Source organism: Sceloporus undulatus, chromosome 3 (assembly GCF_019175285.1).
Source record: "Sceloporus undulatus isolate JIND9_A2432 ecotype Alabama chromosome 3, SceUnd_v1.1, whole genome shotgun sequence".
Taxonomy (NCBI): Eukaryota; Metazoa; Chordata; class Lepidosauria; order Squamata; family Phrynosomatidae; genus Sceloporus; species Sceloporus undulatus.
This window is the reverse complement of record NC_056524.1, coordinates 173129426-173254891: the sequence shown is the minus strand read 5'-3', so window position 1 is coordinate 173254891 and position 125466 is coordinate 173129426. Positions and strand designations below refer to the sequence as shown.

General features: G+C 41.8%; 2 protein-coding genes and 3 long non-coding RNA genes across 12 annotated transcripts in view; 2 read left to right on the top strand and 3 right to left on the bottom strand.

The window, feature by feature from the left end:
* Positions 1-5355: 5355 nt before the first annotated feature.
* On the top strand, positions 5356-66557 carry LOC121924754. Of its 3 annotated transcripts, none has more exons than XR_006102709.1 (3): positions 5356-5413; positions 64974-65129; positions 65749-66557. It is a non-coding gene; the product is annotated as an uncharacterized LOC121924754 (long non-coding RNA). The 3 variants fall into 3 exon arrangements; XR_006102707.1 differs by lacking the exon at positions 5356-5413 and adding an exon at positions 60850-60958; XR_006102708.1 differs by lacking the exon at positions 5356-5413 and adding an exon at positions 61051-61109.
* On the top strand, positions 45086-53750 carry LOC121924755. The gene is made up of 4 exons (XR_006102710.1): positions 45086-45132; positions 50269-50362; positions 51849-51905; positions 53312-53750. It is a non-coding gene; the product is annotated as an uncharacterized LOC121924755 (long non-coding RNA).
* Positions 66558-71258: 4701 nt separating the features above from the next.
* On the bottom strand, positions 71259-74977 carry DDIT4 (DNA damage inducible transcript 4). Its single transcript, XM_042459561.1, has 3 exons — positions 74795-74977; positions 73822-74086; positions 71259-72735 (listed from the first exon to the last, which is right to left on the bottom strand). The coding sequence occupies exons 2-3, from the start codon at positions 74000-74002 to the stop codon at positions 72242-72244; spliced, it is 675 nt and encodes a 224-aa protein (XP_042315495.1). The 5' UTR covers positions 74003-74086; positions 74795-74977; the 3' UTR covers positions 71259-72241.
* Positions 74978-99291: 24314 nt separating this feature from the next.
* On the bottom strand, positions 99292-109674 carry LOC121924820. Of its 2 annotated transcripts, none has more exons than XR_006102728.1 (2): positions 109483-109674; positions 99292-99557 (listed from the first exon to the last, which is right to left on the bottom strand). It is a non-coding gene; the product is annotated as an uncharacterized LOC121924820 (long non-coding RNA). The 2 variants fall into 2 exon arrangements; XR_006102729.1 differs by having other exon boundaries at positions 109491-109674.
* Positions 109675-112136: 2462 nt separating this feature from the next.
* The window catches only part of ANAPC16 (anaphase promoting complex subunit 16), a 22422-nt gene continuing 9092 nt past the window's right edge, over positions 112137-125466 (bottom strand). For 3 of the 5 annotated variants that reach the window (XM_042457467.1, XM_042457466.1, XM_042457463.1), the window contains exons 2-4: positions 124780-124889; positions 113958-114032; positions 112137-112884 (exon numbers count right to left, since the gene is read on the bottom strand). In XM_042457467.1, the coding sequence (XP_042313401.1) occupies positions 112769-112884; positions 113958-114032; positions 124780-124873 (285 nt within the window). In that variant the 5' untranslated portion in view covers positions 124874-124889 and the 3' untranslated portion in view covers positions 112137-112768. Of the gene's footprint in view, positions 112885-113957; positions 114033-124731; positions 124890-125466 lie in introns of all 5 variants that reach the window. The other 2 variants (XM_042457465.1, XM_042457464.1) reach the window with 1 other exon arrangement.

The window sequence follows — 125466 nt, the reverse complement described above, 5'->3', positions numbered from 1 at the left end:
GTTGTTGATGACCGCTAGTCTAATGCCAGCCACTTACTGCCTTTCTCAATGATGTTTATCACACTATGCTCTTAAAGAGCTACTATTCCAGTGTGACTCCTCTAGCTGCCTCCTATTGCATGCTGGGATTGGCAGTTTTAAGGAGCTGAACTTCTCTGCCTGAGAATTCTAAATACCCCTCTTTAAAACTGCCAATCCCAGCATGCAACAGGAGGCAGCTAGAGGAGTCACACTGGAATAGTACCTCTTTAAGAGCATAGTGTGATAAACATCAGAGACAGGAGTTCTTGGCTTCACTTCTGCATCTCTATTCCCAGTTCTCTACACAGGAAGGTGAGGAGACAATGCTCCACTTTCAGACATGTGTAAACTTCTACATTGAAAGCACTTGTCCCTTGGAAAGACATGCAGATCACCTAGTGAGACAAATACACACACATATTTTGCTCCTAGCTTTCAGAGGTAGCTGGCTGATAGTCAAAGCGATGGTGAATCTATTCTGGAGCTTAATCTGAACTTTACTCTGAGACTATTACCGTAGGTTGATAGAGTTCAGCATCTTGGATGGCTCATTCCAGGGTTATATTTCCAGCTTGGTCATTTAATCCTACTGGGTGACGTTGGGTAAGTCACACTCTTTCAGCATCAAAGTAAGGCAAGGGCAAACTTCCTCTGAACACATTCTGCCAAGGAAACCCAGCTTCCATAAACTTAGGCCGCGTCCCCACTAGAATTTAAAGCAAACTGCTGATCGGGTTATATGGCCATCGTTCCCATTTGAAATAGGTTCCTGCTCTACTGTGATCAGTTTCAATCGCAATGAAGCGAGGCAAATACAATAAACCCGTTCTTTCCTGACACTAGTTCTTTGACGGTTCTCTTGAAAAGAATCTATTCTGAAGCATGTTCAACAAGTGGAAACGATGGATCTGAATCGCATCATTCTGGAGGAAAGGGACTAATGACAGAGGGGTGTTTACCCTCCTTCCTCAGATTTTTGGTAGATCCAACATCCCCCCTGCCAGCGCTGCCTTTGTGCTTATAGTGTGACCTATGGGTGCATTTTTAAAAAAAAAAAATTGATAGAAGATTAGATTAACTGGTTTTGCAACTACTTGCAATTACCCAGGCAATGCGACGGCAGCTCATAGTGAGGCAAGTAGTTGTAAAACCAATGAATCAAATCTTCTATCAATTTATATTATATTGCTCCCAAGCCAGGCTGCCTGAGCTGCTGCTTATGTCACTAATGACACACAGATGATTGACATGCATTTTGAAGTGGCACAACGGAGTGGGGACGACAATTGTGCCAAAAAATAAGCGATTACAGGGGGATAATGAAAAGATCCACTTTCATAGTGGGAATGACAGACCTTAAGCAGGAATGACCCCATGGGGTTTGCATACATCAGAAACAACTTGAAAGCACACAACAACAATATAAAATCTGGGGTAGAGTCATGATTCCATTGACCACGAAACATGCTAGATTTTAATCTTAACAATAATTTTTGGTTTGATGTGGCCTTGAGGTTCAAAATGCATTCTCATATGGCACTCATGTTAAGTGGATTCCTTATTCAGAAGATTTATATGTCCAAAATGGCTAAAAATAATAGAAAAACAAAACAATAACAATAGATGAAAACTGTGTAAGAAATAATTAAAGTATCAAAACTCAAATTTAGGGGGAGGGGAATCTGGCCAAATGATATTGTGCATGGCTACTTATTTCAGTTTGCCAGACTGCAAACCAAGAAACTCTCTTCTGGTTCCTTTAAATTAGTCATTTTCTACATTTTTGGACTTCAACTCCCAGCATGGATGACTGACAGGGATTCTGGGAGTTGTAGTCCAACAGCAGCTGAGGACCAAAATTAGGGAACGATTACCTTGCCAGATTCAGCCTGATAGACTACATGTTGGTTATTTTTAATATTAACCACTGGATGTGTGTGTGAGGGGGGAGGTATTCAAGGGCAGGAATTCTTTGGTTTTATGGTTTTGTGATTTGAAATAGAATGCATGGCATGGTGGGTTGAGCGACTATGACTCTGTATATCAGGATTTGATTTCCCAGCTCAGCCATGAAACTCACTGGGTGATCTTGGGCAAGTCACACTCTCTCAACCTCAAGGGATGGCATGGCATTCCTCCTCTGAACATATCATGGCAATAAAACCCTGTTACAGAGTCACCATAAGTCAGAAATTACTTGAAGGTACACAACAGCAACAACAACAATAAACTTTTAGGAAACTGTCTTTGTTTGAAGCTGCATAAGCTTAGAAACTGTTGAAGAGAATGCATGGGCATATTTTTATAGCAAGGCATTGTGCCTTCAAGTTTTTCTGACTTATGGCGACCCTAAAATGGGCCTATCATGGGTTTTTCTTGGCAAGATTTGTTCAGAGGGGGCTTGCCATTGCCTTCCTCTGAGGCTGAGAGAGTGTGACTTGCCTAAGGTCAGCCACTGGCTTTCTGTGGCAGAAAAGGGATTGGAACTCTGATCTCCATAGTCATAGTCCAATGCTCAAACCTGAACACTGTGCTGGATCACAATGCATATTACATATATGAAAACAGATGGTTGCTGGAGGTAACAATGGAAATCTTCCTGACAGGAACTCTTCACAGACTGAAGGATTTGCTGCCAAGGAAGATAAACAAACCATGGAAGTATGCCAGAATATTTTAGTTTAACATACCCTGATGCTATTCCATGGTTTATGCCAACATTAAAAGAGCTCTCTTAAAAGATGGATTTAATTCATTCCAGACTGTTACTCATGCTTTGGTCCCATTGAAATCAATGGCTAAGCTTCTGTTTCATTCAACATAATTACAACAATGGAGTTCCATCATCATAGCTATGGTTAGGATGTCAACTCCACAAACCACCCTCCTTTGGAGCCACAGAGTGACCCAACCAAAGGAGTTCAAAGGCACTGGGAAATAACATCAACAGTGATCTCCTAGTTGTGGGGCACATTGAGAATAGCAAGTTGGAGAGCAACCTCAGGATCCTGACACAACCGATTCTCTCAATATGCCCTATGACCAGAAAGCACTGCAGATAATATTTCCCTGCACCCTAATCTGCCTCAGAAACCCTTCAGTTGGGATGCTGCTTGGCTGAAAAGGTAAGTTTTGGGCGGGTTATATTTAGTTGTTAGCAAACATAGACATAAATGCCAAAAGTTAGGAGATGAAGCCTGGCTTACAGTCTTATAGCTACTGGCACTAAGTAGTTATGAAACTGAGACCCATCAGCCAAGATCCTACACACTGGTGTATCATGGCATAAATAACTGCCAGAGGGGCTACATTCTGCTTCCATTAGGCAGTCCCTACATCGGACACCACCGTGACACAACATATTTGGATCACTGCAAAATGGGCAATGGCTCTTAGCACAACTGCAATATGCAATGTGATGTACATGGGTCCATGTTCCACATTGGGCCTCGCCTCAAACCCACTGTGGCTCATGTACAGCTTATCTGATGCGTCTCAGTATGTGTTCCACATGTAGGCCTCTACTTCCGTCCCATTTCACAGGATTGAGCAATGTCCAGTAAAAAAAAGTACTCTCCCTATGTAATGCAACTTATACCTGTATATGCCTCTAACAGCTTCTTATTAGATGTAACTTTCTGAAAGCACCAAACTTGGAGGGACTCTCCTCTATGTCCCATCAGTAGGGGGATTATATTATGGAAGGACATGGGAGATGGCCTTCTCTCTAGTGGCACTCCAGTTGTGGAATTCCCTCCCTGTGCAAACCCAGTTGGTGCAAATGTTGGGATGATTTTGGCACCATGTCAAAACTTGGCTTCTTTTATTAAAGACTTGGAGCCTGATTGATTTTATTGAGGCTGCACATGTTTTATGGTTATATTAGTCCAAATTGTTTTAACCGATTTGGTCTGTTTTTGATAAATTATTTAATATACATATTAAAATTATTTTAGACTATTGCAATTATTTATTGTTTTAAACTTATTTTATTGTACACTGCCCTGAGCACTTTGGATATAAGGCAGGATATAAATGTTTTTCTGCTTTGGTTAGACCTCACTTGGAATGCTGTGTCCAGTTCTGGGCTCTGCAATTAAAGAAGGATGTGGACAAGCTGGAGTGTGTCCAGAGGAGGACAGCCACAATGGTGAAAGGTCTGGAAACCATAAAGCCATATGAGGAGCGGCTTAGGGAGCTGGATGTGTTTAACCTAGGGAGGAGAAGGTTAAGAGGGGACATGATAGCCATTTGAAAGGATGTCGTATGGAAGAAGGAGCAAGCTTGTTTTCTGCTGCACTAGACTGTGTACATTTGCTAGACTAACAGGATTGTGGCACCTTATGAACCTGGTATGATATAGTCCTGACCAGAAAGAATGAGAAACAGATGAGAAACTTACTGCACATGAATCAGTAGTGAAATAGCAGAGTAACTGGGGGATGGTGTGGTGGGATTGACACCAATGAAAAGGAGCACTCCAGCAATGGGTGGACTACTGACCAGCTACTAGACAGACACGACAATGTGTGATAAGTTGTTGTTAGTGTTGTTGTTATCCCTGCCTCTATCCAAGGCTCGAGGCAGGAAAAGTCCTCAGTCTATCAGCATCTCTGACTGTTCACCACTATGGCATGCATCTTTAGTGTACTCTACTGTGAGTGGACTTTTTGGCTGAAAGACCAGCCTCTAACTGACTCTGATTTTACACCAACCCTCCTATAGATTTACCCCAGTGTACTATTCAGGTGTTGCCCTATCTCCACTGGAGACTCCTTGTGCTTTAGCTCCCTACAGCCTAACCCTGGCACAAAGAAATCATGCCAGTCCTATCTGTTGCAAACATCCCCAGCACAGCCTGCACTGGAGATTTATTCTGTGTTAAGGAAATGGGCCTATAAAAGAAGAGCTTGTGTTTGCAGCATCCAAAACTAAAAGGAAGGAAATAGACAGTTAAACCCATGCTGTCCTTTTTAATAGGCATTTTCACATGTGTATTCAATAAGACACGCTGTCTTAAAAAAGCATAATTAATAATAGCTTTGTGACACACTGATGAAATAGCGTGGGAATTCAGGAAACCCACCACTTCTACCTTTATGGTGCATTTATGACCTTTTCCCTGCTAGTTTGGTGGATGCCATCCAGCAGTTGAGTCACTGGCTGGTTACACATCCCTGATGTAAATGCTTTTGGCTGGGACAGCAACCTGATTTAGATGGACATTTATCTGTCATTGCTCTGGCTGTAAAGCAAGGGTGGTCAAAGTACAGCCCTAAATATATGGTTGGTCTGCAAGTCCCATCAGTCTTAGCCAGTGAGCTGCAATCTAATAACATTAGCCTTGTTTACCACTGATGGAAAAGCTACCTGACAGGCTGAAGTCGAACAGGTGAGCTGTTCCACCTGAGATACCCTTGACTACACATAGTAATTAAAAGTAAAAGAGTAAAATTAAATTTTAATTTAAATTAAATTTTAATTTTAATTTTAATTAAATTAAATTTAAATTTAAAAGGGAGCAAAATGGTAAAGGTGATATCTCTATCTGATTACAGATCCTTAACTCCAGTTTTGTACCTTTTCAAATCTACAGCCAATAAACGGTAGCAGTTGTGTTGAAAGACAGCAATCTGGCTTTTAATTTCAGAGTGAGTAAAACAATCCCAGGTATTCCTGAGACTGTCTGCCATGCACAACCTTAAATTAAGCTAGCTGTCACCATCCCTTCCCTTGTTACCAGAGATATTGCAGCTATACACTAATTTGGAAAACCTGTTCTGCAGCTACCTGCTTCCATCTCACTGACCGCTTAACACAACTAGCACAACCAAACAATAGCTTAGAGCTATTCCTAGTTCCTGGACATTTAAAACAAGGTCCACCCTTGACTGATCAAGTGTGTTGCACAGTTAGACACCCAACTGGTTGTTTTTCTGCACTACCACCAAGGATGTGAGTAATGTCAGAGTGTGATGGGGGAAGTGTGTGGTGAAGAGAGATGAGCAACAGCAGCGGTTCAGTGACATGGGCTGCATCGCACGCAGAACTGAGCAATTTACACTACTTAACGGCCATGGTCGTGCTGTGGAATTTTGCCTTTGTGTTTTGTGGATCTTTAGCCTTCTCTGTCAGAGAGATCTGGTGCCAAACCAACTAGGCCTGTTACAGACCGCCAAAATTAAAGCGTTCAGGTCTCTTTGGAGGTATTGTTAACTGCTGCCTGCATCCTAAATCGGAAGCTGCCAACGCCTGCACTCCCGTGTCTTCTGAATGGAGTGTGGCTTTGGCGCGACTCCTCGGACTCTTGGACTCCTGCATCATTTAAATGATGCCTCCAAAGATGAGTAGCTTATTTTGCCGTCTGTAACGGCCATAAAGTACACTGTGTATCTTAGCTAATCACACTCCCCTTCAGAGCAGGCAATGGCAAACTGTTTTAACATAAGCTGGAAAACAATTGAAGTGGATAACGCAGACAGACGATGGACAGATTGGATGGCTGTAATTTGTGATTGCTGCAACAGTGGTGTGTGTAGCTGATGGGGAAAAACCCTGCCCCCTTTAGTCAGTTAGCTGAGCCAAAGGGAATCTCCGGCTGTAGCTTGCCCTAGAACTGCTGAATTTCCTGTTCCTGCAAGTATTTTAGGTCTAGGCCCCATTCTTTTTTACCTCAACACCTCTCAGGACTTTTTTCAATGGAGGAATGTATCACATCCAAAAGAAGAAGAAACCGGGGTTCGTCTGAAAATGCAAGAAATTACGTTTATTCCCATGCACAGACGAACCCAGCATCCATCGAACGAATAGCGTTGAATGTGAAGAAATCTTCACATGATTACTTACCCTCGGCTTCTTCGTTTGCATTAGCCTGTTTGCACCATGCACAGGAGGACGTAATCCCAAGCCCATACTAATGCAAGCAAATGACTGCAAATTTGCAGGGAAAAGCATTTCTAAATTGATATTTTCCAATTAGCTTTTTTGGATGTCTCATGATTGTGTTTGTATTGCCTTCCATTGCATGGACGTGTTTGAACATCTTTTGTGAATTATGTGAACTATTTTGATGACCCTGGACTTAACTTTGGTTAGCATTCATTTTCCCCTTGATTTAAAGTCCCAAGTGGCCACAACCAAAAGGTGGGAAGCCTAGTTGCAGCAACCTCTATCCCTTACAATGTGCCTTAGTTCCAATCATTTTTCTTTATTCCGCCTTATCTTTCCAAGTGTGGACTCAAGGTGGCTCGAAACAAAAGCGTATAAAAAGATAAAAGTTACACAACCATTGAGATTCAATCTATTAAACTGTCTGTATAGAATAAAAAAATACAGCTGGCTTTTGTGGTTTTTTGGGCTTTGGCCATTTCTAGAAGAGTTTCTTCCTGACGTTCAACAGCATCTGTGGCTGGCTATCAAGATGCCCGCCACAGCGCTGGTTGACACATCAGGAAGACACTCTTTTCACTGGCTGCATCGCCTGAAAAACCCACAACAAATACCTGTGGATGTCGGCCATGCAAGCATTCGTACTCCAGCTTAAAATCTTGTTGTTTTGCTGCGAGATGCCCAATCCAGATTTTTGACTTCCGCATTTGTAATAATCCCATGTTGGCTAAAGGACCTATGCTGGTTTTTCAGTGCATCCTCTTCGCTTTTCCTCTGACGTTACGCATTAACAAATTGACATATGCTGGCTAAAAGAGCTTTAAGTGGACACTTGTTTGAAAATATCCTCAGCGTACCATTACGTCCGCACATTCTAAAGCCTGGGGGCTATATTTTTGAAGAGCCCACAAAGTGGTCTCACTTGAAGTTCTTCGGTAGGCTGAAACAGTGGCGGTACTGAAGGTAGTGAGTGTGCTTTTTAGTCTAAGGGAAAATGTTATTATGCAACCTTCCTGGAACTAAGGCAGACATGAAATGTGTGTTGACTGCCACAAAGCCTCTGCAGCTTCTGGGTAAGATGCCAAAGCAGCATCCCTAACCAGACGTGACTACAACCACCTCAGTTAAGCAAGCATCATGCTTGGATGATAGGAGTTGTCGTCAAACAATGGTGGACCTGAGGTTTGTGACAGATTCACCATTAAGGAACGAATCTCCTCACTTTGACAGACATGATTAAACAGAGGGTGGTGGGGAAAGCTGTCTGGTTCAGTCCCTTAAAATGCCTTTTGCGGAGTGCTGTCATGTAAACAAACAAACAAGCTTCATTTATACAACTTCATACTGCTAACAGGTCTAGCGGTTTACACTGTAAGTAATTTGCCCCAACATTTGGGTACTCATTTTAGCGACCTCAGACACGATGCAAGCTGGTCAAGCTAGTGGTCTTGAACTCGCAACTTTGTGGTTTTGAGTAGTGGGCAGCACAGGCATTTAACCACTGCGCCACCAGTGGTCTCTCCTTGTTGTTTGTCACAGCACCCTAATACATCTGAATTATATGCTCTAATCTGACGGTTCCTTTAGAAGTCCTGATATCAGACTTACTGAGATGTAAATAACAGAGGCATTCCTCTAGGGACAGCGGATAATGGATCGGCAACAAACAAAGCTTTCGCTGATATCCAGGGGTAGCCATGTTCACATTATAGCAAATCAGTAAACATCAAAAAATCCACCAACACATGATACTTTATTGGGACAACCAAAATGCAACAAATACCTGTTGCAAGCTTTCAAAGTTCCACTGGGCTTCTTCATCAGGCAAAGTGTTAAAAAACCTACAGGAGGGGGGGGTGAAGTGTATTCATAATCCTACTTTTCCCCCTCTTCTTCTGGCCATTGGCTATTGGTGGAGATTCTCAAAGTTCAGTATTTAACATCCATTTGCAAAACAAAAATATGTCTCCATCCTTCATGAACTGGGGGGAATGGGTGATCTCTTTGATCTCTAAGAGTAGCAAGATCAGCAGAAGACAGCAAACTGTGGTGTTTGTCAAACAGCGAAACAGGAAAGAGCAGAGTAAATGGCAGGTTTGAGTTTGGAGGCTTCTACAAAATGAAGTTGAACCCAAGTTCCCTGTTCTCATAGCATCATGTCAGTTTTTAAAAATGGAACAACCTAACGTTTCAGAGCAGCCTTCTCACAGGTCTTCACAATCGCCCAACTAAAGCTGCTGCCACCATCTCACTCTTTTCTTGACTCCCCCTTAACCCCACTTCCCTGCATATCCCCAGTAGCCTTTGGGTTTTAATTTTTAATTTTATTTTTTTTATTTTAACTTTTCACCCATTCTGAAGCTTGCTACTTTGAGTTAGTTTAAAAGAAAATAAAGCAATAGAAAAAAATAATTAAAGGGAATAACCTGCTTGGGGTAGTGGAGACAGAGGAAGAAGGAGACACTGACACCAACATGACTGCCAAAATTAGTGCTACTGGGGGTCATTGATGGGGTTTCCCCATTAATTAAAGGATGCCCTAACTGCATTTCCGGGACACAGCAGCTACAAGTTAGAGTTGGCGACGTGCAATATAGTCTTCTTGATTTCTTCCCTTTCCACTCTCAATCTGGCCAAAGTCAGTCCCCCCCCCCGCATCTATTGCAGTTTTTTAAAGCCAGTGTAGTATCCTTAGTGTCATAGAGTGGCCAGAGGAGAAGCAGCAAGACACTCCCTCTTCTCCTATTTGTGGCTTTGATATTTGCACGTATTGATTATCCCAGATTTTATATATGTTCTCTAGGAATAGCTAAATTCTCCAGTGTCAACTCTATGGTGAACTTTAATTCAAAGTTGCACTGAAAGTCTAGAGATTCTAGAGAGAATACTCTACTAGGCATTTGTAGCTCCTCAGTGCAGTTCTGTGGTCAGTGTCTGCTGGATGTTGGCCTGGCGTTCACTGGGGAGGATCTAGAGATTCTAGAGTTGTCATCTCAGGTAAAACATGATGTTTTTGTAATTGTGGTTTTTTCCATATTCACAGGGGTCTTGTGCCCCTAACCCTAGCGATATGAGGGAACAAGGTAATACCGTACTTGGGTCCCTTCCCACTACAGAGTTACAGTGCTATGATTTCTTTTTAACTGCCTATTGCAATCCTGGGGTTTGCATTTTACAGAGGGATATTTCAAATTATCAGCTAGAGAATTCTGCTGTATCTCCAGAACAAATAAAAGAAAGAAAGAAGTTAGAGATGGCCTATTTGCCAGTTTCAGTGGAGGAAAAAACAAGGTGTTTCACTGCCTGCTCATCAGTTACTCAGCATCAGCAATTACTCACAGAAACCAGTGGGTTACTGAACAGTTTTCTTGCTTATGAGTTCATAATAGGAGTATCATGCAATTGTAGCCAATACACCATTCAGAAGTGGACCTTTGATTTGGGCTGTCCATTACAGCCTGGAAATGTGTGCTGCTTTTTTCTTCTTCTTTTTTTAAGTCATCCATCATACGTTATTTCAAGAAATTTAGACAGAGTTAATAAAATGTGCATCATTACACATTTTTTAAGATGGGACAAACACCAACTATTAAGATGAATGGGCTTTTTTATAATTATTACTATCCAGTATCCAAATGTAAGTTTTAAAAAAAGTATTAATATTGAAATTCGGGTGGAGCGGAAAACAAGACCTTTCTGGATTTGGATCCAATTATGTAAGTTCTTATCTGGAAAGGGAAAAAATCAAGATTTAGCATTAGACCACTTTACTAAACAATATTATGGGGGCTGAGGGTTGATCCTTTCCAAATGTAGAAAAATATTATCAAGCAACCATGTTACATCTCCAGTTTATTCAGAGCAATAAAACCTTACCAGAAAATTTCAAAGACCCTTTGTTGTTGTAATAAAGCAGATTTACAACTAATTAAGAAGAATCCCTGTGATAATCAATCTTTATTCTTACAGGCAGTGACCAGCATTCCACATAAAAGGCTCTAAAATGGGATAGCACAATACAGCATGCCAGGTAATAAAATGAGTTATAATATTAAAATCATTTTTATAAGGTTGTCAAATAGCTAGAATTAATTCTTGGCATATGTGATGTGCTGCAGCACAACATTTAGCAACATTGAAAGAAGCAGCTACAATCTGGTCTGAAAGAAGTCAAGACATAAAATGCATCCAAACAACCAGGCAATTTCAATAAAAGAAGATTCAATAATATTACATATCTGTGTGTGTGTGTGTGTGTGTTTAGAAATCTTCAAAGTCACAAGGACACCTTATACCAATTCAGAATTCTGATCCTTCAAACTCATCTATGCCAGATTGTTCAGCAGCAGGAGATCTCTAGACATTGTTGGACTTCAATGTCCAGAAGCCCCAGAGAACGTGTTGAGGGACTATGAGGAGTGGAAATGCATCAAAATCTGAATAAATGTTTCCTAAACTTTAGTCTTCCAGGTGTTTTGGATTTTATTTTCAGAAGCTACAGGCAGCTTGGCCAACAGTCAGGAATTCTGGGAGTTGAAGTGCAAATCATCTGGAGAACCAAAGTTTGGGAACCACTGATCTGGAGCATCTCTGAGAAACACTGGTACATGGATTGGCAGTATTTTTCTAGGGCTCCAGAACAGGCCTGCTTGATGTTGCTGGGGTACATATTGTGCCAAGGACCTCCTCCTGCATCTTTGTAGCATTTGACCTGATCAGTGTGGCGCTGCACTTGTTCTTGTGCTAAATGTTGCTTTAGTTTCTAGAAAAGCACCTATTTCGTCTAGTGCTAAATTACTATCCCCATTAGTGAATGGCCCAACAAAATTGTGACTGTCAATGGTGGTTAGAGCCTTACCAGTGACCCACAGTTGCACCTATATAGTTTACTCTCAACTCCATTGAAAGGTGAAGATTTAGGGGAGAATGGGGAAATTGTTTACATTTTATTCACTTCTAGGGTAGCCAAGAGCCACTATGGTGTAGTGGTTTGAGTGTTGAACCAAAACCTTGGAGATTAGGGTTTGAATTACTGCTTATCCAGGGAAACTGGCTGGGTGACCTTGGGCAAGTCACACTCTCTCAGATTCAGAGGATGACCATGGCAAACACATCTTGCTACAAAAATTCTGTGATAGGTTTGCCTTAGAGTTGCCATAAATTGGAAACAACTTGAAGGCACCACAAAAACAACAAAGATTAGCCAAATTATCAGAGAAAGATTGTCAGCCTTGCACTTGTGTGGACTACAGAAGTCAGCAGATGACATGTTTCACCACGGCATAGACATGCACTCCAAATCCCATACTAAAGTCCACAGATCAACCTAGTGTTACTTGGACCACTACAAGGTCCCACTCTTATTCAATCCCACATCTTTACTAAATGTGTTTTAACAATTTCTAAGATGTTTAGAGTGTCAGTGTGGTGTAGTTGTTTCAGTGCTGGGCCAGGACTCTGGAAGACTAGAGTCTGAATTCTTGCTTGGCCATGGAAATTAAGTTGATGAAGTAACCCTCTCTCAACCTAAGAGGGCAATCGCAAACACCTTGTGAAAGCATCTTGCTAAGAAAATACTGTGATAGGATAGCCATAATATGGAATTTACTTGAAGTGGTATCATAACAAAAGATATTTAAGAGCAAATCTAAAAGCAACCTCCAAATCCAACATTATTTAAATGTTTATGCAGCTGCAGGTCTGCGCTTGAACAATTGTGTTGAAGCTTGGAAAATGTGAGGAAAACAAAGGAAGGTGGATATTAGAAACAACCAGATGTAGGCAGGGCTTGGCAGAGTCATATTGTTCCAAAATACCTTGTTGTAGGCTGGCTTCTCTGGGAATGCAGAAAAGTAACTCTGTATTGTTTGTAAATGATATAGCAATTACATATGGAGGCAGCTTGTTATTCCATCTAGTCTAGGATGGTCTATTTTAAAAGACAGCAGTTATCCAGGTCTTGGGACCAAAGTGCTGATGTTGATCTTTAAAGCCACAAGTCAGGGATTGGCAACACATGGTAAACAAGCTGCGCGCCAAAATGTTCTCCTGAAAACTGTCTTGCTGAACTTCACTGGTGAACCATGAAAAGCCATGGAAGCTAGCAGCAAATGCTTTTTTCAAATAGCTTTAATGTTTTGTTGCAAAAATGGGGAAGAGGGGTAGACACTAAAACAAGTATTTCCTGCTTGTTTTAACACTGGTTGGGAGATTCTGGGAACTATAGTCCAAAAAAGAAACTTTTCCATGCTTATCACAGAACAAACCAAAACTTTTCACTTTAGAGAAACAGATATGTAACATATCTCTGTATAAGGAGCAACTACTAGTTTGAGAAAGTTGTTCTTGCTCTGGGGTGCTTTCAGATCATTTCTGACTTATGACGACCCTAAGGCAAACCAATCATAGGGTTTTCTTGGCAAGTTTCTTCAGAGGAAGTTTGCCATTACCATCCTCTAAGGCAGAGACAGTGTGACTTGCCAAAGGTCACCCAGTGGGTTTCCATGGCTGAGCTGGAAATCAAACCCTGGTCTGCCAGTGTCCAAGTCCAATGCCAAAACCATTACATTATGTTGACCCATGCTTGAGGAAAGGCACTGTTTAAACTGGGGAAACAGCACAGGAAAGACAGCTGACTGGAGACACAATCACAGATCTCTGTAGCTTTTCCTAACCTCACCAGATCTGGGATCCATTAATTCAGCCTCTCCAATTCTTGGGTTCAATATATTCGACTCCCACCATGACTCACCATTAGCCATGCTGACTAAGGATGATGGGAATTATAGTCCAACAGCAACTGGAAGTCTCATAGTTGGAAAAAGTTGTTGTTGATGATTGAAATGCAGGCCTTATGCCTTCAAGGCATGTACTCCACTGCCTCCTCTTCCATGGATTACACAAACGAACAAACAACAGCACAAAACAACCAGAAGACAAAGGTCTGTGTAATGACTCCAGGTCTTGGTGTGTGTTGTTCTGCTGTCATGGCCAGGATTGTGCCCTGACTGGTATCACAAACACCCTTCCTGGGAGAGTTGCAAGGGAAGGGCTCACGTGAATGGATGCATTCATTCCTCACCTGTTGAGACGTTCCAAGTGACTAATTTCCTCATAATGGTTTGTTTGCCCTCTCCTTAGGAGTGGCTCCCATCCCTCTTGACTCAAAATAGGCTGAGCTGATGGTGTGGTGCCTGGCCTGATTTACTTTTCATGTAATGCAAACACACCCCCACGGCTGGTTCTGTTCCCCCTCCACACACACACACACTTGGGTGTTTTTTTTCTTTTTCTTTTAAGATGCCAATGTTCTCAATGTTCTTCATTTAGTTAAAGATTTCAGGATAATGGCTGGAAGATTGGGAGTTGTTGTAAAAAATTTTTAAAAAACCTAACCCAGGAATTTAAGGCAACACTTGTAGGGAATTGTTCTAAGGAAGCCAGTCATTTTTAAATGTGCATATTTTGCAATTACAGTATTTGTGTTCTGCTTTTGGGCCTATAGCCAAGATCAGCTTAGATTGTGTAAAACGAGATAGCCGGTGGGTTCTGTGCCAAGAGGGCAGAAAATTTGCACTGAGATTTAGTCCAGACTTTAAAGGAGCTAATCAAGGTGCTGAAACTGTTTAGAGTTCTGCATCTCAAACAGTCCTTTTAAAGCACAAGTCAGAACTCACAACCATGGAAACCACTACGGTGATGTCTGCACAGAGAAAAAGAAATGTTCCCACACTGATCTGTGTAGATGACACACAGGGCTAAGATTGATGGGACATGGGCCCAATCTTTGCTCCAGGGCAAATTCTCTGAAGTAAAAAAGAGTCCCCTTTTACTCCAGAAACTGCACACTATGATGCAGGGAGAAGGGAGGAGCATCAGTAGGCGTGTGAACAACTGCTGATCTCTTCCCACCCGGAGCATCTAATTTGCAGGCATGCAAACTGACCACACAAGCATGCATTAGCACAACAATTTCATCAGTATAGAATACTGATGCAAATTCATCACACAAGTATACATTCGCACCTGTATGGACATTGCTGCCAGTGTTGGCCCATTGTGGGTGCTGAATGTGCAGACTGCGTGTCCTTCCTGGAGATCCGGAAACCCAATGGTAAGCTGGGTTTTCCTGTCAGTGTGGACACGGCCCAAGAGACCAAAAACAAAAAACTTCACTTTGGAGTTCAGAGTTCCAGCTAGCCAGTCAGCTATTTCTTCTTCTAAGACACTCAGTTCTATCACTCCAAGTTTTCTATACTTCTTTCATAAACAATAGTCAGAGACATGAGGCTAGGATTCTTTGTACCTTTTACTCCACTTTACATTTGCTTACCCTGGATTCTGGCTGGCATTTTAAAATAACTATCCCCCCAATTTGGAGAGATTTTTTTCTTCAGTTCTTCACTTTATTTTCATTTTTAAAAATCTTAGCCACCCTAAATAATTTGATGTTATCAGCAAACATGGTCACTTCATTGTTCACCCCTAATTTACAAGGGGGAATACTGATGTTAGTAAAGATTCTTGGAGCACCCCCGCTGTTTACATCCATCTATTGTGATAAATGCCAATTCCCCCCTGCTCTGTTTCCAGGCTTTAACCAGTTACTGACCCATGACATGACCTTACCTGTTAACCCATGACTGCTGTGTTTGCTCAGGAATCCTAATGAGAGAAATTTCCAAAAGCATTTTTAAGGTAATATGGTTATTAGGCCAATTTAGATTTCACAAAATAGTGTGCTTTCAGAATGACCTAGTAAAAGTCTTGCCCTCATACGGATTTTTTGATGTAGATCACTGTTCTTTATTAATGATTGCTGGATTTCTGATGGGGGCTCACATCTTTGTGGGAATTAGATACAGTTCCGTAATTTCTGTATCCAGTAATGTGCTGCTTTTACTTTACATTACTATGTAGGGAAGCCCACAAAGTGATTGCTCTTCATTGGGATCCCGCATTGGTCCCTTTGTGCATCAAGACACTGGCTAAGAAGTGCTGATGCACATCAGGATACTCTTGCCGGTGACCTGTTCCCTATCTTTGTAATTTGCTAGCAGGGTTTCTTAGAATTCAGAGATATAGTTGTGTTAATCTGGATGGAATACGTATCAGTATGCAAAGGGATTTTGTAACACCTTTGAGACTAACTGTTGTAGCATAAGCTTTTGTAGACTTGATCTACTTCCTCAGGTGCATGGAGCATGGTTTCCTGGTGCCTCTACTATGTAGCTAAGTGTGCATAAAAATACCTAACATACACCACAACAGAGGATTCTGGCCAATATTATTGTTATTATTGTTATTTGGCAAAAGCATTTTGAAAGTCCAACTACCACAGAGTAGGGAAACTGCTTCCCCAGATGTTGAAGGACTATGACAACTTCTGTCATCCCTGACTGCTGACCCTGCTGGCTGGGGCTAATGGGAGTTTGAGTCCCACACCACCTGAAAGGTCACAGTTTCCCCACTTTGGGTCTAGCCATTCATCAGAAACAAATGCAGAAAATAATATTAACCAATCAGTTTTAAAAGGATATAAAAGCCATTGAACTGAGCCTGGCAGAATTGCCTCCAGATAGTAGAGCAGTCTTAATGTCCCATTGTGAATACATGACAAATGTCACACAGGACAACCCTTCTATAGCTGAGTGCGTTTCCCACCTAGTTTTAAATTCTTACTACACTTTTTTTGCTTGAGTTGCTTCACAAGTGCCTGCCACTTACGAGCAAATTCACAGACTTCTGTGTGAGTCATCTCAGAGCTGACTAAGAAGTATTTAGAAAATCTTGACTCCTCATCATTCTTTTTAAACAATTGCTTCAGAAGCTCTTAGCTTAATGTCTAGTAAAAAAAACATACTGGTAACCAAATCCCAGGCAGTTCACAAAGACAGATGCCAGACCTTTTCTGTCAGGACGGAGACCCATTTCACACAGAGACATGCCTGCCTACTGCATACAGTGTTGAACCCTACTCTTATCTGTGTTGTTGTTATGTAGCTTCATGTTGGCTGCAACTTATGACAACCCTATCATAGGGTTTTCTCAACATGCTTCATTCAGAGTAGATTTGCCATTGCCTTCCTCTAAGGCTTTGAGGACTTACCCCAGGGCACCAAGCACACTGCCGCGAGCACAAGCCCCATTCTATTGAATGGGGCTTGTGCTTACGCGGAATTTGCCTTACGCGGGGTGGGTGGGTCCAGAACGGATCCCCCGTGTAAGAAGAGGCTCCATTGTATTTACTGGTGTTCTCCCATCCAAGTATTAACCAGTGTTGACCCTGCTTAACTGCCAAGATCAGATAGGATCTGGGATACATGAATTTAATTACTTGGAAAGTCACAGATACTTTGCATGCAGGCAAAATGCCGATTTCTGGCACACGTCACAATGTAAGTCTGGGGTTAGCCAACTAGGTCTTACAGGGCCCCACCAGATGGCTAATAAGCCCATCAAATATCAGGATATTCTGTTCCTATGCTGCATACCTCACAGTGGTTATTCCCACTCCCACATCCAGTCATCCTATAAGTATTTGGGAAGGGGTGTCCGGCTGAAGAGGTGGTGAATGGTGGTCTAGGTGAGATTTCCTTCCCTCCCCATCCTCCCCCATGCAATACATCAGCAGTGGGACACCCAAAGGTGCAAGAGGGACAAAGGCAATGGAACCAGACATGGAAAGATGTGTGTATGTTGTGTGCCTTCAAATCATTTCCGACTTATGATGACGTATCATGGGGTTTTCTTGGCAAGATTTGTTCAGAGGAGCATTGCCATTGCTTTCCCCTGAAGCTGGGAACATATGACTTGCTCAAGGTCACCCAGAAAGTTTCATGGCCAAGCTGAGAATTGAACCCTAGTCTCTAAAGTCATAGTCCAACATTCAAACCACTATGCCATGCTGGCTACCTACCAGTATTTGGATCTCCTGGGATTTTGTTAAAAACACTCTCTGCCCTATTGATCCTGGAACTTCATGGGAATACACACACACACACACACACACACACACACACAGACACACTGGGACAGGAACTATGTAAGTTTGGATGTTCAAAACCTCCTCCCCAACCTTTACAGGTACAGCTCCAGAGGCTTTTTGCCTGTAAGCCTCAGGAGAAGGCAATGGCAAACTGCCACTGAACAAATCTTACCAAGAAAACCCAATGATAGATTTGTGGTAGGATCACCATAAGTCGGAGACGACCTGAAGGTACGCAAGAATAGCAATTCACACATTACAGTTTATCAGTGGCAGAACACATGGAAAAGGGATCTCCAGGGCAAGAATGGAGAAGCAGCAGCCCCAGTCTGCCTCTAGCCATTATACAGCTGAAAAATATATATTTTCACACATACAGAGGAGTGAATCTGGCCTACCAGGGAAAGTGGGAAAGGGAGAATGCAACTGCCCAGCTTGGTCCAAAACATGGACAGATTTTCTGCTGGCCACACTGGCTGGGAAACGGTAGTCCAAAAAAGGTATTTTTTCCTAGGTAACAAGAAAAACTTCTATCAGAGGCCCACAAGAGCTACTGCCAGTGATATGATAGACTGGCAATAATCCAGCCCTTGTGCAAAGGAATTTCCTTGGTGCCACGTAACACAAATAATGCTGACTGAGTTATTGGCCTAACTTTTTTTTTAAAAACTAGAAAATTTTCAGTTGTGTAATCATACATGGATAGGATTTTATTTTATTTTATTTTAGTCTGATGTAGGGACAGATGCTTGAGGAAAGGGATATTTTTGCATTCTGGTATAAACTGATTTGATCTGCTCTTCCCAGCCAGATGGACAGATTGTAAACTAGTTCTCCCTTTAGCATTATACTTCCTGAATGTTGATGCAATCCTCTGCTCTAAATCTTTATAAAACTACATTTAAGTTTTGAGAGGAAATGTATTTGATAATATGTGTTTTGTGGGAAAATACAGTTTGTAAATATACATTTACATTGGATGGATCACTACTTTAACTGTCATGGTTCAATCTTATTAAATTCTGGGGTTTGTACTTTTGTGAGATATTTAGCCTTCTCAGTCAGAGAGCTCTGGTGCCAAAACAAACTACAAATCCCAGGATTCCATACGAAGGAGCCATGACTGTTAAAGTGATGTCAAACCGCTTTATTTTTGCAGTGTGGCAGCAAACTACAGTGGCAGACCTTGGGAAAATCACATGCTCTCGGCCTCAAGGGAAGGCAATAGCAAACTTCTTCTGAACAGATCTGGTAGAGATAACCCCATGACAGCTTTACCTTAAGGTTGCCATAAGTCGGAAATGACTTGAAGGTATACAACACACACAAACACATACCCACACACAAGATCTTTAGCCTTCTCTGCCAAAGAGGGTGGGGGCCTCACAAAACTACAAATTCCAGGATTCTGTAAGTTGGAGCCATGGCAGTTAAAGTGGTGTCAAACTGCATTATTTTTACAGCGTAGATGCACTGAGTCCCAGAGACCTTTTCCATCTGAGCCACAATACAGAAAGAGACAATATACAGGAAATGTGGAAGGTGATTGCTTCTGAAGTTTTGGGAGTCCAATTTATAGAGAAAGAGGTCATGATTATATTTCATTACCCCCATCTATGTGACTAGAGCAAGGCAGCCCAGATGAATCCTTGCCCTTCTGCCCTCACTGGCAGCACTGCCTGGTTTATCATCTTGGCATTGCTGAGATGCTAACCCTGCCTAATTATTCCCAAAGACAGTTGCGGGGGAAGGACTCTTCCAAGGGGGATCCCATTTCCTTAGCAGCCTCAGCATCCTGGAGAGAAAGAAACATGATCCATAGGCAGCTGGGCCTCCAGTTGGATGGTGAATCCCTTATTAGGGATGACACCCCCTCCCATCAGGTCACCTACTGCACTTATTTTAGGAAGCAGGGTGAGTCAGGCTTTTCATTTCTGAAAAGCAGATACTGTCAGAGCCCATGCTTACATGACATGCCTTTCTGATGCAATTCATGCAGAGAAAGAGGCAGCCTGTCTTGCATGGAATTACAGTGTCCTTGCACCACGCATGTCACATGATGTTGACGGTTGGTGAGTCGGCCTTTCCTGGATTGCATTATTGCTTGCTAGCAGTCCATCCTGTTTAGTTGGAGTTCCAACTAAGCTGATTATTGCCTTAAAATATCCTTCTTTGCAATCCTATGCTATCTCCTCCAACAGTTACTGGTTTGCTGCTGTGGTTTCGGACCTCCTTCCCACACCACGCTCAGGTCACCATAAGCGTTTGGATGCAGTGCATGTGTGGCATAATCATGGCAGCCCTTGTGTAGATGTGAGGCCGCCATGATGACGCCGCTGCCCCGTACTAGGGTTGCAGGGCATGCAGATGCTCCGCTCCTGAGCAACCCTAGTACATGATCAGGCCAGTGCATAGCGCCAGTTTGGATTGGGCCTATGATGCACTCAGCAATGTAAAGGTGAAAGGAAAACAGAATATCAAGGACAGTAGAGGTGCCCGCCTTTTCATATTGGGACTGGGGCAGGCTCCAATCTGGGCAGGCCTCCTGGGTATAGTATCAGACTGTACTTTGGAGAATTCCTGACAGAAGGGCTTAGTCTGTCCTATGGAGTCCCAGTTCTGACCCCAGGAAATATTAAGATTAAAATCTATTATCCTAGGGACCATAGAGTTGCAGCCTTGGCTTGAAAGTAATGCCATTTTTGATCTAGTAATATATTGTGCAGCTGTTTCTAAAGGAAACTCTTTTGTTCATGGACACAATAGAGATAAGGCAAGAAGAGAGCAAAGTTGAGCAGTGACCATGTTGGCTGGGGAATTCTGGAAGTTGTCATTCAGAAGAGTAACTTTTCTTAGCTCAGGTTTAGATACACTTTTTGATCAGCTCAGAATAACACTCCTACAAGGACAGCATAAGACTGCCTTTATGCACAGGTATGACTGTTAGTCTCTAATTATTTGCCATCATGTAATAAATCAGCCATATCAGGCCTTCTGAATAAACATCAATGACTGTTGCAGGACATTTTCCATCATCACCATGAGGAAAGTAAGACTGGTGTGACTTTCTTGTCTGTGAAAGTTTAGCAAAAATGTTCAGCACACATTTGTATGTGTGGTTCTGTTTTGGAAAATAAACAAAGCTAATGCTGCAGTTAGTTACTAATCCTGTCTGAAATGCTTCATCACTGACCTTGTCTGCATGGGCCAAAAGGCCTGTCCCCCACCCCAGCCACCATTCTGGCATATTCCGATTTGGACAATGCACACCTCAAAGCCCAATTCTGGTGCAAATGGTCCGGATTACATTCTGCATGTTCTGCACCAGAACCAGGGTTTAACAGCTTTAAAACATTTTTTTTAAAGTTATCTGTTAATCCAAACCTTCCAGGAAGAGAGCACTCTATTCTCACACCACAGATGCTGTCTGTTTGTGTGCCTTACTAAGCCATGCAGTGCATCCACTGCAGATCACTTATTCTAAAGTCAGAACAAGGTGCCCAACCATGTGATCATCCTTGGTTGCCTCATTCATACCTCAGAAACGAATGACCCATGGTGGCAGCAGACATGCTGAGCAGCTCAGTGGGATGCCTATGCAGACCACCACCACAGCACAGGAGCAGAGGGACAGGTAACGGGAGATCAGGGCAGCTGTGGGGCCACTGGGGCCAGGATACTCCATCTGCTCCTGGAGCATCCTGGCCAGTGCAGACTGTGGCTACAGACTAAGGAGTTTATTGCTCAGCATTTTAAACTGGCTCCAGTCTCCCAAGCTCGGCCTGGGACATGGGATGGAGGCAGGGATTATTGCACACTAAATCACTGCCAAACCACCGGCCACCATCAGCCTGGGTCCAAGCCGGGTCTGAGCCGCACTCCGCCAGAACCTTTTAGAAGCTGGAAAGCTTTCCAACTTTTAAAAAGTGCTGGCTGAGTGTGGCTTGGACCCAGACTGATGGCAGCAGATGATTCAGCGGTGATTTAATGTGTGATAATGCCCGCCTCCATCCCGCATCCTGTCTCCAATCCAGGAGGCTGGAGCCGGTTTAAAATGCTGAGTGATAAGCTCCATAGTTACAAATACGTATCTACATATCATCTCTTAACTTGACTCCGAAACCTAACTTAACAACTAACAGACTCAGTAAGCAACAGAGTTCTGTTTTGCTGGCAATCTGTGTGAAGCAGTATCAGCCACGTCAAGTGATGGGGGTCTGTTCTGCTGGTGACTGGAGTGCAACAGGACTTGGTTTCCAGCCCCTTCCTTCCAGCAATCTCTGGTGAGACACAGAGTTGTGATAGCAGCTCTACTTGTGATTATTGTATTGCAGCATGCTGGAGGAAGGGGGCTGGAAACCAAATCCTGTTGTGCTCCAGTTGCCAGCAGAACAGACCCCCATCACTTGGTGTGGCTGATATCTGTTAAGATAGTCTAGGGTCGCATTAACATGAACATCGAACAGTTATGAATGTGTAAGTCTAGCTTTCACATTTGTAACTGGTCAGCAGGATGCCAGCCACCATCTTTTGTTTGGTAGAAACATCAAGTGTCTCTTGCACTTTTGGACATGTGGACCAGTGTTGGAATCCTGGCTCTGCCATGAAAACCCATTAGGTGACCTTGGGCAAGTCACACTCTCTCAGTCTCAGAGGATGACAATGGCAAACTTCCTCTGAACAAACCTTGCCAAGAAAAACCCACGATAAGCAAATTCCTTAGAGTCGCCATAAGTCAGAAATGACTTGAAGACACACAACAACAACAACAACATCCTGCCCTCTATCACATTTCAGGGCAGTATACAATAAAACCAATCTGGGAAATGCAAAACCAATCTCAGAAATACAATAAAACCAGTCTGGGAAATGCAATCTGGGAAATGCAGCATACAATAAAACCAATCTGGGAAATATATAATAAAAATGATTCTAAAAGGGTAAAGTATATTAAAATATACATATATATATATTTGCAGATACAACACTTGCAAATACATACTTCACTGGTATTTGGATATTATGCAAATCATCATATGAGAATCTAGGGAACTAGAACATGACAGTCTTACTCAGAGCAGCAGCTTGCATTCTGTCAGGGTGTAGGAAAGGCACGGGTAATTGCTGAGCAGCTCCCTCATGTCACAGAGAGGGGGAAGGAGAATGGTTCTTGAGTGGTTTCATGGTGTTTATGGCTGTGATCCGACACATACAGAGATGGGACTAAGCCCTAGTGAATTCAGGGTTAGTTTTACCATCAGACACAGAGCTTTGAAGAGTTACCTTTTTTGCATTGTAACTCGCAGAATATGTTAGCCAGCATGGCAGATTCTAATAGTTTTTGTCCAGAAAGGCAACTCTATCAAGCTGTGATCAAACTGTATAAGAGAAGAAAATACTTAGCTGCTATGGATTAGTGTATGAGCCTAATTTGGCTCATTGGGGTTCTAAATCTGGTCCATGGAGATGTCTTGCCGGCTTCTCTCTCTTCAAAGCCTCGTGCCCTTCGAACAAAATTGGAGGTCTCAGTAGTCCAGGTTAGCTTCTCTCTCACCTTCCTTCAGTTGGGAAGGCAAGCTGGGAGGGAGGGAGGGAAGTGACTAGCTGAGTGTCACAGAGTTCTGTGCTGGGCCCAGTGCATTTCACCATCTTTATCGGTCACTTGGATGATGGAATAGAGGGTGTGCTCATCAAATCTGTAGATTACATCAAATTAGGAGGGTTAGTTAATACCCCAAAGGTCAGGTCAGGACAAGAATAATAAATGAATTTCAATAAGGAGAAATGCAAGGTACTAAACATAGGTATTAATGGCTCAGATATACGATGAGTGACACCTGGCTTGACAACAATACATGTGAAAGGGATCTGGAAGTCTTAGTAGACCACAAGATGAACATACTAAGTCAGCAGTGTGATACAACAGCTAAAAGGCCAGTATGATCCTAGGCTGCAATAATAGGAGTATAGTGTCTAGACTGAGGGAAGTAATAGTACCATTCTATTCTGTTTTGGTCAGAAACAGAAGACTGTTTCCTCACCTGGAATACAGTGTCCAGTCAATATTGAGGCACCACAATTCACATTTCACAAGTGACAAGCTGGAGCATGTCCAGAGGAGGGCAACCAAAATGGTGAATGATTTGGAAACCATGTCCTATGAGGAGCAGCTGTGAGAATTGGGTATGCTTAGCCTGGGGAAGAGAAGATTGGGATGACATGATAGCCATGTATAAATATTTGAAAGGATGTCATATTAAGGATGAAGCAAGCTTGTTTTCTATTGCTCCAGAGACTAGTACATAGAGCAATTGATTCAAAGTCGAAGGCTTTCATGGCCGGCATCCATAGTTTTTTGTGGGTTTTGTGAGCTATGTGTCCATGTTCTAGAAGAGTTTGTTTCTGATGTTTCACCAGCATCTGTGGCTGGCATTTTCAGAGAATGCTGGCATGGAAGTGAGTGGGGTATATCCCACTCACGTCCATGCCAGCATTCTCTGAAGATCAGCTTCAGATTAGCTGATAATGTCTACTCTACTCCTACTTGGGAGCAGTTTGTCACCTCTTGAAAAATTGACCCACGATGTATTGAGTCAATTACATCAACAGATCCTTGATGTTGTGCCAGTATATCTCCCACTCTCTTCAAATTCTCTTCCATATCTAGAACATAAGACTGCACCTTATTTGCATGATTTTTAAAAAGATTCAAACACTGTGTTGAATAAATTTGCAAGTGATTAAAATTAACAAGACCGAGCTCACCCAATGCACTGTGGATAGAGATAGGCAAATTAGAGGACACACTCAGCACTTGAGTTTGTTGTTGTTAACTGCCCTGGAGTCAGCCCCAATCATGGTGACCCTGTGGAAGAGACATCTCCAAAAACCCTTATCCTCTACCTCTCTGCTCAGGTCCTGTAGATTCAGGCCCGTGACCTCCCTGATTGAATCTATCCATCTGGCATGTGGTTCTCCTCTCTTTCTTCTTCCCTCTACCTTTCCTAGTATTATTGTCTTTTCTACATTTCTCATGATGTGGCCAAATTATGACAGCCTCAGTTTTGTCATCTTGTCTTTTAGAGAGAGTGCTGGTTTAATCTGTTCAAGCAGCCATTTGTTTGTCTTTTTGGCTGTCCATGGTATCTTTAGCAATCTTCTCCAGCACCACATCTCAAATGAATTGATTTTCCTTCTGTTGGTTTTCCTCTGTCCAGCTCTCACATCTGTACATGGTGATGACGAATATAACGGCTTGGACCGTTCTAACTTTAGTGTTCAATAGTATGTCTTCACATTTGTCTAGTTCTTCCATTGCTGCTCTTCCCATTCCTGGTCTTATTATCTCTTGACTGCAGTCTCTCTTTGGATCAATATTTGACCCAAAGTATGGGAAATCTTTAACTATTTTAATTTTCTTATTATCTAGTACTTCCATCAAAATCACAGCAAAGAAGACAAGAGAAAGAAAGTGGGCTTGCTTCATGGAAAGGAGGGGGGAACCAAAATTTATTTCACATTACACAGTTACAACAGTATGATTCCACATTAATTGCTATGGCTGCATCCTATGGATTCTTGCAATTTGTCACTTGGGGGGGAGGGGGCACTACAGCTCTCTGGCTGAAAATTCTAAATATCTCTTCTAAACTGCAAATCCCAGGATTCCATAGGATGTTGCTGAGGCAGTTAAAGTGGAATCATAGAACTATAATTGCGTAGTATGAAAGGGCTCCAGGAAAATTCACTTTTCATGAGGTATCTTTGCACATACCAAATCATGCATAGTTGTAGCCACCTTGAATCCCATTTGGGGGGAAAGGCAAGAAGTAAATCCAATAAATAAATAAACAAATAAATGATATTCCCATGCTAGCTGGAGATATTGCAAATTGGAAGTCCACACAAATGAACTTTCTCATCCTCTGTCTTACAATCCACTTGTGAAGTGTGGGGAGGGGTGTGTGTTTCTCTTGTGTATTCCTCAGTGTCACAATTTTCACTACTGTTTTAAACGACAGACTGATGCTCCAGCAAGGTAAGCCTTTAAGACAAACTTTGTATTCATGGGTTGGTGTAACAAATGGGATTCAGGATCTTACCGCACACTCTTTCAACGCCCTTTTTGTTTTTGCTGGCCTTCTTAAAGACTTTTTCATTTGGAAAAAAAAGTGAGAGGTGGGAAATGTGTTGCTTCTCAGAAAGATTTCATATGTTGCTGTGGACTAGTCTTTCAGAGGTCTCTAGAGAGGCTCAAAAAAGAAATAAATGCACAGAGAAATATGAACCTCCCCCTTGCTCTGTTCAACCACATCTGATGACTGTTAACTATTTCAACGTAAAGAACATACTTAACTATTTCTTAGCTGGCCAGCAGAGCAGAAACAACACCAGCTTCCTGCTCTCTCTCAAGTTTGTCTGACATGTTGTCCACATTCTTGATTTGTAGGGAAAGCATCTGTTGTGTGTCTTTTTGTGCTATATATACATATACAGTGCGTGTGCATGTATGTATCTGTGTGTGTATTACTTACACACACACACACACACTTGCTGTTATTGAGTGACTCCAAGACATTTTTGATTTATGGTAACTCTAAAGGGAACCTATCATAGGGTTTTCTTGATAGGTTTCTTCATAGAGGGTTTGCCATTGCTATCCTCTGAGGCTGAGAGAGTGTGACTTGCCCAAGGTCATCCATTAGGTTTTTGTGCTCATGCAGGGAATGAAACCCTGGTTGGAGATCACAGTCCAATGCTAAAACCAATACACCATGGTGCTTCTACATATTCCTGAAACAAGGTATCATGGTATGGTTTTTTTAAAAAACAACAACAACAATCAAGCAAAGAGATAAAAAAACATAAACTTTGAACATTAGTAGATTTGAAGTCAAGGTTACTACTTCACATCTAAGAGAAATTGGGACATTTTAAAAGCCTCTGAAAAAAGTGGGATGACACCTCTCTTAATCCTAACTACCTTTGTCAAATCAGGACAGCTGGAGAGTATGTGTCAAGAATAGGTGAAATGTCGCCAGTAGGTCACATATGGCTCTCAACTCATTTTTGCAGACCTCTCCTTATAAAAAAAAGAAGCTGCCTCTAAGAAGAGTGTTCAGATGTGCAACAATCCCTCGCTCACTTGCAGTCCATCTATCTTCTCATTCTCTTTTTTGAGTAGATCCTGTAGTCAGTTTTTAATCGATAGAGCACTAACTTTTTAAGTTGTCACGTGTGCCTTTGGTGTGCCAAGGAAATGTTTTGCTGCTCCGAGCAAATTATTAAAGGATATTTGCATACATACCCTGGCTTCTAAGATTCAAGTTGGAAAAATGTGTGCGTGTGCGTTTTCTTTTTGGCAGGGATTGCAATAAGAATGGAAAACAAAAGGGTGGGACCAGGGTTAATCTGCCAGTGGGGTCAAGGAGTCAGAGAGTAAATTGCACAAAATGCAGGGTGGGAGAGTGGGGAAATGAATTTTAGTAGGGCAGGATAAAAAAAATCTTAGGAAGAGAAGACTGAACAAAAGCATAATATGTAAAGAACATTTGCTGCGGTTACTTTTTCAAATACCTCAGTTGTAGCATGCACCCTTCTATCTTTCCTTTAAGCAAAGGAAAATATACCCCTGACATGTATCAACGCTTGGAAAAGCTACTTCTTTGGTCTACCAAAATTTCCAACCAGCATGGTTGTCTGCTCCACTGAAACAAAACCCATACCTAGAGGGTACCGGGTTATGGAAAGGCTGACCAATAGGTTTTCAATTTTTTCTTAAGAACAGATGATTTGAAATGAAATGAAAAGTACATTCTTTTGAAAGACACCCGTACTGGGACTTGGGAAAAGAGATTTGGTTAGGTTTGGTTTGGTTTGGTTCTGTTTTGGGGGAGAATTTGAAAAGATTACCTTCTGGTTGACAAACAAACCTTCCAACATTTTATAGATGAAAATAGTACACTATGTGACCAAGCAAAATCACTTTGTCGCAGTTGAATTAAGTTTGCAGCAATTGAAATAAGCTGAAGACAAATGATGCTATCACACAGAGGAGGCAAGTGTCATGAAAACATGATTAAAATGTGGTAATAGCACGATTGGGTGTTATCACATCCCATGCGCTTCTCCCGTTCGTGTCCCGTGTTTTACCTGTAATGGATGCATCTTTGGGTAATAACGGGAGTTTCCATTATTACCCAAAGATGCATCAATTACATTTTATGCACAGGACATGAATGAGAGAAGTGCACAGGGTGTGATAATCTTCCCATCAATTGCGCTCTTATCACGTTTTAATCACGTTTTCATGACGCTAGCCTCCCGTGTGTTACAGTCCAAAGATGAAGTGGAGGAGAAGAGAGAAACAGGAATTTTTAAAAAGGAGCTGAAAAGAGGGATAGCAAAGGATTGATCTAAACTGTCCCTGTCAAATTAGGAAAGTTGTATGGAATGGACAAGTTTTCTGTGAATTTTGGCAGTTGCAGCCAAAAAAACTAGCTTTAGTGGTATCTAAAATTCACAGCAATCTAATCAATTGATTTGTTCAAAAGAGCAAAGGTAGATAATTGATAAGCTAAGCATTCTTTAATCGGCTGACAGCTCAGTGTGTAAATGTTTATGGAAACAAATCTCACCAACCACAAATAAACAGATGGTGTGGCAGTGTGAATGATTTATTTACTGTTGTTTTGTTCTTGGTAATCCTGATAATCTGAGAGCTGCCATTGCTGTCTTGTAATGGAAACATCTATCCTTGGGCCTGTGTTGTGTTATGTGACAATCCCAAAGTGTGCATACAGATATATTTTCAAAAAGTTTTGTCAGTCCAGGTCAGGTTGACCTGTTCTCAGCTGCTTCCTAACATGATGAGTGTGAGAAAGCCATTCATAAGGTTTTGTCCAAGTATAAAGCTATAATACTGTATTCTGCCTGGCCACAGCCAATCCCAGAATATTTTTTGAGTCAGTCCCAAATCGGCAGAATTTGAATCATCTTGTTGTTCCACTGTGAGCATTTAATTTTGGGAGAGCTCCTAAAGTATGCACATCACAATAATTGTGAAACACCTATATATTTTGAGTATTATCCACAGGCTGTTAGTTATTTACTTTTTTATTATTATATCTTTATTGTCAGCAATGAGGAGAGACACTTGTGGGGTTCCCCCAGCCTGTACCAAAATAACGTGCCTGTCTTTGGGTGCTATGCACCTTGACTTCTATAAGTGGGAGAAGGGGCATTATCTGCTCCTGTGACTCCAGCCACAAGATGTCTTTGGTCAACCCTAGATGTTGCATCATATTGTGGGTTTGTGTATTGAGGAAAGAAGTAATCACTACTCGGTGTGAAAATGAGGCCAGTCAGATAAAAGGAAGGGCACTATAGAAAGTAGAGAGCCAGCCGATACCATTAGGGAGTTTCTCTGGCTTGCGTCAGAAAAGACAGTGCAAAGTCAGAAGTTGTGGGCTTTGTATTTAATTTAGCTTAAGGAATTAAGTGGCAACACCCACAAACCTTCCTCTCAAAAGGCAGCTTTCAAAAGGACTTACTCTGAAAAATGGGGGATATGCCCAGGGCCTGTTCAGGATATTTTGCTTCCTGACCTGAAGAATAAAATGATCCTACCACCCTTTTCTACATACAAAGCATGACTAGTCTGTCAGTTGTATCTTGCTTTAACACTGGCATTGGACACATATTGTCCGCTATCCCTGACAGCAGCCTAACACTAGCTTATGTTGTGTGCCTTCAAATCATTTCCAACTTATGGAAAACCTAAGGCAAACCTATCATGGTATTTTCTTGGCACGTTTCTTCAGAGGGGGCTTGTCATTGCTATCCTCTGAGGCTGAGAGTGTGTGACTTCCCCAAGGTCACCCAGTGGGTTTACATGGCCAAGCTGGGATTCAAACCCTGTTCTCCAGAGTCCTGGTCCAATGCTCAAACCACTACACCATGCAGGTCATGAGACACACACACAGAGACAGCACTCTGCTCTCCTCAGGCTCTGCTACTTGAGGCTACTGCCTCACTCTGCTTAATGGGCTGGCCCTAGGAGAGTCACAGAGTTGTGGTTGCTGTGTATTTTCAAGTAGTTTCTGGCTTATGGCAACCCTATCACAGGGTTTTCTCAGCAAGATCTTTTCAGAGGGGGTTTGCTTTGCCCTCCTCTGAGGATGAGAGAATGTGACCTGGCTAAGATGGCTGAGCGGGGATTTGAATCCTGGTCACTGTGGTGTAGTAATTTGCGTGTTGGACTAGTACTCCCGGAGACCAGGGTTTGAATCTCAGCTAGGTGAAAATCCACTAGGTGCAGAAGTCTCACTCTCTCACCCTCAGAGGATGGCAATGGCAAACTCCCTCTGGAAAAAAAAATTACCAAGCAACTCCTGTGATAGGTTTGCTTTAGGGTCACCATAAGCCAGAACTGCCTTGAACGCACATAACAACAACAACTGCAGAGTTGTAGTCCAACACTCAAACCACTACACTACGCTGGCTCTCACTAACATGATAAAATACTTCTCAAAATTCAAAAAGAAAAAGAGAAAGACTCTTTTGGTTATTGAAAACTCAAGGTAACTTGGCCTTTCCCTTCTGCTGGTTATGGTGCTACTTCCAGCTCCTTAACCTCTGAAATGTTGCAGTCCCTAAGCTTTACCACATCCTCTTTGGTTTGTTTGAAGTTGCTTTATACAGTATAGTAGCTAAGGCTGCAGTGCTATATTCACCTATCTTGGAGTAAGCCCCAGGCAGCACTGTGCACTTTGACAGATATGGATGAGGACAAATTTGTTTTAAGGTGTCTTCATGGGCCAGAGGCTAATGCTCTGTTTTTTGCATCAGTTCTAGTTTCTGTCATCCAGACAGGGAGTGTGTGATACCCCTTCTAGCTGCACCTACTCCAGCAAACCTCAAAATCTCTGCCAGAAGGTGGAGGATCTTATGAAACAGTTTTTGCAGCAAGAGGCCAGGGAGTTATGATGGAGGGGGGTCTTTGCTGCATCAGCCATACCAGATTTTGGCTTAAAAATACAATCTCTCCTCTCCCCCATTATTAGAAAGAAATGAGTTAGGATTCATACAAAGAAGCAACCAAGATACTTTCTCAGAGGGTGGGGCTAATCTTTCACATCAGGTGTAGCTGAATAATAGATTCACAAATCGATGGGGGGAAACAGTAGCAATCATCCAGCCATGAAAGAGGATTAGAAGGCTAAAATAGCCAAACAATTAAGAGATACAAATACCGTCCAAGTGTTGGGAATTTTGAGCTCCTAGCAACCTTTGAGTACACAGTTTAGGATTCAACACATTAAAGTGTGCAGGGCATGCCATGCTCTGTCCCTACTTAATCCTCTGTCATCCCACTTTTTCAGTGGCATTCACAATGTCCCAGGAGATTATCAGACAGGGGACGAAATGCCCTTGTTCCGTCCTTTTCCCATTCTCATAGCACAATGGCGAGAAAAATTTCATTCGATGTCACGCTTATCCGGACATTATCTCATCTGGAAAGCACGATTGACCACAATTGTGTGGAAGGCTTTCAAACGATGCCACACAGATCCAATCATTGTCCCGTCACTGAAGCCGCATTGCCCAGCATTTTGCATTAATGAGAGTTCGCGTTAATGCAATGCTGCTTCAATGATAGGACAATAGTGCTGTGGTCTAAAAGCCTTTCACAGGATCGCAGTCAACGACAAGATAAAGATGGGGGAGCAATCCCATCCTTATCTCTTCCTCATATGATAATCTCCCCAGTTTTTCGCTCTCCTCCTCCCTTTCCCCCTCTTTGTTCTCAGCTTACATCAGTTGGTGCAAACTGAGTCCAAAGAACAAACATAGTTTACAATAAGTTAATTCAGTGAAAGGGGGACAGGATGGGGGCAGGCAAAATCTCATCCTTCCCAGTAGATCAAGCAAAAGCACCCTGCTGCACCCTGCTTTAACTTATGCATCCTTCCCCATTAATAACCTTTGCCATCTTGATGTTGCTTGGCCACACATGTCTCAGTTTTATTCTGTGAAATGTTGGATGGTATGTTTTTGCAGGCAGTCCAAAGCAGGGGAAATGTCAGTTCCTCAAAAGCAGAGTTTAGAGAGGCCTTCATTCCTTCCCTGCAAAGAGCCTGTTAGTTTCAGAATTGTTCCAGCCATTTGTTCATGAACAGCCCTTAGGTATCTACTCTCCAAACCACAAGGAACTGGAGGCCAAACAAACAAAGCCCTTTCTCGAAATACTTAACCAGAGTTCAAGATCTTGGCTTTTGAATTCTTCAAATGGCTCCAAAAAAATGCCAGTCTCTATGATCGCTGCTTGCTGCTTTTTCTTGACCCTCCTCTGTTGCAACTCTAGCCAGGGTCAGGTCTCATGTTTCAGGGGTTGAAGTAGTAAACAAATTTGGCTCTGTGTGCAGCCCTTCACTGGAGGAGGCGAGCCAAGCCAAGGAGATCTTGGCATCTCTCTCTCATGTTGGGTGCTCTGCCAGAATCTGAACTCAATGTTGCCAAGTGCCTGTTCTTCCCACCAAGCCAATCAGATGCCTTCGTTCCGCTCTCCCAGCATCACGAAAACAACCTTGTGGAGAGCTGGCATCTTTCCAGTTGCTGAGCTGGCTAAATTAAACTTGGTCAATATGAAGGATCTGCTGGAGGCTGCTAGGGGAAAGCCATGGGAACATCCTTTCTGGGAACAGAGCTGTTGCTTTCCCCAAGAAATCTACCCAGTGGCTTTTATTCAGTTCAATAATTTTCAGCTCAATATTATTATCCCCATGGCAGCCAGCATGGCATAGTGGTGTGAATGTTGACTATGACTCTGAAGACCAGGATTTCATTCCTGGCTGGGCCATAATACATACGGGGTGACCTTGGGCAAGTCACACTCTCTCAGCCTCGGGGGAAGGCAATGGCAAACCTCCTCTGAACATATCTTGCCAAGAAAACCCAGTGATAGGTTATAGCAACGCCTTAGGGTTGCTATAAATCAGAAATTACTTGAAGGCACACAACAACAAGTACAACAATTATTGTCTCCAGAATATGGGCCAAGGCATACCACCTTCATTCTCACAAAGACAACATGCTGTCTTCCATTTTCTGATGTTTCAGAGGCAGACTCCTTCAAATCAGCAGCCTCCAATCAGTTATGATTGGTGGCTACTAGTCATCTGGTGATGGTTATATGCTGCCTCTTGGATCAATATGGGTGCTGCTGCCACACTGCAGAACTGGTGCAGTTTGACACTGCTTTAACTGTCATGCCTCCATGAGATTTATAGTTTGTTGTGGCACCAGAGCTCTCTGCTAGAGAAGGCTAAACTACAAATCCCAGAATTCCATAGCACTGAGACATGAGAGTTAAAGTGGTGCATTAGTTCTGCAGCATAGATGCAGCCTGTTTCAGAATACTAGTCACTGGTGAGCAAAGGTGGGAACATAACCTGATAGGGGGCTCCCCAGAGGCGCCTCATTTCCTACTGAAGGAATCAGAGCTTGGGAAAGTTACTTTTAAGGGGTCACAACCCCCCTAAATCCTTCGCACAGAATGGCCATCCTCCACCAGCATAGAAAGACACTCAGTGTATTCTCAGTGGCATCTAAGGCTGGACATGGGTCTGGCAGGCAAACTTCTAGTGTTTCTCTGTTTAGGCAAGAGGCACTGGTGTGAGGGAAAGCACAAGAAGAATGGAGAAGTTTAGTTTGGAAACAACATTTAAATTTATGCATCATTGTACTTATTGTTGTGTGCCTTCAAGTTCTTTCCAGCTAATAACAATCCTAAGGCAATCCTATCAAGGGGTATCCTTGACAAGATTTGTTCAGAGCTTGGTTTGCCTTTGCCTTCCTCTGAGGCTGAGAGAGTGTGATTTGTCCAAGGTGACCGGGGATTCGAACCCTAGTCTCCAGAGTCCAACACTCAAACAACACAATGCTGGCATTTTATCTAGATGAAACCAAGGAGCTGTTTAGTACAGCCCAAAGCGTGAAAATTTTACTTTTTTGGACTGCTGCTCTCAGAAACTCCCAACCAGCAGGGCTTTCAGTGTACTATACTATTATAATCTTCAAAGCCCTGACACAGAAAGCAAATTCTAGGACTAACCCCAACTGTATCATTGAAAATGACCTTGCTGCTTTTAGCACCAACCATCTCCAAGGCCCACACTGAGTTCTGTCACAGTGTACAGCTTAGAAAAATGACTTTGGGGGCTACAGGATCTGATGGGGATTCTGGCAGAAGTTGTAAAAAAAATTAACTTTCCAGCTTTTTCCGAGCTCTGGAAATTTTAATCCAAAATGGACAGAAACCACATGCTATGTATCACACACACGGGATACAGAGAAGACATTAAAATGTATCTAGTACAGTATCATGTAATATTTTTGGCCATTAGAGTTCCCCCCTTAATGGATTTAATGGCCTAAATCCAATTGTTAGACCAACCTAGCATAGATCCATTTAATCAAATGAAACTTGGTAAATCAACTTATATTTAGGTTTCACTAACTGAGTCGGTCTGCTCTAGTTGAGACTAATAATCAGATTTAGACCCGGGCTGGCAATTGTGTGGCTCTCCAGATATTGCTGAAGTGCAACTCTCAGCAGGCCTGGCAAGCATAGCCAGTGGTGAAGTATGCTAGGAATTGCATTCCTCACTGAGTCCAACATGTTTTCATATGTTTATTATAGGGCACCCTTGAACACGTCAAGCTGGAAAAGTGACTTAGGGTGCATCTACACTGTCGAAATAATGCAGTTTGACATCACTTTAAGTGCTGTAGCTCCATCCTTTGGAATCCTGTAATTTGTTGTTTGAAAGGTCTTTAACCTTCTCTGTCCAAGAGCGCTGATGCCTCACAAAACAATGAATCCCAGGATTCTGTAGGATGGAGCCATGGCAGTTAAAGTGGAGTTAAACTGCATTATTTCTCCAGTGTGGATGCACCCTACAACACACTCTTTAAACAGACAGACTAATTTCATTGAGCTCCATTACTTCACAGAACTTATTTCCAGAGAATATGTCAACATATTCAAGCAAGCAAGCACTTTATTTATATCCTGCCTCCCCCACAACTCAAAAAATGGGACTCAAGGCAGCTATTTATTCCAGAGCATGCAAAAATAATAAATTTGAACCTCAACTCCTTAGGGACTCTCAAAGCTGTAGTGTAAAATATGTCACATCCCCAAACTTATGGTCAAGCACACACAGAACAGAGAACTAATAATTCAAGGGCAACCAGATTTATGTCATATTTTAGCTTTAACTGCGATGTAGTCATCTCTTTCCCTTCACCGATTTATTTTTGGCTCTGACCCAGGTGGTGGAAGAGTACTTTGTGAGTTGCTTCTGCAACAGTTGTATGCTTCTCTCCTATCCACCACCCTCCTGTATGCTGCTGATGGCAGGTTTGAGCTTGTGAGTCGAACCTGAATTCCATGTGGCCTCAGCTATATTGAAAATAAATAGGAAAGGGGAAGGTGGCAGAAAGTTTTTGCTAAACTGCCACAAGACATCAGTTGGATTCAAAGGGAACAGGGAAATACAGCTTCCTTATTGGTGTCTGAGGGCCTTGGATCAGTAGTGGCATACATGTGTCATCTACATTAAGCCCTGGGTCCAACCCCCTGCGTTTCCACATATGTCTGGAAAGTCTTCTGCTTGAAATCCAGGAAATTTGCCACAGGTGAGTGCATAGATCACCCTTCCTCAAACAGGTGCCCTCCAGGCATTTGGGACTACCACACATATAATTCCCTGACAACATGATTTCTTGTCTAAAACAGCTGGAAAATACTTGGTTGTAAAAGCAGTTATAGACAATACTGAGTTAGATGGACTATTGATCTGGATTGTTAGAAACTAAGTTCCTATGTCTGATTGTAATTCCCACCAGGAGTAATGGCCTCAGTATATAGATTTATTTACGTATATCTGGAGGCTGGGGTTGTCCTGGTTGATCTGCAACTGTATTCTCAATGTGGGAATAAGATTTTCAGCACAGCAGGACTGACTGGGTCTGACTTCCTCTGGCTAGAGGAGGTATGGTTGAAAAAATAATGATTATTATGGGAAATAGTGGCTCAGGAAAGGTATTACATCAGCAGTGGGGAATATGTGGCCTTCCAGGTGGTCTTTGCCTGATCAGGCTTGGCCAAGACAGGCTGTGCAGAGGGGAAATGGGAGCTGCAGTCCAACAACATAGCATAGTGGTATGAGCATTGGACTACAACTCTGGAGACTAGGATTTGAATCTCCACTCAGTCATGGAAACCCACTAGGTGACCTTAGTCCATTCACACACTTTCAGCCTCAGAGGAAGGCAAAGGCAACTTTCAACCCGAATAAATCTTGTCAAGAAAACCCTAAGATACGGTTGTCTTAGGGTCACTGTAAGTCAGAAATGACTTGAAGGCACACAACCATAACAACAACAACAATGCACATTCCACTTATGTATTCGACCCATAGGCATTGGTTCCCAAACTTCTTCTGCATTGAGTTATGGTGGCTGAAAACAGCTGATCCTCTAAGCCTCAAACATTGCTCTTCAAGCAATCAACATTTATTTTGCTGACTTAATATTTAGTTGTGCTAAGAACTCTTATGCTTTGCTTCAACAATCTCTGAAGTCCTTGGCTTGTGTCAACCCCCAGAAAGTTGGTAATCCTTTCTTCTCTCTGCCTCATAAAAAAAAGCAATATTTGGTGATGAGACCGTATTTAAAAAAAAAAAAAAAGGATGGGGGATTGCTAAAACTAACATTCTGCAATAAATGAAATGTGCTATTAACATTAGCCATAAATTTTATAAATAATTCCATCCATTGGGTTACAGCCAAATTCAGCATAATTCCATCCATTGGATTATAGCCAAACTCAGACAATATTCACAGCAGACCCATTGAAATCCGTGCAATTCAAGCTATGAATAATATATGTCTCTGTGATTTCAGATCTGCTGTGAATATGGCTAAACTTGAATTCAAGTCATTGATTTTAACAGAGTTCTGTGAAAACCAGCAGAGCCTGGTAACAGAATCCTGTAAAATCTAGTAGTAGCTATCATCTATAAAATGCCTTTGCAGAGGGTCAATTTTAGATGTATCTTTTTAGGTGAAGCCCATTCTGCATTCACATTGGCCTGTTACAGACTGCAAAAATAAAGCTGCTTCGGGTCTCTTTGGAAGTATGCTGTTTAAATGATGCATGCATCCTAAGAATCCGGAAGCTGCACCAAAGCTGCACTCCAGTGCTTAGGAATGGAGTGTGGCTTTGGCGCGACCTCCGGACTCTTAGGACCCATGCATCATTTAAACAGCATACCTCCAAAGAGACCCGAAGCAGCTTTATTTTGGCAGTCTGTAACAGGCCATAGTAACCAAAGAGTTATCCTTGGGTTTAATCAAAATGTTTGATTGTGCAAAACACTGTCAGATATCTTAGCATCTGAGCCCTCATTTAAATGGAAATAAACTTACTGTGCATCATGGAATATATATATATGTCCACAGTATCTGTGTGTGTGTGTGTGTGTGTGTGTGTGTGTCCATCGTATGGAGAACATGCAAGGGCTGTGCCTTACAATTTCTTTATTCAAGAATAACAACAAGCTCACTGAGACAATTCTGTCTTTCCTTTGAAGTCAGTCTGAAGTTTCCTGCAAAAGCTCTTTCCATTCATAATCATGGTGACAGGGCCTGTCAACAAGATTCTCAAGCCCTAATTTCCGTTTCCTGGGTCAAGCCCAAGGTTTCAGACTTACATAAATGTCTGTTGTTTTGTTCTCAAGGCCTTCAAAAAATTAGCCATCCCATAGGAATTGTGATGTTCTTCCCTTTCCGATCTGATTAAGGATTGTCAGCATCTTGATTCACCACCTTTGTCAGAATGGAAACTCCACTGCTCAGTGGCCTCCACTAAATTCATACCTTTTTGGCACAATGGTTTTGTGACCTTTAAATATTCAGACTTATTTAAACATCTAGAGATGTTACTGAGAATATATTTAAAGTTTCTTTTGGCACTCTTGATCATATCTCTGTCTCTGCATATATTTTGTTTTAGTCCAGCAATATTTTGTTTGGCTCTTTGCTGTTCAGTGCTTCTGGTTGCCACCAACAGGGTTAGGAAGATGTTCTTTACAATTCAGTGTCATCAGTGGGGCAGCAGTAGACAATGAAATGGAGACACACTCATGAGCAGTCCTCACGTCCAAAACTGCAGTAAGCTGGGTTGATACATATCAACAAACTATGGTAGGTCTAGCAGTTCTCATCTCCACCAAGAGCAGGTAATGGGATTTAATCACCCTTTCAAAACCAAGCCACTTTGTATTACAAGAGAGATTGTTCAAAACAAAGATGCTTGTACTGGGAAATTGTACTTTCCAGCCAGCTACTGTGCAGATTGTAGTTAAACTCCAAGGGAAAGGGGGATCTTGAGGAGCTGGCAGGTGGGCAGAAAATAGGCAGTTCAGCCCTGTGGTCCTTGTTTCCATTCCACCAAGGAATATGATACAAAGAACAAGTTAAAAATGGGAAAGAAGTATGTAAACAGCAGCAACAACAAAAGCATCATCTGCATATAACTTTATTCCCATCTGACTTTGTATGAAGAGAGGAGCTGAAGGTGCCTGATAACTGGACTTAGAAGCTAGAATACATTTTGGCTATCCATAAGTATGGCATTGGTTGTAAATGTCAGATTGTCACGCCAAAGAATGATAAGCATGTGGGATCATTCAGAAGAGCCTGTGGACTATCTACAGAAAAGAATGTTGTAGCACCATTTAGACTAACTGTGTGAAAGAAGTTGTAGCATAAGATTTCATAGACTTGGTTTACTTCCTCAGATCTGCCGAAGTTGTCCAGTTCTACGAAAGCTTATGTTACAACTTCTTTCTCACAGCCTCAAAGGTACTACAAGATCCCTTTGCATACTGATATTCCAGACTAACACAGCTATGGAGTCTATCACATGGAGGAAGCAAACGTCATTAAAACATGGTAATAGCATGATCAGGGGGAAGATTATCACACAGCCGTTCGCTTCTCCCATTTGTGTCCCATGCATAAACTGTAATGGACGCATCATTGCATAATAACGGGAGTTTCCGTTATTACCCAATGACGCATACATTACATTGTACTCATGGGATATGAATGGGGAAAGTGTGCGAGGGTGTGATAATCTTCCCCTGATTACGCTATTACCACGTTTTAATCACATTTTAATGACGCTTGCCTCCCATGTGATAGACTAGAGTCTTATGTCTCTGGAGTCTGTGGACTGTTCTACTTGCATACACACACAAAATGAGTTTTGCCATGGATACTGGCGGTAATGAGGCTTCCTGCTGAGGAGAGTAATTTCTATTGAAATCAAGAAGACCTCTTTTGTTTGGAATAATAAGAAAAAGTGTTTGGGGAAAAAAAGACTAGGCTAGCAGTTTTTCAAGGAGATGAGTGAGAGAAATTCAAAGTGCTTGTGTGTCTGTTTTTCTCCTTCTCCTGAAGCAAGGAATCTCTAAAACCTGTTTGAAGTGCCAAATGGATAGATTATTTTAGAAACTAACCCATCTTTTTTTAAAAAAAGTTTAATGTTTGCAGATTTACCTGGCTAGCTTGGAACATGGAAGCAGAGGATTGTGCTGTAAATTTTGCTGGACAATGGAGGGTTCTACTGACTCATTTGTTAGGATTGTAACAGATAGTTTTCCTACCATTTCTTTCCAGAATGTGAAAGACAAATTTTCAGTTGTCAAGAAGAGATGGTCTACAGCCAAACAAATATTAGACATGCCTAATGCTGCGCTGTTTCCAAGCATGTGTTCAGCATGTGCTTTGTTCTGCTGCTGAAACCAGTAAGACCTAAGGGCAAGCACCCTCTTTCCCAGCAACCATTGACTTCCAAACAGAGCTGCTGCTTCTGCAGTGCTGTTAGGAAGACAAGGAGCAGTATCTTGCTTCTGCAGTGCTGGGAGAGTGGGATTTGTCAGGGGGGCATATATCAAGTACTGGATATTGTTCTTGCTTTTTCATGCCATGGCCAAGAACCTGTTAGCCAGAATAACTAGGTAGCAGTGGCTGCAAGAATTACATGGCTACAACAAGCAAGGCACTAATGAAAATGGGGAAGGAACAGAAATCTCTCTGGAGACAAAGCAGCGCTGCTGGCTGCTCAAACTGCTTGGGAAACCATAGGGCATTTTTCTCCCCAATGCTGATGCCTTTCCATTCTCCCACTACTCCGATGCCGCTTTGCTCCCCTGCCAAAAGGATACTACTATGCTAGAGTAATTGAGTATTATGCTGGTGTAAATCACCAACAGGATTCTAGCCTCTGAAACTCACATTAAGCAATCCCAAAGCTATTTGCTGACAATACTCCCTTTTCAGCTAAAGTCATTGTGCTTGGTTTACAGAAATTTTAACAAGAGGGGGAAAAACCTGATTCTGACTGGAAGACAAACATGCCAATCATCTTATTTTCTGCAATTTTAGGGTTATTTTCTTCTTCTTCCTTGGAGCCAATTTAGTGGCGGTTCTCACATGTTCTCATTTGATTTCTCACAGCAACAACCCCATGTTCTGCAAATGTGTGAACAGACTCCACTTTGTTTCTTTGTCTTTGAATTGAACTGAGCTGAGCTGAAAATTCTACCTGTGTATGTATTTCAATGTTTCTGATAAAATGGCCAGTGATACATCACTGAATAGGCCAATGCTGATCTCATACAGCCAGTGGAGCAAGTGCTTCTCATTGGACTTGGTTCACACATACAACTGCAAGTCATGAAACCAATGAAAAATAGCAAAGTATTTGCACGAACAAATGATCGTTCTGGTGTAAGACAGAGATAGACACTGTCATTCCTGAACTGTGATGCCACTACATTCTATAAACTCCAAAAGGAACTGGGTCCCAAACATTACCAGTAACTTCTCCCAGGGCTAATCTGGAGTATTTATGAACTGGTGCTATCACTGGGGGAACACAGGGTGATTTAAATCTGGAATAACTTGGGACTGCAAGCCATATGCCTCATAATTCAGGAGTAAATTCACTTCAGTGGGATGTGCCACCATATTCACATGAGATCTTGGCTTATGTTAACACAGGATATGTCAGGCAAGAAACAGCATTTGTTAGTTCAGCTCCACACATGTGCATATGAGCAACCTCTCCTCCATCTGGTTCATGCCTCAGATGACACATCTCTTTTTCCTTCAACAGATCCAAGTCTAAACTGGATGAAAAGAGACCGGGGGTGGTGAGGAAGGCCAGGAGTAAATAGAGATATTTTTAAAGGGCTAACTTTAGTCCATAGTATACCATAGTTTTTAAAGTGGCGCTGCTTCAGGAAGGTGCAAATATTATGTGCCTTGTGAGGTTTAAAGGCAGGTCTTTTTTCTGCTGTGTGTAGACTCAGAATGGATTGGGAAGCTGATGTATGCAGTCCCTATATGCTCCTGGCAAAACACCTCCATGCTGAGTATTATTGTTCTGTGCCTTCCAGTCAACTCTGACTTCTGGCAATGCTCTTCTTGGGTTTTCCTGGCGAGATTTGTTTAATCGAGTCTTGCCGTTGCCTTTTTCTGAATATAGCCTTCAGCATACGCGTCACCTGTCCCAATTTGGTAGGGTAAAGCTCAATTCATCTTCTATCAGCCCATTTTTCAGCTGTTTTTTTAATGTTGCAGTTTCTCTCTCCTCCCACTGCTGCAAACTGAGTTCAGCGTGCAAAAGCAGTTTGCACTCAACTCAGCAGGGCAGAGTGCACTTCCCAGTAGGCTTTGGAAAAAGCCAATTGCTGCAGCCTCTCCTATCTTGTATTTTCTTCCTCATTAATAATCTATTGGTAGAATTCAAAGATATAGAATATAGAATCAGTACATAGAAATTGGCAGCATGAGCTTTCGTAGCTATGAAAGCTCATGCTGCCAATTTCTTTTAGTTAGTCTCAAAGGTGCTACAAGATCTTGCTACGTACTAATAATCTAATGATTATACTCTTATATTTGGCCATACATTTCCCAATTCTCATATGAAAAGTGTTGATGGGTATACTACCACCCCTGTTATTCCCTGGTGGTCTGTCTTCCAGATACTGGGTCTGGTCCTTTTTAGCTTCCAAGATCAGACAGGAGATGCTACCTATATTAACCGAATACAAAGCCTTAAGAGCAGTGCTTATTTTAACTTTTACCCTGTCATTTCAGAGGCAGGAATGTACCAGTTTTTCTCCTAGATATGAGTTATCTTCACACATCAAGTGAGAAGTCATGTCCGAAGTGGCCTTCTGACCTGGCCATTTTGTTACTTTTGGACCAAGATTTGATCTTTGTTCCTCAGCCTTATCTCTGCTTTCATTTTAACACAGAACATTAGAAAAAGATGTCAGCACCATTTTAAGATCTCAGCATCTAAGGGGAGGGAGGGAGGTTAAGGGGGGAAGCTGAGGGGGTCCAGATTCTTATCAAGAATGAGAGAGAAGAACTTTTATCTGTCTGTGGAGAGAACTGTTGACAGAAGGCAAGCTGGGTAAGCAACACTATTGATATGGTATCAAGGCTCAGCAGCAATCTCTCTTCAAACAATTAAAGGCCATAAAACTATACAGTTTTCAGAACCCCCAAGTGACATGCTCTGATGCAGGGATGGAGAAACAAGCTGTGGGACCCGAGGTAGGGCAATTCACCTGCTCCCTCCACTGCCAAAATGAAGCTTTTAAAAGACCTGCATTGACACCGATGAGGCTTTTTAAAAATCACTACAGGCATGTCTTAACCACTGACAAAGCAGCTCCTTTTTACAATGTTTTTTTACACCTGCCCAAACTCCCTTTCCCACCATCCTCTGTCTAGCTGAAAGTTTTTTAGCTGCACAAGCATAGGTAAGACAGTGAAGAAACATCGAAGTTTAGGTGTCAGGTTGGAGTAGCATATCTGCAGTAACGGATCCTACTGTAATTATATCTGCCTGCCTACAACAGGCAGGATAAATAGCAGCTACCTCCAGAATGTATTACTGAACATGTATGAACAGTAAAACAGAGAGAAAAGGGTGAAGGAGCTAAACCAACTACCCCAATCATGTTAAAAAAATAAAATCTATATGTTTGGCCACCAAAATGGGAATAATTTAAAAAGTGGAGGCTGGCAAAAGAGAAAAAAAACCCACTCCTGGATTCATTTTGCAAGAAACTTTCAAGTGATGTCTAGGATATTCAAAATGTTTCTGTTTCCTTGTGCAAGGAATCTGACCTTGTTATTTCATTTCCCATGGGCATATTGTTAGTTTTGGTTAAAACATTTGCTAAAAAAACATTGAACTGCTCTTCTTGTTTGTGGTGTAGGAAACTGTCCCTATTCTTTTCATGTTATTTCTGCATCAGGTATGGAATTCTCTGCTAAAGACATTATACCAGGATTGGAACGCATTGACTTCATTAACTGAGGTACACCTGCATTGCAATGCAGAATAATTGCTGGGGAAGGAAGGTGTAACACTCCCCTCTTGAATGTCAGCATGATATAGTCATCTGAGTGTTGCACAAGGACTCTCGAAGACCAGGGTTCGAATCCCTGCATGGTCATGAAAACCCACTGGATTTGGGCAAGTCACACTCTCTCAACCTCATAGGAAGGCAATGGCAACCCCACACTGAAGAACTCTTGTGATATAGAGTCACCATAAGTCAGAAATGACTTGAAGGCATACCACAATGACCAAATGTTCTGCTAAAGCAATAATCCCCAGAAGCACACTGACTTCATGAACTGATGATTACCTGTATTGCAATGCAGTACCAAATGCTCCATTGGCACTATTGCCAGGCCATTGGTACTATTGCCAGTCTTACCCATTTCTGGCATGCCAGCATGGGGAATGGTTGGAGCAGTTTTGCATTTTCTTGGTTGACACTTTGGTTTTTGTCAAGGGCAGAAAGCATACAATATTGGAATGTTGTTTGCTAATCTGGCAAGTTTATCAGGAGAACAGATGTGAAACCAAAGGATAACCTAGGCTATCAATTGATAATGTTCATTATAATAATAATTTTCTTGAGTGAATGCACACATCACCTTTTGACTGTTTAAACAAATCATATTGGTTTGTTTTAAAACTGCCTAGGTTTACATTTCAGCAATAAATGACTTAACTGCCAACCAGCTGTCTTCTGCTAGTTAGCTAATATCTTTTTTCCAGCAAAGTCGTCTCTGTCTTCAACCCACTTGAGTGGAATCTGCAGAAAGGATCCAGAGTAACCACTGTATGAGGGAAGGTACCTAGCCAATACACACCACAATATTTGTGCATATTTACCTACCATTAATATAGAATGAGTCAATATTTAACTATTTTGTTTAGACAGGATACTGTAGTTAAAAGTACTTCTACTATGTTTCTCGCTAATCCTTCTAGTAAGTATGTAAGAGAGGCTATTTTTATATTTCCATGATACAGATGGTGGGCTGAGTTAATTCATGACTGGAGTGAAAGGGTTTTAATTTGGGACTTTTTTTCTTGACAGATCAGTGTTATGATCACAGCACATTTTGAGAATCTAAAGTGTGTTTACATTCCCTCCTGACCTGATTTGGCAGGGACAGTCCTGACCTGTTGTCCTATATTTTCAGCTGCTTCTAAAATGTCTCAGTTTTTTATCTCTTCCTTCCACTCCCCCAACTTTGTCTTCAGCTTACTTCAATTACTGCAAACTGAGTTTAGAGTCCAAAAGTATCATAGAATCATAGAGCTGGAAGAAACCTCAAGGGCCATCCAGTCCAACCCCCCTGCCATGCAGGAACACACAATCAAAGCACCCCTGACAGATGGCCATCCAACCTCTGTTTAAAAACCTGCAAAGAAGGAGACTCCACCAGACTCCGAGGGAGTGTGTTTCACTGTTGAACAGCTCTTACTATCAGGAAGTCCTTCCTAATGTTGAGGTGGAATCTCTTTTCCTTTAGCTTGATTCCATTGTTATGGGTCCTATTCTCTGGAGCAGCAGAAAACAAGCTTGCTCCATCCTCAATATGACACCCCTTCAAATACTTAAACAGGGCTATCATATCACCTCATAACCATCTCTTTTTCAGGCTGAACATACCCAGCTGCCTATGTCTCTTTTGGTTGCCCTCCTCTGGACACACTCCAGCTTGTTAACATCCTTTTTGAATTGTGGTGCCCAGAACTGGACACAGTATTCCAGGTGAGGCCTGACTAAAGCAGTGACACTATTATTTCCCTTGATCTAGACACTGTACTTCTATTGATGCAGCCTAGAATCTCATTGGCCTTTTTAGCTGCCACATCACACTATTGACTCATATTCAACTTGTGGTCTACTAGGATTCCTAGATCCCTTTTTGTTTTGTTAAGCCAGGTGTTTCCCATCCTATATCTGTGCATTTCATTTTTTCTGCCTAAGTGTATACCTTACATTTCTCCATGTTGAAAATAATTTTGTTAGTTTTGTTGTTTGCACTTAGTTCACTCAGCTGGGGTGAGAGGAAGGGAAGAGGTGAAATCTTGCCCTTCCCAGTAGGTTCTGAAAAAGTAAACTGCTGCAACCTGTCCTTGTGCCATCTTGACAACACTGATGTTGCTAACCCACTCAATATTGAATCTGTGAAGTGTTAGAGGGTATGTATTTGTCATGAAGTGTACAAATACAGGGATAGCTGTATTCACCATAAAACTTTTGAATTTATCGTGATGCACATTTAACCTGGACAATAAGGAAATCAAAGTAGTTAAGGTTTTTCTATTTGTTTGATAAACGTACATCAGAACAGAGACTGGTGCCAAGAAATCAGGGGAAAACTAGGAATGGGAAAGCCAGTTATGAAACAACTAAAGGTGTTTCTAAAGTATAAAGATATACAACTAAGCACTAAAGTTAGAATAGTCCAAGCCATTGTATTTGCCATCACCATATCTGGATGCAAGAGCTGGACAGTGAAAAAAGTGACCACAAAGACAACTTGAACAGATCTTGCTTTGGAAAGTCACTCTTCCCTTTTATCGCCAGGCATCAGCTCAGTAGAACAGAGTGAGTAAAGGTGACTGTTTGCCAAGTGGTAAATTACCCCACACTGGTTCACTAAGTGATGAACTGCAGTCCTCTATAGTACATCTGGCCAAGCACTAAGAGGAATATTACAACACCTGTTGCACCTGAAATACTGGAAGGTAGCCATGATTGTCCTCACCCACTAGACCAGACATTGATCACTTTCCAAAGTGGCAGTATTTGAATTCACCCACCAATGCTAGTACTGTAGAACTTATTTGTCTGTTGGTTTATTACCTCTATAGCCTGTCTTTCCTGCAATGAGCTCATCATGGTCAATCCAATTGTCATTATTTGCAGTCAACAGACTGTAAAATCCTCAGATTAAAATACACATTTGATAGAAAAGCATACAATACACAATAAACTATAAATATTTAAAAAGCTAAAATAATAAGTTATCCATTAAATATAATTAACATGATGATCTAGTAAGAATTACCAAATTTAAAAGCTTACCTACCTGCTCTGTAAACATCTTGTTGGAATCACTGAGCAAAATATTTAAAAGAGACTCAGGGGAGAGGCCAGGTAAAAGCTGAGTAATTGGGAATATTAGGGCTTTCCTAGCCCTTTAATAATAATTACAGTGAAATAATACATGTAAGAGAGATTCAGCTTCAATATTGTAATAGGAGTAGCATCAGACATTCAAAGAAGTTTTATTGTACCTTCCAACTCATAAATTACAGTTGGCCCTCCATTCCATGGGGTCTTTATCCATGGATTCAAGTATCCATGGCTGGAAAATATTAAATAAATATATAAATTCCAAAAAAGCAATCCCTGATTTTGCTATTTTATATAAGAGTCATCATTTTACTATCCATTATATTTAACAGGGCTTGAGTGTCCACAGACTTTGGTATCCATAAGGGGTCTTGGCACCAAACCCCAGCAGATACCACTATAGAAGGAAGAATGTAGGACCTTGCGAAGGAGAAAGCCTTCCTGTATTTGGAGATAGTTAACCAACCTAAATACTGTACTCCTTCTTTATAAGGAAAGCATAATAGACCCAGGAGTTTATCACATGTGAGGGATTTCTCTTAATTTCAAAGGAAAAGAAAGTGGGGCCAGAACGCATTCATGTAAAGTCGCTAGTTTAGCGAAATTACATGAATGCTCATTGTATTCGAACTGGCTCCCCATTGCCCAAACATAGCATGCCATTGCCTGAATTTGCATGTGGCAGTCTATCACGCAATAATGTGAAACCCCATGATTGCGCTCAGACTGACTTCCCATTGCCCAAATTTGTGTGTGGCGGACTATCACGCAATAATGCTAAATCCCATGATTGCGTTCAGATTGCCATCGGATTATACTTCCAATTTCCCTTGTCTGATAAACTCCTCTGTTCATGGAAGAAACAAGATCTACACGTTGTTTCCTGATGGTCTTGAACATCTGTATCCAAAAAACTCAAGATGGAAGACATGGTCCTCCCTATTTTTAACCTCACAGAATAACTCTGTCATGTTGAATGGGGTGAAAAATAATGACTAGCCCAAGATCAGTCAAAAAGCATTCAAGGTGCAATGGCTCTTCCAGGTTACAATCCAACAAGCCAGCCACATGTCCCTAAACTTGCCTGAATGTGTTAGCTGTAAGATCACTGAGCCAGTGCAGGGCCAGTGTTAGGGACTGGAGGCATTGGGCATCTGCTGAAGCCTCCAGCTGAACAGAAATCCCACAGTCATCCCCTCCTATGGTCTTTTGTGGAAGGCCCATTCTCTTTGAAGCCAATTCCCATCTCTATCACAGTGAGCATTTTTGACGCCTGAGCAAGCCATATAATTAAGTTTTCTTTCTGTCCACCTGGCCTTTTTTAAAAAGAATTTTATTGTTGTGTTGTGCCAGTCACACATTTTCAAAGCTTACCCCATAATCATGAGAGCTAGTAAAGCACTATTTTGAGACCTTAAAAAAGAAAAAGAAACAAAAGGGGGGTGGGAATAAAAGAAAAGAGAGAACACTGAGCATCTCAGGAAGCCACATTCTGCACCAGATTTAGCACAGCACCAGATATAAATGAACATGCCAAAAAAAACAAAACGCCAGCCTCTTTCACAGGTAGTTGCACATGATCACATGGAGGTTCTCATGCCTCTGTACCATTATGTCACAGCCCAAGATAATGAGTCAGACGCTTTATCATGAACACTGCAGCCTGAAACAAAGTGTCCTTTTAGCCACCTCCACAGCTGGACTGGTGTTGAAGGCTAACTATAAGCTCAACCTGAGCTCTTCTCCTTGGTAGCCATTTGGGGGGCTTTTGAATGTTTTAAGGCTTGCCTACCCTTTTGTTTGCAACAATGGAAATTGGTACAAATATAATGCAGGGAAATCACATTATACTGAGTCAAGATTGTTTTCTACCTGATCCAGAATGGTCAGCTCTTAGTGGCAATGACTCTACGGGGAGCGGAGCGGGGTGGGTGGGGGTATAGATTTTCCATCACCTGCTACTTGATCCCTTAACTGGAGATGCAACATGTGTGCTCTACCAGTTTGCTACGGTCTTTCCGTTTTGAAAAGCAATGGGGATTTCCTTACTGTTCCAGAGCGCCAGCCCCTGAGCCTATTTTTAGCCCTAAGAATTAGATCAGACCTAGAATAAAACCAAGGCCTTTATCACACACGGGAAATCGGGCGAAATCGGGAATTTAAGCAGTGATTATCCCATGCAAAATACGATATCACAATTAAGATTTTCACACAATGTCACTATTAAACAGGCAATAAACAGCAACAATTTGTTCACGGGAAAATCCCAAAAATGAGTTGTTGATGTTTATTGCCTGTTTAATAGCGATGTGTGTAAAAATTTTAATTGCAATATGGTGTTTTGTACAAGATAATCACTCTTTAAACCTACAATTTCCCCTCAATTTTTCCTGTGTGATTAGGTCCCAAGGCACACTAGGAATTAGACAATATCACACCAGCAGACCCATTGCTGCATGTGGTCCTTAAGCCTATTTTGTGTCTCCAGAAACCCCTCACCCCAACATTTTGGAGTTTTCTACCCAAATATTCCTTACGCCCTCCAAGGGGGTGCAGGCAATTTCAAGATGTCAGCTCCTCCCTGGCTAGTTTAGTTCCATCCTGGGAGGCCAATTTTTAAAACTGATTTCTAGTTTCTAAATTCGGGGGGGGGGGGGGAGCCTCTCCTGGGTCTAAAGCAGCACAGGATGGGGAGGAACATACCAAAATTGCTCTCTCCTACATCCTCAGAATGGGAATATGCCACCATGTGAGACTGGCAGTGGCTGCTATGTCAGAAGTCAGGGCTTTGAGCTATTCTTAAATTCTATCACCTCGGGTTTTTTCCTCAGAATAACAAGCAAGCTCCTTCTGTCCTTAGAGCTTTGATTAAAATAATACACACACAAAAAAACCCTTCCTGAACCAAACACCTCCCTCTCTTTAGGCAGTCCTGTTTGTTCCCCAGATGTGTTGGACTGTAGCTCCCATCATCCCCACCCAGCAATTGATGTCTTGGGTTAATGTCCATTGAAGTGTAACACATCTGAAGGGGGCTGGGTTCAGGAAGATTTAACAACTAGGGCTGCATCTGTATGGTAGATTCAGTGTAGTTTGATACTGCTTTAACTGCCATGACTTGATGCTATGGAAATCTGGGATTTGTAGTTTTATGAGATATTTAGCCTTCTCTGTCAGAGAGCTCTGGTGCCCCAACAAACTATGAATCCCAGGATTCCTAGGATGAAGCCATGACAATGTAAGCGGTGTCAAGCTGTATTAATTTTGCTGCATTAATTTTGCAGCAGCCCAAGTTCCACAGTGGTTATTCCAAACCAGACTTCCATCACTCTGGTCATGAAATGTGTGAAAGTCATTGGGGAGGTTGCTTTCATAGAGGTGAGCATGCTCTGTGTTACCAAGCATAGGATTAAGAAATGTCCCAAAGAAAAGGCCACAGAACAGGGAAAGGTTTGTGTCCTGCTTAATGCATCTCCCTGTGTACACGTGTTTTGTTGTTGTGTGCCTTCCAATCCTTTCCGACTTACAGCGGCCCTAAGGGGCTTTCTTGGCAAGATTTGTTGCAAGGAGGTTTGTCATTGCCATCCTTTGAGGTTGAGAGTGTGTGACTCACCTGAGGTCACCCAGTGGGTTAAAACTATAAATCCTAGAAACCCAAAGTGCATTATTTCTACAATGTAGATGCACCCTGCAGTCTTTTCATTCTTGGATGAGCTGGGAATCAAATGCCTCCTGTTTTTCTCTCTCCGACTTGCTCTGCAGGAAGGAGTCACTGATGGTCCAGACATGGAAAGACCAGAAGGACAACTCATCCCTCACCAGCTTTTCTTTGCAAGCTGTAATTAGGGCACCTCAGGTGATGGCTTAACGTCACTCTAGAGACGCCTCTCATGTGAGCAATTAGGATTGCTCCAGTTGAAGGGGAAAAGGGAAGACGTTTCTGTGGTCAAACAGGGGTTGGGCAAACACTTGCCCCATCTCTATAATTAAAGCTGTGACTCAGGAGGAGTTAGAACACCACAGCTTTTCCCTGGGGAGGCTTTTATGGAGCCTCCACTAAAAGAAAAGCAGCAGGAGTGGCCTAGAAAAGGCAGCACTATTGTATTTTTATATTCAGGCGGTTTAAACAAAGTGCCTCTACAGAAGTGCCAGTTCCCAAAGAGAGGGACATTTCAGGGGCATTGGAAAAACCTGGTTTCAGAAAGGTTCATAGACTCTTAAAAAAGAAAAAGAAAATATATAAGAGCAACTATTCTGTTTGTTCATCAATCTAGATCTATCTTTACCATCCTCTCGCTTTCTCTCTGGGTGCATCTACACTGTAGAACTCATGCAGTTTGACAGCACTTGAACTGGTATGGCTCCACCCTACACAATCTTGGGATTTGCAGTTTGGTCAGGCACCAGCACCCTTTGACAGAGACGGCTAAATACCTTGTAAAACTACAGATCCCACGATTCCCTAGCATGGAACTACAGCATTTAAAGTAGTGTAGTTCTACAGTGTAGATTAGTTCTACAGTGTAAATACTCTCTTTATGTTACACACACATACATACAATTTATTCTCTATGTGCAAGTCTGAAGCAAGCAGGGACTCCTCCTACATTGGTAAGCTCCTCTATCCTGTCAAGAGCCTGAAAAAGTATTTGTAAGAAGAATGAAAACAAAAATGACATGATGAAGCCATTTGTAACTGAGCAGTGGTAGGATGATGCCTTGGAATTCAGTTGTAGGTCTCTTTAAAATGCTATTACAGGCGCATTACAGAGCGCCCAAGAAGGGCGCTCTTCCGCCGCTGCCGGTTGCTGCATCCGCGAACCGCAGCGGCCAAACCGCGCGGTTCCCGGACGCAGCTGAAAAGAAGCGCCGAAATGGCACTTCTTTTTGTGCTCCGGAAGTGGTGCCGCGAGGCACTAGTCGCACACTCGTGGCGTCACTTCCACCGTGCGGCATCAGGACGTTATGTGTCCGCAACGTCAAAATGGCGCCCCCCCATATGGAATGGGCACCGCCATTTTGTACGGACTCGGTCCAAACTAGGGTTAGGGACGTCACTTCCTGACCCTAGTAAGGACCCAGTCCGTACTATAGGCCCGTCTGTAACGGGCCACAGTTGACCTTTGTTATCTGCTGGGGTTTGGTTCCAGGACCCCCTGTAGATACCAAATCTGTGGATGCTCAAGTCCCATTAAATACAATGGCATAGTAAAATGGTATCCCTTATATAAAATAGCAAAATCAAGGTTTGCTTTTTTGCACTTATATTTTTTGGAATATTTTTATGTCATGAATGATCGCATTCATGAATAAAAAATCATGTTTGTTTGTTTGTTTAACAGAAGCTGCAGTATTTAGTATTTCCCAAAAATTTTCCAACCAGCATCACTAACATGAAGGTAATCATTTCTTTCTTTGTTTCCTATTTGATTTTGTTGAGGCTAGTGGTTTTGCTGCTAGTTTTTTTAAATTAAAAAATAGTTTACTCAGAGAAAATCCACCATGAGATATATGCTTCCCATACTTGTAAATGTTCAGCAACTTTGCAAAAAATCTCCCTCTGTCGTGTTAAATCAGCATAGTTATTCACATTGCTTCTCATAAAAGTTCCCTTTTCTAGCCTCTAATGCTTCCCATGTTCTTTCATTTATTTCAGCTATTTCAAAGACTGGTTAGGGGTGAATAATCTTGTGTGATGACCCTGTTAGTATGACTGCCCTTTCTTCCCCAAGTAGTTGTGACATCAAAGCTGTACAGTGCTTTTCTAGCCTAATGAAAACCTTAGATCTAGAGAGAAAAACGTATTTTCCTTTCCTTGGGTTCACTTTTAATTTTTTCCCATTGCCTACTAGCATTTTGACACCTTATACAGTACAACACAATACAGGTCTACTCAGAAACTGAACTCTATATAGATTTGTATGTCTGTGTACCTTCAAGCCACCTGTTGACTTATGGCGACCCCATGCATTTCATAGTTTAGGGGTTACAATTTCACTCCTAGTGTGAGCGCCTGCTATAAGGTAAGCCCCACTGATTTACTCCAGCAGATGCATATAGGGGGTGCAATTTCAATCTTAATCATAGGCTGCACTGCAGAAATTATGCAATTTGACACCACTTTAACTTCTATGGCTCAATGTAATGGAATTCTGGGATTTATAGTTTTGTGAGATATTTAGCCTTCTCTTTCAGAGAGCCCTGGTGCCACAACAAACTACAAATACCAGGATTCCATAAGATGGAGATTTGGCAGTTAAAGCAGGACCAAACAGCATTAATTCTGCACGGCAGATGCAGCCTCAGTGGTAGGGTCTTCTCTTGCACATTCATACACAGATCTCAGCATCAAATGGACAAAAGCCTTATCACAGTAGCCACTTCTCATTGGGAAAAAGGGGGGGGGGGAATAAGCAGGTGAGTGTGGGGAGTGATGATGGGAAGAACCAAGAAGTGCTATGGCTTCTTCATGACGGATCCTGTGGCATACAGGACTTCATGTCCAAACATTGAGCATAAAATGCAGTTCATAAATGTGGCCAGGGAATGAGAGGAGGCATAATTTTGCTCTGAGGCAGAACATCACAATATGGCCCCAAACAGTGGCTATAGTCACCTCTAATTTAAATTGTCCCTTCTCTTGCACAGAGGAAATGGTGTGGGTAATAGCGCTAGACCATAGGAATGATAATCAATGATTACCAACAGATACATGCATCATATGAATTGGCAATTTAAATGTAGGAACATCATATACCATCACACACAAATACCGTAACATTTGCCCTGTTTGAATTCCATATAGAATCCACAAGAAAGCCAGACGTATAGGGTTTCCCAAGAAATCGCCACAAGTTGTGCACATCAAGCTGCCAAATTCTGAACTGGCTCTTGTATTTTTAAAAGCCATTTGATCTGCAACTTTTGGAAGGTGATAATGTATTTCTCCCTATCATAAAAAGCTTCACCAGCTGGTTTCCTACAGAGAAAGCTGCAGTTAAAGGCACAGAAATAAACGAGACTGAGGCTCTTGGTTTCTACTGACAATCTGAGGACCTGACCACAGACACCACCTTCTCTGAACCAAATTCTTAAAACAAATCATTTGGATATATGTTACCATTCAATTAATGGAATGTATGCCTAAATGCAAACAAAGCCATTTTATGCCAGATCAGATTATTTGTTTGTATGTATTCAAGTTTAACTTACATGAAAATATCTCAAAATAAATCTTTACAGATGCTGACTCAAATTGCTTCTTTCCTTGCAGTGGAAGCATTATAGAGACCTCATGTCTTCTTTTCTCTCTGGACAGAAAAGTAGTTGGGGGAAGAGATAGGACTTTATCACACTGGGGAAAAGCCATGGAAAATCCTTATTGGGGATTGGACGGTCTGCATCAACTGTGCCAGCTTCTCTTTCAAATGCTGGGGGAATTGCTTAGCACAAGAGAGTCTTGCAAGAGGCTGGGTAACGTTGAGGGTTGTTTCCACCTGTTTATACTTTTACTAAATGTGGCGAACTCCAGGTTTGGTGACTAAAAAAGATTTTTATTTAGAAATATGTAGGAGTGCAATCAAACACACAATAGTTATTCAAACAGACACACCATTCAAAGCTAACTGGAATAGAGGTATGGAAATTGGATAGCAGAGGTTTAGGGTTGTAGAGGGAGTAAGATTTACCTGTCCTGAAGAGGAGACCATGCAAAGCCAGGTATGGCTCAGACAGCAGTGAGTGGAAAAGACACTGTACACAGAGGATAGTTGTGGGGCTGCTATCTATATTTGGAATCCTATCCTCAAGGAGTGCAAGGTGCTATCTTGCAATGCAAAGACCCTAGCCATAGAGCCATGGCAACTAAAACAGTGCCAAACTGCCTTATTTCTGCAGTGTGGTAGAGAAGCTGTGAAACAACAAGATTGTCGATGAAGTGTCAAACCCTTTGGGGTTGTTTTTTGTTGGTTTGTTTTTGAGCACAATACCATACAAAAAGCTGAGCCTCTTTTACCTCCAGTCATTTTGTAGGAGGGAATATCAGAAAAAAAGAACAAATTGTGGGATAGCAGATTCTTCTCTTTACGCTGGTAGTCTTATTTTCTCTCTCCCATTTTCATAACAACTTTTATTGTAGGTTGCTGCTGTTGTTGTTAGTAATTTAAAATGGAAGAAAGAACTGATTGGGAACTGGGAAGTGAGGTTGCCAATTTTTCAACCAGTCCCTTTAACTATGCCTTTTACAACCGCCTGGAGACTTTAGCAGGTGGTCATTTTGGTTTATCTCCAGGTTGTGAATCCTACTCATTAAACTGCTGTTATGGGCAACGGAACAAGCCAGAACATTTCCCCCTCTTCATTTGGTAATCCTCATTGCCACCCTCCCAAGACAACCTAGTCAATCAGTGACAGAAGAAAGGATGCCTTTGTTCACGTTTACAATCTAGTTACCTAGTCTGCAGAGGCCACTGCTTTCAAATTTATATATGAAAGGAAAACACATTTAAAAAAAAAGACTGCGGGGGAAAAATAAAAGAGGGAAACAAATCTTGCATTTGATTTCTATTTTTTCACTCTGCAAACTTTTTAAGGAGGAGACATGACTCTTTTGTTGTTGTCGTGGTGTGCTTTCAAGTGATTTCCAACTTACGTCAACCCTAAAGCAAACCTATCACGGGGTTTTCCTGGCAAGATTTCTTCAGAGGAGCTTTGCCATTCCCTTCCTCTGAGGCTGAGAGCATGTGACTTGCCCAAAGTGAGCTGGGATTTGAACCCTGGTCTCCCAGTGTCCTAGTCCAACACTCAAACCATTATACCATGCTGGCCAACAAACAAATAACTTTTTTACCCATCTGTTTTAAACAGTCATAGCTGTTCTACCCCCATGATTAATGTTTATTGATTACCGTGTTGTAATGGTTTAATTGTTGGGAGTTCTGTTGTAGCGATGGTTTTAATGGTTTGTTGTTCAGTTTGTTTTTAATGATATCATTAGCCACCTCAAGGACAACCTTTTTGGTGGAAAGGTGGGAAAGCAATATAAATATTATTCACAGAAGTATGCAAGTGTGGATGGACATATGCATGTATAAATAAATAAATAAATAAAATTTATTTAACTAATAGAGAAACCTGTTCTCTTCTGCATCTGGCCACTGTAGAAAACAACTGCAGTGGAGTCTATCAACTGTAAGGAACTGCTTTTTTCTTTTTTTAGCAAAGCAATTGATACCTTATCGGCATGTGTTAATGGAGGCAGCAGAGGATTTACTGTGTTTTTGACATGATTAAGTGGCACGACCCAATGCATTAGGGCTTCAGCTGCCAAAGAAATAGGAAGTCATGGTGCCTTTCCAAGCTCGTTTTTTAAAAAAATTCCAATCTCTGAATGCACACCTTTGTAACTGGGAAGCAATGAAGCTTTAAAAATAAATGCTGTGATTATTCGCAGCTGTGTAGAGCTGATAGGTGCCCAGTGAAAAATAAGCTGAAAAAAATTAATCAGGGATTTCGTGCCTGAAAATCCCATCAACATCCCTGTGACGGAAGATGAGAAGAAAGATGGGGGTGGAGAGAAGGTTATGCTGCCCTTTTGGGCTGTATTTTTCCTTTCCAGTTTTATTCACAATTGTGCACTGCTAAAGATGTGCAGTGAAAGGGCTTTTTAAAAATATATGCCCTTATAACCAAACCTGAGAGGGAAAGGCAGGTTCCAGGGAAAGAAGGCGAAGAAAGAAGTAGTAGAAGAGAAGAAAATGGATGGAACTATTTACAAACAAGTTCTGCAGTGTTAAATCCACCAGAGTTATAATATCACTAGATCAAGACACTTATGGAAGCAGCAGTACTCAGGTGGGAGGATTAATCATAAAACTAATTTATTGGAAAGGACAGATAGCATCAGGGCAATGGTTTGAGGAGTACATTGCATGCTGTGCACAAAAGGCAGACATTACTTTTCTGGAATAAGAGTCTAGGAGAGTTCCTTTTGAGACTACAGTTCCCAGAATCCCCTACCCAACTTGGCCATACTGCTTGAGGAGTTTTGGGAGCTGTAACCCCCAAATGTAACATTCCTAAATTTAGATGAAAATCCACTGTAGCTTGACCCTGGGGTTACCCATCATTTTGAATATGCCACAATGCCCATGGAGCAATATTGCTCACCTGGGGGCCCTAAAATGAAAATCCTTTGAAAAACAAAACAAAAGAAAAGGACCCTAGGGCAGGCTTTAGTAATAGACCCTATTGGATCCTCCTTAGCAGCCGTCCAAGGAAGCCAATTTCTGATGCCATCTCTATCACAACTTATTGGGAAGAGGGACGTACTGTACTGTATTATCTTTTTTTATCCAGTTCCAATCTAGAGGGGAAATGTGCTTCTCTTCATTGTCAACCATGCAAATACATCATCTGCCAGTAATACATTAGGTTATTCTGCTGCCCTTCATGGAAGAGGGCTACACTGATATTTTCTATACACTAACCACTCCAGTTCAAAAAAATATATATGAATTAGTTATGCACTCCAGCATATACAAGAGGGGGAAAAACTCTACATCTAACCAATTGTTTAAAAACAAATGCTGACAAAACCGTGGGACATTGCCATTGCAGGCTGATAGCTGGTGGATGGTATAATAACAATCTGGCAGATCCCAGGTTGGGGAAGACTCATGAATCTGGCCTGACCTGTGACTCTTCATGACAGGCTAAATTTGACCTGTTCTCTGAAGATGCCAGCCACAGATGCTGGTGAAACGTCAGGAATAAACTCTTCCAGAACATAGCCACGAAAAACCCACAAAAAACTATTGACCTGTTTAGTTTCTGCCTCCTGTGCACCTCAAAGACTGAGTCAACAACTGGCACAATTCCTTGTCTTTAAGATTAGTATAATCAGGGGTTTCTGCCAGATTTTTTACATCTAATCTCCCATTTTACTTCTACATGTATGTTCAGATGAACTAGTTGACTTCAACATGTCACCATTAGTAAACTTCCGTATCATCTGGTTACTTTATGCCTTGAGTCATCTCAAGATATTTGTTCATATGTGAGCTTTTTATATCACACCAGCAATCATTATACCGCAAGCAAGAGGGTCTGTGTCAAAAGAGGGAACTTCTTTGGGTCAATCTACACTGGGCTTCAATTATTCAGTTTACAGTGTTTTTATGTAAGTTACTTATCTCAACTCTTCAGTCAGAAAATAAACTACTAGACCACTCACACTGTGGAAAAATCATTTTAAAATACAATGACAAAAGAAGAACAAAAATAGTAGTATCATCATCACCATCACCATCCAGCACCTCCTAAACAGATTGAAAAACAAGTTTTAAAGAAGTCCTGAACTTAGACAGGAGAGACATAGGATGCAATGCCAGATGAGCCACTCTGGGGATGAAAACTGTGCAGCCTTCAGCCATATGCAAGTCAGAAAGGGGAGGCCTTGTGTGACCACAGCTGCCAAGCTAGTTGAGGCTCATGGCTTCTATGTCAGTGGGACTATTCCATGTTCCAGTCTGAACTTTAAAGAAGCAATCTATGATGCTGAACTGTCCTCCAAAAATAGGTTCAGCACCTTTGATAGCATCTTTATAATTAGGGCTTAAATTTGGAGCAGATTCATCACCATATGAGCATGGAAACTTCCAGCCACTTTCCCTATCTGTTTTCAAACCCATAATTGGAATATTGGAGGGGAAGGCAGTAAAAAGACCCTGAGAAGTATGCTTCCTGAAGGAGAGATCCCCAGTATATTTGTCCTTTGGGGAATGCATTTGAAACAGTTGAGAGCCAGAATGGTATAGTGGTTTCCACATTGGACTATGACTCTGGAGACCAAGGTCTGAATCTCCACTCATCTGTGGGAACCCACTGGGTGATCATAGACCAGCCACACTGTCTGGGCCTCAGAGAAAGGCAAAGGCAACTCCTTATCTGAACAAATCTTGCCACTGGCAGGTCCATTTTATTTTATTCTATTTTATGTACAGCACCATTTTATTTTATTTTATTTCATGTACAGCACTGTGTGAACCTATGACACTTTATAAATAAATAAATAAATAAATAAATAAATAATGAAAACACCATAATAGGTTTGCCTTAGGGTCACCATAAGTCGGAAATGACTTGAAAGTACACAACAACTTGGGGGGAAAAACCATAGAGTGAAACTGGGAACCTCATTTCTGGTTTGACCAAAAAAAGGGTGCAATCCACAAGAGTCCTGGGACTCTCCATGGCTGCTCACTCCTACAATAAGGTACATTCCACTTACAAAAAGTCTTTCTACCATTACCTAAATCTGTTGACTATTCCCAACATGGAACAAATTGTTAAATGGAGAGCCAATAATCATGAAAAGCATATTGATTCAAAGGGTCTATTATTCAAGTGAGGATTTGCTGTAGGATTCAAGCCCTATTTAGCAGCTGCCTCACTTACAAAGGCAGGGGCGCCTGGGGAAGACAATCTAAACATTCAGAAATATTCATAGCACTCACTCCAGGCCTAGGAATAGACCAAAGGAAATAAAAAGGATTAGGATGACTTGTGCTGGTGTTGTACTTTTCAGCAGTACTGGCTGGCAACTTCCACATCTATGGATCCCAAACTGTCTCTGGAGTTTAGCCTGGATTTTAAAGAGTTTCAACACATTGGATAGTTCTATTAAAGTTTGGAATGGATTCATCTCTACACTGATATGAAAGCCACTAGCCCCCAGCAGCATTTCTAAGGTGGTTCAAGGGGTGCAGATCACACCGGGTGATACCTCAGAGTGGGTCTTCCGGTGTAGAGTGCACCACCATGCCTCTCTACAGGTGGACTGGGATTCCCAGAGACTGAACAACCTGGGAAGGACAGGGCCCACCCACTTGGAGATGGTAAGGAAGCCAATAGGGATGCTATCAGAAAGCCATAGTACACCCATGGAAGCCTCTTCCTTCAACCAATGATGGCTGAACCCCTTTGGGATGGGCAAACAAGACTAGTAGACTGGGGCAACCTGAGACATGGACAGTCCTTTCCATGCCCTGATCCACCAGACATCAGCAAAGTAGGCTGGAGTCTTTCTCTTCCTTAGCAGCCTTGTCTACACCTGTGGGACCACTGGCCTGGAGGCTCCAAGCTCTGAGCATGCGCTACCATACTAGAGTGACACCAATCCTAGTAACACCATTGCGAGCAGCCACTGCTTTTCAGGTCTTTAGAGACAATTCTCCAAGGAAACAAAAATTTTAAACTTTTATTTTAATCCCTGGTTTTGAATTAAACTCCTTTTTTTGCAAACCATAGTTGCTCAGTTTTAATGGACTAGCAAACAATGGTTTGCTGAAATAAGAAAGTGAGGGAAATAGAGTATAGTAGTGATGAGAGGAACGTGTGAGCCTGCAGCATGCTCCCAGACTTCTAAACCAATTCTTGGAGAACCAGGAATGTTCATCTAGTGCAGTGGTTCCCAACCTGTGGGTCAGGACCCCTTTGGGGGTTGAATGACCCTTTCATGGGGGTCACCTAAGACCATTAGAAAACACCTATTTAATTACAGTTATGAAGTAGCAATGAAAATAATTTCATGGGTTTGGGTCACCACAACATGAGGAACTGTATTAAGGGGTCGCGGCATTAGGAAGGTTGGGAACCACTGATCTAGTGGGTTTATCATATTGCAAAATAAAATTACAAGCAAGTGTTGAGTGTATTCTAGGCTGGTTTATGAAGGTCAGCAATGAAGCCTGGCCAAAAGCCCAGGTGAGCTTAGGGCGCCTCTAGAACATTTCCCATAATGCTTTGCCTGGGTCCCCTGGTGGCTAGATTAAGACATCCTCATTGCACAAACTGATTTTAAAAGGGCTTCCTAAAGTTAGAAGGATTTCACAAGTTGTGGGAGAACAAGTGGGATTAATTTTCCAGTATGACCCTGTCATTAGGTCTTTTCTAACTCAACTGCATAAAAGCAACAGCTGATGACACAGAGGTGAGATGTTTGGCTGGTACTACCTGTACCTGCTTCCTTCTCCAGAGTAATAACTATTAGTTTTAAATTACAAGGAGCAGGCTCTTATTGCTCTGTCAGGATCATCTGATGGCTTTCCTTGTACTTTGTTGTCCTTGCTTGCTTACTAGCCACAGCCAATTGCCATTGCCTTGGCTTTCCTCCCACTAGTCCCATTCCAAAGCTCCCATTCTTAGAATTCTACAGAATAGATTCTTTCTTTGTACGAACGAAACATGGGACAAGATGCCTTGACATTTCTGAGATGCCAGATGAATCAAGGAATGGGTAGAGCAGAAAGCTGAGCTTTGTTGTCATCGGTGCCTTCAGTGTCTTCAGTCACTATGACCCAGTGCAGTAACTGAGACTTCTAGTTTATCTACACTCCTTGCACTGAACCACAGTCCAGTGTGGGGAGGAATGGATTAGACACTATGCAGACCAGTAAGACAAAATTCTGAACTACAGTTTATACACCTGATCCAGGGATATTGAGCATGACCAACATCAAGTTTTCTTTCTTAATGTGAATACATCTTTGCTTTTATACAGTATAGGCTTGGCATCAGCATCTATGAACAGTTATTGAAGGCCTGTAGGTACCAAGACCTGTTTATCTGCTTGGGTTTGTTTTGCTTTCCAGTGGCTGATTATTAAATGCCTTCCATTGTACACTTCCCACAGTGCTCTAGAGCAGCAATGTACCTGGGCATTGTGGGAAATTGAAAAAGACTGCTGCTTCACAGCTGCTCACTGCAGGCCATGGTATAATCTGCACTACTGCTGGTAACCTGCTTTTGGGGAGGGAGGGTTGTTTGTTGTTGTTATGTGTCTTTAAGTCATTTCAGACTTATGGCAACCCTAAGGTGAGTCTATCAAGATGTTTTCTTGGTAAGCTTCTTCAGAGGGGCTTTGCCATTATCATTCTCTGAGGCTGAGAGACTGTGACTTGCCTAATGTCACCCAGTGGGTTTCTATGGACCTGAACAGACAGACCAATATAAAGCTGCTTCGGGTCACTTTGGAGGTATGCTGTTTAAATGATGCATGCAAAGAGGCCGGAAGCCACACCAAAGTCATGGTCCTGTCCTAAGGACTGGAGTCCAGCTTTGGCGCAGCTTCTGGCCTCTTAAGATGTGTGTGTCATTTAAACAGCATACCTCCAAAGTGACCTGAAGCAGCTTTATTTTGGCCTGTCTGTTCAGGCCCTCAGTTACTGGATTTCTAATGGGGACCTGAAGGAGCACTTGATCAGGTCAGAGGGTTTCAGTCCAAATACCAGCTGTATCCTTACATTAGGATCCACTGTCAGTGCGAAAGAATTACTAGCCAGGTACAGATTTTATTACTACCATCCTTATTTCTGCAGACAGATCACCTTGTGAATTAAGAAATGGGTTCGTTGGCTCCTGAAATAATCATCATCATCATCATCATCATCATCATTCTTACCCACCCCACCCCCAGGATAAAACACAGAAACATAGGATTAAGACTACCATTACACATTCAAATCATCCAGACATAAAATTAAAAAATATACCAATTTAATAGTATTTATAATTTAATAAATATTGGGTAGGCCTGTTAGAAAAGATAGGCCTTTAATACTGTTTTAAATTCAGACAGCATATTTAGCTGTTGAATCTTTCCCAGCAGGTCATTCCTCAGTCTAGGAGCAGCCAGCAAAAAGGTCCAAAAAGGACAAATGCCAGTCTAGTCCTGTTCAGTTGAAGTAAATTACCACCAGAGTATATGGGAGCAGATTATACAGGAGGAGGCAATCTTGTAGGCAACCCGGATTCAAACCATATAGGGCTTTAGTGGTAATAAGCAACACTTTGTACTTTGCCTGAAAACTAACTGGTAGCAGTGGACCTGTTTTAATATTGGTATGAAATGCAACTGAGTGTGAAAGTTATAATCGTGCAAGCCATTGTTTTCCCTGTTACCATGTACAGATGTGAGAGCTGGACAATGAGGAAGGTGGATAGGAGGAAAATCAATTCATCTGAGATGTGGTGCTGGAGAAGAGTGCTGAGGATACCATGGATAGCCAAAAAGACAAACAAATGGGCCCTAGAACAGATCAAGCCTGAAATCTCCTTGAAAGCCAAGATGACAAAGTTGAGGCTGCCGTACTTTGGTCACGTCATGGAAAGGAATGACTCATTGGAAAAGACAATAATGCTAGGAAAGGTGGAGGGATGTAGAAAGAGAGGAAGACTGCATGCTAGATGGATGGATTTTGGGATATAAATTTACAGCAAAGCAGTGGAAAATAAGGAGTCTTGGAGATGTCTCATCCACAGGGTTGCCATGAATCAGGATAAACTCGAGGACAGTTAACAACAAATGCTCAGTCCTACATGTACTAGTGATGAAGGAAGGAATCCATTATCAGAAGTCACTACAGTGCTTCTTTTCCACATGCTGAAGAACCCCATTATTGCATGTATATAACAGCTGATGGTATATGAAAATACAGGACAAAGAAATCTTAAACTTGCAGAAATATGTGGCTAAAGCTCCCAGGTATTCATATGCTGAGATTTGAAGGCAAGATAAGTGTTGTTGTTTTTTAATCCCTTGCCTGGCAGACTTTACTGAATTTTAATTTGGAAACAGTTTAATTACGTTCTGGTAAAAGCCTTTTTTAAAACATATAATTGTAGGTTAAGATAATCATTCTTTCTTGTGGCATAGTTTTCACAATCAAAGTATAAGACTCAAGAGAATGCAAGGAAGAGGTAAACCTACTGACCTCACCAAGAGGATTTTGCATTTTGAATCTCTTTGGTGGTCTTGTTTTTAGCGTGTGGGTTTTTTTAATGCCTAAAGTGCTTTGGTTTGCCTTGAACTCTGCATCACATCCCACCCAAACTGGCAGATGTAGGTGTGGGTGTTTCACAAATTCACAGTGTGAACACACAAGCTCCCTCTTTGCCAGAAGAACAATAGGGTTAGACCAGTTGTGCATGCAGAGGTCAGAATGTTGAGTTACATCTAGAAGGTAATTTGGTGTGTAACTTGTTGGAAGGCATCTAAAGGTTAAATGTTTGTGTTAACTTTGTAGTCATTCCTCCACATTTGTGGCTTTGATTTTTGCAGATTTGATTATTCATGGATTTAATTAATATATTCTCCGCCAGCATGACTACACACACTTGATCTTAACCAAAAGGCTGAGAAGCATGATTCTGAGGTTGATGTCCACCAGATGTTGCACTGGAGGACTTAGAGTCATGGTGGCAAACCCATGGCACGTGTGCCCTCTCTGGCACATGATGCTGTCTCTATGGGCACATGGAGACAGTTGAAGGCACAAGAGAGTGGAGGGAGAGGAGGAATAGGTGTATGTCTGTTCCTCCTCTTTCCCTGCCCTCCCATGCCTTTAACTGTCTTCAGGGAAGTACTGCCCCGGAAGTCCCACCCCTGGAAGTTCCTCCCCACAGCTGGTGCAGGAATGCCATTGAGTTGAGCGCTCCATCTCTAAAAGGTTTGCCATCACTGGCAAACTGACCTAGAGATTCCTAGTGAGGACACTTCTCTAGGCATTTGTAGGTCCTCTAGGGCAATTCTATGGTCAACCTCTGGCAGATATTGATCACAGATTTGTGCTGGAGGACCTAGAGATTACTAGAGAGGTGTTATCTCAGGGGATTTTTTATTTGTGCTTTTCCCAATTTCATGGCAGTCCTGCACCCTTAACCCCAGTGAATGTGGAGGGCCCACTATATGTTTTTAAAAATTCATATAATGTATTATTTGTTATAGTTCTCACTACTTTTTCATTATGAGAGTCAGCATGGTGTAGTGGTATGAGTGTTGGACTATGACTTTGAGAGACAAGGATTTAAATCCCTGGAAGTATCTTTTGTGAACCACCTTGGTTCCATTTTAGGAGAAAGACGGCATACTGAATGAATGAATGACTGGTTCCCAATATCAGATGGCCTGAGAAGGACTGCACTTAGTGACCTTGGGCAAGTCACACACTCTAACCCATGGAAGAAGGTGATGATAAACCTCTTCTGAATAATAAATCTTGCTAAGAAAGCCCTACATCAGAGATGACTTGAAGACATATCATTACTACTACTGCTATTATTACTACTGTTCTTTCCTTATTTTTATTCCTATGGAGAATAGCATGAAATTTGAAAAAATATATATACTCAAAGTGCATTTTAAAAGCCCTAAAAAAGGAAATAAATTGTTACACATTACATCAAGAGAGAGAAAGACAGGGTGGAGTCATTCCCATTCATTATGTCACTTCTGAAATGTAAGATTCTTAGATCTCTGTTACCCACCCACCCTCCAAAAACACCTAATGACAGCTAACTGTGTTACTTGTGACTTGCTACTCCTGGAAGAGGGATTATTTTGCACCTCATGATATCATCAGAAGCACTTTCTAACAGATACTTGTGATGCTCCCATGATCTCATTCCAGAGATTTCTTCAAGGATCTGCACAGACAGACATTGTCTGAATGGCTGGGCGGCTGCTGGAGGAGACTCATCGTATTGTGTACAGATGTAGGATTCTTTGCCGAGAATGAAGCTTAGGAGAAACCAGTTTATGGGTTTTTTATCTGCAGCATAAGCTGGTATGTTTCCGATGTCAATGTCATTCTCACTATCCCTGAAGCAGTCTCTGGGGGCTGCCTATTCTGAAACAAATGCTCCTCTTATTTTTATTATCTTTCACAAATAAATCTGCGAATCTGTATTTAAATTAACAGTCATGCCATTCTTTAAGAATGTTTGGAAAGATTTAAATGTCCACTTAAAATTGGGGTAGGGGTGGAGGCAGAACAGGAGAAGCAAGAATGAGACATAAAATAAGCATTTAATGTACTGAATTAATTGCAAAAGTGGAGGAAATCTGCATTGGCCATTTATCGCAGGGAGGATGGTGAGGATGGCCTTCGCTGAAGATACTTAGATCAGATTGCAGTTGATGGCTCACTAGCAACCAAGGGAAGAAGTCACATTTTACCATTTTTAAACACTACTACATCTAGGGTAAACAGACGTCCTCCTTTTCCAGGACATGTCCTAAATGCCAACGTTTTGTCCAGGAGGAATTCCAAAAAGTCCTCCATTTTGAGCATGACTATAAAGCATGGATGTATATTTGTATTAGAGCTTTTAGCTTTTAACTTGTAACATCCTATGTTTTTCTTGAATGTACTACATTTTACGGTGTTTTGTCCTACTTTGCAGTTATGACATTTGATCACTCTGACTACATCACAGTTTCTGCCCTGGGAGGATGAGATATTCCTCATGTAAGGTAGTGGTGATGATGATGATGATGATGATGATGATGATGATGATGATGATGATGATGATGATACGCAAGATCCTCTGCTGGATTCTGACAGTGATGACACTGAAGCACCATGGAAGCAGAAGGAAAGTCAGTCTTTGAGTCAGTCAGCCTGGCTTGGCACAGTTAACTCAACACCTGACTTTTCTTTAAAAAGATGGCTGCCCAAGATAGCAGGTAAACAGCACTGGCATTCAGTCTACCTTTTGGCTGATCCATTACATGATCCAACAGTCTTAAGTGGATGGGCTGATCCATCACATGATCCAACAGTCTTTAAAAGTTTTTTTACAAGCCTGACCTGCCAAGTTCACAAGTACTTTCTCTGGAGAGTCAGCATAATTTTTATGGCACAAGACGTTCCTAATTCAGGTTGATCCAATTGCAGTGGCATTTTGGTAAATGACGTGGGACATGCCTGTGCTGGAGATTTTTCATTTGACCAAACATTTGATCACTGAGTGACTATACAGAAAGGCTTTTAAGAAGGTGCAAGTGTGGTGTTATTTAATTGCACTTGCCATAGTTTTCAGTGTTTTATACTGTTTTAAAGTATTTATGTGCTTACAGAGTAGTTTATTCGGTTGTTTGTTTAAAACCTTGTTTAGTGCTAATATTTAATTCATCTGCCTTGTTTTAATTAATGCCATGAGCCACTTTAAGTCCCATTTGGGAGAAATTTGTGTAAATAAATAAATAAATAAATAAGGTCTTGAAACATAATTCAGGATCATGTTATTTTATCTATATTTAGGTGGAATAAGTCGTCTTTGAGTGACATGAGGACATCATAGTGTAGTGGTTTGAAAGTTGGACTATGACTCTAGAGACCCCGATTCAAATCTGGCTCAGCCATGTAAGCCCACTGGCTGACTTTGGGCAAGTCACACTCTCTCAGCCTCAGAGGGTGGCAATGGCAATTGCAAACCCCCTCTAAAGAAACTTTCCAAGAAAACCCCATGATAGGTTTGCCTCATCTTAAGTCATAAATGACTTGAAGGCACAGAACAACAACAACAACAAGTGACATTGAGTGGTCTCTAAGTTACTGCTGTGCCCTATGTTCTTCAGAAAGCAGTCTGTCTATTTTTCCAACAGGAGTTGGCAAAGGAAGGATCTGGAGCTGCATGTGTGACCCTCAAGGCTGTTTTGGCAGCTCCCAACAGCACCACCACCATCCTGGACTGCATTTTTCTTGGCTCAATACCAGCAACTGTCCTTTCCTTTAAGGCTCCAAAAGTAGAGATTTACAATTTCAATAGACTACAGGGCCCTTTTGCACCGTTTCACTAGTTATGAGATCCTATTCAGTAGTTATGAACAGAATGAGCCAAACAATTTTGTAACTTTTGGGATTCACGTTGACTGTTGAGAATAGGCAAATATACCCTCCAAACTTATCTTTTTGAGCCTCGGAGTGCCCCAACTAAAGATCCAAACAATTTTGTAACTTTTGAGATTCACGTTGACTATTGAGAATAGCCAAATATACCCTCCAAACCCATCTTTTTGAGCCTGGGAGTGCCCTAACCAAACACTTTCCAAAGCACTGCAGATCAGGATACTTGGAAATGATGTCTGGAGTGCTCTCCCAGTTGTGGGGCTCACTGAGAGACGCAGTTGTGGTAGAAGCTCTCCAAATGTCTGCTCTCAGGGTGACCTACAAGTACAGGAGTACCGCAGACATCATTTGCCAGCAGCGTCTTGATCTGCAGCACCTTAGAAGACCTTTGTTTGGGGTGCTGCACGCTGAAAATGTAACTTTGGGGAAGGCTGGCATTGTCAGACACAGCCAGAATGACATCTGACAATATAGGATTTCTGCCACCAGTTTTTCAAAATCAGAAATGGTCTTCCAGACATACCTGGTTTGGGAGGCTGTTGTTTTTTGGGCAACTTGTATGGAACCTAGGGGCCAAAAAAACAAACAACAAAACATTCCCTAGTGCCACTGAAGTTGTCCACTCCTGATTCACAAAGAGCAAGGTGACCTTTGTAATTATATCGTTATACTTTCTGCCTTTCCATAAATACATTTGATCAAAAGAGAGCACGATCAGGCCTCCTTCCAATATATTTAATCATTATGGGAATATATTTCTCCTGGCTAAATATGCAGCTCCAACAGTCTCCAGATGCTGTTTCTGCATCACTCACTAGAAACTGAAACCTGCTGCCCATCCTGCAACTTGCTGACATCAAGCTGAAGTCAAACAGCCATAGTCAGCACTGTAAAACTGAATGCACTCTGTATGACTCATGAGATTTGTTGGGTATTTCCACAAACTTTCTTAGAAGCTTTATGCCACTTGTTGACTGTACCGCTGTAACACTGCATAGTTTGTGTGTGACTATGTCTCTGTGTGTAAAATATAATTTTATACAGAACATTCAGAACATTATTTTACAAAATCCCCAAACATTGACAGAGTTTTCACCATCATCGCAATGGGCTTCATGTCTCTGATCAAAAAGTGCAGAACTGGGGAATGCGAGGCCTTCCAGATGATGTTGGATTGTATTTCCCATCAGCCCCAACCAGCCTTGCCAGTAGTGAGAGATGGTGGAAACTCTAGTGCAAGCAGCACATGGAAGAACTCAGGTTCCCCAGCCCCCTGATTGGTTTTATGCTAGTCATTGTTGTGGGGACACTGATGCTTCATTTCACATCAGAAATAGGAAACATGTGGCCCACCAGATGTTGTTAGACTACAGTTGCCATACATTTGGTGATTTCGTTTGTATACTGAAACTGGATCCCTGTTGTTGGTGTGAATTCTGTTGTGGAAGACTATGCTGGCATGTGCCCATGCACACACTCCCTGAATGCAAGGCTGTGGTGGCGTTTCCCTGGCTTCTGTGGTTGTGTCTGACATTTTCCCAACTATTTGCACTATTTACTTGTGTGTTTTACAATTCCCAGTTTCCTAGTTAATGGGCTGGTTAGTTATTACTATATCGATACAGACATTTGATCGGGTTCTGTGGGCCGCTGGCAAAACAATCATAACACACAAATACAATATAAAACAACATAAACTATTCAAACTAAAACACAGTTAAAATACAGATTATACACAGAGAGGGCCCAGATCATAAAACATAAACTGTTTTATAGGCCAGGTTCCAAAACACACTGCAGAAATGATCCAGTTTGAGACTGCTTTAACTGCCTTGGCTCAGTGCTAGGGAATCCTGGGAACTGTAGTTTATTGTGGTACCAGAGCTCTCTGACAAAGAAGGCTAAATGTCTCACAAAACTACAGCTCCCAGAATTTCCTAGCACTGAGCCAAGGCAGTTGAAGCGGTCTCAAATTGGATTATTTCTGCAGTGTGTTTTGGACCCTGGTGGCTAATTCACCTAATGCCAAATAGGAAAATGGGCACAGGAGAATTTGTCTGGGAAGCATGTTCCATAAGGGCTTGGGGTGGTGCTTATGGGTGAAAGCTTTTGTCTTGTATTCTGGTTCCAAACCATCAGATGTTTAAACCAGGAGGGCGAAAGTGTCCTGCTGCAGGCTTCCCATCAGCAACTGGCCAGCAACTGTGTGAACAGTGTTTGTATAGACAGGCTTTTGATCTGGTTCAGTATGGCTCTGTTTTCCATAGCAAGTTAGTTTTCCAACTTTGTCAAGTGAGTTACTTTTCAAACACTGTAAGAAGTCACTAAAACAAATAACCTTTTTAAAAATAACTTTCCAAGCTCTGCTACTAATGCAGCAGGGGTGTAACATTAAACGTGACAAAGCAAAAGTATAGCATTGCTCAATGAAGCCTGTGTAACCCCAGAAATGGATTACCCTTAAATGCTGGATGGATTGTGCTACTACTTTCTCCTTGCTACGCGTACATTCTGGAACTCGCTAGCCTTAGTTGCAACACCAGCGTGTGTGTATGTATTGCCCTTCTCAGGTTACAGTTTCTATATTTGACAAGACGAACTCCAGGCACAAGCTTATGCCGCAGGTAGTTTTTCTTGCAACAAAATTAATTTGCAAGAGCATACTGGAATTTCTTGCGTTTAGTGTGGAGTGTGGGTGGGGAATATGTGATCCTTTCGATACATCAGGATCTCAACTCCAAGTATCCCTTGCCATTGGGATCTGAGGGCTAGGGCTCCTGGGAGCTTTACAGGGAAGGGGGCACAATTACTCTGGCCTTCCAGAAGTTGTTGGACTGCACATCCCATCAGCCCTAGCCAGTGGGTACTCCAATATCTAGATGACCTCATGATTCCCACCTTTCCCTTAGTATTATTGTCCTAAGAACAAATACAGTCTGGATATAGAGCCAATGATCTCAGTAGTCTTCCCTTCACATATGGGCTTACAACTTAAAATACTTAGGATTTAAGTTACATTTTCAGAGAGGGTTTCCTCGGTAGTCAGTCCCATGCTTTCCCCTGCTGAAAATGGCCAGGTGGGCCCCTCTTTGTTGTCCTTTTCCATTGGCAAGACTCTGGCAGTTAAGGAAACCATTTCTTCTGTTTATGTGTTTTAATTATCTTTCGAACATATGCTAGCAGCACCAGTGCCATTTTTATACTATTGCACACTCAAAATTCCACTGTTCATTCAGGAATAGCAACCACATTCTCCCCATTAGTGTGTTCACCCTTCCCCAAAAGGAATGGTTAAGAAGGAAGACTACAAGCGGCAGATGTCCAATGCTAGGGCCTATCACATGGTGATTTTGGATTTAATGGGACAGAAAGTCAGAAATGGGGAAACGCTGATCACCCAAATGCCTCAATAGGTCCATACTTCATATGCCTAGATGCCTATAGTTTTCTTCAATATAATTGGCACCTATACAGGTCTTTTTGTCTGCTAGATAAACTGATAGCCTAGATTTAGGAGCCAAGGTGGCAGGAGAGACAATAGAGGTTTGGGCCACAATACCATCCTTGGCCAAACCCATATTGAGTGTGGCCAACAATTCTGTGTTATTCCTTTTGGACTTGTTCACTAGTCTCTGCTTTTAGATCAAAGAGCTGGACAATATGCAAAAGAAAAGGTATGACATTCACCCAGATTTTTGTTGGAGGTTTTAGAAGTGTTATGCAGCTCCAGCTTGCATGGTGAGAGTGTATTAACCAGACTGAGAAAGCAATGTACTTATTTCCAGATATCATTTGACAACAGAACACATGAACTCCAAAGTAAGATTGGCTGGAAGCTAGTTCCATATGGCATGGCCTTTTCTCAGTGAAGTAGATATGAGATGAGGAGGGTGGATGCGCCCTCTTTTGAAGTGTATTTTCTAGGGTAGTGGTAACAATTCAACCTATTTGGCTGCTCGCAGCCCTGAACATGTGTTGGTGGCACAGGAGTAGGATGTTTGCGGCAATCATTCCCACCTTTACCTTGGATGTCAATGAGAATAAAGAAAAGAGAGGAAAAGGTATGTTTATTAGAAACATTTTTATTAGAAAAGTAAAAAAACCCAATTTGCATAGGAAGTCTTCAAAAACTTGAACATCAAGTGTATTCCATGTGAATGGTAATCAATGGAAGCACTACACAGACCAACCGTGAGGGTCCCTGCCCCCCACCCTCCCCCCAGCATCCCCTCACAGCCCTCTTTTAGACATACAACACCAGGATTCCCACAGGGCACAATCCACCTAGTGCCCTGTGCCTCCCACACTGGTTTCATTCAAACAAACGGAGTTGCACAGCAGTGCTTGGTGGATTAAACCCCCCTTCCCCCCTTTTCAGCCAGAAGTCCTTATTTAGCTGCCCTAAGTGTCAGTAGTGGAGCTTCTTCATATCCATCTTCACAACAAGGTTACACATTCTTGGTCCCTTTAGACCTTAACACTTACAAACCACGGTTCACACACCTCACCTTTCACCAGACATCCATTGATTACTATCTACTTTTTTTTCCTTTAAAAAAATCTGAACAAGAACGAACAAAAAAAAAAAGAGAGGAAAACCTTCATCTACCCTTAGTGGCAGCCCTGCTGCTATTTCATCAACTGTCAGGAGAAATAAGGAAAAAAATACTGCTAAATCAAGTAAAGAGAAAGTTGCCCCAGTCAGATGAGGATCTTTTATTAAAGCTAGCCCACTGCAGCCAGGCCTACTCAAAAGTGGAGCTTGTTTCTGTCAGAACTAACTACCAAGCAGACTGCTATTTTTGTTCAACCCTCATCTCCTGCCTCCTCTTTGGACTACCTCTGCCCACTATCTCTGCAAATCAAACTTCCATCTAATCTAACCTACAGTGGCTCCAGAGTGTAGCCACTTGAAATCAGCTTATGTTCCACAGCCCTTTTAGAGTTAAATAGGCCTCCCCCAGCTTTGCCTGGTGCTGGTCACCACCACCTTTTAGAGGAAATGCTCAGTTAATCCACCAGGAAGAAAATAGAGGGTAACAATCTCAACACTCCTCTATCAGCAACTGTTCAGAGCTATAAAGCTTCTTTTTAATGACTCTGAAGCCTGTGCTGAGCTTCAGTGACTGGCTGAAGCCTGGTGAGAAAGCAGAACTGGAGCTAAAGAGTCCCTGGATTTTCGGCCACAGGCGGGAATCCAGCCTTAAAACAAGAGTCAACTGGAAGGTAGGCACTAGGCTGGGATCCACAGCAATCTGCCCCACACTATGGCACCCCTTCCCTTGTTCCACACACAGGTCAATGAGGGCCCCGCGCAAGCCACAGGGCTCTCTGTAAGCCAAGTGAAGCAGCTCCTTGCCAACTTGGGTGACCAGCTGGTTTGGCATCAGTAGCCTAGAGGACCGATTGGAGTTGATCTTCGCTTTGTTCAGACTGACTTGGATTAGCTTCATGAGATTGGCACACAGGAGTTCATCCTCAGGATCATTTAACAAGTCAAAGTCTGGCAAGGACACTTCATCCAGATATTCTTGGGCATCTGCAAATGGAGAGAGAAAGAACACAGCCCATGACTCCTGTGCAATCTAGTTTGGTCACAGCCCCCTCCTGGAATCACTAAGCCTCAAACACCTGCATGCAACAAAGCCAAGGGAACCACTTCTCACATAGGCCTCCTCAAGACCCCATGAAGAGGAATGCTGGCAACAAAGAAAATGCTATGTCCCTCTTTTCCCTTTATGCCTCTCCAGTTCTATTCAGCCCTTTTAATGCTGAATAATACCACACAGTGTTGTTCCTTCCCACAACCCACTTCAGGCTATCAGTAAAGCAGCTAGCAACCCAATTTTGCATGTACTAACAGCTTACTCATAAGGCGGGGGGGGGGGGAGCCATGCAGAGAACTGCAAACTGACAAAGCTGTTATGCCAATTAAAAGATGGCGGGGGACATGCAAAGAGAAGGAAAATGAGAAGACATTGCTAGGCTTCTGCCAGTAAACTCTATGCAAGCCTCTCCGATCTGCAGGCATATATACTTTTCCCAAAATGGCATCCTTCATCTGCCCCCACCAATGTTTTGAGGGCTAGGGATGCATCTACCTTATAGAAATAATGCTGTTTGACACTACTTTAACTGCCATGGCTACAGAATCCTGAAATTTGCAGTTTAAGTGAGGGACAGCATGCTTTGCCAGAGAAGACTAAAGACTACAAATCCCCGGATTCCATAGGATGGCGCTACAGCACTTAAAGGGAGTGTCAAACTGCATTGTTTCTACAGTGTAGATGCACCCTAGCCTTTGAATACAGCTGGATTTTGTTGTGTGCCTTGGAAATCACATCCAAAGTACGGCAACCCTATCATGAGGCTGTTTTGGCAAGATTTGTTCAGAGGGGGTTTGCTACTGCCTTCCTCTGAGGCTGAGAGAGTGCAAATTGAACAGTGCCGCCCAATGGGTTTCCATGGCTGAGCCTAGTCCAACACTCAAACCATTACAACACCCCCATTACCTCCAACCATCTTGGTTGGAGATGATGAGAGTTGCAGTCCCACCACAACTGTGGTTAGGGGAAGGCTGTTCACTTCATTTAACATTTTCAGCCACCTTTAACTGGGGTCTTACCTCCTTCGGAGCTCAAGCTGCTGTCAAGGGACTCGCAGTCGGAGCTCTCCAGGCGGCCGGTCCGGCGGCCAGGGGTGGCTTCCTGGTAGGCGCTCTTGTCCCACGAAAAGGCAGGCGGGTTTTCCCTCTGCTCCGGGATGGGAGGCAGTGAGGAGGAGAAGCCGTCCCAGGAGACAGGCATCGTGTCTTTCTTCTTCTTCCTCTCCTTTCCTTTGGAGACTGGGTTGGAAGACCACCGGATTGGCAAACGGATTGTAAGGCGGCTCTGCAAGGGGGCAAAAGAGAGGAAACACATCAGCAAAGAAGATCTACCCTAAAGGCTCTCAGAGCAGCTTACAGATAGTTATCCAGATGGTTCCCTGCCCTCAAGTTTGCAATCTAAAAATCTGGTGCTGCTGTAATGGTCATGGCTCCATGAATCCTGGGATCTGTAGTCTATCAATGTAAAATGAAGTGAACAGAACTCTGGCAGGGAGTGCTAAATATCTCACAAAGCTACAAATCCCAGGGCAGCACAGCATTCCACAAAACTACAAATATCTCCCAAAGCTACAAATCCCAGGATGCCACAGCATTGGGCCGCAGCAAACGAAGTGAGGCCAAACTGCATTATTTCTGCAGCGCAGATGCAGCCGGATAAAGAGGAGATTAAAGCTGCATCCACACCACAGAAATAATAGATTTAACTGCCATGGCTCAATGTATGGGATTTGTAGTTTCGTTGTGGCTCCAAGACCTCTCTGACAAAGAAAAAACCCTAATGTCCCACAAAACTACAAATCCCAGGATTCCATAGCATTTGAGCCAGGGCAGTTAAAGCAGTGCCAACCTGGATTGTTTCTGCAGCCATTAAACTCCCATGGCTCAAATGCTATGGTTAGGCGGGGATTTGTAGTTGTGGCAAACTACAAATCCCAGGATTCCATACCTTGGAAGTGCAAAGTGGCATCCAGGTAGAGAAGGAGAGGCTTACCTAAGGCTTCAGGGTGCCTGTCGAGGTAGCAGCAGGAAGAAGGCACCGTTGAGGTATTCAGTAGTAATAGCAGCAGCTGAAGCCGTGGGCGTGATGGTGATGGTGCTGGCAGTCCCTTTCCCTACCTACCCTCCCGATTCTCCCTCGGCCGCCCTTCTCTTGGCACTGCGGTTCCAACCCCCCGGTCCGGCCCTTATATACTCAGGTCAGCGGGGAAGCCCCGCCCCTTCTCTGCGCGCACCCCCTTCCCCCGCCGCCGCCGATTGGCTGGAAGCGAGAGCGGGGATGATCCAATGGCGAGCGAGCGCACGTTCACAACGTTCTTTCCTGCCCGGTTACAGCAGCCCGGGTGACACGCCCCCTTTTTGTTTTGGAGGTGAAGCGCAGGACGGGGGTGGGGGAGGGGGGAGCGAGTGAAGGAAGAGCCTCGACAACAGCAGCAGCCGCGGAGGGAACGGGGAGGGTAAGGAGAGCAGAACAATAGGCAGAAGGAGGAGAGGGGGAGATTAGAAAGGGGGCGCATGCGCAGTTGCGCCTAGCAACTGAGGGGCCTCAATGCAGTACCCTAAAGGCACCAATGTTCTTCCAAGCTAAGCAGGGTCAACCCTGGTTGGTTCTTGGATGGGAGGCCGACAATTAATAATAATAATAATAATAATAATAATAATAATAATATACTAGATAATTAATACTAGACCATGTAGGCTAGATTTCAGAGGAAGGAACTGGCAAAACCACCTCTGAGGGTTCCTTGCCTAAGAAAATGCTCTTAATAAATTAATAATAAATTTTATTTATATCCCGCCTCATCATTAAATTCTATTAAATTCATGGAGTCTCTCTATAAATTGACAGGAGAATTAAAGAAAACATACACATTTTGTAGCTGGATCCCAGAGAAATCACATACCCCCACCTATCAAATGCCTAATTACCAGTTTGTAAGCCGCTCTGATAGCCTTTTGGCTGAAGAGTGGGGGTATAAATAAATAAATAAATATTATATAAATATATTATTATATTTTGGCAAGTTTCTTCAGAGGTGGTTTGCCATTGTCATCCTTGGAGGCTGAGAGTGCGACTTGCCCAAAGCCATCCAATAGGTTTCCATGGCCAAGTGGAGATTCGAACCCTGTTCTCCAGAGTCACAGTTTTAATACTCTACACCACGCTGGTTCTCCTCTAAATAAATAATCGTCCCTACAGCAAGCGTTGCGTAGTGTTGGACTATGACTCTGGAGACCAGGGTTCGAATTCGGGCTGGGCCATGAGAACCCACCTTGGTCACACATAGAATCATAAGAGTTGGAAAAGACCCTAAGGGCCATCCAGTGCAACCCCAGTCTGCCATGCAGGAACTCACAATCAAAGCACACAGGTTTTCTGGAAGATTCTAGGCTCTTTTATCTGGAAACATCCCAAATCCACCAGACAGTGATCCCTTTGTTGAGACATTATAATTGGTCCAATAAAGGTATAGCTCTTTTGTGGATTTGGGATTTTATTATACTTTGTTATGAGAGCCAGTATTGTGTGGTGGTTTGAATGTTGGATTGTGACTCTGGAGACCAGGGTTCGAATCCTGGCTCAGCCATGTAAACTCACTGGGTGACCTTGGGCAAGTCACACTCTCTCAGCCTCAGAGAAGGCCCATGGCAAACCTCCTCTGAACAAAACCTTGACAAGAAAACCCCATGATAGAACCTATCATGGGGTTTTCTTGGCAAGCTTTTATTCAGAGGAGGTTTGCCATGGCCTTTCTCTGAGGCTGAGAGAGTGCGAACCGCCTTAGGGTGGCCATAAATCGGAAACTACTTGAAGACACACAACAAACATGGATAAGTCACACTCTCTCAGCCTTAGAGGAAGGCCATGACAAACCTCCTCTGAACAAAAGCTTGCCAAGAAAACCCCATGATAGGGTGACAATAAACCGGACACAACTTGAAGGCATACAACAACCACAACAAAATCTAGTTCCTCCATGGGTCCTCCCCAGTTTTTGCAAAAGATCAAGAGGAACCCAGTGCTGCCGTTTAGTCTGGGATCAAACCAAACTCCCCAAAAGCACTCTTGTCAGGGAAGGGGAAGGAAAGCCCAGTGCTTGCAACACATGTCGTGCCAACGAGTGACACGCACTGACAAAATTCACATTTCCACAACACTGTTGCACCCTGGCTCCCCCCCCCCCCGGCTCTCCAAAGCCAGCAGCTGATAAATGGGATTTTTGTTGCAATCCCTCCAGCCAAGGTGGTGGGTGGCTGGGTGGGTGAGGGGAGGATGGGACAGACGGTGGACTCCGCACGTAGGATGGGTGCTAATCCTTCCTCCTCTGCCCCAGGATCCAGCCCCAGCTGGAGCAAAGACATAGGCAAAGGCAGGAGGCCCTAGTGCCTTCCAGCTTCCCTCCTCCTCCTCCTCCTCCTCCTCCTGCAAAAACTGCAGCCATTGCATCAGAGAGCTCAAGATAAGGGCCAAAGGAGGGAGGCATTGGGAGGCCCTTGCAAGAAAGCAAGACCATTTCATCAGAAAGGAGGAAACTCTGCAAACTAGATTGTCCCCCTTTTTTTAAAAAAAGAATATGGAGTGGAGGTGTTTTAGTAAGCCTGAGTCACAGCCTGGGTTTTTCCTGGAAGGAAGGAAAGTCTCCTGGCTTTAAATGGATGAGGCTGGGCTCACCTTGATCAGGGTTGCCGTTAAGGGGCTTAAAACAAGCATGGGAAACATTCGACCTGGCATAACAAGAGGTCAGTGCGGAGAGGCCCAGGGTGACCAGAGGTCCTCCTTTTCCAGGACATGCCCTCCATTTCAACCTTCTCCCCAGGAGGAATGTCACAGTGTCTTCTGTTTTGAGCACAGCTAAGAAGTATGGGTTTACATTTCTAGGAGTGTTTTTTAGCTTTTGTTTGGGCATGTCCCTCCATTTTTCTTGAGTGTCCTTCATTTCATGGAGCCTTGTCCTCCTTTGCGCTGAGGCCATCTGGCCACCCAGTGGGAGGCCAGACTGAGGCTGCATCCACACTGCAGACCTGATGCAGTTTGACAAGGTGATAGTATTGGTGGAGAGATATCATAAACAGAAAATACAAAGATCTAGCCATGTTCATCTGTAGAATCAGTATGTAGAGAGATCTTGTAGCACCTTTGAGACAAACTGAAAGAAAGAAGTTGGCAGCATGAGCTTTTATAGACTTAAGTACCTGATACACATAGCCTGACCAAATGCATCTGAGGAAGTAGACTTAGGTCTGCAAAAGCTCGACTTCTTTCTTTGACTATCACACGGGGAAATTAGTCTCAAAGGTGCTACAATACAGAGAATACAGGCACTTCTGCTTCTTACAGAATCATGTTTGTCCTAGGCTACATCTACATGGCAGAAGTGATGCAGTTCGACACCGCTTTAATTGCCATGGCTCCATGCTATGGAATCCTGGGGTTTGGAGTTTGATGAGAACTTGTCAGAGAGCTCTAGTGACACACAACCAACTACTGTACACATCCCAGGACTCCATAGCATGTTGCCCTGGAAGTTAAAGCGGTGTTAAACTGCATTAATTCTGCAGTGTAGATGCAGCCTAAGTCACACTGCAGTCTACACATTCGCACACTCAGGCTGCAGATGTAGGAAAAACCAAAACTTAACACAGGTTTGGCCTGCCCATCCTGGGAAAGGGGGGCCACTGTTCTGCCCTTCAGTCCTTTCCCTCCCCATCTGCTGGTGGAGACAGCATGTCTTTTACTCAGCAGGCGGTCAGCTCCACTCCACCTTCTGGGATGGTTTGAATCATCCCTGGGAGGAGAGTTAAAGGAAATTCAACACGACCAAAAGGAAATGTGAACCAGATTCTTGGAGAAATCCCTCCCGCGCACGTACACACCACATTTCAATTCACTTGGGCCAATTCCTGCTCAGGAGCATAGGTTTCTAGACTTGTTTTATGGCTGGGTTTAGGACCATTCATACTCCCAGAATGGAAATTTCTTACCAAGAGTCACACAGTATATGTGTGTATATACACACAGACATACACACACCACTCACTCCCATGCCAGCATTCTCTGAAGATGCCAGCTATAGATGCTGGTGAAACGTCAGGAATAAACTCTTCCAGAACATGGCCACATACCCCGAAAACGCCACAAAAAAATTTCTGGCCGTGAAAGCCTTCAACTTCCCATTGAAATTTCTTGGCTTGGAAAAAGTGGTGGCAAATTTGTCTTGTTTATTTTGATCACATATTTTAAGGTGTTGTTGTTGTTGTTGCTTGCCTTCAAGTTGTTTCCAACTTATTGTGACCTTATCATGGGGTTTTCTTGGTAAGATTTGTTCAGAGGGGGTTTGCCATTGCCATCCTCTGACACTGAGAGATTGTGACTTGCCCAATGTCACCTAGTGGATTTCATGGCCAAGCGGGGATTTGAACCCTGGTCGTCAGTGTCATAGACCAGTGCTCAAATCACTATGCCAGTGATCCCCAAACTTTGGTCCTCCGGGTGTTTTGGACTTCAACTCCCAGGAGCCCTGGACACATTGGCCAGCAGTCAGGAATTCTGGGAGCTGAAGCCCAAAACACCTGGAGGACCAAACTTTGGGAATCACTGCACTACACCATGCTGTCTCATGAGGCATAGAGTAGAATAAACCGACTAAAGCAATAGGGTTGACATGACTGGTGGTCTCTGATTCAGTGGTTTGAGCACTGAATTATGACTCCAAAGACCAGGTTTTGAATCCCTGCTCAGCTGTGTAAACCCACTGGGTGACCTTGGGCAAGTCACACTCTCTCAGCGTCAGAGGATGGCAATAGCAATGGATTCATATGGGTCGATGTCGATGTGAAGTGATTTTATTCCCTCTTTTAGTGGGTGTCCGAGGAACTCAATGGACCAGCCAGGACATGCCCAGACAATGGCCCACCCTGGCCTTACAAAGCTTTGGAAGCTAGGCTGAGCCTAGCTTTGAACAAATATTAGGCTACATCCAATTTTTGTCCTAACTAGTGTAGATCCACTGAGATCAATGAGACTCATGGGAAAAGGAGGAACCTACGAAGTACCATTCATTTCATTGGGTCTGCTGCAGTTGGGATTTAAGTTCAGCACCTCGTGGGGGATGTGACGACCAGCATAGCATAGGAGTGGGAATTATGGTACTTTAGGTGGGACTATAATACTTTAGGGACCTTAATCATTGTGCTCCTGTTGGTGTACTGTGTAATGTGCTGGTGGTTACATACATCCCCCCTCCCAGGTATGTACCATAGTGGGAATAAAAGCCAGACAAAATCTTGGCCCACTTCAAACAATCTATTTCAACAGTGTGATATGGCAGCTAAAAAGGCCAATGCAATTTTAGGCTGCATCAATAGTGGATCAAGGGAAGTAATATTGCCACTCTATTCTGCTTTTGTGAGGCCCCACCTGGACTATTGTGTCCAGTTCTAAGCACTACAATTCAAAAAGGACATTGAGAAACTGGAGCATGTCCAAAGAAGGGTGACTAAAATTGTGAAGGGTCTGGAAACCATGTCCTGTACGTCTTAGGGAGCTGGGGATGTTCAGTCTGGAGAAGAGAAGGCTAAGGGGTGACATGGGAGTTTATCAGACAAGGGAAATTGGAAGTATAATCTGATGGCAATCTGAACTCAATCATGGGGTTTAATGTTATTGCGTGATAATCCACTACACACAAATTCGGGCAATGGGAAGTCAGTCTCAACGCAATCATGGGGTTTCACATTATTGCATGATAGACTGCCACACGCAAATTCGGGCAATGGCATCTATTTTTGGGCAATGGGGAGCCAGTTTGAATGCAATGCACATTCACGTAATTGTGCAAAACTAGCAACTTTAAGTGAATGCGTTCTGGCCCCACTTTCTTTTCATTCGAATTTAAGAGAAATTCCTCCCGTTTGATTAACTTCATGATAAACTTCATTAGCTTACTTGCTAATTAGCTTACTTGCTTTTCACCGCTAAGATCTTTGGAATAGCGGTATATAAATAAAACAAATTATGATAGCCCTGTTTAAATATTTGAAGGAATGTCATGTTGAGGAGGGAGCAAGTTTGTTTTCTCTTGCTCCAGAGAATAGGACCCTGAACAATGGATGCAAGCTCCAGGAAAAGAGATTCCACCTCAACATTAGGAGGAACTGACAGTAAGGGCTGTTCAATAGTGGAACACACTCCCTCAGAGTGTAGTGGAGTCTCCTTCCTTAGACGTCTTTAAACAGAGGCTGGATGGCCATCTGTCAGGGATGCTTTGATTGAGATTTCCTGCATGGCAGGGGGTTGGACTGGATGGTCCTTGTGGTCTCTTTCAACTCTATGATTCTGTGATTAATTTCCAATAACCTATTTCCAACACTTTATTTCATTCATTGCCACCCTTATTCCTCCTGCCACCACCCCATATATTAGTATAGCTATACCAACATAGTCAGTAACAGTCTTCTGGTCATTAAGGCCAGATTTGGTTATTTTTATGGGAATTCTGGGAAATTTTCAGAGGTATTTCGAGTGATTTTCACCTCCATTTTTTATGCCATTCTGTTGTCAGTCTTGAAGTTTTTTTTTTAAACCATCAATGAAACAACTAAAGCAATGCACCACTTAATAACAATCATGTAGCATTAATGATGACAAGTTATTTATCCCTCCAGCAAACTGCATAAATAAGTACATTTAAAAGGTAACATTCCACACTATGGCTTATGGAGTTTATCACTAATTTCAGCATTAAAGAGAGATTAAAGCACATTTAAAGCATCCCACAAATAAAGCGAAAATGGCAAGTAATTGCGCAAATAAAACAATATTGGAAATGCATTGTCGCTGAAATCCTAAAAGTAAAAAGATGCGTGTTAATGCTTCTTTGTGACCACTTTAATGGTGGGTTTTACGCAACGTCATATAAAATTACGCGATTTTTGTGGGATATTCACGAAATAAACTCCTGATCTTCTTTGTGTGATAAACTCCTATGTTTGGCCAATCCTTCTTTCCCACCAGCGCCAAATAGACATCTGGGAAATCCAGATCATCGTGATTAAAATGTTGTGTGCCTTCAAGTCATTTCTGAGTTATGGTGACCCTAAGGCAAACCTATCATGGGGTTTTCTTGGCAAGATTTCTTCAGGGGGGTTGCCTTTGTTTTGCTCTGAGGCTGAGAAAGTGTGACTTGCCATGGAACCCCAAACAATGGATTTCCATGGCTGAGCATGGATTCGAGTCCTGTTCTCCAGAACTGTAGTCTAACACTTAAATCACTGCTCTATCCTGGTTCTCAATTAAAATGTCTAATCTAATAATAATACTGCTACTCAGCATTTTATATAGTGTTTTGGGAATGCTCAGAGCTCTTAACCTACATTATGCTTACAAGAACACTCTCAGGTATACCAGAAATATTATTTCCAAATGCATCTGGGGTGGGAAGGCTGGTAGAGGAGGAGTAGGCAGAGATACCAGCTGGCCAAGGCCACCTCCTGAGTTTGTAGATGAGGTGAGATTGCCAAGGGGATTTCCATGCTCACACTTGTTTAGTCATTATATTGTCCTGCTCTTGATATGTCCAGGCAAATCCCAAAGTGACCGGTTTTCCCATCAAAGACAAGGGGTTGCATTTTTATAAATTTAACTATTTGTATTTTACATATTGCTTTTCTGAGATGTGCCAGCACTTTACAGCTGTAGCTAAAAACAGTTTTAAAAAGGAGGCATTGTTCTTCCTGCTTTCAAAATGTGACAGATTTTTAAAATAATAATAAATAAATAAAATAATATAAAATAAAATAATAATCCATTTCGACTCTCCTGTCAGCCATGGTCCTGTTTTGCTTGTATGGTGCTATGATATGCACTTTGCAAAGCAAAAAGAAAGCACTTTATTATTTGCCTCAGGCTAAGCCAGTCCTTGCCTCGTAAAATATCCCAAATGACCCCATTATTTTATTATTCCCCGGATACAATCAGTTTTCCCTTGAAATTAGAGCAAAATAGCAACAGAATGCACCAAAACAAGTTATTTATGGGTTGCAGGCACTGTCCTGGCACTGCCTAAATTCTTAAACCAATCCTGTCTTGGTGTCTGTTTGGCCTTTAATGCATGTTGAGAATCCACTGTAGTATACAGTACCAGAATCCACTGGGAAAAAATTGTTTTGGGGCACAGTGGGGATGGGGTGCATTCAAATGTGTGTCAGTCGCTATAAGTCAACAAAGCACATTGTTAAATACAGATTATTTTGCCCTCCGTCAGTTCATCACTGCTTCTTCTCCCCTACAAGCATAACACTTTTACAGGGATGACAAGCGACTGGTAACTCATAAAAATGTTCCCCCAGTATTTTTCTGTGCAAGTAGCCATCATTGGCATACTTGCTTCTGCGTCTTGGCATAAGAGGAATCCAGTGGAGGTGGTTACCTAGATCAGCAAATGAGAGAGGAGGAAGATTAATGAATCGCTCTTATTCTCTAGAAAGCTATGAAAGAAAAGTTTGAAAACCTCTTCTAATGGAAATTTACAGGCATTTTTATTAGCTGTCATAAAGCAAAACATACCAAGCCTCCAGCAACAGTGATTATCATGTTATCTCTCTCTCTCTCTCTCTCTCTCACACACACACACACAGACACACACACTCCTATGTACGTGCACACACACACACACACACTCTGCTACACACACATGCAGACACACTCTTCCTGTGAATAGCCTCTCTCACTCCGTGTTGTGAAATTGAGCAGTAATAATGTATAACCATTGCTCAGCTGCATTATCCTCGTCATCATTTACACAAATTCATGAAGGAGTTTGAAGTTCCTGTCAATCTAATCTAATCTAATCTTACCTAGCTGTCCATCTGTCTTTTATGGAAAGATAAGACTATGCAAGAGCATTTACTCAGCAGTAGATAGACTGGGGTTCAGATCATTTGCCTTTCCCTCAGCACTTACTGATGATATTTTGCTGCCCGAGGCAGAAGTACAAATTGCATCCTCCCTCTGCCACTCAAGGTGTGAGAGCCCGTGTGGCGTAGCGGTCTGAGTGCTGGACAATGACTGCAGAGACCAGGGTTTGAATCCTGACTGGGCCATGGAAACCCACTGGGTGACCCTGGGCAAGTCACACTCTCTCAGCTTCAGAGGTTGGCCATGGCAACTCCCTCTGAAGAAACTTGCCAAGAAAACCCTGTGATATGGTCACTGTAGGGTCGCCATAAGTCAGAAACGACTTGAAGGCACACAACAACAAGCTCAAGGTGTACAGTATCAACATTCACCAAGTTATTTTTGTACCTTATCCAAGTGCTTCTCCCTGGCAATTAAACATACAATTATAATATAATCAATAAATTTGGATCCAACCGTATCCAGTTAAATAACTTGCAATGCGATACCTAAAATTAGATGCCTAAGGCGACTGTCTCACTCTGCCTAGTGGTAGGGTTGGTCGTGCATAAATTCACATGTTGTGTTTCTTCAAGTAATTTCTGATTTATTATGATCCTAAGGCTGACCTATTACAGGGTTTTCTTGGCAAGATTTGTTCAGAGGTGGGTTGCCATTACCTTCCTCTAGGGCTGAGGGAGTGTGGCTTGCCTATGGTCACTCAGTGGGTTTCCATTGCTGATCAGGGATTTGAGCCCTGGTCTCCAGAATTGTAGTCCAACACTTAAAATATCACACCAACCTGGTTCTCAATTAAAATGCCTAACCTAATTATAATACTGCTACTCAGCATTTTATATAGTGTTTTGGGAGTGCTGAGAGCTCTTAACCCACATTATGCTTACAAGAACACTCTCAGGTATACAGTACCAGAAATATTATTTCCAAATGCATCTGGGGTGGGAAGGCTGGTAGAGGAGGAGTAGGCAGAGATACCAGCTGGCCAAGGCCACCTCCTGAGTTTGTAGATGAGGTGAGATTGCCAAGGGGATTTCCAAGCTCACACTTGTTAAGTCATTATATTGTCCCGCTCTTGATATGTCCAGGCAAATCCCAAAGTGACCAGATTTCCTATCAAAGGCAGGGTTGGGTTTTTAAAAAAAAAATTATTTAACTCTTTACATATTGCTTTTCTGGGATGTTCAAAGCAATTTACAGGCAGCTAATCCAAAACCCAAATCTCTACACCGCACTGGCTCTCTAACTAATTCATATACATATAACCAATTTCAGATTATACTGATGGCTTCCACAGTGAGAGGATGAAGGGAAAATGTCCTTCAGTTCTCATGACAGCTGGGGCGGAAAGTATAATAAAAAATCATTTTAAAATCTCTTCCACCCAGATCTAGGAACGCACTTTACTACAACCATTTTAGAATTATTCCTGAGATAAAGTGGATTTGGAATATACTGTTCAGAAGGTATATATAAATAATTTTGCTGCTGTCACTTTTAAACACTGGACTGCTTAAATCCTTCTGGGTCCATTGTAATTTATGTGCTGATTGACCCACAGGCCACAAAATCTTGTGCATCTACACTGTAGAAATAAGGCACTTTGACACCACTTTATCTGCCATGGCTCCTTCCTACAGAATCCTGGGATGTGTAGTTTTGTGAGGCACCAGCACTCTTTGGCAGAAAAGGCTAAAGCATTTAAAGTGGTGTCAAACTACACCATTTCTATAGTGTAGATGCACCCTAATTTTGGGTCTGGCCATTTTTCACTCACGGGGGAGAGAAAAACAAAGTTACTGCTTTGTGGGATGGCTTTGTGTTATTTTAGACTGGAGGGTTGGTCCAAATTTTCTTAAAATTGGGGTCCTGGGACTTTGGTGTGTGCTGTGAGGGTTTAGCACTAGGCTCTTAGGCACATCTGCTGTGTCTGACCCACATTCCTCCAACCTGAAAAAAATGCTTTAGATCAACTATTTGTTAAAGCAGGTATATTCAAACCCAAGAGTAGCATCCTATAATCCTAGTGTACGCTAACACTATATGTATCTGGGTAACCTGCTTTCTGCCAACAGTAGATTTATGCCCTGTAGAGTCAAGCAAAATTAATTGAACTGTTCAGTATTTTTTGGCTGTTTCTTCCTGGACAGCAAACTAATCTTTTAAGTTAAACACTGAACATTGCCTTTATTGGGGCTCAGTACAGGGACTGAGCACTGGAATAGATTAAGCAATCATAATGAGGTGTGACTTTGAGTGTGCTCAGAATGCTTGCCTACTCATTGCCAAATAACCACAGCCTGGATGATGGAATAGGAACCTATGGCAATAGGAATGCTATGATGCCTTCAGAAGAAGGGCAGGGCTTTAGGCCAGAGATCCAGCTCAGCAAAATGAACAGAGGGATCCTCAAAGCACAGCAGCTCACTACACTTTCAGGGAAGTGAAGTTACATGGCTTCTCTTCTACAGTGCCTATCCCCTGCTGACAGAAGATGGTTCAATACAGTGTCAAAAACCACTTAACTAGTCCTCAATAGTATAGTTGAGCCAAGACACCTCCTGCTTGATTGCAAATGCTGGACTCAGTATGAACTTGGGAAAGTTAATGTTTTGTACTTCAGTTCCCAGAATCTTTCATCTAGTGTCCAGTGGGTTCTGGGAGTTCAACAACTTCCACAAGCTCAGCTTACAGCAGAGTGTCAAGTAATTAGGACAGTGAATTCTATTTGCAGATCCTGCTTAATGACTCACCATGTCACCTTGGTGGCAACAATGAGCCCTTTTTTATCCCAGTGAATCAACTTGTAAAACCTGTTAAGATGGTGTCACTGCACCTTATGAATTACCTGTATGGTGCTCTAGTATAGATAGTATTTTTTTTTAATTAAGAGGCCAAAAATTTGAATCTGATAAAGGCTAGGGAGCTTGGCATGTCAAAGTAACTGCCCTATTTCATTTATAGGTGAGCTTCTTCTTCCTAATGCATTACCTTATGAGAGCTTTAAAAATTACATTTTGCCAGGCTGGCTGGAAGAGATTGGAAACTGTGGTCCAAAAATGTAATTTTTCCAAATTCTGATAAACATAGTATATCATGGAGGTTGAAATACAGCAAAGTCCCGGTCATCAACTGTCCTGCAGGTGCTGCAAACTCCTGGCTATGGCTTCTCCTGATTTAGTCAATCCTCTTGTCTCCCTCTTTTCTTACCGTCTTCCACTTTAACAAGCATTAATTTGTTTCTCGAAGAGTCATATCATATGTGATAAGTTTGAAGTATGACAGCATCAGTTTCATGATCTTTGCTTCGAGTGAAAGTTCTGGCTTGATTTAAGGTCCATTCATTTGTCTTTTTAACAGTCCATGATTATTTGTAGATCTCTCCTGCAGCACCACATTTCACATGAGTTTAATTTCTTTCTGACAGCTTTCTACACTAACCAGCTTTCACACTAAAATATATAAATCAATGGTGCAGTGGTAAATTTTGAGGTGGAGAATCTGAGGGTGCAGGTAGCTGTGTTGGTCTAAAACATTTTTCAGAAATTTTTGTCTCTACCAGGAACAGGTCTTTTTAAAAGGACCTTCTATGTTCTCTCTCCCCCCCCCCCCCCCCCACACAATTAATTTTCTTCTCATAACAATATAACATTTCTGGGGAAATGAACTAGTTAGTGTGGGGATCATAGCTAAACCTAGGGTGAACATAGGGTACCCAAGGAGGGTGGCAGATGTGGTTATAGCCTCAGTGAACCAAGAAGGTCTGGGGCTTCAATCCTATGAGCCTTGGCTGCTATATATCCCTGCTTGTTATTGTTGTTGTGTGCCTTCAAGTCATTTCTGAGTTATGGTGACCCTAAGGCGAACCTTTCACAAGATTTTCTTGGCAAGATTTGTTCGCAGGAGGTTTCCTCTGAGGCTCTGAGAGAGTGTGACTTGCCCAAGGTCACCCAGTGGGTTTCATGGCTCAGCGGGGATTCAAACTCTGGTCTCCAGAGTCCTAGTCCAACGCTCAAAACGTTATGCCATACTGGCTCTCACACCACTGCCCATGACACATATAAACTCCAGCTCCTTCAACTTGGCAAGACAGCCTCGATTAACCCTTTTTAGCTGCTCTTAAAATGTCCCAATTGTTTGCTCCTCCCATCAAATAAAATAGATGTGGTTCAGTATCTTCAGCGTGTAATACAACCAATGCTCAAAAGTGAATAGAGTAGCAACTTACCATATATACTCAACTATAAGTCGACCTCATATATAAGTCGAGGGCAAGTTTTGGGGCCAAAATTATGGATTTTGATATGACTCATGGATAAGTCGAGGGTAAAACATAGGCACATATAAGAAAGGATGTAAAGGATGAAGTAAAGGAAAACAATTCCAAATAATTTTCAAAATTTCAGCAGGCATAACTATTACTGCTTATACTAAAGGCTGGATGGATGAGAGAGTAGAAAGGGGTTAGTGCTTCTAGGGCAAATTAAACTCTTGCCTTTCACCATGTGTTAAAATGCAGTACTTACATTAACCCATGGATAAATTATCTCAAGTTATTTGGGTCAATTTTTAAACCTAAATCACTAGACTTATACATGAGTATATACAGTATTTTACCCCCCCCCCCCAAAAAAAAACCCAATGTTGAAAGCGGCCATAGATTTGCATCAAATTTTCAAGTATTGATGTGTTCAGATTCAAATTTAGAAACGACTACCACACTATGACTAGAAACACAGTCTCATCATAGTGGCTGAAGGCTGTGGTCAAGTCTGCTCAGCTTCCTGCCCAAGACCTAAATGTGGACAGGCAGTTTTGAGACCCTGGTTCTTAATATGGTCTTTGTCTTTAAATTGTTCTTGGATATGACAACCTATCAAAGAGGTGACTCTTTTTAAATGGAGGAATGTCTTCTACCACTCCTTTGAACAAATGTTCTCTGTTATAAATAAATATACAAATATAAATAGCCAGACTAGAAACAGGTTTTGCTCCCAAGTAAGTTTGGATGCAAGCTTGCATTTTGTTTTGCTGTCTATTGTCCTATTAGTCTGCAACTACAGTCCTTCTAACTTTTTTTCATTGGCCCTCCAGATGTTGTTGGACTCCAACTCCTGTCTGCCCTGGCCATCACAGCCAATGCTGAAGGCTGATTCACAACATGTGGTGGGCTACAATTTCTTTGCCTTTTATTGTATCCTCTACTGTGAGTAAGCAAGAGAAAATCTGAGTATTTGCAAATGGAGTAGTTCAAACAGTTTTAGCTTGATCTGATAATACTGAAAACAGATGCACTACTGAGCACTGAGCATCAGTGCCATTTCTGTCCCACCTTCCAGTTCCATATTTCTAACTTGTGCAGCGTTGCTGAGACTCAAAAGTACCTTCAAGTCTGTATACACAAATGCTTTACCACCCACCTTTAAGGCTGTAATCTGGATTAATTATCTGCATTTAATTCCCCTCCAACTTCCCTATCAATAATCCCCCCCAAATAACCCTCCACTAAGTGTACCGTGGTAGTAATGGATCTCTGAACACCAAGCCCTGATGAAATTTGCTATACTACATGACGAAAAGTAAGAATCTTTCAGGTGTCACAGGACTCTTTGTTCTCAGAAAGGAATAATCACCATGGATCACAGTGGGCCCATTTCTAGAAGGCTGGAAACAGAAGATATTTGACATCTTCAGAAAGCTGAAGGCAGGAAAGCCAAGGCTTAATTTGTGTACAGTGCAAAGGCACCTCGCTGTTGTCTCTGCTCACAGTTCTTTGTGGTTCTTAAAAAAACCTGCAAAGCCTGTTTGAACATAGACAATAATGAAGGGGAGGGAAGAAAAAGTACCCCTTGGGAAAGGAAACCTCTATAATATTACCTTGAACTCTCAGAAATTACTGTCTGTCTCCAGCCTGAGTAAATATATTTAGGATTAGATTGCACATCTCTTTACTTTGAGGAAAGTATGCTTAGGAGCATAGCCTTGGAGCTTGATCTTATGCAAAGGTAAGCATGCTTAAATCCATTGATTTCAGTAGGCTTAAGTGCACTTAGCTGTTTCATAGGACTGGGTTGCTACTGGGTCAATGGGCCTTTGAAGCTCTGGAGGTGAATTCTCCATTCTAGATGGTGGCAGATTACTACTGTGCATCAGAGGTCGTGTACCTCTCAAAGTTGGTGAGCTTTCCAAAGAGATCTAGTTGGCTGCTCTGAAAACAGAATGCTGGACTAGGTAGTCTTTGGGATTTGCTTGTCTGTGGTTCATCTGTGATTTTCAAATGACCAGAAAGGGGCAGGATGGGAGGAAGAAGCCAGCATGACTACCTCTTGTGCCCTTGCCCTCAGCGTGATCTGGAGAAACCAGCCAAATGGAAATGGGAAGATTTGTTCTCTTTGCTATCACTTCCCATGCAGATTAGGCTGTTTTAAAAGGCACAGACATTGTGGCTGGTAGAAACGTTGGCAAGATTGTCTTCATCAAATTTCTGAGTGAAGATGGAGTGAAAATAAAAGTAATGTTTACATACCTGGGAAAAATATGTTGTGTGAGTGTGTGTGTGTGTTTAAAAAAAAACTATCTATTAAGTGATGTGCAATTGCTTTTACATATTGGAATACAAAACAGCCTTCTGACGAAAGGGAATTTTATGAAAAGGAGCTACTTGGCAGCTCCACAATGTAAAATAAACCAGTCGGAAGCACTGAATGATTTGATCTATGCTTGGGCTAGTTAGAACATGTACCTACTGCATTGCAGCAGCATCTGGCTCTTTGCTGCATGCAAAATTCGGTTGAATAGCAATCTTGCAATGAGATCATCAGTGGCTAGATGTAATTGACAGAGTGCTCTGAATCAATGGGAACTTGGTAAGTCAATACCAAAGCAAGTTCCATTTAATCAATAGGTCTGTATTAGGTGAAACTAACAGTTGGATTTTGGCCAATGCATGCAGGTTCACTTCACCTTCACCAATATGACATTTTGCTAGGGGAAAGTGTCAGCTAACCAGCCCAAATTTTGGCTAGTCTTGTTTGGCTAGCTCTGGTGAGCAGAGCAAATAGGAAGATGGAAAACCACAAAAATGTAACAGAACACTCAAAATCCACAAAACAGTGATAGCTTTTATTGGGCCAACCTGAATACACAAAATACATGTTGCAAGCTTTGTGGATTTTGGATGTTATTCTACTTTGCTGTATGTCCAACATAGCTAACCTTGGATAACTTTTCTGCACAAAAATGTGTTATAGTTGTTTCCCTACTTTTCTGTAAGAGAGGAATCTGGGGGAATCTATTCCCTGCCTTTTCATCATCCTTGACTTCCACCCCTGCTAGTTTGAGCTGATGCTTGATGAAGTCCAAAAACCTTGAAGGAGGAGCACACTTGTTCTAAAGTAAAACCACCAGTTCTTGCCCTTCAGAGGATGTGTGCTTAATTCTATTTACATTCCAAGGCAATCAGATTTTACATGCATCTCATGAAGTAGGTTCTAACCCATGAAATAAAACAGTGGGTCCTTCATTTGTGCTGGGGCTTAGTTCCAGGACCCTACCATAGATGGGATGCTCAAGTTCTATTACAAGGAAATAGTAAAATGGTGTTCCTTATATAAAATGGCAAAATCAAGGTTTGATTTTTTTGGTTTAACATTTCAACCCATGGATGGGTGAATCTGTGGGTGGAGAATCCGTGGATATGGCAGGCTGAGTGTACAACATTAAATCTTTACATTATCCCTGGATCCTTTGCTAGTTTTCCTTCAGCAGATAAGCCTAAATCAAAACCTACTCATATGCCTGCTCATAGTAACACAGCTATCCCTCAGAAATATGTATTGTTACACTGATCTCTTAAAGTAATCATTTTGCACTCTGTTTATGCTCAAAAAGCTTTGCCTTTCAGTACATTTTGTTTAAAAATTGTGCTACATTTTGCACTGCTGTTCAGTCATGTCATTTTAGCTGTTTTTGGATTCTATGAGAGGTTATTGAAAGCTTGGGTATAAATATGTAAAAATCAAACCAGCAAAACGATTGACAAAAGCACTCAGTTTGAGTACCAGAGTATCTAGAAACAAATAAATCAGATAAAACCAGTGTGGACTTCTGCAAGATTGACATAGGCTGCATCCACACAGTAGAAATAATCCTGTTTGACACCACTTTAACTGCCATGGCCCAATGCTATAGAATTCTGGGATTTGACGTTTTGTGATATTTTATCCTGCCTTGCCAGAGCCACAACAATCTATTAATCCCAGGATTCCATAGCAATGAGCCCTGGAATTTAAAACAGTGTCAAACTGGATTATTTCTGCGGTGCAGATAAAGCCACAGTCAAGCCACAGAACCTGCCCGAATACTAAGATCCAATGCCCTATAAAGCCACAACAGAAAGAGGCCTTTAATTGACTCAGTCACCCCAATGATATGGACCATCCTTTGACTGTCCTATTTTTGTTTTAGCAATCATTTTAATGATTTTAATATAGTTATTGTTATGTTGTACTTATTGTTGTTGATTTGGGGTTAAGGAGGGAGGGGGATTGTGGGATCTTATTCTGTTGTATGGATTTTACTGATATAAGCCGCCTCGATCTTGTTGGAGAGGCAGGGCAGAAATAATAATAATAATAATAATAATAATAATAATAATAATAATTTTGGGAAGACATTTGCACGGTGCCTACACTCTGCACTTTCATAAGTAAGGGAAGCCCATGATTGTTGTTGTTGTTGTTATTATTATTATTATTATTATTATATCAAGAACTTTAATGTGGATACTTTAAAATCTTTTAGATGTTTGCATCTTTGCATTTTTTTTATCCTGCTGCTCGCCTTAATTCATTTTCCATATTCTGGTGTTTTATTGGCAGCTGCTGGCATTATCTTGGTTTTATATTGCACTGTCTCGGTTTGCCATTGCTTTATTGTGTTATTGTTGTCTGGCCTGTTGGGAAGAAGGGTTGAATCATTAGCTTCCATGGCCTGAGAGGAGCCAGCCAATCAGGGATCCTGGTATGCTGAGAAAGGGAGGCTGGAGGGAGGGATGTAAAGGCAGAGCTTTGACTGTTGAACTACTAGGTAGGGCTAGTTAAGAACAGAGACAGAGTTAGAGATAAGATCAGGATAGAGCCAGATGGAAAGAGAGATTGAGTTAGCTGGGAGCCTAGTGCTACATTGAGCAAAGAGACCAGGGAAAAGTTGCTGCTTTGATTCTGAGTTAGTATATTAAAATGCCAGTGGAGCCAGTATGGACTATGGAGTTTATCAGACAAGGAAAGTTGGAAATATAATCTGATGGCAATCTGAACGCAATCATGGGGTTTAATGTTATTGCATGATATACTGTCACACGCAAATTTGGGCAATGGGAAGTCAGTCTGAGCACAATCATGGGTTTTCACGTTACTGCGTGATAGACTGCCACACACAAATTCGGGCAACAGCATGCTATTGTCAGGCAATGGGAAGCCAGTTTGAATGCAATGCACATTCACGTAATTGCGCTAAACTAGTGACTTTAAGTGAATGCATTGTGGCCCCACTTCCTTTTCATTCAAATTTAAGAGAAATTCCTCCCGTTTGATAAACTCCTATGACTCTGGAGACCAGGGTTCGATTCCCGGCTTAGCCATGAAATGCACTGGATGACCTTGGGCACACCACACTCTCAGCCTCAGGAGAAGGCAATGGCAAACCTCCTCTGAACAAATCATGACCCATGAAGGTTGCCATAAGTCGGAAAGGACTTGAAGGCACACAACCCACACATTAAAATGTCTGCGAAGCCAACTCCGTGTGAGATGCTAGGGAATAAACCTCTGTCTTTTTGTTATTCTGCACCTCCATCTGGAAGCCTTTTATTTAAATGGTTAAAAGAAGAATCAGTGACACATTGCTAAATGGAACCCAACACAAACCACATCCAATTGTCCAGTTTAAAAGTCACCATAGGGCCCTGGTCTCTAAACCTAGAGAGAGATTAAGAGATTGAGGGGCAGAGTGACAGGAGGCCAAGGGTTAGTGTCTTGAGTAGGCAACCAGGGCAGGGCGACCAGGTGTCCTCCTTTTCCAGGATACATCCTACATTTCAACCTTCTGTCCAGGAGGAATTCCAAAATGTCCTCCATTTTGAGCATGACTAAGGAGGTAGAATTTATATTTATATTAATTATTTAGTAATGTCCTACTTTTTTTCTTGAATGTCCTACATCTTACAGTGCTTTGTGGTGAGGACATCTGGTCACCTTGAACCAAGACCCCATTCACACTACACAATTATAGTGCTATTATTTGACTTTAAGTGCCATGATTCCATCCTATGGAATTCTGGGTTTTATCATTTGGTGAGATACTGGGGTTCTCTGGCTGAGAATTCCAAATTCTAGCCCCAGGATTCCACAGGACGGAATTGTGGCAATTAAAGCAGAATAATAGTGGTATAATTTTATAGTGTGAATGGGCCCCTGGACAAGGGATTTGTTACTGTGATATTTTATATTTTAAACAGAAAGTATCTTAGTAGAGAACTGTGATTAGTGGCTTTTTTAAAAGTGCCCTAAACAATACAGTTGCCCCTTCAATTCTGCAGACTTGAAATCTGTGGACTTGAAAATCTGCAGGGGGCAACCACCATTATCCCCAATGGGGCACACGCCCCTGGCACACCCCTCGCATGCATGCACCTCATTCAAGCCTATGGGGCTTGAATATGCACGTGTTTTGGAACTCATGGGAAGTCCGGAACAGATCCCCCATGATTTCCAAGGGGTGACTGTAAATAAGAAAACAACGAAGGTCACCAGAATGAAAACCAGACAGATGAAGTGATGGAAATTTTGGGCAGATTGTGGTCCGGAACCTGCAAGTCAGAATGAGAATCTAGTTGTCTCAGTACTTAATGTTGTGGAGGCAAGATGTGGGTGTGATCACCACTGCTTTGCCCTTGGGCAGTTGTATTATTCCTGTCTGCTTTGTCTATATATCTGCACAGGCTAGTCAACGTTTTTAGAAGGAGATCAGACTTCAAAGCAAAGTTGCACATTCTGTGGATGCCTCTGTGCAAATGGTTAAAAATAAAAAAGAAAAGAAAAAGGCCCAAGTCACTTTGAGCTGCTCAGGACACGCCTTGAGAGGCATTTTCTTGGAGGAGACTGAGGCCCTTCCAAGGCAGGCAAGCAAATGTGCTGAGTGCAGCAATTTTGCAAATCTGAGGAGAAGAAAAAGGAGGAGGATGGGTATGGGGCAGAGAGGGGATTGGGCTGGTGATCAAATTGCACAACATGAGGAACCCCTAGCATCTGGTGAGATGGATAAGTAGAGGCGAAAGGACAAAGAAGGAGATTCAGGAGAGCTACTAAAAAGATTCCCTTGTTTCCTGCATACTTTGAGCCTTTTCTTAATACATCTTAGGGTGCTCTCACCACAGAAATAATGCACTTTAATACCGCTTTAACTGTCATAGCTCCATGCTATGGAATCTTGGAATTTGTAGTTTGTTTTGGCACCAGTGCTCTCTGACAGAGAAGGCTAAATATAACACAAAAGTACAACCCTCCTAAATCCTTAGCATTGAGCCATGGCAGTTAAAGTGATGCCAAACTGCATTATTTCTGCAGTGCAGATGCAGCCTGGGTTTAGTAAGACCCTCCCCCCTTCACGCATGTCTATAGCATCTTCAGCGTCATCAATCAATCATTCATCCTGGATACATGTGTTCTGTGCAGAAACAAAACAGGTCCCTGGTTCTGAGAAGCTTACTGTCTAAATTTCAACATTATTATAAAGGAGTCCACAGAGGGAAGGCAAAGGAGAAAAAAGGGATCTTTGTGAGCTAGAGCTATGGCAGGTGTTAAGCTTCAAAGTTGAGTGCATGGCAGATTTACACTTAAGAAAACCCTGTCCAATTAATGCAGTCACTCTCCCCGATTATGGTACAGGTAAAGAACAAACAAGGTGGATTTTAACAAGTCACAGACATGCTTTTTCAAATGCAAACCTTTCTGCCAGCAAAGTATGGGCAATTCCCAGCATGGGTTGGGAAAACAATTTGTGGGAACAGCCATGAGGCGAGAGCAGGTTCGACCGGCAAGGCTAGCGATTGGGCACATGCCGGATAAATTCATAGCAAGTATCTATTCAGTGTGTAGAACTCACCATCACAAGACACAGTTATATCTGCCAACTTGGTTGGCCTTAAAAATGGATTGGATACACTCTTGGAAGACTAGTCAGGATGTCTAGACATCTCCTCCGGTATCAATATGCCTCTGTGTCTCAGATGCTGGAGAATATAAGATGCGGGGTGCAGTGGCACCTTTGTCCTGCTGGTGGGCTTTTCATAGACAACGGATTGACCACTGTGTGAACACAATTTCAATTAGACTGGACTACAGGCAACGTAAGGAGAGAGAAGGGGATTGTGGAGGAAGAGACTTCACCAGAAAGGGAGAAGGGGAGGGAGAAAAATACAAAATGTCTGAAATAGCTGGAAAGGGAGGGAATAGAAGAAAATGAAGCAGAGCTAGTCATGTTTAACAAAGCTCAAAAGGACAAGAAGGCGTTTCAATAAAACACTGGGGGCCTATTTTCAGATTGGAATACAGGAACAGAAATATATCTAGAAGAACAGAGTGAGAGGAGAGGAATAGGGAGCTTATAAGGAATAGGGAGTTTATAAATGAGAAAGTAGGAGGAAAAGGAGACAGTATGGTGTAATGGTTGGAGTGTTAGGCTATGGGGCTGTACAGGCCGTCTACATACCACGGTCCTGATCTTGCCTTTCCGTGCCACAAAAAGGAGTCACAAAAAGCAGCTCCTTTCTGCACCGCGGAAAGGGCGCCATAGCTGCTGGTGCTGTGACTTTTCAGGATTCCTTTGGTGCTGCATCATGTAGATGCAGCACCAAAGCAGTGCCATGATGCCGCCTGCTGTATGGTGCATCACACAGCATCACACTGGCCTGGGGGTTGAGTCGGGGCATGCATCATGTGGATGCCACACTCTGACTCCACCCCTAAGCCAACCAAAGATACTGGTCTGTACACTCTCTATGACTGGAGACTAAGGTTCAAATCTCAGCTTGACTGTGGAATTCCACTGGATGACCTTAGGCAAATCACACTTTCTCATCCTTAGAGGATGGCAATGGCAAACCTTCTCTGAAGAAACATGCCAAAAAAACCTTATGATAGGTTTGCCTTAGGGTTGCCATAAGTTGAAAATGAGTTGAAGGCACACAACAACTGGTGATAGGATAGGATCCTCCACGACACATGAAGGGAGTTGACCTCTAATGTTTGTGCATGTGGATGGGTAACCAGGGAGCTCAGGAGGAACAGACAACTTGGGACTCCTGTGGGCGTCCTAAATCCTGGCACCTGTTATTTGAGGCAATTGCCTCACTTTGCTTTATGCCAGATGTGGTCCTGACATGGACCTCACGCTATTTTCTCTTCTCTTCTGTTTGCTCCTGACATTCACAGGATGAGGTTGCTGTTTCTCAACCAAATGAGTTCAGAGCCATCCATGTATCTCTCCCCACTCCCATACCTCAGCTAGAAACCCATTTGAAAGTAGAGCGAGATGACGATCGGAGTGCCTCAGTGAGAGAAGGTCCCAGGATGAAATCCTTCATGCACCCAAGAGTCGACCAAAGAACTGGCTGCAGTCAAGAATTAAATTAGCTGGCAGCCAGAGCAGCAGCATGCATGGAACCAGGAATCTGGAAGCTTCTTCTCAGCCTCTTAAGCAATTCCAATGCCACAACCATTTTTGTGGCTGGGCACAATCAAAAGAAACACACATACACACATATACACCATCAATCATCGTTCACCCCTGGACGGCAAATTAGAACAAGATCAAGGTCTAGAGAAACTCTTCTCATGCTTGGATTTTGCTTTAGGCTTCAAGAGAAATCCTCAATAACTCAATGGATTGAGAGGAAATCCAAAGCTGGGCTTCCTGCCAGAAATAGCTGGTCTAGACAGAGAGAGACTCCCGTCTTCTCCCTCCCCACCCCCGCGGCCACCGACTCCTAGCTGCCAAACCAGTTTCCATGAATGCTAATGCACCACAACCAGTCAGCTAGTTACATTAAGACAGCAGCCAGACAGTGAACAGTAAGGGCAAAGGGCATTTCTTGGATAGATTTGTTTCTATGCTATTCCTGGCCTTGTCTAAAATTGGGAGTCTTTTGGATTGAGCATTGTACTTGGTCATATGTTCGCTCTCATCATCTGTCTGCCTCATAGCTGGTGCATTAGAGTACTGGATCGTTATCTTCTCTACAAGACACAAAGCAACACTGGGAAATGGTGAAGGCAGATTAGAGATAAGGTAGTGGAAGGAGGACTACCAGTATGTTCTAAAGATCCTCTGCCAGTGTCAGCTTTCCCCTCCACTTGCAAAACTACAATGAGATAGAACTGGATTAGACCAAGCCTTCAGAAACTGTGATTCCTGGTGTTAAACAGAGACCTCTAACTATGTTTGGTAGACACAGAGTCTGAAAAATACATTTTCAGGTGTAGCCATGGTGGCCATGCAAAGATGACAACAAAATCCAAAATACACATTGTGGGGATATCTTTATTAATCCAGCCAAAAGAAATGAAATACAGTACACAAGATTTGAAGCTCGCTGGCTTCTTCATCACGCATAGTTGTTAAAAACTGTGCAGAAAAGGGGAGGAAAGGGAAGACCTGCATCCTGTTTTAAGATGTTTGCTTAAGATGGCATTGAAGGTGGTCTTAAGAGAAGGCTGATGCAGGTAGAGGCCTTGTCCATTTTTGGCCACGGAAGGACTGAGGGCAAAACCAGTGAAAGCCAGATACAGTATTAGATTTCTGATTCCATTAGCAGCACCAGCCCAATTTAGAGTATGGAAAGCTACTTTTAAAAACTAGTAATTAATTGCTGTTACTTGTTATAAAGTTTTAAAAGCATCTCTTTATCTTGTTGTTGTGTGCCTTCAAGTCATTTCTACCTTATGGCAACCTTAAGACAAGCCTATCATGGGATTTTCTTGGCAAAAGTTGTTCAGAGGTTTGCTATTACCTTCCCCTGAGGCTGAGAGACTGTGACTTGCCCAAGGCCACCCAGTGGTTTCATAGCTGAGCTGAGAATCAAATCCTGGTCTCCAGAATCAAAGTTTAACAGTGAAATGACTACACCAAACTGACTCTCATCTTACTTATTGCCAAAGTTGGAAAAGTTACTTTTTGGATTAGTGTTGATGGCCAAAAACCTTTAGAAGTAGCAGTTTCCCTCCTGCATAAGATAAATTTAAGTGAGTAATGCTGCAATTCTGTGCAAACAAAGTAGGAGTAAGCCTCCTTGCACACAGTGAGTCTTACTCCTGAATAGATATGCACAAGATTGAACTGTTAAGTATGACTAATCTCCATCTTTTATCTCCAGTAGGTCTGCTGTGAAATGATGTGTAGGATCTAATTAGATATACTTCTTTTTACCTCTAAGAAATTTGCTATCTTCTTTTCCTTGTTGAAAGTTTCAAATGGGTTAGTTTAAAAAACCATAGACATGAAAACAACAAAGACCAACTGTAAATTCCATTAGATTTATTGTGGCATAAATAGTCACAAACTATAAGAGTAAGATATGTGATAAGTCTCTTTGGCCCACTTTTTTCAATTTAAACAACTAATTTAAACTTATAGAAAGAAGCAACAAACTTTACATTTCCAATGACAGATGGATTCCAAAGATTCAAGGTGAAATATATAGGAGACAAACACAGTGGTAATTCACAGTCATTGTAACAGTAACTGATGGCAGCACAAGCATCCTGGCTTTGATATGGTAATTTAACACCTGTAGTAGAAAAGAAGACAATTATCTTGATTGTAGCATAAACCAACACAATCAACCTTGTGGATCAGCAAGGCTGTCTAGCAATTTCATCCAAAAGACTCACTTTGAATTTGCTGTATTATATTATATTTTACAAAAACAACAGTGTTCAGCTCCACATCAGACTATTCTCAGAGACCAAAATATTCTACCACTGGTTTGTCAATATAGCATTTTTAATTCCCCTCCCATGTTTTGGCTAGGCTGCATCCGCACTGCAGAAATAATCCAGTTTGACACTACTTTAACTGCCATGGTTCAATGCTATGGAATTATGGGAATTGTAGTTTGTTGTGGCACCAGAACCCTCTGACAGAGAAAGCTAAATGATTCGCAAAACTATAATTCTTAGAATTCCATAGAGCCATGGCAGTTAAAGCAGTGTCAACCTGGATTATGTCTACAGTGTTGATGCACCCAGTAGAGACTAATTGGCTTCTCCTATATAGAAAGCACAAGGACATTAGAGTGTATCACACGGAGCTTTTTGGAGATTTTCCGGCTCAGTTCCGACATGAATGCACATTCACAACATAACGTGAATGTGTTATCATTCGCCATTCCTTTCTATGGGAACTCCTTGCGAGGTGCTTCCGCAGTGATTCCAAAGTAACCCCTCATTTTGGTAAAACCGGAAAAAAAGTGACTTCACAGACTTCGCTTCCAGGCTCACTTCGATTGCACTGCGAATTAGTCTGGTGTGGAAAAATCACTCCGATGTCACCCCCCTTGGCCCTCTGCGTCCTGCTCCGTCATCCCCCTACTCCTCCTCCATGCCATCTCACCCCCTCTGCCACCCTGCAACCCATCTCATCATTCCCATCATCCTCTGACTTCTCCTGCATCCCGATCCTGGCCCCAGGGACCCCCAGCAAACTATCCCATCATCCGCTGCCTTCTCTTGCATCCCAATCCTGGCCCCAGTGACCCCCAGCAAGCTATCCCCTTATTGTCTGCCTTCTCCTGCATCCCGATCCTGGCCCCAGCTAACCCCAGCGACCTATCCCATCATTCTCTGCCTTCTCCTGCATCCCAATCCTGGCCCCAGCAACCCCAAGTGACCTATCCCACCATCCCCTCACTGCTTCTTCACCCCATGAATGATGACAGCTAAGGAGGGGGCAGGGAAGGAGGACAGTGTCCAGAGCCCCACTGAGCATGTGCAAGGGTGCTGATTCGAATCGTTAAACCCTCCGGTGTGGTAATACAATGTGCATTCACTCCGCTTTGCTTGAACCCACATCACGTGACTTGGGAGTATATCACACGGAGCTTTTGGGTGGTTTTCTGGCCCAGTTCTAGCTCATTTCTGATGTGACTGCACTTCCAATGATGCGGTTTCAAATCATAAAATGTTGGACAAGTGGTGGCATATATCACATTAGAAGACAACTGAACATCTGATAGTCTTTAGTGTATCAAAATGAGTAGTCAGCCCTCTGTATCCATGAATTCATTAGCTACAGATTCAAGCATCAACAGTTTGAAAATATTTAAAAAATTATGAATTCCAAAAAGCAAACCTTGATTTTGCCATGTTATATAAGGGACACAATTATACTATGCCATTGTATTTAATGAGATTTGAGCATCCACTGATTTTGGTATCCATGGAGGATCTTGGAACCAAACCCCAGCAGAAACCAAGGGCCCACTGTACTACAGTCCATCAGTAAAGCTTTATGTTTCTACAAGGCCTTTGTGGCTTTGACTGTAATAGACCCGGGGTGGGGAACTGTGGCCCTCCTAAAGATAAGGACTTTAATCTATAATCCCTTACCATTGGCTATGCTAAATAGGGATGATGAGAGTTGTAGGCCAAAGTAGCTGGCATACTAAACAAATGAACAGTTCCCACCTACCCCAGAAATTGCAGTTATTTTTCTCATGAGATAAAGCCTGGGAGCAGTGTGTGTTTCCTTATAATACAGTACGTAAAACCAGGCCCTGTACTGCTCTGAACCCAGCTGAATGGTTGCGATTGTGATAATGCTTGGGAAAGCTGTTTTAAACAGTGCGTGCGGCCAGTATATTAGCCCATTAGCTTTTATGCGCTGCTATGACTACCCAGGATTATTTTCAGTTCAGCTGAGCACAAGACATTGTGATGGAAGATGTAACAAGAGTTTCAAGAGGACATCTTGCTGATCCTTTGGATCTGTAAGACACTGATCTTAAAGACCTCCGGGTCCTTAAGATTTTGTAAGACAGATCCTGTGGGTCTGTAATACTCCAGCACCTTGTATGCGTTATCCTGCAAACACATGTAATGTGTGCAGGGTTCCAGTCTCTAGCCTCCACATTATAGCTGGAAATGCAATTTCACATTATTCAATCTCCATGTTTCAAAAACCATCCAGCCTTTAATTTCTTTCCACTGAAAGATGTCCTGACATAATAAACAGCAATCCTCACCCTTCTTCTCCCTTTCTTCCCCACTGTAAGCTTCAGTGGTGGCTTCCATGTCAGTGGTATGATGAAATGTCAAAGAAGCTATTCACCAAAATAAGTTAAACACTTTCAATGGGTTACACTAAAAGCTGGAATTGATTCAGTGGATCTACCCACTGCCACTAGTAAGCCTGCTCCCTTTCATAGGACTCTGATGGGCACTTAGGCCTCCTCCATGAGACTTCACCATTTGCTCATGAATGGGACAGCAGTGCTCCACGTGAAACAAGACCTCACGCTACACACATTGCAATGACTTTAGCACACTTCAGCATTACACCAGTCCTTTCTGCAGTAAACACACCAACTGGGAAAATGAAGGATATAAGCATGTCATTTTTAGGACTTTGGTCCTAAACTAGTTTCATACAACCTTGAACAACCATTAACAACTTTGGCCTTCTTTTTCTCTTCCCACCACTGCAATGAGGATTAAATCTCTATGGTCCATGAGTACATGGTGTGCTTGGATTTTTCAACTAGTTCTGAGCAATGGTTGTCTTTGAAGACTCCTTAGCAAATCTAGCAGCTGAGGGCTAAGAAGGCTTCTTTTATGGATCAGTAACTGGTTAAGAAAAAGAAAACAGAAAGCTAGAATAAACAAGCTGTTTTCACAAGGGAGGATGAAACCAACCCACCTACCCTCTCTGGCTAAAAGATGTGTCTCAGGACTGATGCTTTTAAACTTGCCCACAAATGACCCAAGAATGACCAGTGGGATGGCTGGCTTTGCTGACAATGCTAAATTATTTTGGACAGAAAAAACAAACAAAGAAGGTTGAAATGCTCCAAAGGGAGTGCTTCAAAATATGTATATGCCCATAAAATTGCAAATGGGTTCAAGGATGTTAGTAAGACACACTGAAGGAGAAAAGATAAATGCAGACTCTACATACCGTATATACTCAACTATAAGTCGACTTCATGTATAAGTCAAGGGCAGGTTTTGAGACCAAAATTATAGATTTTGACATGACCTGTGGATAAGTTGAGGGTAAAACTAAGAGGCATGTAACAAAGAATCTAAAGGATGAAGCAAAGGAAAACAATGCCAAAAAACATACAAAATTCCAGCAGGCATGTTTGTGCTCATACTAAAGGCTGGTTGGATGAGTGAATAGAGTGAGGTCAGTGCTTCCAGGGCAGATTACATTCTTGCCTATCACCAGGGGACGATTCCTTTTTAAAATAAATGTTAAAGTACAGTACTTACATTGACTCATGGATAAGTCGACTCAGGTTTTTTGGGTCAATTTTTAAACTAAAATTTCTAGACTTATACATGAGTATATACAGTATGTACTGGGATGGGGTCTAGGTCAGCAGTGACTGATCATGAAAAGACATATTGGATTCGTGGTGGATAGATAGTTCAAAGACAACATTGACCTACAGTGCAGCAGATGTGAAAAAGCAATTCCCATTCCAGAGGTTACAAGTATGATCTCACAGCTTACTTAAGGGGTTCGTTCCATGGACATCTAGCTGACCAGTGGGAGAAAGAGGATATTGTAGTATATTGAAGAGGTCAATACAGATGTGTGTGGCCTGATAGATGCTAGATTCCAGTTCCCATTATTCTTCATTGCTGCTTATACTATCCAGGGCTGATCAAAATTTTTCATAACTGGCTATGCTGGCTAGGACTGATGGGAGATGTAGTCAAACATTAGGACAGCCACACTTTCTCCTCTGATGGGTTAGATAGACTATTAACATCTTTGGTCTAACCAACAACATTCTCTTACTGTTATAGCCACACAGTGATGTTGTTTTCCATTTATAGAAGCAGGCTGGCTGGATTAAACTAAAAACAAACTCTTCAATCTACCTAGATTTGCAGCAGATATACAAAGTCATAATCTCTACAAGCTTGCCCAGCCTCCCCAGATATCTTTAAAATGCTTGGATGAAGCTGTTGGGGGCAAGCAGGAGTGACAGCATTAGGACCCCGAGGTTCATCACCCATTACAGCAACAGCTGCTGTAGGCTTCCTTTGCTTCTAGTACAACCAGTTCTAACACGGCTCCAATAAACAAAGGGCCCCTGGTTTTGCTCTTGTTCAAGGCAATCAAAACACTCCCACTGGTGGTTTATGTGGGAGTTCAGCTGAGATAGAAAAACTCTTAAGAACCTTCCGTTCTTGTTTAAGAGCGGTTGAAAAGGAAACCCACAAAGCTGCTAAAGGCAGTTTCCCTTTCAGCCTCTGCTGGCGCATTGCCGTTCAGCCTCAGAGGAGCAAAGATTTGGGGGCAGGTGGGTGCACCTTTAGAAATGTCAAGTGCAGATGAGACAGGCGGATGCTTGAAAACACAGGTAGAGAGGGTTGTTGAGCTGCATATTTTATGGCAAACTTGGTTATTTTGCTGCCTCTATAGGGACTGGCTCTTGTGCAAAGAGATAGATACATTTCCTTTAAGGCACTAGTTTAAGGTTGGTCCTTTTTCTTTTCTTTTTAAATAACTGTGCTCCTCAACCTTTAGGTGCAGATAAACTCAGAAAGGTGAACTTTCCTTGGGCCAAAAAGATATAAAATGGTGAGAAAGGTTGTAGCATCAACATCCCATTGTACATGAATTCATTCTTGTTTTAAGGTGCAAAAACTTTTGGTTTTGCGGCAAAAAGCTAATAAAGCTATCTCTTCAGAATAAATAGTAAAAAGCACGATTTATTTAATTTATCAAGTAATATAAGTAAAAATAATTCCCACAAAGCATACAATCTAAATTTCAGCATGGGGAAGCAAGAGGAAAGGGAGTAGTGGAACTTACAATTTTAAGACACCTGCCTTAAAAGTAAAATGAAAAAGATGAAGACACAGTAGAATAACAAGATGGCAACTTGCTCCCATTCAAATTCAGTTAATCTTAAATTTCATAGCCACAAGATTCATATGTCAGTCATGTCCATATTGATTCAGTAGTTAAGTATCACTATGTTGAACACTGTTGGCTCTCAGCTAAATGTACATAGGTGTACCTTGCTGTTAACTTACATTTTGGAAGTCAGCAAGAGATAGAAACGTGCAAAACCTAGGCAAAACAAATATAGATGACTGATAAAGCAAGAAATGTTTTCAAGCTCTGACTAATGCTAGATAGGTATTAAAGACTTCAGATTCTATCAGAACTGAAGTTGGAGGAATCAGGACGTTGCCTGTAGAGTAAGCAACAGTACCGCAGAAACTCATAAAGTAGTAGGACAGAACTAGTTATTTTCCTATGTACATAATTTCTGTATTCAGTACTTTCTGTGCTGACACCTAAACAGAAAAAAGAAACATTAATGTTAACTGTGGAATTTTCTTTCCACTGTGGAAATTTCCTGCTTGGACTAGAGAGAGTTAATTAAAGGTTATATATAATGTCCAAGTTACGTTACATTCTGGAAATTAACAACTACAAATGACTTATTCTGAAGGTTCAGAAAACATTCTGAGATTCACTGATGACAGCCCTCCCTGATCTGGTTGTTTTTGAGTTCATTTCGTTCATACTGTATTTTAATTTGCATTCACCCAACCTCACTTTCTGAAATCAATATGCAAACTGAAACAGTAATTCTTTGAAATGGACACTGCTCCAATTTTTTTCATTGAAGTGCTCCAAATAATGAGTACAGTATGTTCTGAGGAAACATGCCACAAAAATGCAAGAATCAGTGAAAATAATGTGCATGTGCCTTCAAGTCACCTGTCAATTTATGGCGACATACGGTTTTTCTTAGGCAAGGAATATTCAAAGGTGGTTTTGCCAGTTCCTTCCTGGTATTCATTGGTGGTCTCCCATCCAAGTACAAAATATATTATATTGGGGAAATGTCTTGCTAAACAGTGACTGTGTAAGACAAAAATGATTACCAAAGTATGTTTTTGGAAAAAATGAAATAATGAACTGAACTGAAGACTGGAAAAACAAGAAACCGAGAGAAAGCAGAACTGAGTAATTAAACCCAGTTCTACAATGGTAGGACTACAACTCCCATCATGCCCCAGACTGCATGGCATCTGGATGGAGCCAGGCTAGGGAAAGATGAGTTATGAAGTGAGACACCAAATGTCTGAATGAGATACTCTGGGATCCTGCAAAAGTAATCCACAAAGTTCAGCAAAAGGGACATGCTTTGCTTCTTCAAGGCCCCAGTGTCAGGCATCTGTAGTTACAAAGCATGCTTTGGAGACAAGGTGACTAGAGGTCCTCCTTTTCCAGGATATGTCCTAGATTTTAACCTTCTGTCCAGAAGGAATTTCAAAATGTCTTCTATTTTGACCATGACTAAGAAGCATGAATTTATATCAGTGTTTTTTGCTTTTATTTTGTAATGTCTTACATTACAATGTAAGATATTCTACATTGAATATTCTACATTTTACAGTGCCTTGTCCTCCTTTGTGGTTATGGTATCTCATCACCCTCTTTGCAGAGAACTTGGCAATCTGTGGAGACATCAGGCTAGATGGGTCTGTTATCTAAGTTGCTACAGGCATAAGGCAGTTTCATATGTTCTAGAGTACTGGTTCCCAAACTTGGGCCCCATATGTAGCCGTGCTACTAGTCCTACAACTCCTAACTATTGGCCAGGATGAATAGAGGTTTTGGGACTTGCAGTCAACATCTGGGAACCCAAGTTTTAGAACCACTGTGCTAGAAAAAGTACTGTAATTAAGCTAATATTCACAAATTTTCTTATTCTTGTTGAGAAAAGATGTCTTGACATAAGAAGACATGTTGAGAAAATGGTCAACTGTTGCAATATTTTTTACACTTTGGGATTTTTTTTGTGACAGAAGAACCTCTGTGGGTTTTGTTTTTAAGAGAAAATCTCTTTTTCACAGAAAAAAATTGCATTTGGTGCCAAACAATTTGTTGTGCAAAAGATCCCTTCCCCAAGTTCCCCCAATGAAGTATTTGTGCACATGCAAATCTCCTCAAATGTAAAGAAACTCTTGTAATCTCCACCAGCACGAAGAAAACATTTTAAATTACCCACACTTGTTTGCAAGAATTTTAAAAGTGTCAGCTTACATCCTTAATAAAGCATATGTTTTTCTCTGTATTGTCCTAGTGGATATTATACTGTAGGTTGCATTTTTTCTGTTCTTTCTTGGAGATGTCTGCTCCCAGTTAGATGCTCATACAATTGGCTGTTGCATAATTTGGGTGACATGGAATCCTTACTGAGGACAGGATCTAATAAGTCAGATGTGCAGTGCCATGTCCTACTGAAATCATCTCTGAAAGGTTTTTTACTTTCTGAGTGATGTTACAACATTTAAAAGTCTTTGTGCCCTGGCACATCCTGCGAATGAGGTTTCAAAAGAGATAATTATTTCTGCTACCTCATTAACCCTTAAACACCACAATAAAAATAAAAACTTGGATTGTTTGAGTGAATTGTGAGATATTGCTGACCCCAATAAATATTCCAGTGTATTTGGGGTTAGAGTTAGCATTGTGATTGGTGTCAAGGTTTCATGGGCTGCATCTGCACTGCAGAAATAATCCAGTTTGACACCACTTTAACTACCACAGCTCAATGCTATGAAATTGTAGCTTGTTGTGGCACCAATGAGGTGTGTTTATTATAGCTTCATGATTTAGATGGGAGGTTTATTGCTTGTTTGCTTTTTTGGTTTGGAGGGTATGTTCATCCTGCTACCTTTCACAGGGTCACTTTTAGGAGCCAGGGTTAACTTTGTTTTCAGCTACTGCATAACAAAGCAAAATTCAGCAAATGAAATTAATTCCATCATTGCAGCTGCCTTTGAAGTCAAAGCTTCATGAGTTCAATTGTCAGTTGTCAGACAAGTCTTAAATATATTATTATTATTATTATTATTATTATTATTATTATTATATGCTTGGAAGCCCTTCAGAGGGACAAAAATGAAAAGCAACCCACCCAAAGCCTGGGTGCTGCTGTTCCTTCTTTAGCATAGCCAACAGAGCAATGGAGCCATTCCAAGCTGCACAAATCAATCACACAAGAGATTTATCAGCTTGGTTTAAGCCATACTGCGGATAGTATGTCCCAGAATGTGCTGGTTTCAGCTTTATGAGCGCACACAATTGTGAAGCAAGCCAAGTCGGAGTTCTGGCATGCGGCATGGCTCCCTTTTGGCTCAGAGCAGTTGTATTTGCTATGCTATTTGCTCCAAGTTATTTAAGAAGCTTCCCTTCTGCTGTCTGAATCTGGAACGACTGGCTGGAGATTTGTTTGTACATAATTAGAGCTCATGTAGATTGTAGCACTTGGGAGGGAAGAGCGGCAGAAGAGCCTTTACTCAGTACAAAATGTTCCTCTTGGCATCTCCTGGAAACGCCAAGAACATCACTGCACAAGGCCTTTTGTTGTAGTCTCCCGCCTTCCCTCTCTGCTTGTAAACAATTTTTACTGCATTCCTCATGTACCACAACCCTCACATTTCTAGGAATCAGAGAATTGACTCAGGACAATATCCTCTCCATACTCTGTATGAGCTGAGGAGTTGAATGTTGATTAGAAATACTACATAGTCATTTTTGCCAGACTCTCCCTTTCTTAAAATTAAAAAAAAAAAAACCTAAAATAAATGCCTCTTTAAAAAGGGGACGGGAGTCAAAAGTTTAAGGAAGATGCTCAATTTCTGATTTTGGAAAATCATAGCAGAGAAAACAAATAACAGAAGAAAACCTTTACAGAAAGCAAATTATCATACGGTAGTTTGGGGACTGAGAATCATGAACAAATACAGTACAGGTGGAAAGTTGCAATTGAGAGTAACTCTTTCAATTTTAAACTGGGGGTTGGGAACAGCTTGCACCCTACAAACAGTAAGAACATCTCCGGTGCCATCTCGCATCCCAATCTCTCTCCCCTTGTCTCCTGTAGCAAGCAATAGACTTGATGTACTGCAAGGTAGGCTGTGACAGTATGTGTTAATGACCGAGAGAAAGGGAGAAAACGTGTCAAGAAGATACAAGGTGAACTTCTAAACTGCAGCTCATTGTTGCTATATGCCTTTAAGCTGTTTCCTACTAAGGTGAACCTATCACAGAATTTTCTTGGCAAGTTTCTTCAGACGAGGTTTGCCATTGCTATCCTCAGAGGTTGAGTGAATGTGACTTGCTCAGGGTAATCCAGGGGGTTTCATGGCCAAGTGGGAATTCGAAGCCTATTCTCCAGAGTCATAGTCCAATGCTCGAACCACTGTACTACACTGACCCTCATAGTAGGGCTGGGCAACTCCAAAGCATGGTCACGTTGCTCCCTGCCAAACCCTTAGGAGGTACCTCACTGCCATACCACCAAATTTCCTGCAGAGGTAGAAACCTCTCCTCCCAAATTTCTTGTAAAACAGTGGCATGTGAGGAGCATGTACCTTGCTTTTAAATTGAATCACATTTCCAATAGGCCTCCAGCAGTGCAATAGGATCTAAAAATAAGGCGTGTGTACCTGCTCACCGGGTTTTAAAGAGAAACTGTCCATTGTTGTTGTTGTTGTTGTCAAAGCCATGGTAAATTCAGCAGCAGTAGGGATGCAGTGGCTTAGTGGTTAAGACGTCAGTTCTGATGATTGGAAGGTTGGCAGTTTGAGGCCCGAATGATGCCTGATGGGGTGAGTTCCTGTCACTAGTCCCAGCTTCTGCCAACCTAGCAGTTCAAAAGCATAAAAATGCAAGTAGATAAATAGGTATAACTTCGGTGGGAAGGTAACAGCATTCGGTGCAGTTATGCTGGCCACATGACCACCAGAGCAGTCCTCGGACAACGCTGGCTCTTCGGCTTAGTAACAGAGATGAGCACCGCCCGCTACAGTTGGTTACGACTAGATATTCATGTCAAGGGACTACCTTTACCTTTAGGGAACAACCACAGGCTCAAGAATGGGGAGCCACTCATGTGACATATATTGCCTGTTCCTGCTTTAAAAAATCCTTGGTCACATTAAGCTTCAACATTCTGCTTTGTATCTAGCCATGGTCTTTCCCGCTCTACTAATTATGGAAGCCTCTTGAAAACTTCTCAATTCAGCAGTAATTTAAAAGCAAATATCTGGATGGCATCCTGGCAACTTGCCTCACATACAACAGAATAAAACAGTATTTGAAAAAGGTACTGTCTTAAGTCCAAAAAGCTTTATACTCTTTTTTGTTGTTGATGAGGTAGCAAGATTTCATAGCAATACTGATTCACCAGCTGAGTTTTTATGAAATGTTTTTGGTTGTCCAAAGGAATTAGAATACCTATGATTAGGTTTTTAAATGATAGAGAATTCTGGAGTTCAGAACTCCCCCCCCCCCCATTTTATAAAAAATTGCACCAGTCTTCTCTGTAGTAAAGCTCAAGTGGAATAGAGATTACTATTATATTTCTCAGCATGCATGACTAGTAAAGGAAATAAAGGGTATGTTGCTTAGTTTGCAAAGTTACAGTAGGCAAATAAGAATAACTTATAACAGCAAACAGAGAAACTTAGAAGAAATAGACACCCTAATTCAAAATGAAGCTGAATGATTTCAAGCTTCTGAAGATATTTTAGCTGCCAGGAATTACCAGTATCTGCATTGCTGCATATGCCAGTTCCTTCAAATTCTGTTTATCATGACCCTCAAAATATGATGCATTTGAATCTGTGAATAATATTGGAATCAAGAGCAGAAAGCACAATTTTAACAATCATAATTTTAAGTTGTAGCTAAAAAGGTGCCCAAAGCATTTAAAGTTTAGGAAAACCATGCATGTCTGCAGCATGTGCTATAGAAAAGACCTGAACCTTCCCTACTGTCATTCCCTTCTCCTTTTGACCATGCATTAAGAACCCAAGCCCTTCCTCCATTTCATCTGCCTTGGTCCTGGCATCGGAGGTAGAGAAGAACTGCTGGACCTGATCCCCTTCCCCACCACCTCTCCCTTCTCCTTTTGTGTCGTGTCTTTTTAGATTGTAAGCCTGCGGGCAGGGAACCGTCTAACTCAAAGATTCTATGTACAGCGCTTTATAAATAAAGGTTAATAATAATAATAATAACCTTCCCCATAAGCAGAAGCCAAAAGGATTTATGTATGAACTTAATTAAGGATGGAGTTTTACTGTAACTACTTAAAGCAGAGCTAATTTCATGCAACTTCAACATATTCTGCGGATGCTAAGGTATCCTTTCCCCAGAGTCAGTAATGTTGACAAAGATAATAAACTTCTATTTATCTTAAAGAGACAGTGTGGTGTAGTGGTTTGACTGTTGGACTAGGACTTTTTTGGGGGGGGGACCGGGGTTCAAATCCCCGATAAACCATGTAAACCTGCTGGATGATCTTGGACAAGTAAGATTCTTTCAGCCTCAGAGGAAAGCAAGAGCAAACCCCCTTTGAGAAGAAATTCTGCTCAGAAAATATTGTAATAGATTTGACTTAGGATCACTGCAAGTCAAAAATGACTTGAAGGCACACAACAATCACAATGTTTTAAAGCTTTCCTAAGTAGCCAGGAAACCCATAAAGGTAGGGGTTTACTGTAATGAAGTGAGAAGAAACATTCAGGTCCATTCTAGGCTTTGTCTTAGCCTCCTTTTAAATATATATATAAAAAAGAGGCTAAGACAAAGCCTAGAATGTACCTGAATGTTTCTTCTCACTTCATTACAGTAAACCCATACCTTTACATTAGAGAATAGCCACCTAAATGAATTCAAATAAGTGTTCTTCATAGCATTACTAGGATTCTCCCTTCATCTTTAGACCACTGGTGCAGAATATTACACCTCCTGCTAATGTTGTTAAACTAGGAATACCATGCTCTCTCACTATTGCTACATTGGGCAAAGCTGATGGGAGTTGCAGTCCAACAACTTCTGGAGGGCTACACATTCCCAACTTGTTTCAGACACAACAGGCTTTCTTAAAAAAATAAGATGGCCAATTAAACATCCAAGTAGAAACTATACTGTGCCACCTTCCTTGTAATCATTTCTTATAATCATGCTGCTAAAACTAGCATTTTGAAAACATTTAAATATGGAAAGCTGCAATGTGAAAGCTCAAGTTGGCACTCATCAGTTTTCATTTTTGTTCCTCCCAACCCCTTGAAAGAAAATAATGGAGCAGACACTGTAGTAGTTGTTGTAATCATTTATTTGTCAAACAGTTCAAGTGCATTGGAACAAATGGAAAAGAGAACCAATGTATCTTTCCAGAGATTCACTCTGTCTTTAATAGTAGTCACCCTCTGCTGCTGATAGGTCCATATATATTTGACAGAGGAACAGCTGAGAAAATACAGACTCAGCAAAAGCCAGAATATCTAAATACAGGAAACAGTTATTCTTCTGCCTGTCCCATTGTTTTATCACATTCATCTTCATTCTGCCTCCAAGAGTTTAACTTGAACAGTAACAAGGGTCCTATTACATGGCCAACTTTCAGCATACATGCGGTCAAGTCAGTGTAAAGGGCTGTAATTTTAAATAGCCATCCCTTCCCTTTTAAGCAAATAGGTTCTTCTCCGAAAACTGATCATATCATACCTTAGTTACAGAAATCACACCCTCCTAAAACAAGCTGCTGGAAAATTGGGGAAAGGTTTTAAAAACTGTTCGGTGGCCACCTTTTACTGGATCTGGTAAAAGAGACATCTGCAATGGATTGTTCTTTTATTACATAGGATAATGCAATGTAGAACAACCAAATGGTTTAAAGCAGTGTTCTTCAAGTGCTTTCTTTTTCCAAACCAACAAATGTTAAAACTTTCAGCCCAATGAAGGTGTGAAACCCAACAGCTGTTCTATGGGCTTGTACCTCCATTCATCTGCCTCCAGTTCTTCAACTAAACCAGCAAGTTTTTCCATCCGAGCAACCTGCTGATCTGCAAAAGAAAATTAACCGTGGTTTGCAATCAACTTTCAATTAAGCCTTTGCATTAACAGCCATGAACGGTATTTTACAGCAGACAATTATTTAATTGGCTATTCCACATCTCACTAGGCTGGTTTCACAACTGAAGATTGGTTTCTAATTTATATATTTTTATTCAAACTATATACTAACACTTTGCAGTCATCCGTACAGAATTCATCATAGTTGCCATCCTGCCTCTATGTGTGGGAGAATCTATTGCACAGGGAAAACCCTTAAGGCCTTCATAGATGAAGCCCCTTCTGTTCTACTCCTCTATGGATGAAGCACCAAGAGCTTTCATATATGAAATAAAAGTTCTATTTACATAATCAAAATCCACCCTCGAGTCCCAGGAAGCACATATCAACCAAACTCCTTTTGTACTATAAAGACAATGATTTGAAAGGTCCCTAACTTCTGAAAAGTCATCTAATAAAAGTACAATCTGCTTGGCTGGTTATCACTTCTAGAAGACTCTTCTCCAATCTTTGGACCATAGAATATGGGTGGAACAATAAATTATCTTGCTTCACAAACAAAAGAGCTAACCTAACCAGATAACATATTTTCCACAAAGCTATCAAGATATCTTATAGAGATCTCTTCCATCTTGATGGTACTTTAAAAACACTAACTGTTCTCCATTTATCAAAGAGTCAGGAAGGAGAAAGAGAAAAGACAGAGATCAGATATAAAATATCTGACCTTGGGTCAGACAAGGAACATTTATTAACAGGAGATTTACGACTCACAAGGCTTCCTAGTATGAATACAGTGTTCATAAAGCTCTTCTCATGCACACAGTACAAAATAAAGTAATGGTTACAAAACTTATCTCCTCAGTAAGTAAGACTGCATAGATAAAACATTGTTCTTGTAATGCTATTACACAAGATAACATTGTGCCAACAGACTAACTAGAGATCAACTAGATTACTATTCTATTTTTTGGTTGTTCACAGCAAGGCATTCATCAGAATATTATGCAACCGCTGCTGTGAATATGTCCATTAACATTTTATACTCAGTTCACATACTTACCATGTTTCACTTGCTTTAATGTGGATGCAACCTGGTAGCTGAAAACTGATTCACAGAGGAATCGCTCTGAGCCATCTGTAAACAGAAAAGGAAGGCAACTTAGCCTGTTTTAAGATTATTATGATTCCCAAAGTCTCTAGGGCCTCCCTATATCCCTTTAACTGCACCATAGAAAACAACAGTTCTGTTTTTGTATCAAGATTCAACCTGAGGTTTGAACTCACATAAAAATGTAACCAAGTAAGTTAACTGCTTGCTAGGCTTCATGAGAACTTAAGAGCCCTGCTGGATCTGCAGTCCTGGTCCATCATTCTTTCACAACATGGCCAGATTGAATGCCTCTGAGAAGTGCACTGGCACAGGACTGGGAAATCATTATTTTTGTATTTATTTATAACACACACACACACAGAAAAAATAGGATTCAAAGCAGCTCTCTTGAAACAAACAATAATTAAAACTTATACAGCCCTTCAGATGTTGTCAGACTGCAACTCCCACCATTCCTCACCTATGGTTATGCTGGGAGTTTGCAGTCCAACATAATCTGGAGGGCCAAAAATTGCCGTCTCCTGCATCAGGTGGACTGGAAAGCAAAGCCTTCCAACCCCACCATTTGCTGTCCAGGAACAGATAGGAATTTTGTAACTGACATTATTTAAAGAATAAACTTCGTGGACAGGGACAGGATCTTGAGACATGTCATTGTTCAAGTTTCCCTTTAACATGTTTTTGTGGGTCAAAAACATTACTTTCCCCCAAAGACAGTGTAGTGTGCCAGGTCCAGGTCCTGAACCAGAAGATCAAAACATGCAGAAGCAGTTAGAAACCCAGAGGCAGTACCCATGTTTAACATGCAAAAGGCACCAGATTTAGTCTTCGGCATCATTCAGTTGTACTGTCCTGTCCTGTCAAATCCTGGAATGTCACTCCTAGCAGTTTAGACAACAATGAGCTAAACAGAGCAGTAGACCAACTTGACATAAAAGAGCTTTCTTCAGCCATATTTCCCTGAGATTTTGAACAAGAAAGTCCAAACTGAATTTGTCCATCATATTCCATACGCATCAAGTGAATATCTAATTCTTCATTTTACAAATGGCCTTGGGAGCTGCTATGGCTTGGTGGTTTATAAAAGTAGTATATACACACAATCTATACCTTGTCGATTATTACATTATGGCTAAACAGCTGTTAGTTGATCTGTTCTCCAGGAATTTGTCTAGTTCCTTTCTAAATTCATTAATACAACTCAAATTCTGAAAGACAACCATGTATTGCGTTAACTACTATCTTATCTGAAGTTAAAATAATGCCAATCAGTTTTCACAAGCAATATACTGTAGAATTTTAATGGCAAAAGATACTACCTAGTCTCTAAGATTTAGGATTTTTGTAACCTTCTATCACAAACTTGGGGAACCGTAACTATTGCAGGGGACAGATGGCCACCTGGGACCCAGGAGAAATCATGGGGAGGGGAAGGCCACCACCCTTCTTTTCCATCATCTTGATCCTCTCCTACTCCCATTCCCCTGTACTTTTCCAGAATGGGACAGTAACTAGAGATAACAGTGGGATTCCACCCCAGGAAATAACAGTGGAATCCTAAGTGGGATTCCACACTGGGAATGTGAATGGAATGGGGAATCCCACTGTATCTCCTCTCTGATAGCAGATAGCAATGTCTCTTAATCCCAATGGAGCATGTGAGCAGGGTGGTAGAGGAGGAGTATTCTGCTGCTATCTCCAATCCCTTGTATGTGTCAGTACTCAAGAACAGTCTGAAGAATGGTAAGTGACTCTTAAGGCCTTGAAGAAAATCTGTTCTCTTAAGAATGACTATTTAGGAAAGTTATGAGTGACTCATTCATAAAAGTGGAACACACCTTGCTTAGTCGTACAGAGCAATGTAAAAGACAGGACAACAGCTGGTCAAGCATCTCAGGGAATAATATGCCAGTGTATGGAAACAGTGACAATAGCTGTCTTTCAGTTTTATTCATGTTAAAGTAAATATATAGTCAACATTTATATTCTGTCTTTCCTCTAATGAGCTCAAGGCAATGTACATGGATCTCTTCCTCCCTATTTTATCCTCACAACAACAACTTGTAAGATATGCTGGTAGAGAGGGTGACTTGCCCATGGTCACCTCAGTAAGTTTTATGGCAGACTGATGGCTTTGACCCAAATCTGTTAAATCTCAGACTAACACTGAAGGTACTGATCATATCTTTCTAAACTGGTCAGCAACCCAAGTACTCCAGTAAGTGCATTTATCAAATATATACTCCTTTTTACTTTTTAACTTCCAGCAAAACAGGCTACTGTATAATATCTAGGAGAAAACTTCGCAGGGTGTACAACAGTTGCATAACTCCCACTTTGTAGCGGCAGTTTTAAGAAAACTGGTCGCACTGGTTTTCTACAAATCCTTTTGCACAAGACTATCAATATTCCTAGAACCTTTGCAGAAAGAAGATCAATTCCTCACAACAAACAGGAGACAACAGCCATGGAAAGAGCAATAATGGATTTGGGCTCCCAGCCTCCCCATTGTGTAGCCTTCTGTATGGAGACTGTAAATAATGATTCCACAAAGATCAATGAAACCAAGCTTTTAGGTTTCAAGGCAGAATTAGATAACTATCTAAAAAAAAAAACTGATTTTAGCTATTCTGGTTTCTGTGACTTCTGGAATGTTTTACTATACATTTTAAATTCAAATTTGTCTGTAAGCTGAACTACAAGCCCTTCTGGTAAGAATAAAATAACTGATTCAGCTGTAACCTAGCACAATCTAACTTGCAGCTGGGGAAGATATGTGTTGCCCAAGAGTGTTTTCTCTCCTCTGTACAAGGGAGAAGAGCAAAACCGCACCCCATACCTTTTTTGTAGGCATATATTGTGGCTTCCTCCCATTTGGTAAACATGCAAAATAGAGTGAGAAGTCCAGAATTTGTTTTAATACACTGGATCAGGGTGGGAAATCTTCTTAGGCCCACTGGTTACTTCTCTTGTGGTTAACCTTCCAGAAATTGCACACCAAAATGGGGGGGGGGGGGGCAGAACAAAGAATGAGCAGAATCAAAGCTTAAGTGGGTGGCTCTGTCCTATTCTCTCATACACACTTCGTGCATATACAGTGGGACCTTGCTATTTGCTGTGGTTTGGTTCCAAGATCCCCATGGATAACAAAGACCTTGGATACTCAAGTCCCATTAAATATAATGGCAGAGCAAAATGGTATCCCGTATATAAAATGGAAAATCAAGGTTTGCTATTTGGAATGTATACTTTAATTTTTTTTTTCAAACCGTGAATGCTTGAATCTGTGGATGAGGAGGGGCGACTGTACAGACTCCAACAGAAGACTTCCCCCAGTCTAGCTGATGTGCAAGGGAGCTATCTGGCCCCCTCACAGTACACAAGGAGGATTTAACCTAATGATTTTATGGGAGAGGGTTGAGGGGTTAGGAAAGGCTAATTCTTCCTTGTTCACCTATAAATTTCTTTAGTCACGTTTCTCTAAAACTAACTGTTGTGCAGAGGGAAGCCCCAGGCTGTATTCAACCCATGACTCAAAAGCTTCCCACCCTGGACTAGATGCTCTCATATACATACAGCTGACTTTAAGAGTACAGATGGAAGGAACTTAGCAATATCACAGTGTCACAGCTGAGACAGATTAAGCACTTAAAGGATTCAAGAGGCACAAAGGAGAAAAGACCCTCTGAAAGATAAGCATCTTGTTTCTGCTGGACTGTACCTTAATGTCTCAGCTGAGAAAAGCTGCACAAGCATTAAAAGTTTAGTGATATATTATTAACTACCTAGGTCATCATTATATTATGCAAGTCAAGCAGACAGAAGTCTTAATTATTTTAGTGGGACCTGACATGCTTCAAGTCTGATGGATCACACTCACTATATTTTATCTTGCTGTTTGTAACACCAGATAAATTAAGGTCTCTGCAAAGTCCAATCGACAAGGGCAGTGCACATTACTATGCCAAGAAATGCTGCCAACAATTAAGCCAAGAGGACTACTTGACTCAGCTTGAGTCAATCTACTACCTTTCTTCTTTGAACTTAATGAAGTACTTCTTTGTTCACTGAAATAGTTCATCATACATGTTTACTAGTTCTCTTGCAATCCGTAACATTTATCCATGCAAAACAATCTGTAATTAAATTTTCTTAAAATTTCTCTAGATAGGAAATAACCTGGAATTTTCCACACTGCGTCTAGCATTAGCACTGAATAGGCAGATTGTATTTTACAAATAAGTGAAAGATAAAATAAACATATCCAATTCACCTGGAAGGAAACATGAATTTCAGATTAATCCTGATTCAAAATCTAAACACCCATCACCCAGCAAAAACAAAGATAGTTTGGGGCCAAAAATGTAGGGATAGGATCCCAGGAACTGTGCAGTATGTTCTGCTTTTTTAAGAGATACTTTGAACTTCTGTTTCTCAACAATATTTCTCCTTACCACGCAGTAAGGCTTTTTCAAACAGGGAAGAGTTTCAGGAGTAATTTAGCCATAAGGTCTCACTACACACCAAGGAAGACTATGGGGAATACAAAGCCATCACAGTCACTAAACAAGGAGCATTCCAGTCCACTCATGGGTGAATCTGCTCAAACTCTCACAGATCATTCTTCCTTGAAGGACAAGATCCAGGGTACACAGAACAGGAGAAAAACAGTAAGAAGAGATAGAATTCCAATACAGTTTTGTGCTCTGATCAGTAACTCTGTGACAATATTATCTCCACTTACAGGTGAGCTGACGTCAACATCTACTAATAAAAGTAGCCTTTCCTAACCTGGTGCTCCCCAGATATGTTAGACGACAAGTACACTCATCCCTCCATATTTGCAGCTTTGATATTTGCAGCTTTGGTTATTCATGGATTTTATTAATATGTTCTCTCTAGGAATATCTAGGTCCTCCAGTGCAACTCTATGGTCAACTTTAAAAGATACACTGAAAGACCTAGAGATTCCTAGGCCGGTTACAAACCGGCATTTGGGACGTCCGGAGGACGTCCTATTTTAAAAAGGGGGCGTCTCTTCTAGACGCCCCTGGGCCTAATACGGACTCCGTCCGTACAAGATGGCGCCGGCCCTTCTACATGGCCGGCGCCATCTTTGCGTATCGGACGCTGAGCGTCCGTACGCGTCGCGTCCTTTGTGACGTAGCGAGTGCGCCCCTGGCGCCTCGCTACGTCGCAAACGCGACTCCAAAAGAAGCTCCATTTTGGAGCTTCTTTTTCGGTCCGCAGGGGAGCCGCGCCGTGTGGAGGCTCCGGCTCCCCCGCGGACTAACCGGCGGCAGCGGTTTGTATCCTGCCCCCGAGAGAATAATCTACTAGGCCTTTGTAGCTCCTCCAGTGCAGTTCTGTGGTACATGTCTGTCGGACGTTGACCACAAAGTTGTATTGGAGGACCTAGAGATTCCTAGAGATGTGTCCTCTCTGGGAAAAACATGGTGTTTTTGTTATTTGTGGTTTTTGCATATTCACGGGGGTCTTGTGCCCCTAACCCTAGCTAATAGGGAGGGACAAGTGTACTATTATCTCCAGTCAATATGGCCATGGCAGAAGTCTGAATGAGAGAGCAAGACTAAAGAACTGGAAGAAACCTAGATGGCAACAACTCTTAAAAAACCCATTCAGCAACTCCTAATGAACACCTAGTCCCCATGTCTACCTATATATTAAAGTTATTTATGCTCTGCTCTTTAAAGAAACTTTCCCAGAGTTTTAAAAACTATAATAATAATAAGATGCACAGAGGCAATTGCCAGTAATAAGATCTAAAAGCACAGATGGCACAGCAGCCAGCTTCAAAGAGTAATACATACATTAAAAAGGCCTGGGAGAATTTAAAAGATCTCTCCTGTCATCTACATGATATCACAGCAAGCATTAGGCAAACTGTCCCTTGGGAGAATATTCTAAAATGGGGCACTCCCACCAAGAACATCTACAGTGGTGCCTCGGGTTACGAAATTAATTCGTAATGCGGCCGCTTTCGTAACCCGAAAAGCCTTCATAAGCCGAATTGCCATAGGCGCTAATGGGGAAAAGCCGCGATTCCGTGCGAAAAAGCCGAAAAAAGCACCAAAAGTTTTTTCGTAACCCGAAAAAACATTCGTAACCCGAAACAATAATTCCCTATGGGATTTTTTCGTATCCCGAAAATTTCGTAACCTGGGTATTTCGTATCCCGAGGTACCACTGTATTTGGTTGCTGTCTGTTGTATCTTTGATGGCAGTGGCATCCAGGAGAATTCGTAAAGATGATCCCAGAGTACAGACAGCCTTTTGTGAAGATAAGAAATTCATCAGTACCGTGGTCCCAAGCCAAAGAGAGCTTTATAGGTAAGCACTGGAACTCTGAAAGGGCTTAGATTAGGAGCCAATGAAACATTTTAGGTGCATCAACAGTATGCATTCCCTAGTTAGTTCAGAATGCAAGTTGTGTTCTAACTGCTAAACCATCTTTAAAAGGGAACTCAAGTCTGCAATACGTTATGGCAGTTTTAACCCAGGAGGTTATCAGACTATGGATGACTGAAGCTAGTCATTCTCATTTCAGAATGGGTCACAGTTGGCACATCAGCCAAAACTGGTGGAAGGCAAATCAAAATTGGAAAATATTGGATCTAGGAGTACTTCCATACTGTGCCTTTCATCCTTCAGGCATAGGGCAGTCCAATCTAGAACAAACTGAAGGTGGACAGACTGATGGCTGTTTCCTCTTATCCCCATGTTTTCTCATATGCAAAGCATTCCACAATCACAGCAGACACAGCTGCTCTTGTATGGGGTTGCAATATTTCCTTTTCAACATTCCTGTGTCTCTTCCCATATTACATGCTACAAGAGGAATGCATGAAGTGCAGCAGCATTCTGCATGGGGATACAGGGATGGAGAAAGGTGCACCTGTTGCTCTGCCCTTTGCCATATCATTTTCAAGATTACAAGGTTCCAGAGAAAAGTAGCAAGGTTAGAAACTCCATCTTTCTGTGGTTTTAGAACTCGTTGTCATTTTAACACAAAGTAAATATGGATACGATTGTGCTGCTGCACAGGAGGAAAAAAAACCTGAGTGTGGTAAACTTCAATTAGACAATTAAAAAAAATATTATTCTTTGTTGTTGTTGTTGTTGTGTGCCTTCAAGTCTTTCCTAACTTATGGCAACTCTAAAGCATATTCTGACTAACACATAACAGAGAGAAACTAGGACCCTATCATGGGTTTTTGTTGGCAAAATTTGTTCAGAGGGGGTTGCCATTGCCTTCCTCTAGGCTGAAAGAGTGTGACTTACCTAAGGTCACCCAGTAAGTTTTATGGCTGAGCTGGATATTTAACCCTGATCTCCAGAGTCATAGTCCAATGCTCAAACCACTACAAAACAATGTAGTGTAGAGTAGCTCAATTGTGAGATAATTCATTTTTAGAACTGAATCTCATACTCTTTGAGTAGCTATCATCAGTCTTCTTTCTCTCGCCTGTGTTGCAAATGGAATATTCTGACTAACACATAAGAGAAAATAGGAAATGCTGTCAAATGCACAGGTTGAATGTGAGCAAAAAGAAACACAACCAAAACACTTCAATTGCGAGTGGATGGCAAAGTGCAAGGTTATAGATTTAAAATAAAACTCACAAAATATGGTTCCTTTGGCAATGTCAACCGTTCCCAGCCAGTCTTAAATTATCTTTAAGTACTGCATGCACTCTGAAGAATTAACATTCAGTTTCTGTTCTAGAAAGATGAAATGACTGCATAAATCTGGGGTGGCAAGAGACCACAGTCTTGTCATGTCTTAAAAGGTGCCAGGTGAAAAATGGAAAAAAAAAGGGCCACTTCAAAGAGAAAGTTCTGCCAGCAATTCTAGGTGAGGCAGTGCTAATTAGCAGAATACTGTATTCAATGGGTGCACCTTCCTTTAATTAGGATAGTAGTGATTTGGGTGATAAAAAGCCAGTTCCTTTAGATATATTAATGTTTCTGACTGTAAGAGCTACCCTTCCATATCCCTATTATGAGCAACCTGTCTGGAGAAAGCTCCGCTGAACCATCTCCAAATGACATACTAAGTAATGTTTGTGGAATTATGTCCCACATATAAGTTCAAAGATTGCAATGGCATTCCTGTCCTACCAATCTTTCCTTGAACAATATCCCCTCGAACTAGTTATTATAATAACTTTTTAACTTAATGAACTGGTAACTGAATTTGTTTTCCTCTTCCTCCCCCTCCCCAAAACTGTGCTGCATCTTTTAAATCCTATGTTTTTGAACAGCCACTGTCTTGCTTGTTATTGATCTTATGAATGTTGCTCTGAGAGGCTTCTGAGATGAAGTACGGGCTAAAAAGATGCTTTAAATCAATAAAATGGGTTTTAAGAGGTCTGAATGTAACAGTTTATCTAGGGGTTTTTAAAAATTAAAAATCCCCTCATCCAGTAAACTGAAAAGCAGTTCAATATTTTAATTGGTTCTAGGGGCTCATTAAGCCTGACGACAAACATTTAATCTTAATAAATCCAACAGTTTGTCACACAAATGTTAATGCATACACATGCATATATTAATTAGACTGTAACACAGTACATAATTAGTGCAACACAGCAAATATTCATGCAATGTATTGGTATGAACTACACAGAGAACTCCCATGAATAAGATGGGCTCACTGTATAATAACATATATTTCCACATTTTTTTCTTGTTGTATTGAATAAGTCCTCATGCTTATGTCCTATGGTGTTTTTGTAATTTTAATTTTTTTGGCCTATGCAGCACGTTGATTATTTCTGCCAAATCACATAGAATGGAAGTTGGGAAAACCTTTGGCTTTTCATATGTTCTGGATTACAGCTTCCATAATACATTACCCATTGAGTATGATGGGAGCTGCAGACAAAGCCTTTTGGAGGGTCCAAAATGCTTCACCCCGACCTAAAATAGGTGGGTCTAGAACAGAGATGGTCTAAATGCAGGTCAAGGATGGGCTCATGTGCAGCCCATATGAGAGCAGTTACCAAAATATATGGGATGGGGTGAGTCCCCACAGGTTCTGCGGGTAGCAGTAACTGCCATTGCCAGTCTACTGAGGTTGTCAGTAGACTGAGGTTTAGAACCTTCCATCAAGAACAAAACATGAAAGGCAAGTGTTAGAACTGGATGGTACCTCTTACATCTGCTGCTGGTGTTACTTGTAAGTCATTCACAATAATGTAGACAACTCAAGAATACCATGCCTGTGCATTCAGGTGAGAGCATTCAGGTGAACCCATCCAGAAAGGTATAAGGAAGCAGGGGCAAGAACTCTAAAGCAGCAGGTTATGGCAACAAGATACACAAGTACAGAAGGATTTATTTCTACATGGGATTAATCATGCCACTCAAAGCCATCTCCACATCTCAAACATATTCAAGAGGGGATCCTATCTTTTTTGTGCCATCGCAGTGCTATCCCAAGCCATTAGGGAAAAGATAAATTTTGTTAAAACTAAACTTCTGCAACTTTCTGGGATCAATATAAAACTGCCCAGAATTTAACTCTTTTCTCTTACAAGAAGAACTAAGGCAGTTTTACCATACATACACTTTCATAAATTATGTAGGGATCTACATTTCTATGTAGCCTCACTATTATTAGGAATAACACCAAACTACGCTAACAAATGGCATACCATCTGTCACCTACCTTAACAACTACTATTTTGTGTCACTATACCAGCCACACATCCACTATACTAGCCAGGAGCATAAGGCAATGAAATCAAATTTGTATTTAAATCAGAGATCAAGTTCATTTTCTCAAAAGTACCCCAAGAAAACTTGTGAGTTCACACCGAGGACAAAAAGAACATGTGTTTGCTTCTTCAGTCATAAGCTCAACATTTAAGCAGGGAGAAGACTGAAATGTGCAGGAAAGAGAAAGAGAGCAAAGAGGACAACGAAACAAAATCTAGATCAAGCTTTTCTTGAGATTTAGTACTGCCAGTGATGTCATGCTAACTGTTATATTTAAGAGCTTGCGTGTTGCCTCCAATTGTCTTTTTACTCAGTTTTCCCTCTTGCCAGTTGTAAAGCCTGAGTAGTCCATTTGATATAGAAGACAGAAGAGGAAGCTGGGTTGAGGAACTATTTGATGTGAAGACAACATGGCTACTTTTTAAGGGCTCATAGGCTTTAAAACACCAAGGATCCTGATTAAAGTCTGGTAACTCTAAGTATTTATCAATATCTATAATTAAGATGAGTGATTCTTAGACAAGGCTTCAAACATACAGCATGAACATGCTGAAACCAACAGACCAGATTCCTCTCTGCTGAAACATCAGCAAAGTGATAGCTAGAATCAATATAAGTCATGGTAATAATTTTTTGTGGGTTTTTTGGGCACAAAAAACTATGGATGCCGGCCATGAAAGTCTTCAACTTTTCATTGTAATAAATTCAACCCAATTGCTGAGTCAATTGAATGCATGTAGAAAGATCACAAAACTAGTGTACACTCCACTTTGGCAGACAAGTACTGGATTCTGGTAGCCTCTGACCAATCCAGCACCCTTGCCACTTGTGGTCAAAACTCCTCTGAATACTTTTTCAATGGCACAAAAAAGATGCCACTTGCTGTGATAAGACACAGAAGCCACTGTAAGACATGCAGAGAGAATAAAGTATATGTACAGTTTAGCTGTTATCTGGAATCAGAAAATACAGTAATTACCTTCTAACATTTCCCCAGCTCCTTTGGGGTAAGTGAAAAGAGCCTTACGTGGTGTGGCAAGGTCTGAGACGCTGAATCCAGAACCCGTCACAGAGCTTCCGCTAACTCCACCAGCTGAAGATGATGAGGAAGAGGCAGCCATTTTGTTTTGTCTGAACCTGAACACAAGACAAAGAGACACACAAAGCCAAGTTAAACAGAAACTCCTTTCAGTTATGTCAAATTAATTAATCAGATATCTGAGTTGAAGTGTCATACTTAGGGCTTTTTAAAAAGATCCTACTCACTCAAGACTGCAAGCTTAAATGAGCAATTTATGACTAGACAACACATATATTTTATATTTATTTTCTGCATATATCTTTAACTTTGGCTGCTTTCTGCTTCTGCACTTGTTCAGTCTGTATCACATGGAACTATCAGTGGTGTGAGATAAGTTGCGCACTCTCAACTGACTATACAAGACATTATCCTATCTTGCACATCCAATACTCCAATCGGAATGGACACCACACCAGTAGAATTCAATTCTTCTGGCCTAATGTCTTAAGGATGACAGCCTTCAGAATACACCAAATACCATTATAACAGCCAATCTTTTCATTGAAGTGCTGCATATATTAGGACCCAGACAATTATCATCAAGACAAGTATTCAGAGGATGGTGTGATCCATTCCCAACTAGACTTAGCAAACCTATGAATGAGTAACAAAAGTCCAAAACACACTACAAAA

What these genes read in the sequence shown, in the direction of transcription:
- DDIT4 (XM_042459561.1), bottom strand. Translation starts at nt 74,002, where the DNA reads ATGCCTGTCTCCTGGGACGGCTTCTCCTCCTCACTGCCTCCCATCCCG. An exon ending in CAGCTTGAGCTCCGAAGGAG is followed by an intron (nt 72,736 to 73,821) that starts GTAAGACCCCAG and finishes CTCCATTTGCAG; the next exon opens with ATGCCCAAGAATATCTGGAT.